At 44.5% G+C, this 144,179-nt stretch overlaps 4 protein-coding genes across 15 annotated transcripts in view; 2 read left to right on the forward strand and 2 right to left on the reverse strand.

The window, feature by feature from the left end:
• Nucleotides 1-4,914: 4,914 nt before the first annotated feature.
• On the reverse strand, nt 4,915-53,358 carry SAMD8 (sterile alpha motif domain containing 8). 4 transcript variants are annotated; one of them, XM_081225812.1, is made up of 6 exons: nt 53,181-53,358; nt 34,609-35,201; nt 19,070-19,165; nt 14,870-14,987; nt 9,694-9,844; nt 4,915-9,521 (listed from the first exon to the last, which is right to left on the reverse strand). In XM_081225812.1, exons 1-6 carry the CDS (start codon nt 53,319-53,321, stop codon nt 9,217-9,219), a joined length of 1,404 nt encoding a protein of 467 aa, XP_081081938.1. In that variant the 5' UTR covers nt 53,322-53,358; the 3' UTR covers nt 4,915-9,216. The 4 variants fall into 4 exon arrangements, with proteins under 4 accessions (XP_081081938.1, XP_081081937.1, XP_081081939.1 ...); XM_081225811.1 differs by having other exon boundaries at nt 53,148-53,358; XM_081225813.1 differs by lacking the exon at nt 19,070-19,165 and having other exon boundaries at nt 53,148-53,358.
• Nucleotides 53,359-55,052: 1,694 nt separating this feature from the next.
• Nucleotides 55,053-68,504, forward strand: LOC308612984 (dual specificity protein phosphatase 13B; the record flags this gene model as incomplete). 3 transcript variants are annotated; one of them, XM_081225842.1, is made up of 4 exons in its annotated part: nt 55,053-55,201; nt 65,502-65,675; nt 67,085-67,305; nt 67,989-68,504. In XM_081225842.1, 4 exons carry the CDS (start codon nt 55,053-55,055, stop codon nt 68,189-68,191), a joined length of 747 nt encoding a protein of 248 aa, XP_081081968.1. The 3 variants fall into 3 exon arrangements, with proteins under 3 accessions (XP_081081968.1, XP_081081969.1, XP_081081970.1); XM_081225844.1 differs by lacking the exon at nt 55,053-55,201 and adding an exon at nt 64,282-64,646; XM_081225843.1 differs by lacking the exons at nt 65,502-65,675; nt 67,085-67,305; nt 67,989-68,504 and adding exons at nt 56,212-56,429; nt 57,694-57,893.
• Nucleotides 68,505-98,869: 30,365 nt separating this feature from the next.
• On the forward strand, nt 98,870-131,283 carry DUSP29 (dual specificity phosphatase 29; the record flags this gene model as incomplete). Its single annotated transcript, XM_081256204.1, has 3 exons — nt 98,870-99,111; nt 121,795-122,015; nt 131,054-131,283. The coding sequence occupies 3 exons, from the start codon at nt 98,870-98,872 to the stop codon at nt 131,281-131,283; spliced, it is 693 nt and encodes a 230-aa protein (XP_081112330.1).
• A 5,299-nt stretch (nt 131,284-136,582) lies between these two features.
• Nucleotides 136,583-144,179, reverse strand: part of KAT6B (lysine acetyltransferase 6B) — a 182,773-nt gene continuing 175,176 nt past the window's right edge. For all 7 annotated transcript variants that reach the window (XM_081244731.1, XM_081244729.1, XM_081244732.1 and 4 more), the window contains exons 17-18: nt 143,404-143,695; nt 136,583-140,734 (exon numbers count right to left, since the gene is read on the reverse strand). In XM_081244731.1, coding sequence (XP_081100857.1) covers nt 138,207-140,734; nt 143,404-143,695 — 2,820 coding nt within the window. In that variant the 3' untranslated portion in view covers nt 136,583-138,206. The remainder of the gene's footprint in view (nt 140,735-143,403; nt 143,696-144,179) is intronic.

Here is a 144,179-nt window from a genome sequence, read left to right on the forward strand (position 1 = left end):
ATTGAGTAGTGGGGGAAGGGCAGAGAGGAGCTGAGCTATGGGAACTGATTTGAAGGGGGTGGAAGTAGGAATGGATATTCGGTTCTAAAAAGGGTCTCTATGAGCCTACTCCTCCTAACCTCTTCCCCAACCCAAACTGTCTGTCCAGTGCTGTCCCTCCCTGCCCCCAGCTCTGCCCCAGCCTCCTCTCAGGACCCTGTCTCCCAGGCTTAGGGCAGGGGAAGAGAGAGAGCAGGGTTGGGGAGAGGCTGAGGAGGGTGAGTTTTGGGAGTGAGAGGACCAGGTGGGTGCTTGGGCATTTACAGAATGATGGTTGTTTTGTATCATTTGATTAATAAAGAAGATGGAAAAAATAAAAAAAAAAAAAAGGTTGTCTCTTGGAAGGAGAGCTAAAGGCTGGGGCACAGAGGTGGGAGAAGACTCTTCAGTATGTACAGTTTGTTACCATGTTCATGATTCATTTACTTGAAATTAGTAACTTTTAAAAAAGAGAGTAAGAATCACAGGCACCACTGTGGAATCAATAGTGAAGAAAGTTCAGAATCTTGCCTAGACAGTTAGGCTTATCACATTTCTACATGTCTACATGTGAGATTTCAACCATGTTGAAGTCCTCAAATTACATCCTTACTGCCAAAATGCTCTCCAGCTAAGTCTCCAAATCAGTCTTTGTGGAAAAATAGGATCAAATTTCATGTACTCTGACGTCTTATTAAAGGCAGCTGGGGCTTCCCTGGTGGCACAGTGGTTGAGAGTCCGCCTGCCGATGCAGGGGACATGGGTTTGTGCCCCGGTCTGGGAAGATCCCACATACCGCGGAGCGGCTGGGCCCATGAGCCATGGCCGTTGAGCCTGCGCGTCTGGAGCCTGTGCTCCACAATGGGAGAGGCCACAACAGTGAGAGGCCCACATACCGCAAAAAAAAAAAAAAAAAAAAGGCAGCTGATTAGTCTGTATCAAAGAACCATTAGGTAGGCTCCCTGACTTCAGACTATACTACAAAGCTACAGTAACCAAAACAGTATGGTACTGGTGTAAGAACAGATATATAGATCAATGAAACAAGACAGAAAGCCCAGAAATAAACTCATGCACTTATGGTCAATTAATCTATGACAACGGAGGCAAGACTATACAATGGAGAAAAGACAGTCTCTTCAATAAGTGGTGCTGGGAAAACTGGACAGCTACATGTAAAAGAGTGAAATTAGAACATTCTCTAACAACATACACAAAAATAAACTCAAAATGGATCAAAGACCTAAATGCAAGGCCAGACACCATAAAACTCTCTTAGACAAAAACATAGGCAGAACACTCTTTGACATAAATGAGAGCAATATCTTTTTGGATCCATCTCCTAGAGTAATGAAAATAAAAACAAAAATAAACAAATGGGACCTAATAAAACTTAAAAGCTTTTGCACAGCAAAGGAAACCATAAACAAAATGAAAAGACAACCCACAGAATGGGAGAAAATATTTGCAAATGACGTGACCAACAAGGGTTTAATCTCCAAAATATATATACAAACAGCTCAAGCAGCTCTATGCCACAATAACAAACAACCCAATCAAAAAATGGGCAGAAGGGGCTTCCCTGGTGGCGCAGTGGTTGAGAGTCCGCCTGCCGATGCAGGGGACACGGGTTCGTGCCCCGGTCTGGGAAGATCCCACGTGCCGCGGAGCGGTTGGGCCCGTGAGCCATGGCCGTTGAGCCTGCGCGTCCGGAGCCTGTGCTCCGCAACGGGAGAGGCCACAACAGTGAGAGGCCCACGTACAGCAAAAAAAAAAAAAAAAAAAAAATGGGCAGAAGATCTAAATAGACATTTCTCCAAAGAAAACACACAGGTGGCCAAAAAACACATGGAAAGATGCTCAACGTCACGAATTATTAGAGAAATGCAAATCAAAACTACAATGAGGTACAACCTCACACCGGTCAAAATGGCCATCATCAAAAAGCCTACAAACAATAAATGCTGGAGAGGGTGGAGAAAAGGGAACCCTCTTGCACTGTTGGTGGGAATGTAAATTGATACAGCCACTATGGAGAACAGTATAGAGGTTCCTTAAAAAACTAAAAATAGGACTACCATATGACCCAGCAATCCCACTCCTGGGAATATACCCAGAGAAAACCATACTTAGAAAAGATACATGTACCCCAATGTTCACTGCAGCACTATTTACAGTAGCCAAGACATTGACACAACCTAAATGTCCACTGACAGAGGAATGGATAAAGAAGATGTGGTACATATATACAATGGAATATTAGCCATAAAAAAGAATGAAATAATGCCATTTGCAGCAACATGGATGGACCTACAGATTGTCATACTAAGTAAGACAGAGAAAGATAAATACCATATGATATCACTCATATGTGGAATCGCATTTAAAAAACGATACAAATTAACTTATTTAGAAAAGAGAAACAGACTCACAGATTTCGAAAACAAACTTATGGTTACCAAAGGGGAAACATCAGGGGGAGGGATGAACTGGGAGCTTGGGATTAACATACACACACTATTATATGTGGAATAGATAACCAACCAATACTCTGTAATAACATATATGGGTAAAGAATCTGAAAAAGAATGAATGTATGTATACATATAACTGACTCACTTTGCTGTACACCTGAAACTAACACAATAGTATAAATCAACTATACTCCAATTAAAAAAAAAAACTGGGCTTCCCTGGTGGCGCAGTGGTTGAGAATCTGCCTGCCGATGCAGGGGACACGGGTTCGTGCCCCGGTCCGGGAAGATCCCACATGCCAAGGAGCGGCTGGGCCTGTGAGCCATGGCCGCTGAGCCTGCGCGTCCAGGGCCTGTGCTCCACAACCGGAGAGGCCACAGCAGTGAGAGGCCCGCGTACCGCAAAAAAAAAAAAAAAAAAAAAAAAAAAAAAATTACGTACAGGTATTCTCTTCATAGTGTGATCCAGGGCTCTTAAGGCTGGAATATGAACATGGTGGTTTTGTATTTCTGGCTCTCATGGGGAGCTCTGTGAGGTGAGAACATACAGCATTTAAATATCATGCTACTCCAGCAGAGGTCTTAGAGCTGTCATCTGCCCTTTTTCTAAGTTACAGCTGAGGGTGATCACTGAGATCCTCTGAGGCATTCTCTTACCACAGCATGTCCTCACGTCTTCACCAGAGTCAGCTGCCATTCCACTTAATGCCTGGCAGGTCAGCATTTCAACAGGTTAGGTGCATGAGCACAACAGAGACAATTTTGGATACAAGGTGTATCATAACCTAGATTAATATGGCACCAGCCAGTAGCAGTTGGCAGCTCATTTGTTTGGTGTCTTGATCTTCCTCGGCTGGGGACAAAGGCCTCCTACAAACTGTGCCCAGTCCTGGTGCCCTGACCTACTATCTTGGGGTCGCTAGCCTTCCTTTCATCTCCAGTGATCTTTTGTGTACTTTCCATCATCTTTCCTCTCTCTTTTAGACTTAAACTTCTGCCCTTTACCAATTCCTGTTATACAGAATTACTTATACCTGTCCCCACAATTTAGACCCTGGCAACAGGCATTCCCAATGCTTCCATTTAAAATAAAATCAAACACATACCCTGTCAACAGTTCCCTAACACATACACAAATAAACCCAATTTTTTCACATCACAGAGCTCTCTAAGCCTTTCATCACAGCCTAGTGAATTTATCCGTCAGGGAGGGCTAGGTTCAAGTTTCACATGCTTAGTGAATTCTTCTTGGACCCTCAGTCCCCAGTGAGCCCTTCCTCTCCCAAGCTACTATTAAATGAAGAGAGTGAATTTGTCTGTTGCCTCAGTGGTTTCCAAACATTTACTTCCCCTAACCTCAACCCAGTTTTCAAAGGGAAAGCCTACTAGGAAAGCCAAATATGTAAAACACCAACTCTGGATGAAAATGGTACAAGCTCCAACTCTCTTCCCCAACCCCACAAGATGTTCACCCAGGCGGCTTTAAAACTACTGCTCTATTCTGCCAATGAATGTTATTTCCATTTTTAGGTCATCTTCCCTGCTAGATTATTAACTCCCTGGGAGTACAGGCCCTGTGTTACTGACCTAAATTCAACTAATATTTCAGCATTATATACCAGGTACTGAGCCATTAAGTCCACAGTACTTTCATAATCTGGCCCTTAACACAGCTTATGAGGTAGGCATTTACCCCTACATTTTACACATAAGGTTAAGTGGAGCTGGAAGAAAAGACCCAAATTAATCAGCAACAGAGCTGCAACCCATACCTAGGTCCTCAGAGTCTAAATCCACCACATTTTCTATTCCAACCAAGCAGCCTCAGTCTGTTTTGGACTATTCTTTCCGGAGTTGCCGAGACAGACCAGCTGGTGCCAGCACCAGAGAGGCTACAATTAGTAGTGATCATGAAGACAAATTCAGTTATGAATTAATAAACTCATAGGGCCCTGTGGCAATACTTAGTGTTCTCACTATTTCATGGCTCTGGGCTGCTGGGCTACCCCTAACAACTGTTTTCTTTTCCTGTTCATCATTATCTCCAACGCTAACCTGACAGGATGATGACATCTTTCTACAAAATTTACAATTAAAATAAACCCAAAACCAATTAAAACTTTAATGTGCCCAGGAATAAGTAGCTATTTGCTTTGCTTCCCTTTCCTCCTTCTCGACTTCATCTATAATTATTCTTATACCATCATGAAGATTACTTTTCTCTCCTAGTTAACAGAAAAGAAAGGAGAAAAGACAAATGGCTTATCAATAAACAACCAAGAATTAGTAAATGCCAGGGACCAGGTATACATTAGGATTTAAAGTTGCAGGGCCCAATCATTTGCAAATGATAAAAATTCACTGCATAAAAAATAAACCAGCTGTATTAATAATGGAAAGGCATTGAAATAAGAGACTGCAATCCAACTTTCAAATGTTTTATTTTTAGTGTTTTTAAACATTTTAATACAACAAAGATATAAAATAATATATATTAGTTAAATCTGGATTTAATTTAGAATCAAGATATTTACTTATATACAACACTGTGCTTCAAGGTATGGCTAACACAGGAACTTCACATCTTCAAGTAATACTAGTATCTCTGCAGATTGGGTGACATTTAGGTAGCATTCTTAAAACAAAACATGCCCACTTTAGCCCAAGCTAATTTTGCTTCCCCCATTAAGTACCAGTTTCCACTCCCTTTGTTTCATATCAGAAATACTTCAACTGTCTTAACAATCTATAGATTCTTTGAATAAAAAATTATTAAAATTAAGCATTTTAAAGATGATATTACTAACTGGTAACATTGCTTGGCTAGTTCAGACAACCCAGTAGTTCAGATTGAAACAGACCTGAAATAACAACAAAATTAACATAGTATTCCTTCTCCTTCCATATTAGGCACAAAGCTTCCTTATGCTTAAACATGGAGTACACTGAATAAAAGTCCTTTGGTCAATTTAGGGTAGAACATACTCTAAAAAAACAACTTTTGGGGAGTTGGATTATAGATTTCACAGATGTTTTCATTGAACTTGATGCAAAATAATTGGCCATATTTTAGTTACTTGAAATTGGTGGCATTTGCTGGTGGTGAGGGATAGGTGAAAGGCGAAACAAAACCTACTTCCATACTAATTTCAGTCATTCAAAGCTACTCAAAGACAGAGAAAGAAAAACCCTCAACCTCTTTCCTTTCTCATTGCTCACCTGTAGCAGTCTGACTTTTGGTGTTATTAACAATTTTTCTCTATAGCAGTGTGGGGTAATTCAGATTAAAACATTTTACAAATGCAAACTGTCTTAACTGCCAAAGTAAAGATGGCATTAAAGCTGACATACTTTGTTGGCTCTGAAACTATCTGAATGAAACCAACACTGTTTAAGAAAGCCATGGGACTACTGTAAAAAAAGAGTTTTCCTGTCTCAAATGCCTGAATACCGTAAAGAACTGACAAATGACTATTACCATAATTACTTTTAGTAAGGGGTAACTTAAGTCTACAAGAAGACTATCACAGAATTAAATTTATTAGATTAGAGAGTTTAAAAAAAGAATATGGTTAATGTTCTCAAACATTATGAACAAGAATCCTTAAAAAAAGTTTACTATGAAACTGATGATGAAATTGCTTTTTACTAATACCATCAAAGCAGGTTAGTGTTATGATTATGACTTTGAGTATATAAATAACATTTTCCAAACAGGTTTCCTTAAAACACATGGTTTCATATCAGCTACAAAAGGATGTGATGCCTCTGTCCTTATGATTTACAAAATTATAAGATTTTTAGAATTCTAAGTAACAACACTCAGGCAGGTACAGGGCAGGGAAGAATGCCACGTGCAGTGTCAGAGTTACACTATCAGCAGGTCTCTAGCATGGGGTTCTTCCTGTGAACAGTCCACACTTATTTAACTGACTGGTTCTATGGCTAAGCTCATTGCTTTCTGATTTAAAGGGATACTAATAAATAGATCTAGCATATGGAAGTTGTATTTTTACTCTAGCAATTCTAGCCACAGAGAACTATGGAGAAAATAGGCATGTTGAGAATTCTGTAGCCAAAAAAGGTTTCTCCCAAATTATCTGGTGATAATAGCAAACTTGCCTTCTTCTAAACCTGATTAGAAACTTCAATTACCCTTCAGTAATGCTGCTCTTCATGGGATTAAAAAAAAAAAGAAAGGAAAAAAAAAAAAAACCAGGTAACGCTGCCCCTAGGAAGACAGAAATTGCATGGAGGACTTTCAATATAACCTCCAGTTTGCATCCCCAAACAAAAAACCTTGGTTCCTTCTATACTGAAATCTCAGTGTTTAATGATGTAAGCCTCTCACACGTTTCCAACTGTAGACAAGGTAAAAAATATGTAGATCTAAGGCATGTAGTTTCTCTACCTAGCCATATTCACACCCAAAATGTGTATCCTACCTTCACTATGGTTTTAACAAGAAAAAAAAGACAAAATCTGGAAATTTCTGGACAAAACAAAAAGCAACAAAACTATAGGTTTTGTATTAAAAAAAGAAATGGAAAAGAATTTTGTCTCAAAGTTTTCCAAGGAAGAGACCTGGAGATGATTAATATATGTAAACAATGCCCTGTAATAGTTATAACAATAAATTATAAATCTAGCTTACCTTTTCCTCAAAACAGATATGATAAATGTGAGTGTGCGAAGTTATTTTACAATCCTCATTGCAGTCTGCTATTAGGCACTCTCAGTATCAATAGATCTGCAAAGTTAGTTGCAATTTTTTTTCCTATTTTGTTCTAGAATAAAATCCATACAAAGGAAAGAAGATTGATGTTAGGAAATTTACCATTAAGTAGCTATTCAACATTCTTGACTTAATGTTGCCATGGATTTTTTTTCAAACATTTTCCCAAAAGCCAATGCCAGTCCCTCCCTAGCTAAATTCAGTCCTCTTCTGTCATCTGGAAAAAAATGGGAGTTACATATCTTTTGACCTCAAGGGTCAAAGTACTCTAACTGCAAAGGAAACATCCTTCACCCTTCATGATTATGCAATTTCCTTAGATGAAATGTTGGCATTTTCATTCCCAACATGTAACAGAATCAACAATTTAAGATGTTACCAGATTCTAAAGTATGAGATTTAAAAGCATAATAAAACTTAAATTGCCTCGTGCCATTTTCTCAAGTGAAAAATAATGTTCAGAGTACACCCAAATTGGGATCACTCAGCACTAGCTGCAACTTGTTTGCATTATATTTGTTTCCTGCCCAATCCATTCAGGCTCCTCTGTAGCTTATATGGGGTAGGAATATGACTCAAAGTGCAAAAATAAAATATTTCACCATTTAAGGAGCAGGTTTCTGCTAAGTGGCCTAATTTTAGACCTCAATATGCCAGCACCTTTTTAACTCCTTGTTTTAAAACAGAATGTAAAAGCTATACAGTTAATATTCCAAGTGGCTAAGCTCATCAGCTGGGGTTCAAAGTCTAATTCTAGAACCAAACTACTCTCAAAACTACTGTACAAAATCATTAAAAGTAAAGTGACAAATGTAATCACAGAGGTCAAATTACTTAAGGTACTAAATTTCTAGTGTTGTAAACAGCAACTAAGTTATATCACTCCTGACTGCCAAATTAAAACTAAATAGAAAGAATGTATGTACACAATTGTTTTAAAAATAAAAAACAACAAAACCTTTTCATATCCAAATATGTCTGAAATGGCTTAGTTCTGGTGGCCAAGAATGAGAAATTTCAAAAACCAAAAAGTAATGCCTGCAACCTGTTATAAACTTCAGAAAGAGAAAAATTTGCATGCATACCTCCCTACTTAAGGACACAGAACTTTAACATCTGATAAAACACTCCATTATTTTGCTCATTAAATAACACCATTAAAAAGCATAAAATTGGGCTGTCATCTGTCTAGCTAATAGTCACAGTACAAAGTTATTCCAGGTACTTTCATCACTAAAATTAAGCAAATTTTATTTTTATGGATGCAGCCATTTTCCCCTCATGCATACTTACTGATGATCATACTGAACCCTCAGCACAAAATAGGAACTGCACCTTTTGTTGATTTTGGTGAAAAATACCAGCACTATATTTGCACTGTCACCTTATGTATGGCCCCTTTCATTCTCTTCTTGTTTCAGGGATCCTGGTATATTCAGTATACTTTTCTTAAGGATGGTTCAGAAGGCAAAAATTAATTTGCTAGTAAAAAGGATCACTTTCCAGAGTTGCGTTTTTTAGAAAGACACAGAGATTAGTTCAAAGAACAAGTACTGCTCACTTGGTAGGGGTTTTTCGTTTGAAGAAAATAACGAACTTAAAAAATTATTATTATTATTATTTCTTGACTAGAGTCCTACTGGAAATTAAAAAATAAAATCTTTCAACCAGCAAATTGCTTAAGCTGATTTGCTTAAGCTCAATAGGTAAAGGTAAGAGACTGACTTCAATCATAACATTAAGTCTGCCTAAAGAGAAGGGGCGGAAGACATCTACTTAAGCTTTCTGTTCAAACAGATACCTAAGGACTCTTAATTATTCTTTCTTGCTTGCTATAATCACAGCCTTGATCAGGACAGGGAAATTTACTCTGTCAACATACAGGCCAAAAAGCAAGACATCCAGGAACAACCTAGGGGGAGAAAGCATAGTTACTCACTTTCAACAACGACTGTATATTTAATCACGAACACATTACAAAGACAGTCTTCATCCAATTAGTCTTTTCATTATTGCTGGTTTTGAAAATGGCCAACAATATTCATTTGGGACTGTACCATTAACATTGCATTCAAAAAAAGAAAACATGGGAAACCAAATTCTTGCTCTCCTACTCTGCTGATACGCTCTGGTATTGGCTAGAGTATGGTAGTACAAAAAGAGTCTCGTTGTGATATAAAAGGCAATAAACACATCAATGGAATAATGTTCATGGGCAGCCAAAATGAAGAAGATTCCAAAGAGGTTGAGAACCCAGGATAAAGTGTGCAAGAAATTCCAGCTTCTTGGTGTATCTGGGAAAAGGACAGAAAGATCATTTTAAAACCACACTTCTTCCAGTGTTTCTCAATCATATGTTTCTTACATCAGTCTGTTTCTCCCATTCTTCACAGAATTTGATGCCCTTCCCACAGCCTCCTCTGCAGCTAGTCAGTTGATATGCATAGAAGCACTAAAGATACTTACATTCAGTGACAAAGAAATTCAGCATAGTTAGGACGACTGTGTGGCCACTGAACATGTAATCTCCACAAGTGTGAACACCAGTTAGGGTCATACCAAAGCCACTCCAAATGGCAAAGGCCCGGTGTAATTTCTCCCATACGCTGCCATATACCTATAAAGAAAGCTAAGAATTAGTGCTTCAAATGCTTAGGGAAGTAGAGGCTCCTACCACTCCCATTCAAATTCAAAGGCTGAATGACTTAGAAATAAGATCTAAGCAAAAGCAACCAGACTCCCAGTCTAATTAATTCCAGACACCAAGAATGGGTGGTCAAAGCTTGGCTGTACTCAGAACTATTTTGGTAATTTAATGAAATCAATGCAATTCAAACTTCTCTACTTGGAGTTCCTTTATAATGAAAAGGTTACTACAACACAAAACTATTTCCATGTTTTTTACTCTATAATACAGTATTATTTGCTTGGCTGTTCTTGTCAATAAGAAACAGGCTATGACAGCGACAATGGCTACCATTCAATATCCACTCTCCCTTCTTCACTGGTAATAGGATCTAAAATTTATTTGAAGAGGCAATGAACTCAACTAAAACACTGCATTTCCGTGGGCTTCCCTGGTGGTGCAGCGGTTGAGAGTTTGCCTGCCGATGCAGGCAGGGGACACGGGTTCGTGCCCCGGTCCGGCAGGATCCCACATGCCGCGGAGAGGCTGGGCCCGTGAGCCATGGCCACTGAGCCTGCGCGTCCGGAGCCTGTGCTCCGCGACGGGAGAGGCCACAACAGTGAGAGGCCCGCGTACCACAAACAAAACAAAACAAAACAAAACAAACAAACAAAAAAACATTGCATTTTCCACCCTCCCTTGTAGCTAGGTGTCGCTACGTGACTAAGTTCTGTACAGTAAGATGTAAGTGGAAGTGTAAAAGATTTCTGGGAATGCTACTTATAAACCAAAGAGACAACAGCTTGGAGGAAGTCTTTTCTACCTTTCCTTCTTCTAGCCTACAACTCAGACATGATAGCTAAAGTTCTAGCAGTCATCTGGGACCACAAAGTGGCTTTGAGGATGCAAGCCAAGTGTTAGGACAGGAGAGCAGAAAGACAGAAGAATCATGGATTTTTGATGACTCCATAAATTTATCACACTTGACCTGGATGGAGTACCTACTTTCAGACTTATGAGAGAGAATAAATCATTGCTTGTTTATTAAACTATAGCCATCGCGAAGTTCCTGTTATTAGTAGCCAAACCTAATCCCAACTCCCACGCATAAACTTAAAAAAGCAATCCATTTTGAGGAAGAGTTTGAGCAATGGTCACTTTTTTAAAAAAGGCATTTAACACATAATAATATAAAAAACTGCTGCAATTTTATGTGCATTTACTATGTGCAGCATGTTGCTATATGCTTTTATGTCATTGCATTTAATTTCCACAAAAATCCTATGAACTGATTCAACTGTACAGATGAGGGAACTGGCTTCAGAGAGGTCACACAGCTAGTAAGTAACGTAATAAGGATGTGAACACAGGGTGTCCAATTCCAAAGCCCTATGTCTTAAAGAACAAAAGAAACAATCTTATTAGAATCACCATTTCATTAGAAATCTCACCTGATTATACACTACCCAGGCTTTCCCTTTCTGCCTCAATTGATGGTAGGGAGAGAAATTCATTATTAGAGAAAAGGAAAGGGAAGGTACTAAAATATACATGGTTTGGTTCTTTCCATGACCTCTAATGAGAATAGGGTTAGAGATGTTATGCTCGTGAAAGTAAAAAATCAGGCAGTGAAGAACAGAGATTGCTAGGAAAATGTCTCAGCCAAGAACAGGAAACAAGTGATGCCATGCAAAAGAAAGCAATAATTACACAACACTGTAAATCAACTATACTCCAATAAAAAATTTAAAAAAAATACTGTATCACAAAAAAAGGAAAGCAATTATTGCCCAATTACTCAAGTCTCCCCATCCTTTCCAATCTTAAAATGTCCCAAATATCCTTCCAGAAAAATAAAAATAAAAATTGAAACACAGCACAACAGAATGAATTTAGACACTCTGATGAGAAATTTGCTTTAAATGTTTCTTTTCTTAAGGTGGTTCCATTGTCTAATTTCAAAAACAGGCATATCCTTGGTTCTGTCTCCAAACCTACTACTTCTGGGAGTGAGATTTCAAGCAATTACTTTATTACAATGAAAATGCCCTACGGAGTTCACTGTAAGGGATCTGATTGCTAGTTAATATCACCTTAACTATCTAATTTTAATGACTGCTGCAAATACAGGTCAGTAAGTAGGTTATAATTCAAAGCAATTAACAGTATTTAGGGCAGATTTGAATAAATATGTCCACATAAAACTAACTGATAATAAAAAACCATCATTAGAGACAGAAAAAGGGCTGTCCATACTGTAGCGGGATGGTATCTAATTTATTTATTTATTTATTTAATATAAATTTATTTATTTTATTTATTATTTTTGGCTGTGATGGGTCTTCGTTGCTGCACACAGGCTTTCTCTAGTTGCAGGGAGTGGGGGCTACTCTTCGTTGCGGTGCACGGGCTTCTCACTGCAGTGGCTTCTCTTGTTGCGGAGCACGGGCTCTAGGCACGCAGGCTCAGTAGTTGCAGCACGCGGGCTCAGTAGTTGTGGCGCATGGACTTAGTTGCTCTGCAGCATGTGGGATCTTCCCAGATCAGGGCTCGAACCCAAGTCCCCTGCATTTGGCAGGCGGGTTCTTAACCACTGCACCACCAGGAAAGTCCCTAATTTATTTTTGTAGCACATATGTTGCAGCCCTATGAACATATATTTTTCTCTTTAGTGGCTGATCCACAATCAAATCCCTCAGCTACAGGAAATTCTCTTTTCATTATAGTAAGCTTACGTATTTCTTCTTTTAAATCTCTTCTAATCAATTAGCATACTACAATAATTGGGGGTAATAACTGTTCTATCCCTCCTTCACACCATGCACAGAAATTCAATAGATTTGCTAACTAAAGAATGTCACTTGCCACCTGATTCTACAAGAATTAAGTCATTAGCCACTGCAGTCGCTGACCTTCAACATACCCTGAAAAGACTTCAGGACACAGTCAGGAATGAGGCACTCTATGCTCTGGGAAAACTGACAGAAAAGGCCTTCAGGATAGTTAGATTTTTTCAGGAGAAAATTTTATGAACCCAATTTCTTGCATCTTCCCATACTTAGAAAAGCACTAAAATCATTAACTAAGACATTTGTTCCTCATGACTAGCAGCAACCTTCTACCAAGATGTGTGGCTTGATTGCACGTACACCTTCCCCAAGATCACATATATGCTAACCTTCCCCCTTACATCTTCAGCGTACTTCCTCAGAGCTAACTGAGAAGCTGTCTCCTGGGCTATAGTCCTCAGTAAGTCTCGAAATAAACTCACAGCTCTCACATTGTGCATTTTTATTAAATTTAAAATATAAGACCATAAAAGTCTCAGATATCATCTTTCATTAATCAGAATGGCAATGATTCCAAAAATTGTGCTGGCATGGTGATGGGAAAACTGACATGCACATAGTGGTGATAGTAGTGAAAAACTAGTCTTTCCTAGTGAAAATGTGAGCAATATGTATCACAATTTTCAGTGTGTATGTTCTTTAATTTCCTAACTCCACTTCCAGGAATTTATCTTAAGACGATTAAATAAGTGAAAAACCATAAATGTACAAGGATGTTTATGACAGCATTGTTTATAAATAGTAAGATTTGAAAATAACTTAAATGTACATCATTTGGAGACTGGTAAATTGTACAATGGAATACTCCGCAGCTATTAAAAAGGATGAGGTATAGCTATATGTATCTCTTCAGAAGAAAGTAAACAACACACTATTAAATGAAATATAAGCTAAAGTACAATGTCTGCAATATAATCCTATCTTCTGTTTAAAAAGTATCTATCTATATAAACTTGTATGAATATGTAAGCATGGTTAAAAATAGTCCATGTGGTATATACACAACTATTAACAGTATTATTTATGGGGTGGGGTGAAAGAAGTGGGAATTTTGTGAGATTTTACTTTTTAATTTATATATTTCTATAAAATTTGAATTTTTACAATAAGTTTATATAACTTTGTAACTAGAAAGAAGTACTTTCCCTTTTTGGAAAAAAAAAGAAGAAGAAACAAAAACAGCTTTTATCTTAAAAATAAAACATTTCCTTTACACTAAATCCTAAATGTCATTAACCCTTCCTCCTTTCTTACTGGTCAGTCTCCTTATACCTGGAGAAAGTTTGGTCACTCTGTAGCTCAGGACTATATTTTTAGTTCCTGATCTCCTTTGGCTGCTTAATCTTCCCTTGCAGGTATTTCAGCTATTTATATTGCAGTAGAAGAACAGACACCTTAATTTTGTTTTACACTTTACAAACAACATTAAAATAACAAAGGTGTTAATACATCATTTGAATATTTGGGAACACATAACTAAAGCATGGAGGCTTAGAAAAGTAGGCTAATAAATTCTCTTGTCCAAATTTAATGGGTCACAACAGCCAATTTTATATATAAAGCACAGGTGATCTTCAGGGTTTTTAAACATTTTCTTATTTTTTACAGTAATTCATTACCCTGTTTTTTTGTTCCCATCTGCATAATCTATCCTCTCTCAATTTAACCAGAAGAGAAGGTATGTCTACAATATATCAAAACAAGCAACAAAGTATAAAACAAAAACAAAAAAGGTTAGCCATTATTTAAATATATCTCAGAAAGAGTAAAGTTTAGAGTAGTGGGTACTACATTTTAAATGGAATATGGTCCAACTGCAACATTTTTTAAAAAGGAGTGATGAGGACAGTGAAGAGGCCAGAGTCACATCATATGAGGAACTAAAGATGTTGAGGATGGTGAGAAAGGGAAAATGATAATCGAAAGTTACTTTTTTTCTATAGCTCTACAGCATTGAACTAGTTAGTATCAATGGATAGAAGTAACAGGAAGGTAGATTCTGACTTAAGATTTTTACCAAATTATTTCTAGAGGTTTATTACAGATATTGAAAATGCTGAAAAGCACATTTTAATGTTAAAAGCAAAGCCTTAGCCTTAGTTCGTATATGGTGCCATCAACACACCAAGAATAAGAGGAAAGAATGATAAAGAAGACAGTAGGCTACCTTTCCAGTACACTGTAGGTGCTGTCCTGGCACGGAGAGGGAGGTCACAAACATGGTAAAGCAGCGAAGCAAGAATACAGTGCCCATCAGACTACAAAGCCTTCGGAGAAGTACTGACCTGTGAACAGTGACCAAAAAGGGAGAAAGATCAGAAGAAAACAAACCAAAATACCTCAGGCATCTAGTGTTTACTTAAAGGGAGAACAAGCAGGAAAACCATTAGATTCTTTGAAGAGGACAGAAATCTTAGAGACCATCTAAAGCACTGTCCAATAGGATGATGGAAATGGACTATAACTGCACTGTCCAATAAGCTATATACATGTGGCTCTTGAGCATTTGAAGTGTACAAGTAAGGAACTGAATTTTAATTTTATTTCATTTTCACTAAATTAAATTTAAATAGCCACATGTGGCTAGCACCTGCCATGCTGGACAGTGCAGACCTAAGAGCATCATTTCACTGTTAAGAAAATATGGCTAAGAGAAAGTAAGAATTACGCAAGAGAGAAGTAAGATAGTACCTAGACTGACTCTAGCTTAGTGTTAGTTTTATTACTCATATATTGTCATAACTTATTTAATGAGAAGTAAAGTTAAATACGTGATCCTAGGGAATTTTTTTGCTCATTAATGACATTGTAAATTGGTTGACAGTAATTATATAATAAACATTCTTTAATTTCTCTTAAATTTAAGCTATAAAATACTAAGGGTTTTTTTAATACTATGTTTTACATTAAGTATATCTCTAACAATTTTTTTTAACGTCTTCAACCAAAACAGACTATATGATTCTTAAGTACAGAGACTTTACTTAAACATTTTTGAAATGCTCCTCCCACCTTCAAAAAAAAGTACTCAATATAAGGTTAGGTAAGTTTCAAACTTCAGTGTGTACACCTGGGATGGAGCTCAGGAATCTGCATTTTATTTTTTTATTTTTTTCACTTCAAATATACTTCTGTTTTATTTTCTTTCTCCTCTCCTCAAGGAACTCTAATTACCTATATGGTAAACCTTCTTCAGGCTATCCCCTCAGTGTCCCCAAATATTTCATCTATTTTCTATCTTTAAAAAATTTTTTTCTTCCAATTATCTTCTGATTCATTAATTCTCTCTTCTGCTGGATTCAACCTGATGTCATACTCATTACTGAATTCTCAATTTCAGGGATTTTTAAAAATGTGTTTACTTCTAGAGTTTCCATTTCATTCTCTGTTAAAATTATCTTGAACACAGTCAGCAGAGTTACTTTAAAATCTGTATCTGGTACCTCCATTTTCTGGATCCACAGTGGGTCTATTCCATTATTTATTGTTTCTCTTAAATTTTGATCATATTCTCGTACATACTTATGTACCCCTTTATAAGTTATTTACTTGAGTGCCAGATATTGTATATAAAAAATTTTAGAATTAAATTTAGGCCTATATTATCTTCCCAAAGAGAGATTTGATATCTCTTTTGGCAAGTGGTTATGGGCTTTAACAATCTGGGGTCACCTTAATGCAATTTTTGAAACTGAAATTATTTCAAGCTAGGTTTCAGTCCCTGCAGGGTTTGCTTCACTTCTGGTTCACTACTACTTCTAAAATGTAGCAGTGGTAATGTAAAAAAAGAAGAAAAGAAGGTAAGAAAAAGTAACACTGAATGGAGAGGGTACCAACTCAAAGCAGGAGGATTCTACCACTTCTCACCTTTCTTAATAGCCCTGCTCTCCAATATTTTGGGAAAACACAGGAGCCTAAATTGAATATACTGTCATCCAGAGAAGAATTAAATTCATTTCTTCTGAGACCCAGTTAGCACTACTGACTTGAGAACACTCTAGCCCGTTCTAAAATCCACAGCTTAATCTGGGAGTCTTGGTATCAGCCACTCAACTTTGTTACATACCTAAGGCTTAGTCTCCTTATCTTAGCTCTGGCATTACAACCAGTGGAATGCTTTTTCAGAGATGCTTACTCATTCCTCTGATTGTACACCACAGATTATTTTTTCTGTGTTTCCTTTTTCATGTGTTTGTGTGTTTGGGGCTCTTGGAGATTTTCCTTTCTTCCTGCAAGTTCAGTGATGCAATCCTTTCTTAACACAGGATTTATGGTGCATCTTCTTACCATATAGTGGAAAGTCCAGAGCAAAAGTCTCTGCCTTCTTTTTTCCATGCCACCATTTTGTGAGCTTTTTGAGGAAGACAACATGGAATCTGAATTTTAACAAGAGCCCAGGTGATTCTAGAAAGTGCTACAAAGACCACACTTTGAGAAACACTTTCTTTGACTAATTAAACATCAAAACTTGCATTTAGGGCTTCCCTGGTGGCACAGTGGTTGAGAGTCCGCCTGCCGATGCAGGGGACACGGGTTCATGCCTCGGTCCGGGAAGATCCCACATGCTGTGGAGCAGCTGGGCCCGTGAGCCATGGCCGCTGAGCCTGCACATCCGGAGCCTGTGCTCCGCAATGGGAGAGGCCACAACATTGAGAGGCCTGCGTATTGCAAAAACAAACAAACAAAAAACTTGCATTTAGCTGGTCACTGCTACGCTTTGCTAAACCTACCAAGGTTTCCTATATAAGGTAAACCCTTTCTTGTTTTGAAGAGTGGATAAATTCAAATCTACAGGGTCTTGTGAGGCAAAGTTAAACCAGAAAGCAGCAGTGATACATGTGGTTTTTTTGTTTGTTTTTTGTTTTTATTTATTTATTTATTTATTTTTTGCGGTACGCGGGCCTCTCAATGCTGTGGCCTCTCCCGTTGCGGAGCACAGGCTCCGGACGCGCAGGCTCAGCAGCCATGGCTCACGGGCCCAGCCGCTCCGCGGCATGAGGGATCTTCCCGGACCGGGGCACGAACCCATGTCCTCTGCATCGGCAGGCGGACTCTCAACCACTGCGCCACCAGGGAAGCCCCGAAACGTGTTTTTAAACCACCTCTGGTTTTAAGCAATCCAGTTACAAATATTGTTGCAAAGTGAGAGAGAATGAAGTGCAATATGGCCTAAAAGTGTGACAAGAATAGCAATCATCAACCCTTCTTTTCACCTTCAAAGCACTGAAATAACTGCTGCTTAGGACCTAAAGCTCATCACTGTAGTTTACCTCAAGCATTCCCTGGTGAGGAGAAAGAATAAAAAATTCACGAAAGTGTCCCTATTCCTCTTCAGTATCCAAAGACAATGGATAGCAGACCCACAACTTTATCAGATCTATTTTTTCTTCACTATGCCTTTTTTTTTTTAGTTGAAGAATGGTTGATTTACAATATTGTGTTAGATTCAGGTGTACAGCAAAGTGATACAGTTATATACATATTTATATATATACACACATATATATTTCAGATTCTTTTCCAATATAGGTTATTATAAGATACCGAATATAGTTCCTTGTGCTATACAGTAAATCCTTGTTGTTTGTCTATTTTATATACATTAGTATGTCTCTGTTAATCCCATACTCCTAATTTATCCCTCCCCCCTCCACTTCCCCTTTGGTAACCATAAGTTTGTTTTCTATGTCTGTGAGTCTGCTTTTCTTTTGTAAATAAATTAATTTGTATTACTCTTTAGATTCCACACTATGCTTATTTTTTTACTTAAATAAGTTCCCCTCATTAAAGTAGGAAAGTAGCCTCCTCTTATGCTTCTTTTTTAATGCAAAAAACTTCTTCCCTTTCTATCTCTTGTGAAAGTACAAAAGGAGAACCTTCCCTATTCAGCAATTTTCTATACCATCTGAAGTAAACTACACTTGCTAGATGTGCACGGTGTGCAAAATGACCTCTTTTTTAATGCACCTCCTCCAAGCAGAGAATAATTTCTCCCACCCAAACATCTGACCAAAGACTGTCCCTTGGAGGAGTTTCTAGCCTTCTATAGAAAGTGACATTTCCGATCTGTTTCCAAAGAAAGGCAAGGCTAGACTTAGATTGTCGTGGTTGGCCCATGGCTGAATACCGCCATCTCTAATCCTTCCCTGCAAAATACCTTCAGAATATTACTAAATATGTAGGTACTACCTCAGGCTGACTCTTTTGTTGATCAAACCCAAACATTTTCCTATGTCAGTAATTATAATGTCACAATGACTAGAGAAGGAAAGTAACAAGGAAACAGCAAAGGAAGAAACAAGGTTTGATGACCTTTGCAAAAGACAGTCAAAACACTTTCAGTCTTTTAATGGAATAAGAGAGGTACCTGTGCTTGTGAAGAAGAAGAACCAGGAGCCAAATATAGCACAGAATCATGCCACATACTTCTGTCATGGCAAAGGCCCATGGAATTCTAGGAACGCTGGAACAGAAAAAAATTTAAATTTTGGACAAGAAGTATATGTATGTAAATGGCGCCACCCTGTCAGTAAGATACTCTGCTAATAATGACCTTAAAATTGTTTCCTTTAACTTTTTAAAAAAATTAATTATTTATTTTTGGCTGTGTTGGGTCTTCGTTGCTGCATGCAGGCTTTCTCTAGGCAGCGAGTGGGGTCTACTCTTTGTTACAGTGTGTGGGCTTCTCATTGCGGTGGCTTCTCTTATTGCGGAGCACCGGCTCTAGGCACGCAGGCTTCAGTCGTTGTGGCACGCGGGCTCAGTAGTTGTGGCTCACGGGCTCTAGAGCGCAGGCTCAGTAGTTGTGGAGCACAGGCTTAGCTGCTCCACGGCATGTGGGATCTTCCTGGACCAGGGATCGAACCCATGTCCCCTGCACTACCAGGCAGATTCTTAACCACTGCACCACCAGGGAAGTCCCTGTTTTCTTTAACTTCTACCTCTTTTAGAAGATGATATCTGGAGAACCTGGGGAAAAAAACTGTTTCATAAAGTACCTCATTTACCAGGACCTCTTTGTTGTTTGTGATTCCCAGTCATGGTTCTCTGTAAAGAAATAACTTTTTTCTCCTTTCCCATAGCATGGCAGACCTGTATACAGGACTGTCCCCAAAAGACAGGGGGAAAAAGGCTCACTTCTTAAATGGTGTGCTCATTTCAGAATCCAGACAGTCAGGGCTTGAACTCAACTACTCTTTTTTTTAGTATATTTTGTTTTCAAGCAAGTAAATAGAGTTTTTGTTTTGTTTTACTCCTCTCCTTCTCTCTCTGCCCTCCTTTGTTTTATATTTGTTTTCTTCTATCTTTTCCATTGTTGTCTTTCCTCACCAAATCCACAGCTCCTGTGATTACCCACTAGTAAAAGACAAGTCACATTCTCAATTAAAAAGAAAGAAAGATGGGGGCAGGGAGAAGAAGAAGATGAAGAAAAAGAAGAAGAAAGAAGAAGAAAGAGGAAGAAAGAAGAAGGAAGAAGGAAGGAAAAGGAGAAAATGAGGAGGAGGAAGAAAAAAAGGAGGAGAGTGGTGGAAGGGAGGAGATGGAAATGAATTAGTCCAAATAGGTCATCTCTGGGTGGTAAGATTATTGATAGTTTTATTTTTATTCTTTGTAAATTTACACTAAAAATTTTTACACAATGGCATGTTAATTTTATAACTAAGGAAATAAAGGTATTTTTTAAAAAGAAGACATGAGGGCTTCCCTGGTGGCGCAGTGGTTAAGAGTCTGCCTGCCGATGCAGGGGGACATGGGTTCGTGCCCCAGTCCGGGAAGATCCCACATGTCGCAGACCGGCTGGACCCGTGAGCCATGGCCGCTGAGCCTGCGCGCCGGGAGCCTGTGCTCCGCAACGGGAGAGGCCACAACAGTGAGAGGCCCGCGTACCACAAAAAAAAAAAAGAAAAAAGACATTAAGTCTGAAAGATATTAACAGTCTACTCCAAACCTTATTCAGAGTAACTGAAGAGAGTCAATTGTCTCCATTCAGGGACTCATCTTTTACCTATTACCTCAGAAAATAAAGACTCCTCTTGTGAATTTTTAATCTATTGCTGCCTTATTTATCTGGCATTATGGGGGAAAGGGTTATTTCACATAATAGAAATTTTCAGATAAAAGATCCCTTTAAATGACTTCTAAAAATTTAAACTTTTTTAATGAACATTAAAAAAATCTATATATGTATGTATGTGTACATGTGCATATGTATACATGTGTATATACATATGTATATATTTTATTTTATTTTATTTTATTATTATTATTTTTTTTGCAGTACACGGGCCTCTCACTGCTGTGGCCTCTCCCGTTGCAGAGCACAGGCTCCGGACGTGCAGGCTCAGCGGCCATGGCTCACGGGCCCAGCCACTCCGCAGCATGTGCGATCCTTCCGGACCGGGGCACGAACCCGTGTCCCCTGCATCGGCAGGTGGACTCTCAACCACTGCACCACCAGGGAAGCCCTGTATATATTTTAAATAGTTTTAGAGTGTTTATGGTAAAAGTAAGTTTTTTGCCCCACCCCCAGCCTAAACCTAATTCTTGCTCTCCAGAGATAGTCACTTTCATTCTTCTGGTTTATTTGAAGTTATATCTTCTAGTCACACACACAAAAACACATACACACACATACACACACTCTCTCTTTCTTTCCCATGCTCTCAATATTATTTCATCATTTTATTTAAAATAATTTTTGGCTTTTACTTGATGGAAATGTTTAAGTATAGCTCATAGCTAAGACAATGGAACGCAAAGATTAAGTCCCTTTCTCGTACAACTCCTTACAATTCTCCAGAGCTAATAACTTAAAAAAAAAAAAGTTTCTTCTGTTTCTTGTGTGCCTATCACCAATTCATCTTCAGACTATTCTATCAATTTCAATGTTTCCTTTGGAGAAATCTCTCCTAGAGCTCCTTCTTTAGAAAGGCTGCATTATCTAGTCCCTCCTGCATGGCTATTTCTTGGAATAAAACTTAACCCTCATCTTGGGAATTTCTCTTTTCTATATTGGATCCTCTGTTTCCTGAATCCCATGTCCTCCTCTTTCTCAGTTTACTCCTTAGTTTTTTTTGTTTTTGTTTTTGTTTTTTTGTGGTACATGGGCCTCTCACTGCTGTGGCCTCTCCCGTTGCGGAGCACAGGCTCCGGACGCACAGGTTCAGCGGCCATGGCTCACGGGCCCAGCCACTCCGCGGCATGTGGGATCCTCCCGGGCCGGGGCACGAATCCGTGTCCCCTGCATTGGCAGGCGGACTCTCAACCACTTGCGCCACCAGGGAAGCCCACTCCTTAGTTTTGATGTAGTGTATCCTTGAATTATTTTCTCAGAGGAGGGATGGAGGATAAACTTGTTTTTTTTTGTCAGATTTACTGAGGTTTAATTTACAAACAGAAAAATTCACCATTTTTAGCTATACAGTTCAAAGAGTTTTGACAAACACATTCAATCATGTAATCACCACCGCAATAAAGACAACATTTTCATCACTCCAAAAAGTTCCCTTGTGTCCCTTTGTAGTCAATTCCCTTTCTCACTTCCAGCTGTGGGGCTACCACTGATCTGATTTCTGATTCCTATAGGTTTGCCTTTTCTAGAATGGCATATAAATGCAATCACACAGTATTTGTCCAAATACCTTTTGTATCTGGCTATTTTCACTCAGCATAATATGTTTCAGATTCATCCATGTTATTGCATGTACAATTAATTCTTTATCTATTCTTTGTCTACAATTTCTGTATCCATTCACAGGTTGATGGGTATTCTGGGCTATTTCCAGGTTTGGGTGATTATGAATAAAGACCACATACAGGTCTTTGCATGGACGTATGTTTTCATTTTTCTTGGGTAAATACCTAGGAATGAAACTGTTGAGTCCTATGTTAAGTTTATGTTTAACTTCTTAAGAAACTATCAAACTGTTTTCAAAGCAGTTGTACCATTTTGCAATTCTACCAGCAAAGTATGAGAGCACCAGTTGCTCTGAATCCTCGTCAGGCCTTGTCATTAGCAATTTTTTTCATTTTAGCAATTCTAGTAGCTGTGGGGTTGGAGAGTAAATTTTTTTGAGACTTGCAAATTTTAAAATACCCTTGGGTCTAGCCTTATGTCTATTTGGTAGTTTGCCTAGGCAGAACATTTTAGGTTAGACATTATTTTGTCTCAGAATGTTAGAGGCATTTGTTCCATTGTCATCTCACTTCCACGGTTGCTAAGAAGTGTGACGCTATTTGGATTTCTAATCTTTGTGTGTTACTTGTTTTGTCTCTTAAGAAGCTTTTAGGATCTTCTGTCTATACCTAGTGTTCTGAAATTTTTCATTTCTTGTACTGGGTGCTCTTTCAATCTAGGAAGTCACATTCTTTGATTCTGAGAAATTTCCTTTTATTATAGCTTAGATAATATCTTCCTCTTCATTTTCTCTACGTTCTTCCTAAAACCCCTATTTTTTCCACTGCTGGGCCAATGGGATTGATCTTACTTTTTCTCCTCTACTTCTTATCTCTGCTCTACATGCTGGGCAATTTCATCAAATCCATGTTCCAATTATCCTGCTGGATTTTTTTAAAATTTATTTTTGGCCGAGTTGGGTCTTTGTTTCTGTGCGAGGGCTTTCTCTAGTTGCGGCGAGCGGGGGCCACTCCTCATCGCGCTGCGTGGGCCTCTCACTATCGCGGCCTCTCTTGTTGCGGAGCACAAGCTCCAGACGCGCAGGCTCAGTAGTTGTGGCTCACGGGCCCAGTTGCTCCGCGGCATGTGGGATCCTCCCAGACCAGGGCTTGAACCCGTGTCCCCTGCATTGGCAGGCAGATTCTCAACCAAGGAGCCACCAGGGAAGCCCATCCTGCTGCATTTTAAATTTCTACTTTCATTTTTTATTTTTCAAAAGCTTTTTTCCTCTGAATTTTCCTTTTTCATAGTCTACTGTTACTCTCATAGAATGCAGTATCTCTTACCTGTGAGTATATGAATGGTTATTTTTTTTGAAGTGTTCTGCTCCCTATTTTGTGTTTCCCAGTTTGTTTTTTTTCTATTTGCACTGATCTGTTTTCCTCAAATGTCTGGTGATTCTTGACTGACAGTTCATATTTGACAGGGAAGTACTAAAAAAAAAAATAATGTGATGCTCTGTATGCATGGACTGAGGTTGTGAAGTATGGGTTTCACTGTGATAGAACAGAGGTCTAGCTGATGAGATATGGATATCTCTCCTACCACAGTATCTATAGTCCTTTTCTCTTGTGCAGGTTTTCCAAGGAGAGGAATCTGTTCTCCTGCTTGGAAGACTGGGGCTGGGAAGTTAAGTCTGGTTACTTAAGGAAGGGAGCTGGAAGTCTCTGTGATCTAGATTTACAGTTAATCAATTTAATTACATTAAATCAGTTAATTTACAGTTAATCACAGAAAATACAATGAAAACAGGCACCTTTGTTCTCATCTGGGCATGGTGTCCCCGAGTCCAGAGTCCCTCACATTCAACTACTCTGGAGAACAAACCACCTGTCTTCTGTTGCAGTAGAACAGGTCTTAAATTGATTTTCAACCAGTTCTCCCATATTTAGCTCCTATCTATACCCAGTCTTGAGAGATGTTTGATGCCTCCTGTTTTGAGGGTTTTTCTGGAGTACTGCAGTACAAATAAACTCACCTCTTGGGCACCGCTAGTCCCCACTCCCAACCTCACAACAGACACTTAGCTTTCTACTTTCCAAATTTTCATTATTATCACTGCTTCTGCCTTCATGGGATTACTGGGGGCCCCCACCCCCACTTCTTCTTGTTTCTTTTTTAGTGAAGTGTTGTAAGGAAATTGTCAAATGTGTTTTCAATATCTCATATTTATTCTGATGCAATGCTTTCTAAAATGCATTATACATGTTATGCTTTTTTTTTCTGGATAGAATTTAATTTTGTTTCATAATTCAGAGTCATCACTGTGAACACTGATTATTACACTGGACATGGTAATGATCTCAGAGACTACTGAGAAATGAAAGGCAGTGAAGCCCCAGATTAATGTGGCTTTTCCATTATTTATGTGTGCTTTTTATAGTGCTTCTGTTTTCTCTATTATGGCTATTAGCTATCCCTCCTCACATATAAGTGGGCCTGCCTCTAGAAGCATCTCTATCTCCTAATTTTTTGTTTATGATGTGCTGAAGCTCTTGGAACTGTGTCAAGTAAGCTTCAGAAGCAGACTCTGAAACAAAGATCACTGTGAAAGTTATTAGGAATGTTCCCAAGGGAAAATATAGGGTAGTGGGAAAATGAGATCAGGAAGGCAAGGAAGCAAGGCAAGAGTGAGACGTCAAGCAAAGCCCTGTGGTAAACTCAGGCAAGGGTAACTTTGGCTCAATCCTGCAAGGAATCTGGGAGACAGTGTAGGTCCAACCTAAAAGTTGTCCTAATTAGGGCAAAGAGAAATGAAATATTTATACCCCACCTCATCAGTTATTGGTTAAGGGCTGCTGCTGAAGGGATGTAAATTTCCAAGTATGTTTGGCTCTCTTTTTAAGCAGGCAAAGTGTATTCCAGCAGCCCAAGAGCAGTTCTCCAACAAAGACATACAATTGCCGGATGTTGGGAGTATAAGTGTGCAAGAAAATGGAAAAGAGATCTGAGGGGATACAGGAGGAATGCTGACAGCACCTGCTACCATTCTCCTGTGAATAAAATTTAGATACTTAAGAGCATGGGGCTTTGTAGCTGGTGGAACTGTAGACTGTTAGGCAAAATTAGGTTTCAAACCTCCATTGCAAATTGAAAACATATGTCTATACAAAACTTTGTATGAATGTTCATAGCAGCATTATTAATAGTAGCCAAAAAGTGGATACAACTCAAACCTTCATCAACTAATGAATGGATAAGCTAAATGTAGTATATCCAAACAATGAAATAATATTCTGTAATAAAAAGGAATGAAGTACTAATACATACTACTTATATGGATGAATCTTAAAAACATTATGCTAAATGAAAGAAGCCAGACACAAAATAAAGCCTCATGTTGTAATGGCCATTGATATGAAATGTCCAGAATAGACAAATCCATAGAAACAGAAAGAGAAAGTAGATTGTGGTTGCCAGGGTCTGGAGGGAGGAGGGAAATGGGGTGTGACTGATAATGGATGAGTCTATTTGGGGTGTTGAAAACGTTCTGGAATTAGTGGTGATGGTTGCACAACTTTGTAAATATACTAAAAACCACTGAATTGTACACTTTAAAATAAAATCCTCATGATCAATCATTTCCCTCTTCTTTCCCATTATGCCTTTCATAGTCATCTATAGAACCTCAGCATCCATTCTCTGATTTCTTGAGATTTTAGTTTTTGGTTCACTGTCACTCTCCAAAACTTCTCCTGTTGTGGTATATATCCTTCTCACTCCTCTTTTTACTTCTCCTCCTATGACCTTGTCTTTTACTCTACTTCAGCGACCCACCATCCACGGTTATAAACTGGATCTTGTCATTATCAAGATTATTCTTCATAATCTCAATGTCAAGAATTCTATACTAACCAACACCTCTTGTCTTTCCATCTTATCTAGTACTCCAACTTCAATAATTCTGAGACCCCAAATCCATAGATCTTATAACACTTTCACAGTCCTTCTCCTACCTCATATCCTCCTGTCCCTCCTTATCTACCTATGCCCATGGTTAGTCATTATAATCACTCCCTTTCCTCTTTTTCCTTCATTGCATTGCCTAGCAAAACTTAAAGCCCGGGCTTCCCTGGTGGCGCAGTGGTTGAGAGTCTGCCTGCTGATGCAGGGGACACGGGTTCGTGCCCCGGTCCGGGAAGATCCCACATGCTACGGAGCGGCTGGGCCCGTGAGCCATGGCTGCTGAGCCTGCGCGTCCGGAGCCTGTGCTCCGCAACGGGAGAGGCCACGACAGTGAGAGGCCCGCGTACCTCAAAAAAAAAAAAAAAAAAACCTTAAAGCCCACTTAAATCCAATTATCTACCTATTCTATACCTGTACCTGTGCAGTTGAGTGAGGCTGATAAAAACACACAATATCAACATGACTATTAACCTCAAGGAGGTCTTTAGTGCTGCTACTACATCACACAAGTCTATTCACTCATAGATGACTATTTTACACTTCATCCTTTCTCCTCAAACCTCCGACCTTCTCTCTCTTCTAAATCTCTGTTTCCAGAGGAAATAAAAACAATCAGCAGAGGACTTCCTCATGCTTTACCATCACATCTAGCAACCTTATATCTGTTTCCATATTTTCTGTCTTCCCCTCTGTTATGAATTAATAGACCCTGTGCCTAAGACCAGCCTCTCCCACCCACTAGATCCTACTGCTTTTCATCTACTCAAGGATATTATTCCATCAATTATACCCTCTCTTTCCTCTAACAGTATCTCCTTCCCTCTAAATTGGGTCATTCCTATCATCAGTACAACAATCATGCTATATAATACAGCCCATCCAAAACAAAACCCTGGTGACTCCATATCTTTTCCTCCTTTCTCCAATACAACTCCATTTCTCTGTTGCCCTTATAGAAAAACTTTTAAGGGCTTGTAAGACTTGATTGTTTCCAATTTCTCTCTTCCCATTCTCTTCCTCTCTCTCATTTCTTTACCCAATTTTTTTACTTTGAAAAATTCTGATCATAACAAAAGCTGAAAGATAAACTTTATATTCATCACTTAAGTCTATCAATTGTTTACAATAATTAACATTATCCCATATTTGCTTTACTTCCGTCTTTCTGTACAAACCTAAATACACATACACACTCTTGGAGGAGACTAAACCCTTCCCAAAATAAGTTGCAGACATTATGACACTTCTCCCCTAAATACTTCAACATGTATCTCCTAAGAACAAGGATACCCTCTTCATAACCCAATACACTATTACACCCAGGAAACTGTAACACCAATTTAGTGTTAAACTGTATCATTTAATATGCCATCCATATTCAAATTTTCCTAACTGTTCTAAAATGTCCTTTATAGAAGTATTTTTTTTTCTTGATAGAGGATTCAATTGAAGTTCATGTACTGTGCTTGGTTATGGCTCTTCAACTTCCCTTATAATTCCCTTGAAGAACTTCCCCTCTCAGTCAACCATTTTTTGTTTGTTTTGTTTATCACTATGGGTTCATAGATTCTTTTTCTTACTCAGTATATTATAATCCATTACCATCATTATGCTTTTTTAAAAATTTATTTATTTATTTTTGGCTGTGTCGGGTCTTCGTTTCTGTGCCAGGGCTTTCTCTACTTGTGGTAAGAGGGGGCCACTCTTCATCGCGGTGCACAGGCCTCTCACTATCGCAGCCTCTCTTGTTGCGGAGCACAGGCTCCAGACACGCAGGCTCAGTAGTTGTGGCTCACGGGCCTAGTTGCTCCGTGGCATGTGGGATCTTCCCAGACCAGGGCTCGAACCCGTGTCCCCTGCATTAGCAGGCAGATTCTCAACCACTGAGCCACCAGGGAAGCCCTCATTATGCTTTTTGATGTTCCAATTGTCCTAATTTGATCAATGGGAGCCCCTTAAAACCAGTTCATATGTTCTTCTGATAGGTTTCTACTTCCTTGCTTTATGGCACAAAATCTATTTCAGGCTAATTTTATGCTTACCATTCCCCAGACTTAAAATTAGCCATTTCTCTAAGGAGCCCTGGTCTGTTCCTTTAGTACAGATTGGTATTTAGAAACCATGATCTGGATGCTCATGGTGCTTCACAGCTACTGAGTTTTTCCTACAAACCATTTCACATCAGTTCATAGAAATCTTCCTCATTCTTTTCTATGATTAAATAGTACTCTATTGTGTAGGTGTACCACAGTATATTCAACCAGTTTCCCATGGATAAGCATTTAGATTATTTCCAATATTTATAATTATTACAATTCATGTCACAATGAATAACTCTGTCCATATGCTGTTTCATATTTGTGGAGATATACCTTTAGGTAAATTCCAGTCTCACATTCTCTCTTGAACTCATTATAATCAGGCTTTTGCCCTTATTAACTCTTGTCAAAGTCAACAGTCAATTATCCTCATCTTACTTGACCCCTCAGCAGCATTTGACACAGCTAATTATAATTTATTCCTGTCTTCTTAAAATACTTTTTTTTTTTTAACTTGGCTTCCATAATACTCTCTCACTCTCTCTGTCCTGACCTCCTCAGTCTTCTTCTTTACTAGTTTTGCCTTACTTTTCTGACCTCTAAACATTATACCTGTTCTTGGGCTCAATCTTCAATCTTCTTTTCCCTTCTAAACTCACTTCCTAGTAGATATTATCTAATATCATGGCTTTACCTACACTTGTAACTCCCAAATTTCAGCCTAGATCTCTCTGAACACTAACTCATCTTTCCATCTCTTACTTGACTTCTGATTTGGTGTAAAAGATACTTCAAACTTGACATGTCTAAAACCAAACCCTTACTTTTCTCTTCAAGTCAGGTCTTTCCACAGTCTTCCCACCTCTATAAAGGACAACTCTATCCTTCCAGATGATCAAGTCAAAAATCTTGGAATAGGGCTTCCCTGGTGGCGCAGTGGTTGAGAATCTGCCTGCTAATGCAGGGGACACGGGTTCGAGCCCTGGTCTGGGAAGATCCCACATGCCGCGGAGCAACTAGGCCCGAGAGCCACAGCTACTGAGCCTGCGCGTCTGGAGCCTGTGCTCCGCAACAAGAGAGGCTGCGATAGTGAGAGGCCTGTGCACCGCGATGAAGAGTGGCCCCGGCTTGCCACAACTAGAGAAAGCCCTCGCACAGAAACAAACACCCAACACAGCCCAGGATAAATAAATAAATTAATTAATTAATTTTAAAAAGATCTTGGAACAATCCTTGAATTCCTTCTCTTACACCTTACATGCAAATCCATAAGCAAATCTTGTTGCCTGTATGTACATACATACCCACACACATCTATATATACATACATATATGTATATCTACACACACACCCATATATATGTATGTACCACTACTCTTCTCATCCAATCCACCCCATCTTTGTCTAGACGACTTCAATAATTTAACCTCTGCTTTCCCATCCCCACCACCAAGCTATTCTATTAACAACAATTAGAGTGACCTTTTACAATGGAAGTTAGATTGCTCTACTCTTCTCCTAAATGCTTTCCAATGGCTTCCCTTTTCACTTAGAATGAAAGCTAAAGTCCTTAAAATTGTCTACAAGTACCTACAAAATCTGGACTCCTGTCTCCTCTCAGATCTCATCTCCAACTGTTCTCTCCATCTCTCACTTGCTGTTCCTTAAACATGCTAAGCCTACTACCAATTCAGGATTCCTGCACCTTGCTGTTTCCTCTGCCTAGAGTACTGTTTCATCAGATATCCACATGCTGTCTTCCTTACTTCCTTAGGGTCTTCTGTTGGAAAAACTGTGCATGATAGAACAGGGTAGGAGATATAGGGATCTAACAGCTTCTTAAACAGCTTTCTTATTTTAGCACCACCCTTTCACCCACAGTATCCAGAGCTTTGAGAAATCTGCAAGATAGTTTGGGTTGGTTCTCAGTTTTCCCAACTGCTGCTTTAGAATTAGGTTACTTTAGCTCTGCTAGTTGCCACTCACCCATCTGCTTTTCTTTTCTTTTTTAATATTCATTTATTTATTTGGCTGCGCCGGGTCTTAGTTGCAGCATGCGGGATCTTTTATTTGTAGCATATGGGATCTAGTTCCCTGACCAGGGATCGAACCCAGGCCCCCTGCATTGCAGTGGGGAGTCTTAACCACTGGACCACCAGGGAAGACCCTCACCCATCTGCTTTCAAACTCCCAAAAGTGTATGGCTGTTTTCTCCTCTCTTATCTACCCTTTCCTTGTAAGTTTACAACTTAAGACCAACAAACAAACACAACTTCTTTACTATACTTTTAGTCAGGGCTTGAGAGAGAATAAAATGTTATATATATGTCATTCTGCCATCTTAAAATGGACATTTTAATTCATTTCATTTTTAAAAAACCCATATACTATAAGGCACTTTCAGAAGGGCACAACGTTTTGCTTTGTTTTTTTAAACATCTTTATTGGAGTATAATTGCTTTACAATGGTGTGTTAGTTTCTGCTTTATAACAAAGTGAATCAGTTATACATATACATATGTTCCCATATCTCTTCCCTCTTGCGTCTCCCTCCCTCCCACCCTCCCTATCCCACCCCCCCATCCCACCCCTCTAGGTGGTCACAAACCACCGAGCTGATCTCCCTGTGCTATGCGGCTACTTCCCACTAGCTATCTATTTTACGTTTGGTAGTGTATATATATCCATGCCACTCTCTCACTTTGTCACAGCTTACCTTTCCCCCTCCCCATATCCTCAAGTCCATGCTCTAGGAGGTCTGTGTCTTTATTCCCGTCTTACCCCTAGGTTCTTCATGACTTTTTTTTCTCTTAGATTCCATGTATGTGTTAGCATACGGTATTTGTTTTTCTCTTTCTGACTTACTTCACTCTGTATGACAGACTCTAGGTCCATCCACCTCACTACAAATGACTCAATTTCGTTTCTTTTTATGGCTGAGTAATATTCCATTGTATATATGTGCCACATCTTCTTTATCCACTCATCTGCTGATGGACACTTAGGTTGCTTCCATGTCCTGGCTATTGTAAATAGAGCTGCAATGAACATTTTGGTACATGACTCTTTTTGAATTATGGTTTTCTCAGGGTATATGCCCAGTAGTGGGAGTGCTGGGTTGTATGGTAGTTCTATTTGTAGTTTTTTAAGGAACCTCCATGCTGTTCTCCATAGTAGCTGTATCAATTTACATTCCCACCAACAGTGCAAGAGGGTTCCCTTTTCTCCACACCCTCTACAGCATTCATTGTTTCTAGATTTTTTGATGATGGCCATTCTGACGGGTGAGATGATATCTCACTGTAGTTTTGATTTGCATTTCTCTAATGATTAGTGATGTTGAGCATTCTTTCATGTGTTTGTTGGCAATCTGTATATCTTCTTTGGAGAAATGTCTATTTAGGTCTTCTGCCCATTTTTGGATTGGGTTGTTTTTTTGTTATTGAGCTGCATGAGCTGCTTGTAAATCTTGGAGATTAATCCTTTGTCAGTTGCTACATTTCAAAATATTTTCTCCCATTCTGAGGGTTCTCTTTTGGCCTTGTTTATGGTTTCCCTTGCTGTGCAAAAGCTTTTAAGTTTCATTAGGTCCCATTTGTTTATTTTTGTTTTTATTTCCATTTCTCTAGGAGGTGGGTCAAAAGGATCTTGCTGTGATTTATGTCATAAAGCGTTCTGCCTATGTTTTCCTCTAAGAGTTTGATAGTGTCTGGCCTTACATTTAGGTCTTTAATCCATTTTGAGCTTATTTTTGTGTATGGTATTAGGAGTGTTCTAATTTCATACTTTTACATGTAGCTGTCCAGTTTTCCCAGCACCACTTATTGAAGAGGCTGTCTTTTCTCCACTGTATATTCTTGCCTCCTTTATCAAAGATAAGGTGCCCATATGTGCGTGCATTTGTCTCTGGGCTTTCTATCCTGTTCCATTGATCTATATTTCTGTTTTTGTGCCAGTATCATACTGTCTTGATTACTGTAGCTTTGTAGTATAGTCTGAAGTCAGGGAGCCTGATTCCTCCAGCTTCATTTTTCGTTCTCAAGATTGCTTTGGCTATTCGGGGTCTTTTGTGTTTCCATACAAATTGTGAAATTTTTTTGTTCTAGTTCTGTGAAAAATGCCAGTGGTAGTTTGATAGGGGTTGCACTGAATCTGTAGATTGCTTTGGGTAGTAGAGTCATTTTCACAATGTTGATTCTTCCAATCTAAGAACATGGTATATCTCTCCATCTATCTGTATCGTCTTTAATTTCTTACATCAGTGTCTTATAATTTTCTGCATACAGGTCTTTTGTCTCCTTAGGTAGGTTTATTCCTAGATATTTTATTCTTTCTGTTGCAATGGTAAATGGGAGTGTTTTCTTAATTTCACTTTCAGATTTTTCATCACTAGTGTATAAAAATGCCAGAGATTTCTGTGCACTAATTTTGTATCCTGCTACTTTACCAAATTCATTGATTAGCTCTAGTAGTTTTCTGGTAGCATCTTTAGGATTCTCTATGTATAGTATCATGTCATCTGCAAACAGTGACAGCTTTACTTCTTCTTTTCCAATTTGGATTCCTTTTCTTCTCTGATTGCTGTGGCTAGAACTTCCAAAACTATGTTGAATAAGAGTGGTGAGAGTGGGCAACCTTGTCTTTTTTTTTTTTTTTTTTTGTGGTACACGGGCCTCTCACTGTTGTGGCCTCTCCCGTTGCGGAGCACAGGCTCCAGATGCACAGGCTCAGCGGCCGTGGCTCACGGGCCCAGTTGCTCCGTGGCATGTGGGATCTTCCTGGACCGGGGCACAAACCCATGTCCCCTGCATCAGCAGGCGGACTCTCAACCACTGCGCCACCAGGGAAGCCCCAACCTTGTCTTGTTCCTGATCTTAGTGGGAATGGTTTCAGTTTTTCACCATTGAGGACGATGTTGGCTGTGGATTTGTCATATATGGCCTTTATTATGTTGAGGAAAGTTCCCTCTATGCCTACTTTCTGCAGGGTTTTTATCATAAATGGGTGTTGAATTTTGTCGAAAGCTTTCTCTGCATCTATTGAGATGATCATATGGTTTTTCTCCTTCAATTTGTTAGTATGGTGTATCACATTGATTTGCATATATTGAAGAATCCTTGCATTCCTAGAATAAACCTCACTTAATCATGGTGTAGGATCCTTTTGTTTGTTTGTTTGTTTGTTTTTTGCATTACGTGGGCCTCTCACTGTTGTGGCCTCTCCCGTTGCGGAGCACAGGCTCCAGACGCACAGGCTCAGCAGCCACGGCTCACGGGCCCAGCCGCTCCGCGGCATGTGGGATCTTCCCGGACCGGGGCACGAACCCGTGTCCTCTGCATCGGCAGGCGGACTCTCAACCACTGCACCACCAGGGAAGCCCTAGGATCCTTTTAATGTGCTGTTGGATTCTGTTTGCTAGTATTTTGTTGAGGATTTTTGCATCTATGTTCATCAGGGATATTGGCCTGTAGTTTTCTTTCTTTGTGACATCTTTGTCTGGTTTTGGTATCAGGGTGATGGTGGCCTCATAGAATGAGTTTGGGAGTGTTCCTCCCTCTGCTATATTTTGGAAGAGTCTGAGAAGGATAGGTGTTAGCTCTTCTCTAAGTGTTTGATAGAATTCGCCTGTGAAGCCATCTGGTCCTGGGCTTTTGTTTGTTGGAAGATTTTTAATCACAGTTTCAATTTCAGGGGCACAACGTTTTATAAAAACCAGACAGCACTACAAATTTTCAAAAGATTTTTTAAAACCACAAATATAAAAACTAATAGTTTTGAGTTTTGTTCTATTCTTATTTTTCATATAATATACTATATTCTTTTTTATGCATTCAGTATTTATAAAAACAGAATACTATCCATGAATCAGTTTGTATTTGTGATAGTTCTAATTTATTTGATGATACATGAGACCTCCCCATATTTTTAAAAGAAGCAAAACCCTGTTCATCTTTTTTTTTGAAAAAAGTAAACAAATTCCATTTATTACATATAACATTCCAGGAAACCCTTTTAAAATCTGAAGTGCCCAAGGAGGTATAACATAGCTGTAGAAAAATAAATTAAGCAGTGGTTCTTCCTACTCAACTAGGCTTAAGGTCTAGTTTACTCTAAGGGAAAAAGGTAATTCTAAAGCATATCTTTATATAGTACCAGATAAAGCAAATGGGAAGTATATATCAACCAAAACAACAATAATAAACAACGTAATTATCATGAATATATCATTACCATTGTTAGTACAGCTATCTTCTACAAACTTGGCAAGTAGAAACAAAACTTACCTGTCTAAGAATATATCCGGGAGTGGTGGATAGGTCTGCATGTCAGGCACTCGCTCGTGGACTATAACCATTATGAAAGATGTAAATCCGAACACTATAAAAACATATATACAACTCAGTATGGTCTTCCAATACTCTGGGTCCAATCTTCGAATAGAATGTTTGTTTTTACCGTTCACATACTGGTATTGATCAGAATTCAAATCAGTGATGGGTCCGTCACAGTCGTGTGAAGGTTCCCCATTACAGAGCCACTCTGCACTCTGAAGAGCACTGATGAAAGGGCTCATGGAACTCATGGGACTGTCACTGTTGTATCCCATCTCTTCTAAAACATCAATATGTATTTTCTGCAATTTTCGGACTGACAGCATTAACCTTTTAATGTCCCCTAAGACTTTGATTTCCAGAGGAGGAGACCGGAGATCATATTCAGTCAGCGTTAGCAATGTGATTCCATCAAGTCGGTGCTTATTGCATAAAATGTCCACATACTCAAAAAAGCCTTCATCCTTCAGCCAAACAGCTACATGCTTGGTAGTCCAGCGGCGAATGCAGAGCTGATTAGGAAAAGCCATTTCCTCTTCCACTGCCTGTCAAGGGAAAACAGGAAAATAAAACAAAAATTTCAGGGTGTCCTAACAACTCCTTTGAAGACAAAATACACATAAACACATCAGAAATAGTAATTCATCTACACTGCCCTATTGGCTTCCAGACGAGAGTAAAAGAGACAAAAATTATTCATTAATGAGTAGTTTTCAACAGATTAACATTCTAATTATTATATGCATATAACCCCAATAGCAGAAGGAAAGCTAATGACCGAACATTTTTACAAAATGTTTTTTTGGTAATATTTTACAAATGGCTTTTCCACACGACAGCAAGCCATAACTTAATTAGAAAAAGCCTACTGGTGAGAACAAGTGAGAAAAATAACTCAACACTTTTCATAAAATGAGATATATAGAAAGATTTGTTATATGTAAAAATAAATCAAATTTCAGAAATCTTCATGTTCATGGAATAAGTATTCCCCCCACCCCGCCTCCAAAAAAAACCACAACCCCACAAAGGCAGATAGATAACTAATTGCAGGAAACCCCTTAGATTAAGCATATTTCTATCTACTATACAAATAATTTCTACAACAGATATAAAGCCTTTACTAGATATAAGTATCTATAAATATCTTAACAGCTCATTTCTTTCTATACCTTGAATATTCCATTACAGAACTGAAAAAGGAATTTTCTTCTTAAACTATCATTGAGATTTAGTGATAAAACATTTCAATGTACCATAAATTTGAGGGGCCATATTTTATACTGCAATTATAGTATTTCCTTTTTTTTTTAATTTTAATTTTTGCCCTCACCACGTGGTTTGCGGGATCTTAGTTCCCTGACCAGGGATTGAACCCGGGACCTCAGCAGTGAAAGCACGGAGTCCTAACCACTGGACCCCTGGGAAATTCCCTATACTGCAATTATAAAAGGCCAATAATGTACTGTTTCAAAAAGTACTAATAATTTTTACTACTTTGATCCCACACAGTTCTGTTTATATTATTTTTCCATTTTAAAATGTTCAGTAACTTGGGCCTATATCAGGTTTATAAACTTTATCAGATATACAGGAGACAAAGGCCTACATGGAGAAAAAACCTAGTTCCCTAAAGTACTTTCTCAACTACTAAAGCCTGTGGGCTTTCTGACATTTTCCAGATCTCTGAAGACCATATTTCCTTCTGAGATGATTTTTAAAAAACACAGTAAGGGGACTTCCCTGGTAGCACAGTGGATAGGACTCTGCGCCCCCAATGCAGGGGGTCCGGATTTGATCCCTAGTCAGAGAACTAGATCCCACATACATGCCACAACTAAGGAGCCCACGTGCCGCAACTAAGACCTGGTGCAACCAAAATAAATAAATAAATATTATATTTTTAAAAAAAACCCACAGTAGGTAAACTTTAAAGCATTAAAAAAGAAGAAGGAGAAAGAATGATACAACAAACACCTATGTGCCCACTACCCAGCTTGAAAGAAGAAAAAAAAAAACCAAACAGTTCCAATACATATGTTCTGTTTCTTAATCTGGGTATTAGTTATACAGGTGAAAATTCATCAATCTGTATACGTATGATCTACACTTTACATATGTTGAACTTGATTTTAAAAGTTTGCTTTAAAAGCAAAACAAAACATCAATACAAGTGAATGTCCTTCCCTGATAGCAACCCCTTCCTCTCCTCTCAGATGTAGTAATTCCTAATTTTAGTGCTTATCATTCCCTTACAACATGCATTTTTTGGCTATGAAAAACTTTCTATGCTTCCTTATGCTAAGGAAAGTAAAAAGCTGCTACTTCTGCATTCTTCTATCCACACAAACTCTTGCCATGAATACTTATAATCATCTGAAAAAGGCAGATACTCAACTACCTAAGTACCTCTTATACCATCAAAAGTATTCAGCCAACAAGAAACATGCCCATTAAATATGTTTCTTAATTACTAAAAAGCAATCCTAGTTTTTGGAAACCTTAAATCACAGTGTTTCAAAACAGAGCTTTTAATAGTATTAATCCACAATAGCTTTTCAGTCTTAAAAAATTAACAGTACATGCAGTTTTATATACTGCAGAGCTACAAAAAATCATACTCAACTTTTAAATTTTTACCTACAGTATATCAGTGTCATCCCAAAGGCCAAGGAATTATGATTTATTCACTTTCAACTCATGGAATTTATACACATTGATATATATAATTTTATATCATGTATTACATATATATAGTTCCATTTTAAATGATTTTGCTATGTTTTAGTCTATACAGATAGCCAGATGGCTTCATCCTACACACTACATACGTATCTCTTCCCCAAGGTATTCTCTGAATAAATTATTTCATCCCTGAATATCCAACAAACACATGCTACAAACTCTGCAACAATTACGATGTAATAAGTATGAGAAGCTCTTCTCAAAATAAGGCCAGATTCCTTCTGTCATTTTACTTCTGTTCTGCTACCTTTCTCCTTTTTCTAACAGCTTACCACCAACGGGCTCCAAGTCACCCCCATCCTTTTAGCCTTATTCTTCAGTAGTTTCATCTCACACACTGCTCAAAATGATCTCTTTCATGGTTATTTTTTTTTCTCTCTTATAGCACCTTCAATCTGGCTAACAATCTGTTCTTTATACCCTCAATCTGTCTAACAAACAGGCTTTGATGCTGGCGTTTTAGCTGCTAGAAAATATGAGTTATCATATAAGAAAGCCTCCTGGAAGTCTTTGAGCCTGCTGTGGCAATGCCGTAAAAGCATGACACACTGCACTGTTGTGCTTCATCAGGTCAGGGCACACCCGTTAATTGTATGCTACTACATACAGTCAGAGGCCCATATTTAGATAACACTATGAAAACCTGCATTAAAGAGGTATATTAACAGATGATAAAAGGCTTCAAGGCAATTTAATATTTACATTGTACCACAGGAACTACAGGGGACAGGAGACTTTTAACGAAGAATATGACAGCTATAAGTTTCATACAAATATTCATAATGAAGAAATTTAGGTAAGTAAATGTTTCAGAATACTTTCAGCTTTAACCAATAATTAATATGAATCAACTATCAGTTAAAGGGACTTCTGCTTCTGACCAAGATGCAATAAGAGAAACCGAATTTACTTTTCCACCTGAAACAGCCAAAAAATAGATAAAATATATGGGGAGAAAACCAGTTTCAAGACAGTGGGCACCAGAAAACAAAGGAGACCCTTGAGAGTAGGAAACAAGGTGAGCCCTACTGCCCCAGCCATGAGTGGTACAGGATATAAACTGGGTGAGGCCCAGCAGACTTGGTGAGTTGAAATGGGACGGAGAATCTAGGGAAATCAAGGTGGCTAGTGTACCTGGGATAGAATACTAGAGAGGAGAAAGATACACAAAGAACTTGTTATGGACTGAATGTTTATATTCCCCCCAAATTCATATGTTGAAATGCTATCCCCCAATAGGATAGTATTAGGAGGTGATTAGGTCATGAAGGCAGAACCCTCATGAATGGAATTAATGCCTTTATAAGAGACACCCCAGAGAGTTCTCTCTTCCCTCTGTCATGTAAAGACACAACTAGAAGATGACCAGCTATGAACTAGAAGCAGGCCCTCACAGACACCAAAGCTGCTGGCACTCTGATCTTGGACTCCTCAGCCTCCAGAACTGTGAGAAATAGATTTGTTGTTTAAGCCGCCCAGCCTATGGTATTTTTGTTATAACAGCCCAAGCAGACTAAGACGGAACTCCAGAGATTTGCAAAGGATCTCCCTTGAATAGGCAGCTGAATGCTGATCAGCACATATATGTGAGGAAGCCAAACAAGACTGAAAAAAGAACCACCCAGAAAGATTAGAGGCAGTAACACCCAGTATTCACACAAGACCACTAAAAGTGCCTACTATAAACAACCAGACTGGAAAAAAATGAAAAATCTCATGATTCATGGGGCACTGGGTAGAGTACACAATAAGATCTTTCCATAGTAGTAAGGCAAAATTAACCCTAAAAACAGTAGTTCTCAACTGAGGGCAATTTGCCCCCCCCAAAATATTTGGCAATTTCTGGAGACATTTTTGGTTGTCGCAACTAGGGGATCATCTAAAGACTAGAGGCTACGGATGCTGTTAAACACTCTACAATGCACAGGACAGCCCCTCACAACAAAGAATTATCTGACCCAAAGTGTTATAGTGCTGATATTGAGAAATCCTGCCCTAAACCTAAACATGTCTCTGGTCCAGCCAAACAAATCTTAAAAGCAGAACCAAAAGGATCAAACTGTTTTTAAGTAATTTAACTACATCCCACAACAAAGCGGAAGAATATTAATAGGAATAAGAAAGTATTCAGCACCCAACAGGTAAAGTCACAATGTCTGGCAACCAACCAAAGATTACCAGGCATGCAAAGAAGTAGAAAAATTCATCTATAATGAGTAGAAAATCTATTGAAATTGACCCAGAACTAACATAGATAATAAAATTATCAGACAAGGAAATTAACATAGTTATGATAACTGTATTACATATGTTCAAAGAGTTAAATAGAGATATAGACACATAAAAAAGATCCAACTCAAACTTCTAGAGGTGAAATTACAAGATATGTAATAAAAAAAAACACACTGGGGGCTTCCCTGGTGGCGCAGTGGTTGAGAATCCGCCTGCCAATGCACGGGATATGGGTTCGAGCCCTGGTCCAGGAAGATCCCACATGCCACGGAGCAACTGAGCCCGTGCGCCACAACTACTGAGCCTGCACTCTAGAGCCCACGAGCCTCAAATACTGAGCCTGCGTGCCACAACTACTGAAGCCCATGAGCCTAGAGCCTGTGCTCCACAAGGAGAGAAGCCACCGCAATGAGAAGCCCACACACTGCAACGAAGAGTAGTCCCCACTCGCCGCAACTAGAGAAAGCCTGCGTGCAGCAACGAAGACCCAACGCAGCCAAAAATAAATAAGTAATAAATAAATTTATAAAAAAAAAATTAAAAAAAAAAAAAACACACTGGATGGGATTAACAGCTGATCAGATATTGCATAAGTTTAGTAAACTTGGAGACATAATAGGAATTATTCAAAATGAAACACAGGAAAAACAGAATTTTTTAAAATGAAGAGAATATTATTCAGCCTTTAAAAGGAATCTTGAAGACATTGTGCTAAGTGAAATAAGCCAGACACAAAAGGACAAATATTGTATGATTCACTTGGATGAGGCAGTCAAATTCATAGAGACAGAAAGTAGATGTTGGTTTCCAGGGGCTGTGCCGTAGGAGACAAATACCCATTATTGTTTAATGGGTACAAAGTTTCCATCTGGGATAATGAAACAGTTCTGGAAATGGATGGTGGTGATGGTTGCACAACAATGTAAATGTACTTAATGCCACTAAACTGTGCACTTAAAAATGGTTAAAATATAAGTTTGTTATGTATATTTTACCATGATTAAAAAAAAATGAAAATGAAAAGAATATCAGTGAGAGGTGGGACAACTTCAAACATCTTAATAGATGCATAATTGTAGTCCCCAAACAACAAGAGAGAGAGGAGAGGACAGAAAAAAATATCTGAAGTAACAATGGCTAACATTTTTCAAAATTTGATAAAAACTATAAACACAAATCAAAAAGCTCAATAAACTCCAAACATTAGAACCACACAAAAAACTATACCACACCAGGCCTTCCCTGGCGGCGCAGTGGTTAAGAATCCTCTTGCCAATGCAGGGGATACGGGTTCGAGCCCTGGTCCGGGAAGATCCCACATGCCGCGGAGCAACTGGGCCCGTGCACCACAACTATTGAGACTGCGCTCTACAGCCCATGAGCTATAACTACTGAGTCCACGAGCCGCGACTGCTGAAACCCACACGCTTAGAGCCCGTGCTCCGCAACAAGAGAAGCCACCACAGTGAAAAGCACGTGGACCACAACAAAGAGTGGCCCCCGCTCCCACAGCTAGAGAGGGCCCGCGCACAGCAACAAAGACCCAACGCAGCCGAAAATAAATAAAAAACAAACAAACAAAAACAACTATACCACACCATATCATAATCAAATTACTCAAAAATCAATGACAATGAGAAAATCTTAAAAGTAAAAAGAGAGGATACACACATTATACACATAGGAACAAAGATAAGGATGATAGCAGATTCCTCACTGGAAATGTTGCAAGCTAGAAGACAGTGAAACAATGTCTTTAAAACACTGAAAGAAAAAAAATGATCAACCTATAATTCTATGACTGGTAAAATGTCGATCAAAAACAAAGGTAAAACAAATACTTTTTCAGACACACAAAAGCTGAATAATTTCATCTCGAGCAGACCTGAGCTACCAGAAATGTGAAAAGGAAGTCCTTCAGGCAGAACAAAAATGCCATCATTTGAAAATATGAATACCAGAAATGGTAGATATATGGGTAAATATGTAAGTAAAATATGTCAACAATAGCACAAAAGTTGGGAGAAATGGACTACTAAAATAAAACTCTTCCAGAAGAGGAGGGAATATTTCTGAATTCATTCCACGAGGCCAGTAGTACCCTGATACCAAAACCAGACAAAGACATTACAAGAAAATAAAACTACAGCCTGATAGCCCTTACGAACATGAAAGCAAAAAATTTAAACATATCTTAGCAAATCAAATCCAACAATATTTTAAAAGGATAATACAACATAACCAAGTGATGTTTATCTCAGGAGTGCAAAGTTAGTTTAACACTTGAAAATAAAAATAATTCACCATAGGCTAAAACAGGGAAACCACACAATAACTCAAAAGACACAAAAAAGCATTTGGCAAAATCCAATATTCATTCCCAATGAAAAACTCTCAGCAAATGAGAAATAAAGAGAAACTTCATTAAGTTGATAAAGGACATCTTTGAAAAACCTATGGTTAACATCATACTTAATGATGAAAGGCTAAAGGCTTTCCCCTTAATATCAGGAACAAGGCAAGACTGTCTACTCTCACCATTTCGGTAAAACACTGAGCAATCTAGCCAGTAGAATAAGGCAAGAAGAAGAAATAAAGGGCATACGATTGGAAAGGAAGGAACAAAACTGTATTTGCAGACAATATGATAATCTATGTAGAAAATTCAATGGAATCTACACATACACACAAACACAAGTTACTAGAACTAATAATTTAGTTTAGCAAGATTGCTTAATATCAACATACAAAAATCAATTGTATTTCTATATACTAGAAATGAACAATAAAAAAATTGAAATTTACAAAACAATACCATTTACAATAGCACCAAAAAATATAAAATGCCCAAGGATAAATCTGACCAAACATGGGAAAGATCTGTACACTAAAAACTATAAAACATTGCTAAGAGAAATTAAAGATCTAAATAAATAGTGACATGGGTGGGTCAAAAGATTCAAATTTTTAAGAAAATAAAAATGCTGTGAAATAAAATTCATATTTTATGTCCAGACAAGAAGAATTCAAACATAAAATTTTTTTCTCTGCCCTTTGGCCCCCTCTCTCCCCACTACTGAGAACTGTGTATCTGTATTACGTATCAACCAAACCTCCCCCGTTGGCAATAAATACCTGCTCAGCTTAAAGAGCAACATTCTCCTAGCACCAGCAAGACAACTCCTTAAAAGATAACATTCCTTCTTGGGACTTCCCTGGTGGCGCAGTTATTTAAGAATCCACCTTTGAACTTGGTAAATTGAATCATCCTTGTCCCCTCTCTTTCTCTTATCCAACAATCAGCCTATCAAAAATATATCCAGGGGCTTCCCTGTTGGCGCAGTGGTTGAGAATCTGCCTGCTAATGCAGGGGACATGGGTTCGAGCCCTGGTCTGGGAGGATCCCACATGCTGCGGAGCAGCTGGGCCCGTGAGCCACAACTACTGAGCCTGCACGTCTGGAGCCTGCGCTCCGCAACAAGAGAGGCCGCAACAGTAAGAGGCCCGCGCACCGCGATGAAGAGTGGCCCCCACTTGCCACAACTAGAGAAAGCCCTCGCACAGAAACGAAGACCCGGCACAGTCAAAAATAAATTAATTAATTAATAAACTCCTACCCCCAACATCTAAATAAATATATATATATACACATATACATATATATACACATATACATATATATACACATATACATATACATATACATATACATATACATATATATATATATATATATATATATATATATATATATATATGTATGTATCCAGGACTTCCCTGGTGGTGCAGTAGTTAAGAATCTGCCTGCTAATGCAGGGGACACGGGTTTGAGCCCTGGTCCGGGAAGATCTCACATGCCGCGGAGCAACTAAGCCCGTGCGCCACAACTACTGAGCCTGCGCTCTAGAGCCTGCGAGCCACAACTACTGAGCCCATGTGCCACAACTACTGAAGCCCATGCGCCTAGAGCCCGTGCTCTGCAACAAAAGAAGCCACTGCAATGAGAAGCCCACGCATTGCAACGAAGACGAGCCCCGCCACAACTAAAGAAAGCCCGCATGCAGCAATGAAGACCCAACGCAGCCAAAAATAAATAAATAAATAAATAAATGTATTAAAAAAAGAAAGATAACATTCCTTCTTGATCTTGTAAGGGGCCACACGACTTTTAGATCCAGAGTGTGTAACTGCCAATAAAACATCATTTAATGTACAGCCCTCTGTCTCAAAAAAACTTATCTAACTATGCCTACACTTCTTATTGGTGGAACAACTCTGAGAGCTTTCTGATGTGCTGTTCTTGGGTTACAGTGCTCAATTTGGCTCAGATAAAATTTTCCGTTTCTTTCTTAGATCGACTGGTTAATTTTTCATTGCCATCCGTCAATTCTTCCAAAATTTGATCTATATATTTATGGAATCCCAATCAAAATCCCAACAGACTTTTTTATAGATACTGATAAACTTATTTCAGTAGTTGATATGGAAATGCAAAGGACACAGAACAACCAAAACAACCTTGAAAAAGAATAAGATTAGATAGCTAATTACAAGACTTACTATATACAGTGTTTGTTTTCTACTGCTGTGTAACAAATTACTGTAAATTTAGTGGCCACTGGCATTCAGGGCCTCCTCCTATTCAGAAAACCAGCAGCTTTTTCTTTGTTGAATGCCTCTTGTACTTAGAATCTCTTTCTCCAGGAAAAGCCCAGTCCTTTGCTCACTGATTAGGTCAGGTCCACTAAGATAATTTCCCTTTCTTAGTCAACTGTGCCATATAACATAATCAGAGTGATAATCAGACTCACAGGTCCTTCCCACTATACAAAGGTCACTGGAGGTCATTTTAGAATTCTATCATACTACCCTAATTAAGACAAAGTAGTACTGGCATAAAGATAAACAAATCAATGGAACAGAATACAGAATCCAGAAATAGACCTACGTACATATGGATATCTGATTTTCTACAGACGTGCAAAGGCAATTCAGTGGAGAAAGGATAGTCTTTCCATCAAATCGTATTAGAACAAGTGAATATCCATATGCAAAAAAAACATTAATCCATACCTCTCACCACATATAAAAAATTAACTTGAAATGGATCACAGACCTAATGTAAAATCTAAAACTAGAAAACTTCTAAAAGAAAACACAGGAGAAAAAAAAAAAAAAGGAAAACACAGGAGAAAATCTTTCTGACCTTAGGTTAGGTAAAGATTTCTTAGATATGACAACAAAAGCAAAATCCATAAAAGAACAAGTTGATAAACTGGACTTCATTTGCCTAGGTAGGTGACTGAAGGACTTTTATAGTTTGTAGTCTACAAATTTCTGCATTGTTTGGATCCTTTAAAGTAATGCACTTCTACAATAAAAAGACAGAAAAATATATAGAAGCGACACATATTTGTTGAAGAACATTTAAAATATAATTTCAAATTACCCCCCAGAGAACTAATGCTTGTAATTTTTTATTTATCCTTCATCCACAGAATTTTCTATAGAGAAAATTTCTATAGAGAAATCATACCATTGGTAATTCTGTATCATTTTTACTTAACATTATTGCATGAGTCCTGTCTAATGTTATCAAACTATCCTTTGAAAAGGATATTCCATTGTATGGCTATACAATAATTTGTCCATTTCCCCACTGTCAGCAACTGTTCACAATTTTATTACTATTACAAATAGTACTGCAGTGCCTTGGGTTAGATTTATAGAAGTAGAATAATAGAATAAAAAAATCTGACATATTATTTAGACACTCACTCCTAGCTACGTCATTAAAGTTTGATCCACAACAAAAAGCACTGCATGCAAAGCATGGTACTTGTCCAAAATGTTAACTGGTACGTAAAGGAAACATTTCAATTTGAGATAAAATTTAAAAGAAGTTTATTCTGAAATCATGAGCAATTAAGAAATTAGTTATCAAAGGTCAATATGTTATTATCAAGGCACTGAGAGAATAGTCCACTCATGCAGAATCTTACCATCAAGAGGCATTGCTCAAACTTAGTTCCAACTCATAGATAACAGATAAGCTAAAGTAGCTGACTGTTCTGTACAGAGTGGAACAAAACATTTCTTATCTTTTGGATGGACTCCGGTGAGAAATTTTTGAAAACTATTTTTTTAATATTTATTTATTTTTATTTATTTATTTATTTGCTTGCACCAGGCCTTAGTTGCAGCAGGAGGGCTCCTTAGTTATAGCATGCACGTGGGATCTAGCTCCCTGACCAGGGATCAAACCCAGGCCCCCTGCATTGGGAGCGCAGAGTCCTAAGCACTACGCCACCAGGGAAGTCCCTTGAAAACTATTAAAAAATGCAATTTTCAGCACATCAACTTGTTCATTTACTAGAAAATTTCTTTTCTCTGCAAATTTAATTCATACTAATTAAAGATGTCAGCAGCTTGACAGCAAAAGAGCTCAGCATATTTCCCATGATCTTATCTCCATACTTAATACAATGAAAACAGCTTATCTGGTATTTCTTAACAGTAGCATGGCTGTTCTTTAATCAATGAGCCTTTAATGCATACCAATGGAGTGATATGCATTAAATTATCTTCATGATAATATAAATAACTCATTTACTTATTAAAACTCAGTTACCATAATAAAACTGCAAATACTGTATATTAGGTTTAACAAACTAAGCACAATCAGCCCAGAACTGCAAAAGGAGACAATAACTATCAACAAACTTTTTCCCTATTCTGCCTCACTGAAGCTATTTGTTTTGTCCTATCCTATCTTTGTGACTGACCAGCTGCAGGACAATCTGGCCAACTACTGGAAATGATGACTTGACTACAAGGAGTATCACCATCTATGAATCACCATTGACTCAGTGCCTGTGACAAATATGATGAATTGGCACTCAGGATCCTTTCCAATCTCCCTCTAGTTGTCTTTTGTACTACAGAGGCTAAAAAGGTAAAAATTATTCCCCAGGATCCCTTGCAACTAGGGTTCTAAACGTGAATTAGGTTCAGCCAACTAGATGCTCTGACATGAGAGGAAAGCAGAAAGTGAAGTAGGGGCCATTTTCCTGAAGTTTTGGGTATCCACAAGAAAGACTATTGAAATGTTGGTTGTATGTGAGTGTACAAGTAATTCTTCAGTTTCTAGTCACTGACTTTGTGTCAGGAAGCAGCTGCAGTTGTAGAGTGGCAGTACTGGCTTTCTAATGCCTGCATCACAGATATGATTATGTGTTCTTTGTGTGTGTGTGTGTGTGCATGTGTGTGTGTTAAACTATACATAACTGAATATTTACTATTTTAACCATTGTTAAGTGTACAGTTCAGTGGAGTTAAGTACATTTACATTGTGCAATCATCACCACCATCCATTTTTAGAACTTTTTCATCATTCCAAATGGAAACTCCATATTCATTGAACAATAACTCCCCATTGTCTCCTCCCCTGTGCTCCTGTCAACCACCATTCTACCTTCTGTCTCTATGAATTTGACTATTCTAGATACAATAGTGGAATCCTACAATATTTGTCCTTTTGTGTCTGCCTTATTTTCCTTTGCATAATATCTTCAAGCTTCATCCATGTTGTAGCATATATCAGAACCTCCCTCCTTTTTAAGGCTAAATAATATTCCATTCTATGTATATATCACATTTTGTTTATTCATTCATCCATCAGTAGGCACTTGGGTTGCTTCTAACTAACTTTTTTTTTTTTTTTTTTTTTTTGCGGTAGGCGGGCCTCTCACTGTTGTGGCCTCTCCCGTTGCAGAGCACAGGCTCCGGACGCGCAGGCTCAGCGGCCATGGCTCACGGGCCCAGCTGCTCGACGGCATGTGGGATCTTCCCGGACCGGGACACGAACCTGTGTCCCCTGCATCGGCAGGCAGACCCTCAACCACTGCGCCACCAAGGAAGCCCTAACTAACTCTTAGTTATTGTGAATAATGCTGCTATAAACATAGGTGTATACAAATATCTTTTCAAGTCCTGCTTTCATTTTTTAAAATTATCTATCTATCTATCTATCTGGCTGCGCCTGGTCTTAGTTGTGGCATTCGGGCTCTTAGTTGCAGCATGTGGGATCTAGTTCCCTGTCCAGAGATCAAACCCGGGCCCACTGCATTGGGAGTGCAGAGTCTTAACCGCTGGACCACCAGGGAAGTCCCTGCTTTCACTTCTTTTGCGTATATATCCAGAGGTGGAATTGCTGGGTCATTTGGTAGGTTCTGTTTAATTTTCTCAGGAATCACCATACCATTTTCAAAGCAGCTGCATCATTTTACATTCCCACGAGCAACACACAAGTGTTCTAATTTTCCACATCCTTACCAACACTTGTTATTTATTTTTTTTAACTAATTAATTATTTCTTTTTGGCTGCAATGCGTCTTCATTGCTGTGCTCACAGGCTTTCTCCAGTTGTGGCGAGTGGGGGCTACTCTTCATTGTGGAGCGTGGGCGTCTCATTGTGGTGGCTTCTCTTGTTGCGGAGCATGGGCTCTAGGTGCGTGGGATTCAGTAGTTGTGGCGCTCGGGCTCAGTAGTTGTTGCTCATGGGCTCTAGAGTGCAGGCTCAGTAGTTGTGGCACACAGGCTTAGTTGCTCCGTGGCATGTAGGATCTTCCCAGACCAGGGCTCGAATCCATGTTCCCTGCATTGGCAGGTGGATTCTTAACCACTGTGCCACCAGGGAAGTCCCTATTCAGCTTTAAAAAAATCCCATCAAAAATTTTTAATCCTAAATTAAAATCTTTTCATTGAGCAAACAAAAACTATTATATTCCCTTTATAGTTATCAAAAGGTAGTTTACTTTTTCTTAGTAAGCAATGTTTCCAAGTATCTGTGAATCTGCTATAATTACAAAACAGTTTCAAAGACCCAGAACCAGTTCCTACCAGTTTTGAAACTCTAGCAGTGATCTTCTACCATTTTACTATGTCCCACTGAGCAGCAGAATTTGGGGTAGCACATTTGAAATAAATTAAATTGTTTCTTCAGTTACATTATCATTCTATTGGCTGCACTTTAGCCTTGGGACATTTTTTTTTGCTGCACAAACCATGCACTCTTATATACCATTATTAAAAAAGGTTGTCATGTATACCAAAGAACACAAACCTTTTCTGACTCCAACTTGCCTTTAAACTAAGATTTCCACTATCTGGTTGTACCTAATTCTCTACCACATTCAGAACTGTCTCAGTTCAGTGAATAAGAATCTAACAGACAACACTGTGCAGGTTATATCCTCAGTTGCAGTAAAAGTTTTTACACAATGGTCAAAATTTAGTGGTAAATTTGATGAAAAATCCTTAACCTGGCAAAATGCCAGAGCACACCAGTAAAGAAGCCAAGTATATCAAATTCAAATTTTTATTCTAATCATTAAAATAATATTTGGGCAGGCTAGTAGTGGTCTGACAGATTGACTGGTAAAAACCTTCATTTTTAAATATGCTACACCCCCAAATCAAATCAACATAATAGAAAATGAGAAACTTGCTCAAGACTTCAAACTCCATTACAATATTGTGCAAATATACTGGATTTGGCCCCAAAATTTAATGTATGGTCTGGCAATCTCTGACTTTCATACCAATGTTGTATTGATGAAACTGACATAGATTTAATTTAGTCTCAAAGTTCCACACTAAAGCCAATTTGTAGGCATTTCCAATAACTCAGTGACACAGTTTAACTTACAGGAAGACCCTAAATTAGCAGAATTCATGGTTCTCACCTCCTACTAGAACTTACCTGTCAAGAACTTTAAGAGAACAGAAAAAAGGGTCAAGATAATAGATATAGGGCTTCCCTGGTGGTACAGTGGTTAAGAATCTGCCTGCCAATGCAGGGGACACGGGTTAGAGCCCTAGTCCGGGAAGATCCCATATGCCGCGGAGCAACTAAGCCCATGTGCCAGCCACAACTACTGAAGCCTGTGCACCTAGAGCCCGTGCTCCACAACAAGTGCAGCCACTGCAATGAAAAGCCCTCACACCGCAACAAAGAGTAGCCCCCGCTCACCACAACTAGAGGAAGCCTGCGCGCAGCAACGAAGACCCAATGCAGCCAAAAATAAAATAAATAAATAAAAATTCCTTGCCCCAGTGCCAAATCTAAGAGTATTAAATAAATAAATAAATAAATAAATAAATAAATCTCTTGTCCTCAGCCACAATTCAAAAGCTACACTAAGCCCACAATAAATATTCAAGACAAATACAAACATAGGTCTCTGCCTCCACAACATTCTTCTAAGGTACATATCATAAAACACTGTTTAACGGTGAAACACCGTGCTGAAACTATTATGACGAAGATTTCCTAGTTTCTACCATCCTAAACAAAAGCCAAGATAGACTCATATGTTACATTCTGCAGTGAGGTGATTTTATTACTAGTAGGGCCCAGCATTTAGTAAAGTAACAAAATATTTCAAATATGGAAGCCTGAAGTCTAGACTCAGCTAGGTTAAGATCCACTTATGATGGTGCTATGTGTATGGGAGGAGGGGGTACAGGTCTGTCACAAATCCATATCCACATATTCAAATGACAAATTACCAGTGACAAAGGCAGCATGTAAACACTGAATTGCTCTCAAAGGGTGCCTGGCCCATGCTCCTCTAATTTTTAGTTAACCTCCTGATTTCTCAAAGCCAAGAGAATCATAAGACCTAAAGTAAGAATCACTATTATGATTAATGGCTGTGCTAGGTACATCCTATTATTAACACCAGAGTATTACATCAGGCCTGGAGGTAAGCATTTTGAAAGAATAATTAGTTAATATGGCCATTCTTATAAGACAAAATAATAATGATGATATTCATTAGAACATCTGTGATTCAACATTTTCCCAAAAACAATGTTCAAATTTCATTTCTCAGAAAAGTCATGAAAATGTCTCTAAGTCAGCTGCGGCAAAGTTCTGAAAAAGCACTGAAGATCTTAGTGATTAACAAAATAAAAATGTTTACAAGTAGTTGTGCAAAGTAAAGAGTCTTTGCAGAATGGCGATGATGCTACTGAAATCAAAAGTGATTATCTAAATATATCTGCATGTTCTGCCACAGCAGTCATAATGGCTTCTTCTGGAGTAATATACATTTTCTTGCCTTAGAGAAACTGCTCTACCATAAAACTGATTTTATTTACAACTAAGTGGCTGTGAAAACTGTCAAGGCAAAACAAAGACTAACTATTAGGGACGCTAATGTATTAACTGTACAAATTCATGTAACAGTTTCTTTAATCTTGCAGTAACATTAAGATGTAACCTTAATAGAGAGTTCTTATATTTTGGTTCAGTTCAGCAAATTTTTACATGCCAAGACTTTTATTTAGAGCTAAGTATGAAGACAAGGTCTCTAGAGAATCGCAGTCTAGTGAGGGTAAATAAACATAAATAAACAATAGTAATACTATATATACTTCTTCAACTAAAGACTGTATTAATTTAAAGAAAAAGGAGTTAATCTTTTTTTTTTTTTTTTTTTTTTGCGGTATGTGGGCCTCTCATTGTTGTGGCCTCTCCCGTTGCGAAGCACAGGCTCCGGACGCACAGGCTCAGCAGCCATGGCTCACGGGCCCAGCCGCTCCGCGGCATGTGGGATCCTCCCAGACCGGGGCACGAACCCGTGTCCCCTGCATCGGCAGGCGGACTCTCAACCACTGCGCCACCAGGGAAGCCCCTTGGAGTTAATCTTTTAACAATAGCTAAAAGCAAAGTTAAGAATTCACCTCTCCTTTGAAGAAATAATTATTAGTCTACTGAGCATTTGAAGATATGACATATAGTCAATATACATAAATTAATTTAACAGCTTGCTGCAATCAGTAAATTATCATCTCATGAAGATTAAACCGTTGGATACCCATTTAGACTAGAAATACTTGATTAAAAGTTTGTTTTGAAATGTCAACAACTTTGCAAACCTATAATAGGATAAAAGGTTGTAAAAGTAAAACAACATATGAGACATGGCTAAAGTCAACACTTCACAAAGACATGTTATAATTTAACAATTACAAAAGAAAATTAACCTATTTCAACTAAAGAGAGTATAAATACTGCAATCATTATTTTTCTGGCATAATTATGGTTTTGGTTCGATGTCTTCTATAAAAGGCATCTGTGTACCCACCTATCCCAGTTCTGTTAACTGACAACTACAAGCATCGTCTATTCTTATTCTTCTAGATAACTCTACTAAAAGTATTATTCATACAACAACTGCAAAGCATTGGTCCTGCAAATCTGTCAAGGTACCCTCCTTCCAATTTTCAAGACACAACTCCAATTCTGGAGTTACAGGTGAGAGGAACATCTGGTAGCCTCCTGGACTGTGGTGATTTCACATACCGTTTTATGTACCTTTTTAACCCAGACACTTGTATTGACCACATCTTTACCCTGTGGCCAATATGTGTCAACTCAAGCTACCAAAGTGAAATCAGTTGATACTGAGTATCTGTAAAAACTAAGTGTCCAAATTCTTGTTTCCAGTTTAGTTTTTTTAATTTAAAGGTAATGTATTAAATCTTTTTTTTGAAAAAAGATAGTCTAAACTTGTCTGGTACTTAAGATAAACTTAAATTTAAGAAAAATACAAAGGAAAAAAAAAAGAAACGCACTATTACTGTTAGAAGAAAGCCAAATGATTATCTTTATTTACAGAATCACTCCTTTCACTATCTTTTCCAAACATCACTTCCTTTTCACTACTTCCCCTAGTCCTCTGGGCAAATCAGTGTTTAACATCAACCCTCCCACCCCAGATTCTTAAAAGTATTCACTGTCCACGAATGAGAAAGCCCCATAACCCAAATACATTACCCTAGTGATCTTCCATGCTTTGAAAGACACCTGTGAAAATGCCAAAGCCCTAAATTTGAGCCTCCAAGGGCTCCTTTTCTTTCTTGACCCTATTTCTCTTTTTCTGGCCTTTAAAGCCAGACGACTTGCCACCCAATAGCCCTTTCCTCTTCAAGCCTAAATCCTTCCCCTAATTACCACCACCCACTCTGGTCAGAGATCTCGTCAGTCCCACCCCGGTTCCCTCTCTCTGGCCAGGTGGTAACATCGACCCTGGTCCGGCTCCTCTGATTCCGCGCCCCCAGTGCCAAATCTCAGAGCATCTCTTCCCCCGGTCCCATATTCCCGCGGTACCCCTTCGGTCTTTTTGCCTCACTACCCAGCTTTCCAAAACCTTCAAGCCCCTGCCTCTTCAAGGCCACATTTCCCTCAGCCTCCCACTCCCTCTCGCTCTCCCCTCGACCTCTCCTTACCCCTCTGTCTCGGGCCATCGTCACGCCCCTCAGGCCCTCGGCTCAACAATCTCCATTTCCATGCTAAAGGGGACTCTCCACGTTCCCTCAGCGGTCTCCCGGGGCCCCTCCGGATCCCTGTCCGTGGCAGCCCCCGGCTCCATCCCCGACTCTCCACTCACCCTTGGCTGCAGGCGCCTCCCAAACCCCTCTTCCCCGCCTCAGCTCCGGCTCACCTCCGCGGTCCGAGTCGGGCTCCCCAGACCCACCTCCGAGTCGGCGTCTGAGCAGCTGTCGGAACCCAGCGCCCTCCGAGCCTCGCCGGAGTGAGACGCCTCAAGAAGCGGCGGTGGAGCCCGGATAGGAGAGCCGAAGTGGACCCTAGGGCGGTGGCGGCTGCGTGCAGGCATTGCTCCGGCCGGCCCTGGTCTCAACCGCGCCGACAGCCGCTCGAATCCGAACCGGAACTGCTTCGGGAGGCGGGGCCCTACCGGCGGGAGGTGGAGCCCTAGAGCGGGGGCGGGGCCGAAACCGGAAGGGACGCGGGGCTCAAGATGGGCGCGAGGGGAGAACGGAGACTAGAAACCGCAGCAAGGAAACCCGAGAGCGCATGCGTCAGGCCCAAAGCCGAAGTGTGAGAAGATAAGGGGCTAGCAGAGATGGGGCGGGGCTTATGGGAGTAGCAAATAGTGTTTGGGGGCCAGAGGAGGTTATCCTAATTCCTTTGGAGGGAGCCAGCTCCTCTCCAACTGCCAACCTCCAATCATTGTTACCACTTATTACCCCTTTATTCTCTGATAGTCCCTATGCCAAATGCCATATAAATATCTCACTTAATCCTTGTGCCACCTCTACAGAGTATTACAACACAGAAGGGCCAAGAAACTTGCCTGAGGTTGGGCAGTTAATATGTGCCAAAGCCAGTATTCCTACTCAAATCTGCCTGACTTCAGAACCTTTGCTCTTCTCACCTTACTATACTGCCCCACCCTGAGGGAAGCCCCCAGCCCAGGCCTAGCATTGGCATAAACCAAGTCCAAAACCACCTGCGACCTGGGCTCCAGCCCCTTCTTGGCCTTGGTTTCCCAGGCGGTGCAAGGCAGACTTCAGTGGCTCTGATGGGGGTGGGGACAGGTTCTGGGGTGGACATGAGTGCAAACTGCTACCATGGAATGCCCTGGTGTGGCCTTTACCCTCGAGCCAGACTCAAAGCCAGGGGCAGCTGGGAGCCTCCCCACTGCAGCTCATGCCCTGGATCAAGCCTTCATGAAGTAATCTGAGAGCTGGCAAGACATCTCACTTCTTCATCCCATAACTAGCTCTGGCAGAAGGACAGATACAGACCTTTCTCTGTTTCTGTTGTGAAGACAAAAGTCCTTATAGGCAGAGGACTCTCCCTTCCCCCCCCCAAATATTTCTGATGACAGCCCTTTGGTTCTTCAGAAAAACTAGGGGAACTTTCATCTCCCTTCTCCCCCCTTTGAAATATGTGGCCCATTTTAGCCTTCTCTTTCGAGAAATCAGCCATTTTCATAACAGAACCACTGTTCAAACCTTCCCCCATAAACCCTGTGGGCACCCTTTAGATGAGGTCCTCCATGCCTCCTCGCCACTTTTCTCCGACTCTATAATGCAGGAACCCTCCCCTGAGCCCCGTAATCCAGAAGCTCATCCAATAGCCATACAATTCCCACTTAGTTTGTGACCCAGGCCTGAAGAACTTTTCCTATCACGAATCCTTGGAGGCAACCACCTCCTCTGCACCCCAGATCTCTACTTTAACTCAGCCCTCAGAACCAAATAGCCTTACACAGGAGTCTAAATCTATTAAACATTTATTACGTGTCAGATGCAGAATATCCTTGGTTTCATTTAATCCTCACAATTCTCCTTACGTTAGAGGTGAAGAAACTGAGGCTGAGAGGTGACTTGCAGAGGAATGTCTGATTCCATGTTGCCATGGAATTTGGGGTTAGGGGGTGGCTTGGGGAGGAAAATGTCCTGTTCTCTCTCGAGGCCCCTGTGACTTGCTGAGTCACTTGCTGCCGTCTCACCTGTCCCTGCCAATCTCTAGGAAAGGAATGACACTGGAGAGGCAGAGAGGAGTGACCGCAGAGACAGAGGGGCAGGTGGGCCGGCCCATGGCGGAGGCCTCTCTCCCACAGCTGAGGGGAGATGCCGAAGCCACGCCTTGCCCCAGTGTCCTGGAACTAGAGGAGCTCCTGAGGGCAGGGAAGTGTTCTTCCAGCCGCGTGGATGAAGTTTGGCCCAACCTTTACATAGGAGATGCGTGAGTGGTAGCTGACTGAAGGGATAAGGGGGTGGAGACAAGGAGAGACAGTTCCTGGGGTCTTCACCAGAGATGGGGGTGGTGTGGGTACAAGGGCAATAGTTCTCTGAGCTTCCCAGGCCAGGGACTTTCTCCAGGACCCCTCTGTACTGGGGACAGTGCAGTGAGCAGGTTCAGCCACCAGGGGGAGCAGAGACTTTGCCTGCCTGAAAGAAGGGAGCTCCCAGAGGTTCCCGGAGTCTTCTGGCACATCCAGAACAACTGGAGGGTCCGGGGTGGGGGGGTGGGGGGACAAAGAACTGGGGAATGGTGATTTGGGGTATGAGATGAGGTGGACAGAGAGCTCGCCTTTCCGATTCCAGCCTCCCTCCTCTGGACACAGAGTGGGTGAGGAAGGCTGACTGAAGGTGAATCAGGGGAGGTGTCACCTTTAAATATTTGCAGATTAGAAGCAGGTATGGGGCTTCCCTGGTGGCGCAGTGGTTGAGGGTCCGCCTGCCGATGCAGGGGACACGGGTTCATGCCCCAGTCCGGGAAGATCCCACATGCCACAGAGCGGCTGGGCCCATGAGCCATGGCCGCTGGACCTATGTGTCCACAGCCTGTGCTCCGAGACGGGAGAGGCCACAGCGGTGAGGGGCCCCCGTACTGAAAAAAAAAAAAAAAAAAAAAGAAGCAGGTATGAGGTAGTGGCCAGGAGAGGCCAGATGTGCATGGTAGGGCATGGGGCAAGAAGGGAGGTGCAGCTGAGTCCCAGGGCCGAAGCAATCCTTTTCCTTCCTGTCCTGGCCAGGGCAGGGGTGGATTGCCTCAGGAAGCAAAGAGAGGCTAAAGCTAAATCCCTTTACCACCAGCTCCCCTACCAGAAAGCTCCTAGGGTGGGGCTGTGAGCCTCAGACCCCATGGGTTCCTTCTGGCTCCTTTTGGACCCTAATGGATTCATCGCTCAGAAGCGGGGGTCCAGACAAAGCCTTCCCGGACCTCATTGCTCCCCTTCCTCCCCTCCCCAGGGCCACGGCAAATAACCGCTTTGAGCTATGGAAGCTGGGCATCACCCACGTGCTGAATGCTGCCCATGGGGGCCTCTACTGTCAGGGCAGCCCTGACTTCTATGGCAGCACTGTGAGCTACCTGGGGGTGCCAGCCCACGACCTCCCTGAGTTCGACATCAGTGCCTACTTCTCCTCTGCAGCTGACTTCATCCACCGTGCCCTCAGCACACCTGGGGGTAAGACTTGGGGTCTGAACCCATATCCCATCCTGCTCAGTCATGGGTGGATGTCCAGTTTCCCCTTAAACAACAGTGTCCTCACACCCCTAGTTTTTAAAGGGCCATCAGGTTTTTAAAACTCTCTGCTCAGTGTTCCAGCACTTTATCCAACAGCATTGCTTCACAGATAGGGAAACTGAGGCCTAGAATACAAGGTCATGCCACGAGTTACGAGCTGCCCTGGGGCTAGAAGCCAGGTCTCCCAAACAACAAAACAGTTCTTTCTGTATCACTCAGCCTTGGGACATTGCCATCTGGTACCTAGATGTCTGGCTTCTGCCCCAAAGTACTTTCGAATGGAAAAAATCTTCTAATACCAGGGGTACAACAAAGGAGCCTGGGGAAGCTGCTTTATGTTCATCCTGGGTGAGAGCCATGCCCCTTGCCACCTGACCCCGGGTGAGCCAGTGTCTTCTCTGGACTTCAGTTTCTCCTCTGTGTCGTGGGAAAGACAAGGCTATGGCTCATAGCACTGTTCAATCCAAGGCACTCTGACATTCATTTTCTGTCACCATTCATTCACCAACTCTTATCTTCTCTGTGCCAGCCACAGAGCTAGATACTGGGAATCCACACTTAGGCAAGGCAGGGCCCCTGGTGGAAAGACAGTCAAACTGTGAATTATTATGAGCGCTACTCAGATGAGTGGGCAAATGTGAAGAGCAAAGGGAGGTGAGGGGGGGACTTCCCTCTACAACAGTATTCACCGGGCCACATGCAAAAAGGATGAGCTGCTCTGATTCAAGTGATACCATGAGTGGTCAGGAAGCCATGTCTCAGCCAAAACCTGACAAATGAGTAGTAGATGTTAGTCAGACCAAGAGAAGGGGAAAACTTTTACAGGTAGTTGAAATAGCATGTGGTAAGGCTGGAGGCCAGGGACCATGACAGCTTCAAGGAACTGAAAGTTACCCAGTGTTCCTAGAGCTGAGGGTTGGTGGGGGACAGCCTGAGGTGCGGCTGCAGGGTCCGCAGGGGCCAGCTCCCAGAGGGTCCTGTGAGCCACGTTGGGGAGTGTGGACCCCATCCCGAGGGAAGGCATAATAGGTGCTGGTGTGCCCGTTTGACAGAGCAGGAAATGGAGGCCCATACATGCCGAATGATTTACTCAGGGTCACAGAACATACCCAGGGCAGAGGAGGGAAAGGAACTTGGGTCCCCACCTCAGCCCCTGGGTGGGCCGGTGGGTGGAAAGGGTCTTTCAGCAGGATGTCTTCCTCAGCCAGGGTCCTGGTGCACTGCGTGGTAGGGGTGAGCCGCTCTGCCACGCTGGTCCTGGCCTACCTCATGCTGCGCCAGCAGCTGTCCCTGCGCCAGGCAGTGATCACCGTGAGGAAGAACCGATGGGTCTTCCCCAACCGAGGCTTCCTCCACCAGCTCTGCCGGCTGGACCAGCAGCTGCGGGGTGCAGGCCGGAGCTGAGGGGCCAGGTGAGGGTCGGGCAAGGCGTGAGGGGCCGGGGCTGGGTGCGGTTAGCAGTGAGAGGTCAGGTGAGGGCTGGGCAGAGGGCAAGGGTACAATTGGAAGTAAGGGGCTGGGTGAGGGCTGGCAGGGGACATGGATGGGACCAGTTCAGAGGTTGGAGATCAAGGCTGTGTGTGGCTGGAAGAGAGGGTTGAAGGGGACCTGGCCCGTTCCCCAAGCTGCTGGGCTCCCCTCACCAATCCAAGGTCTCACCTGGGACTGGCTGAGGCACCCCTCTCGTAGGACCCTCTTCTCCAGCCCACCCAGATTCTTCAGACCCAGAGAAGATGGAAAGGCTAGGAAGGAAAGGGGTGGAAAGCATAAAATGGAAGAGGTGAGGCCTTCCAACCTGGTCCTAATGCTGATCTGTCCTGCCTCCTTGGCTGAAAGCCTGTGGGGCTCACCTGAACCCCACCAAGGCAGCAGCACAGCCAGTCCTGCACCTGAGGGCTGTCTGGCCCTTCCCCCGCCTCTGCACACCCTCCCCTCAGGTCTGGAACCCAGCTCTAGGGGAAAGGTGTCCTGCAGCTATTGCTCCAAGCTTAGTTAATTCTGTCAGCCCTGCGCATCCATTCCCACCATGGGGAAGGAGAACAGGTGCTCCGGCCACCAGCCATGACCTCCTCGTACAAGCCCTGCTTGATATAAAGTTCTTCTGTTGCCATGCCGTTCAGTTCTCTGCCTTGGACCCAGCACCCCACTCTCTACCTTCACCCCACCCAATGTGATCTCAGAGACCTACAGAAGGACCCTCCCTAACCTCCCTCCCTCTCTGGTCCTGGGGACCCCTTTAGGACATAAAGGTTTTCCTGAAGTCTGTCCATTTACCTTCTGCGTTCCTCCTGTTCCATGTTCAATGCATTTGGAGCAATAGCGCCCGGTCTTTTTTTTTTTTTTTGGCTGTATGCGGGCCTCTCACCATTGTGGCCTCTCTTGTTGTGGAGCACAGGCTCCAGACGTAGTGCCTGGTCTTTAAGCTGCCTAAGGGGAACAGATCCCCAATACCTCCTCTTCCCAAGCCACCTCCCTCCCGCCGGAGGCCCCAGCGTCCCCAGCTGCCCAGTAGAAGGAGTTGGGCTCCCCTAGCAGCAACAATGCTTCTCAGGCTCCCAGCCCGCAAATGGTTACCAAGGTGCTGCTGCAATTTCTTTGGCGTCAGCTCTGTGTTTTCCTCCAGCTCCACGGAGAGGCAGGGGTGCCTCTTTCTGGGGTCAGTGGCTGTGAGGGTACCAGATTGTGAAGGAGCTGCAGAATTCCTACTGCCCGTCTTCTCCCATCATGTCCAGGCTGGGACTGTCCCCAACAGCCATCTTCCTCACACTCATATCCCCACTGAGGGCCATCAGTGGAAGGTTAAGCCTCCAGAGCTGCTCTCCACTCCCCCTAACCAGCCTCCAGCTCCTGCTACCCATACTGCTCCTCCCTTCATCTCTCCTCAACCCTGACTTTGGCTGTGCCCCACCGCCCGCTGGCTCAGAAGGGCTGCCAGGTGGGAGTGGGGCACTGGCCTAGGCTCTCCTGGGAGTTAGAAGAGCAGCAGCTTCCTCCTCCTGCCAAGAGCTTCCCTGGGGCATGGACTGAATCTCCCCCTGCCCCCACCCATAAGAGATGCTTTCGTCTCTGAATGCACAGCCAGCCCAACCAAGGGGAGCGTTTGAGCAATATCGACCCCTTCCCACATGCTGTCAGGACGATGAGCATCTTGGGGTCGGAGATTAGGGCAGGACGGAGGGCGAGGTTTAGAGCTTGGGGCTGAGTATAAAGGAAGAAGATGAGAGTTGTAGCTGGCATTGGGATTAGACCTGGGGTGAAGCTGGGCAGGAAACTGTTGTGGGGAGCTCTGCAGGTGTGGGAGCCAAGAGGCGGCCAGGAATGGCATGTTCCCATCCTGCTCTCTTTCCTCTAAACACGGTTTGGGAACCTGGGAGAACAGCAACTCTCTGATCATGTGCAATCATCCTACTTCCTCGGCCTGGGGCCCTTAAATACTCTAACCTCAGCCCTCAGCATCTCTCCCTTTGGGCAGCTAGCTTTGGGAGAATCATCTGCACTACAGCATTGCACAATTACTGGGAGTGCATCCAACAGCTGGAGCCCCAGGAGTTGTGCAGTGAGCAACCTGTGTGAGTGTACACAGCAGCCCTGGGGCTGGGGACTCTGAGGGATGAGGGGGCTTTGGGATGGTCATCTCTCTCCATGAGCCCTGGGCCCCGAACTTGCCTCATCTCTCCCAGCACCTGTACCCACTTGACCTTACACAGAGGCTCAAGGCAGAAGCAGGCTTAGCTGGCAGCTCTTGTCCCTGCCCTGATGAGTCCCGGCCAATCTGAACCGTGGTTTACCTGCCTGTAACATGGAGCTCATCTCTCCCCCAGAACTGGTCCTTACTCCCTGCCACAGGGCTCTGCCACTTTGCCACCCTGGCGCTGGCCCTGCTGGTGCTGCTGGAGGCTCTGGCCCAGGTGGGTACCCAGAAGATGGTAAGAGACCAGTGTGCGGTCCGCCCTAGAGCCTGCAACTCCATGCGCTTCCTCCTGCTGCCTGCACCCCCTCTCAGCCACTGTCTCCAGTTCTCACAGGTGGGAAGGGGCTGCCCTCTCAGCCAGGCCCCGAGGCGCCTCAACCAGGAGCCCCAAGTTCCCTCAGGAGTGGGGGAACACGGGAGGGGGGATTCTAAGCGTTTATGATGGCCCCTGGCTACGGCCGTCTCCACCAGCTCTCCCCAGGGCTCAGGGAGCCCCAGCAGGGGCCAAGCCCTAGCTCCCTGGAGCTCGGGCTTCAGAGACCTCGTGGAGGCATGGCTATGGGTATGCATACGTCTGTGTGTGTGTCAGTCATCTGGGAGTATGAGTGGGGAAGGGTATTAAAGTATGAAGAGGGTCTCTGGAGAGCAGGGAGTGTTCTTAATAGGCCCAAATCCAAGGTCCCTCACTGAGCCGTTAGCCTTGGAAGGAACTTTAAAGACCATCTCACTGGCCTCAAGGAGCAGTGAGGCCTGTGCAGGAATGTCTTCTGGGGGAGGGAGGAGCTTGGCAGAGGGCAGAGTGGTTTGCGGACACACAGCTTCTGACTGAAGGCCGCGCCTGCTCCAAAGACCTGCTCTGAACTCCACTTATATCTCTGTCTGCCCCCACTTCCCTCAGCCTGAGTCTTCTGGATCTTTATCCTGGGCCAGTCCTGTAATCCTTGGCTCCCAACTGAGGGCCCCTGGACCTGGGTTCTGATGTTGGCAATGCTGCCAGTGTGCGTGTGATCTGGCTGTTCTCTTCCCTGTCCTCCTCCATGGAAGATCCTTGTAGCTTTAACTTTCTGCCCACGCTCCACATCACCCTTGAAGGCCAACTGACCTTTCAAAATGGCTTATTCAGTCTTCCTTCTTCCTGCCTCACAAGCAACATCCACATCCACACATACCACAGGCAGACCCCTGCCAGACTGCCTCTGCTCCCAGCAGGGCCAGATGCCTGGCTGGGCTTGGCACTGACCATGCCAGGGGACCAGTGGGTGAGTTAGGAGTGGCAGGGGGAGGCCAGAGGAGGGGAGCAGCACATCATGCTTTATAATTAAACTCCAATCAAAAAATAGAAACAGCATCAAGCGTGCAGAGACAGGCGGCTGGAAGCCGGGAGCAAAAAGTGCCCGTCAGAGAAGACCTCAGCCTGGGCCAGATACCCCCACAGGTGGGTGAGTGCCCCTATTTCAGGGGGGCTGCAGAGCATGCTGGGTAATGAGGGCCAGGACACCTGTGCCTGTGTGTGTGTGTGGGGGGGGTTAGATTTGGGGAGGGACTGGGTCAGAGATACAGGCACAGACAAAGCAGAGTAGTCAGAATGACCTGGGCTTGAATCCTGGCTCCCACGCCTATTGGCTGTGTGACCTACGGCATATTGTTTAATCTTTCTGAGCCTCGGTTTCCTCATCTGTAAAATGGGGATGATAATATCATCTGCCTCATAAGGGTACTGTGCGGATTCAGTGAAAAAAAATGTAAGCATTTAGCTCTGATACATAGTACGTTCTTAGTTAGTGGTGAATATAATAATTATTGTTGGACAGAGAAAGAAAAATTAAGAAATACAATGAGTTAGAGACCAAGCCTCATTGGCCCATGGGATATGGCTGAGGCTTGAAAGGGAAAGAGTAATAATGGCGATGATAGTAATAGTAAGATGCACCATTTATGGGGCACCTACCAGGAGGAAGACCCCGTGGGAGGTGCCTTGAACATTTCTTTTTTTTTTTTTTGCGGTACGCGGGCCTCTCACTGTTGTGGCCTCTCGCGTTGCGGAGCACAGACTCCGGACGCGCAGGCTCAGCGGCCATGGCTAACGGGCCCAGCTGCTCCGCGGCATGTGGGATCTTCCCAGACCGGGGTACGAACCCGTGTCCCCTGCATCGGCAGGCGGACTCTCAACCACTGTGCCACCAGGGAAGCCCTTGAACATTTCTTATCTCATGGAATTCTCACAGCAGCCCCACTGAGAAAAGTAGCTCAGAGAAGACTACACAGAAACAAGTTCCAGACTTGAGAACTCGGCTCAGGTCTGCCCTCTTCCAAGGCCTGCACACAGAGTGCAGAGTCCCAGGCAGCTCACCACAGGCCACCCCTGCCAGCCACCTTCCCCAAGGCTTCCTTCACCAGACTCCTCACTTGTCCTGCCCTGAGATGTCCAGCCCCAGCTGTCCTGTGGCCACAGTCCCTGTGGTCTGCCTTGGGGGGAGGAGGAGGAAGCAGGGAGAGTGAACAGGAGGGACGACCAGGGGGAGCACATCTGGACCTTCAGGGAGAAGGTGGATGGCAGACAGAGGCCCCCTGCCCTGCGGAGGCCTGGGCCTTGGCCTGAGGCTACCGGCGTGCTGGGTGGTGTGTTGGGAGGCTGTTGGAGGAGCACAAGCTCCTGTGAGAGGCGGGGAGACAGAGGCAACCGGGGAGAGCGACACAGAGGGGAGGAGAGGCACCGACAAAGGCAGAACACAGGTGTCTGAACTTGTAAACAGCAGCGACTCAGGAAAACAGTTGCCCACGGAGGCAGCTGCTCAGCTTAGGGAGGAGACACAGGAAGGTAGCAGGAGGAGTACCAGAGGGAGCGGGGAGAAGAGCCAGGCCGGCCCTGTCCCTGCTGGATGCTGGGCCCCGGCTTCACCCTACAGTGGCTGAGGAGATGCGGAAGGAGGTGTCAGGCCGGGCACTCGGCATCTAGGTCTGGGGATGGCAGAAACCAGGGGGCTGCTGCAGCCACCAACTCCCCTTCTTTGGGTGTGCCCGGAGCTTGAAGGATGAGTCGCTGGGTGGGGGCTAGGTCTGACCTTGACTGAAAAGGCGGGCTGGACCCTTGTGGGATAGAGCAGACAGGTAGGGGGTACATCCATGAGCGTCAGGTGTGAGGTCCAACGTGAGGCCTAGCAAGGGCTACCCCTAAGTCCGAGGAAAAAGCCCCCTTCTCCAGACCTGGGCCTAGGCCCCGAAGAGGCTGAGGCGTGAGCCAGTAGAAGAGGCTGGGCCAGTAGAGGGGTCAGCCCTCATCCCTGACCCCTCTACTGGCTCCTTCTCCTCCCAGGAGCCTCCAGGAGGAGCAGGGACAAGTTCTGTCTCAGCTGGAGCCTGGCTATCCGCGCCCAGGCACCGCTGGGCTGCAAGGCACCCATTGGCCACTGGGTGGCAGCCTTACCCCACACCAAGCTCAGAGGCCTGCAGCGGCACCTGCCAGACTTCCCAAAGCCCCATCGCACCCGACCTGGGGCTCCTGCAGGCCCAGCTGGTAGCTCCAGACCCGTGTGGCTGTTGGACTCTCCCCACCCCAACACGATACACTGTGCTGTACCCTGCAGTTTTTGCAAACCCAGCCACTCCTCTCTCATTCTCAGGTCAGACCCTCCAGAGATTCCTTAAAGTCAGGCAAGGCCAGCATCTTTAAGTTGAGAAAGAGAAACTGCGGCCCAGACAGGAGCAAAGACTTGCTCTTGACCTCGAAATTAGCTGTGGCCAGGCTCTCCACCCTCCCTCTAAAGTTCTCTTCCCACCAGTTCACATAGCCTCCCATCTCCATGGGGAGTTCCAGGGCCAAGAGCCTTTAATCGCAAAGAGACACCAAGCAGAGAGGGGTCTGGGCGTTTGGTAGGTCTGCACTTCAGTCAGCAGTGGCCTAGGTCTGCTCTCAGGCCCCACCCCCACGGGCTCCAAGGGGAGGACCTGGAATTCTAGCTGCTTCATAGTGTTTGTGTTCCGGGCGGAACCTGCCGCAGCCCTGTTCCGCTCATGTGCTGAGTCCTGTCCACCCACACCTCAACTCCCAGCCCCAGACCATGCCCTAGGTAGGAGGCAGGCAGCTCAGCCTGCCCTGAGAGGTCACAGTGGGGGATGAAAGGGAAAGCCGGGTCTTCGCTTCCGCCCTGCCCTCCCACTGCTCGCTGGGTGAGCTTGGCCAAACCGGTGGCCTTCTGGGTTCCCATTTCTCTTCCTGCTCCTGGCACCGCCTACCAAAGAGCAAAGAAGTTCTTCCCAGTTTGTACCTTCCCTAGTTACTGGTTGAGGGGACCAGGGACAGTTAGCCAAGAGAGGCACTCCTTCCAAGCCCAGCACAATACCCAGGTTCTGGTGCCACTGACATCCCAGCTCTGCAGGGTCTCGGACCCCCTCAGCCAGCTGACTCCTGACACAAGCCACCCCACCTGGGTGAGGCCTGACCTGCAGCACTGGCCTGAGTCATGGGGGTAAGGAGGGAAATCCTAGGGCCTATGGGAGATATGGAACAGCTACACTAGGCTTCCCTGTAGACACAGATGAGTTAGCGACCACCCTCTGGAGTCCCTGAAGGTGGTAACTCGAAGGCTTGGGGATGGAACTGAAGGAGCACAGAACTGGACTGAAACCCAGGCCTTGCTCCTTAACAGCCGTAAGACTTTGAGCATTACTTAAAAATTATTCTCTGTGACCTTCATGTTCCTGCTTCAGCTTCCTCCTATGTATGACAGGGACCTACCATGCGTGAGGCACCAGGCCCCTAAGAGGCATTAGCTCATTCAGTATGGAAGTGCTAACAAATGTCAGTTCATAGCCCAGGCCCCTCCCTCCAGAGATGGGCTCTGACCTTCAAGCACCTGAAGATGGGAAGGGATGGGAGTCTGAGGACCAGCCCTGGAAGTAGCGGAGAAGGGGGCTTGAGATGAGCTGCCCAGTTGGCGGGGGTCTCCCTAGGTGCCCTCTGAGGGCCACAGCCATCTGGAGTCCCCACCCCTACGACGTCCCAAGTAACCAGAGACTTAAGGGGTGGGGTCTGCACTGGCTAGTTGTTACAACAGGGAACTCCAAGAGCCCCTTGAAAAAAGCTTCCAACATCAGGGGCCTCTGAGCCCCTGACGAGGGGTGACGAGGGGTTGATTCCTTGTTCCCTGGGGAAAGGCCTCAGCCCCAGCTGAGCGGGTTAATAACCTCATGTGAAATAACTGAGGCCCTTCTGAAGCATCCTAGTGGCACCTGGGCACTGCACCATGCCTGGGCCTCCCTGTCAGCTGGACCCACCTGTGGGGAGCCTGCCCCTCGCCACCACAGTTTCCACTCTGTTCCAGGATGGACTCACTGCAGAAACAGGACCTCCGGAGGCCCAAGATCCACGGGGCAGTCCGGGTGCCCCCCTACCAGCCACCCACGCTGGCCTCACTGCAGCGCTTGCTGTGGGTCCGTCGGGCTGCTGTGCTGAGCCACATCAACGAAGTCTGGCCCAACCTCTTCCTGGGAGATGCGTAAGTACGATCCACAGTGGGTGTTGGGGAAAACAGAAGGGGAGCCCCTTCCAGAGCCAAGGGGCAGAGTTGGCACCCTCTTTGCCTCCAACCATCTCTTTCCACCCGTTTACTTCCTTTTACATTATTATTACTTTGTGGAAATAGAACACACCTAAGAAAAGTGCACAGAGCATAAACGAACAGTTTCACCCCCAGGTCAAGAAATAGGACGTTAGCTGTGCCCCAGAAGCCCCCGCGGAACCCTTCTCATCATAACCCTTTTCCCTGTAGATAATCACTGAGTACTGAAACAATAATTTCCTTGCTTTTTGCTTTTTAGTTTTGCCACTTGTGTTAGTTTTGCCTATGTTTTAAAGTGATAGGAATAGAATCATATTGTGTATTTTGTGCCTGGCATCATTTGCTCAAAATTGGGAGATCCGCCGACATTACGTGTAGCTATAGTTCATTCATTTTTGGTTGCTATATATTATTCGTTTGTATGAATACACCATAGTTTATTTATTCTATTTGAGTTGTTTCCACTTTGGGGCTATTATAAACAGTGATTCTAGAAGCTAGTACATGTGCCCTGGGAACACACACACGTTTCTCTAGGATGTATATATAGAGTGGAATGTGAGTCATTTTCCCCAAAAGTTTTCTTAAAATTTAGAACATATGGATGAATATATGTGGATTTTATGTTTTCCTTAATATTTAGAAAATATAGATCAATATCCTATTAACAATATGGCAAATATTATCCCCCCTACACACACAGATAACCAGTAATAAAATCCTTGTTGACTTTTTAAAAATGCATACAAAAATGGTATCGCTTTATAATCCCATCTTGTAATCTGCTTTATATAGAAAACTTTTTAAATGGAATTGCACAACATACTTTAAAAACACTTTCAAACAATGTTCTGTTTTGTTATCCTCCATTTTTCTCAACATAGCACCAACACCTTTCTTGGTTCACCAGCATCTATCTACCACATTTTAGTGGTTGTGTAGTATTTCTTTATCTATACCATAGTCAATCTTCTCTTATAGGCTATTTAGTGATTTTTTTCCCCACTTTTTCTCTATCTTAAACATTAGATCCAGTTTACATTTGTCTGTGAGCACATTTGGGATTCTTTAAGTTCCTAGGAGACCTGCTGGGGCAAAGTAAGTGTACATTTTTGAGGCTTCTGATGCCATGTGGCCGACCTGCCTTCCAGAAAAGTTGGGCTGAGTGAAAGGGAGTCTTGAACTCTTACTAGAGGAGCCCCTTCACCCGAGCCAGTTCACTGGTTCCAGTCTACCCTTGGAGGAGGATGGCAGAGGAGGCAAGGGGGCAAGTTCCAGGCCAGCCAGAGCTGACCCAGTGAGCTCTATCCCACCTCCCAACTCCCCCCGTGCCCCCCCGCCTCCAGGTACGCAGCCCGGGACAAGAACAACCTGACCCAGCTGGGCATCACCCACATCGTGAATGTCGCCGCAGGCAAGTTTCAGGTGGACACAGGTGCCAAGTTCTACCGTGGAATGCCCTTGGAGTACTATGGCATTGAGGCTGATGACAACCCCTTCTTCGACCTCAGTGTCTACTTTCTGCCCGTTGCTCGATACATCCAAAGTGCCCTCAGCATTCCCCAAGGTCAGCTTCTGGGGAAGGCACTGGGGTGGAGGTGGGGTGCAGGCAGGATCTGGGGCTATCTACTTTTCCAGTAGCATGGATGGTGGGGTCCTTCAGCAACCCTCCCACCTCATGGGGCTCACTACTACCATTTAGTGAGCATCCCCTTCAGGGACACCCTGGAAACCAACAATCATAGATATAACTAAGGTCCAGTGTGGTCGTCAGGGTAACCATATCGCTTGGTAAGAGGCCAGGTGTTGGGCAGAAGGTACAGCACCTAGAGAAAACTGCTCAAGAGCCTTTGCTAAGGTGAGGCCTCAGTGTAGAGCTGCAGGGGCTGGGGAGAAGGCAGAACTGAGGGGAAAGGGAGGGAGGTGGACACCCCCTGTAATCTGATGCAAACCCAGGGGACTCCAGGAGTACTGACCCCCCACCGTGCTAGAGTGGCAAGGGATGCCAGAGGAGGCACCTTGCACCAGGAGAAGGGAGTCCCAGCTGCTAACCTTCGCCCTGCCACTAACTTGTTTTGTGACCTTGAGCGAGTCCCTTTCCTCTCTGGGCCTCAGTTGCCCCATATGACAGTGAGGACAGTGTCAGTATTCCAGGATGCTGTGATAGGTGGGCAGAAGCATCCCTGATTCCCTAAGGGGCAGGTGGTGTGTGAGAACAGGTAGCTGATGCTAGGTTGGGTCTCCCCGCAGGCCGCGTGCTGGTACACTGTGCTATGGGGGTGAGCCGCTCTGCCACGGTTGTCCTGGCCTTCCTCATGATCTGCGAGAACATGACGCTGGTGGAGGCCATCCAGACAGTGCAGGCGCACCGGGATATCTGCCCCAACTCAGGCTTCCTCCGGCAGCTCCAGGTTCTGGACAACCGACTGGGGCAGGAGACGGGGCGGCTGTGACCTGGTGGGCAACCAGGAACCCTGACCCTCCAGCCAGCATGGCCCATCCAACCAGCCTGGCCCTGGGAACCTTGCTTCCAGTGACCTTGAGATGTAAATAGTAAGTGGGGGCTTAGCCGAGGCAGAGGCAGGGAGAGCTGGGTGGTGACCTTTAGCAGGTGGATCCCCCTGACCCAATCCAAAGATTCTTTATGCAGAAAAGAGTTCAGTCTGTCTCTATAATAAAAGGTTCATCATAATAAAGACAGGAGACCTTCTGGTGGTTTGTGGGGCAGTGGTCACGAGGTTCCAGAAGGCTTGCCAGCCCATGATGGCAGCCTAGAGGTGCAGTCTGAGTCAATTGTCTGAGTAAAGACCAAAGTTCAATGCATCACCATCCTTTCCATGCCCACCCTGTATCAAACACCAACTATCAAAACTCACTGTGCACAAACAGCGTCTCCTGAATCCGGTCAGTCTTTTCATTTTCGTTCTTCTTTCAAAAAGGACTGACTAAAGTCACAGAAACCTAATAGAAGCATTAAACGAGAGCACAGGGGTTGGGGAGGAGACATGCCAGAATTCCTGGTGAAGGACAGTTATATGATGGGGCAATATTTGGCTCTGAGTTTCTTACTGATTGTACCCTAATAAAACAAAACAATGTCAAAAGCCCATAAGTTCCTCACCTGTACGTGAGGTATTTATGAGGATCAGATGGGCTTGCATTCCTTCTCCCTCTCTGGTTGTTTCCATGTAGCCCTGGCCTCCTCCGCTGACCCTTAAACATCAAGGTGTCCGAGGACGCTGGCCTCTGCCTCTTCTCTCCTTCAGTGTTCTCGCTCTCCTGGGGGTCCTCTTGTTCCCACAGCCTCAGTTCACATCTCTAGGCTGATGGCTCTCAGACCCCTACAGCGGCCCAATTCTCTCTTCTGAGTTAAGAACCTCTGTATCCTACTGGCCACCTTCACTCGAATATTGAACCTGAGCTTGAAACTGAACTTTTCATCACCTCCCACCCAGACCCACTCCTTTTCCTAGTTCCCATTTTAGTGAAGGGTTCTGATAGGCCTTGTCATCCAAGTCAGTGGTGGACTTCTGCCACTCTTCCAATTGGCCTACCAACTCTACCTCCTAAACAGGGCTCAGACCTGCTCACTTAGCTTCATCTTTGCTGACTACCCAAGTTCAAGCCACCTTACCTCTCACCTGGATTCTTGCTCAGGCCCCTGATGGTCTCTCTGCTTCTAGCCTTGCCCCCTCCAATCTCCATGCGGGCCCCAGACAGCTTACTAAAAGGAAAATCTCATCACATCACCCCAACAGTTACAACCCCTGAAGGACAAACACCTTGACAAAGCATAAAGATTCTTCATTTTCTGAGACCATTTCATGTCTCCAGACATATCTCTTCTAATTCTGTTCCCATACATGCCATGTAATTAAGAAATGCTAAATACACTTGCAGTTTCCAGAATGTACCACCCGCTTACCTCTTGGTGCTTTGCACATGCTTCAGGTTGCAGCACCTGAATGCACATCCTCACCCATTTTTGTTGGGGTCTCTTTGAGGTCTCAGTTTAGATGTCACTTCTGGGGATGCCCCTGGACCCAGCAAACCTGAGTGAAGTGTTTTCCCTCATGCTACCAAAATGTCCATCCACCCCTTGTGGTATCACCTGTCACTCTGAATTATAATTGCTTGGTGCCTTGTCATTCTCTTCCAGCTGGCTGTCTCTCACCAGGCTTTCCCTGGGCTCAAGGTCCCCATGACTCCCACACTCTCTGGCTATGACCTTGCCATCAGGTAGAGTTCCGTGTTACTGGGCCCTCTCTACAGGGGCCACCAGGGGGAGTGGACTTGCCCCTGGGACTGGGCCAGCCTCCAGAAGGCACCTCGTCTCCCCCCCAGCTCCACCTGCACACAGCATCTCACCATTTGGTCACCCTGACACCCTCTTCCCAGCTCATCTTGTCCCCTTGGGCCACCTTAGACTTCCCTCTTTGCTCCCCTGCCAAGGCTCTCTGGGAACAGCCCTGCCTTCTCCTGGGAACTTAAGGGCCCTTTGCCCTTCTCCACCATCTGCTCTATTTCCAGAGAGCAAGTGCTTTTCCTTTGTGCAAATCCAAAAAGGGGCACCCTCTGACCAAACCAGCCTTTTAGGCAGGAGCACTCCTGGGCAAACAGTTTGGTCAAGAAAAAGGTGTCCCTTCCTCCCAAGTAGACGTAGTTCCAAGTTATGGTGCCCAACTCAGTGAGCTGAGCACAGGCTGGGTTTTAGGCCCCATTTACTCCTTCTGCGATTTATAAACTGCAGAAACGTAGACAGCCCTCTCTGGGCCATAGGGATTAATATCCCCATTTTACAGATGAACAAAGAGAAGCTAAAATGAGGCTGGATGTTGCCTCCTGGATCCAGGGTCTCTGGGCTCTGGCCTCAAAGGGCAGGTACTGCCCAGCAGATCCTCTGCTCTGCTGCCTACAGTGCTTGGTCCTAATCCCAGCTGGCTGTTGGCTACCTAAGGTGCTCTCTGGGCCTTTTCCAAAGGGTAAACACATGTCCTATCTGGAGTTTGGCAGGAGGGCTGGTGCTGCTGTGCCCAACCAGGCAGGATGGAAAACTTCTCAGTTCATCCTCAGGTTGGTGGGGCCTATAGTTTTCCCGAGCAGACAAAGCTAGTCCCGTCAGTAGTCTGCCCACCCCCAATTCCCTTGGATCCCCCCACTCAGCCTGACAACTCAGCCCTTGTTGCTATCTCTTGCTTATGCATGGTCAGCAGGATCCGAAATAGTGGCTCCAGAAGCCAGTCTCTAAATCAACATCCGGGTCTATGACTGTGGGCAGCCTGCCCTTGCTGGCTGGGGTAGAGTGCCCTGAATCTGGGACAGAGACACACCCTGGGCCTGGGGCTTGAGTTTCAGCAGGTTACCTTCTTGGGGCTCCGAGGGTTGGGCTCAGATTCTGGGGCTATGGGGAGAAGAAGGCAGGGAAAGCCAAACATTCCCCAGAGCACACAAGGAAACAGAGGTTGAGCTCCAGACTGACACCTCCACCGGGAACCCTTCCTGCCTGCCACACTTGGCCCAGGAAGTCTGCGATGATGCATCTACTCTTCCTGTTCTATAGAGCAGCCTCGTGAAAGGAGTGAGGTATTGTTAAGACTGTGAATTTGGAGCCAGACTGCCTAGGTTCAAATTCTACCTCTGCCCCTTACCAGGTGTGTAAACTCAGTTAACCTCTCCATACCTCAGTTTCCCCCATCTGTAACATGGGAGTAATAATAGCCAACATATAGGACTGTTGTAAGGATAAAGTGGGGCATATAGGAAGTGCATTGTACAACATGTGGCAAGCTCTCAAAAAATGAGAGCTCTGACTATTGTCATAGTACATAGTACAGGGGCCCCTGGCATCACCTGCTGCACAGGAAGTCTCAGTCTTGGACTAAAGGCTGGCAGCACTCTCAGTGAATTGAATGAATGAATGATTAAAAATTAGCTGACCTAAATGCAACATGGTACCCCGGACTGGATTTGGGCACAGCAAAAGACGTAAGCAGAAAAACTGATGAAATCTGAAAAAATTCTGTGGTTTAGTTAATAGTGTTACACCAATTTTAATGTCTTTGATAAATGGACCATGGTTATATAAGAAGTTAACATTAAAGGAAGCTGGGTGAAGAGTATCTAAGAAATGTCTCTGCTATCTTTATAACTCTTCTATAAATCTAAAATTATTTCAAAATAAAAAGTTTTAAAAATTTGTTGACAATTACTGACTGCTTTGCATATGCCAGGTACTATGCTAAATGCTTTAGATATATCATACATCTTTTTTTTTTCCAGTTTCATTCATGATGTTTTATTTCTTTATAAAAAACACAAATCAAATACGGCAAAATGTTAAGATTTGACCATCTTGAGCTTTGGGAATATAGGTGTCTGTTATTTTTTTTTTGTATTCTTAAAATATATCCTAATTTTAAAAATCAAAAATAAATTGACTGACTTTTAAAATTAGAAACATTCTATTCTCTATATTTAGGTTTTGAAAGCCATCAGCAAATGGGTTTTAGGAACTATTCTGAATTAAAATGGTGCCATTATTATTGGCTTTAGGCCTAAACTACTGCAAATTCATGTTATCCTTTTAAAACCTTCAAGAGGCTTGATTATGGATAATCTTGCTTCAAGAAAAAGGTAATAATGACCACTTTATAGAGTTTAGATGAAATAACTGTGATCAAAGGGAAGCTAGGCCAGTAAGTCAAACTATACAGTTGACCCTTGAACAACGAAGGTTCAAAGTTCAGTTAAACCTGTGCGGGTCTGTTTACACACAGATTGTTTTCAATAGTAAATATTGTAGTACTACACGATATATAGTTGGTTGAATCCACCAATGTGAATCACTGATACAATCCAGAGGCACCGTGGATATGGAGGAACCATGTGTAAGGAGAGCCAACTATAAGTTATACACATGAATTTTCAACTCTGTAGAAGGGTCTGTGCCCCTAACCCCCCCATTGTTCAAAGGTCAACTGTACATTTCATTTAATCCTCACAACCCTATGGGATAGGTCCCATTATCACCCCATTTTACAGACAAGAAGACAGGTGGGGAGAGGTTAAGCCAGATAGCAGCTAACTTTGAGAGCTTATTATGTACCTGAGGGTTAGTCAGGCTTGTGGCTCTGACAAACAAAGCTTTATTTCTCTCTCACAACACAAGTTGATGGGTGCAAGGGGGAGCAAGCATGGAGGACGTAGAGGCCAGATATATTACTTCCCCTCTAGTTTCCAGGGCCAGAACTCAGTCACATGATCACACCTAACTGCAGAGGCAGCTGGGAAATGTGGTCTAGCAGGGCGCCCAGGAAGAAGAGGAAACTGCAGATATTGGTGATCTTGAGCAGGTGTTTCCAGAGCAGGCATTGACAAGAGATATATATATATAATCGTTTAATTCTCATAAGCCATAGCAGTAGATACTATTATTAATATTCCCATCTTATAGATGTGAAAAAGGAGGTTCAAAGAGAGCTTAAGTAAACTTTCTTAAGGTCACTTAGCTAGCACTTGTAGAACCATATTACAAACTCAGTCAGCAAGCCTATTTTCTTAAACACTTCCTGAGCCTTCATTCTGCGTTGGCCTTTAGTGACTTGCTTGCCAATAGAATTTGGGGAAGGAGTAACATTCTGCGACTTCTGAGGCTGGGTAATAAAATGCCTTGCAAACGTCTGCCTGGGGCAGAACACGCTCTCTGGGAGCCCTGAGCCACCATGCAAGAAGTCTGACTCCCCAAAGGCCACCAGGTTGGAGAAGCCATGTGTAGGTGAACTGATGTAGGCCCTGCTGAGTCCAGCCTTCTAGCCTCCCTGCCAAGACCCTATAGACATTACAGTGACCTCAGCACACCTGCCAGCTGAATACCACTTGCAATAGGTGTCAATGCCATGTGGAACAGAAGAACAGTCCACTTGAACCTGCCTGAATTAAGGGCCCACAAAATCACGAGCTAAAACAAAATGCTCTTGTTCTAAGTCACTAACATTTGGGGTAGTTTGTTTTGTATCAGTAGATAACAATGGTGGAGCCAGGTCTGAACTAAAGTCCCAGTTTTTAATCACTGAATCAGCCTCTGGAGGAATATGTGAATGAGAAAAGGACAGAGCAGCCACATCAATCCACTCCCATGCCAAGTGCATGAAGATGATGTCACAGCTACAGAGGAGTACAGATGACAATAGAGCCCTGGCTTCTATCTGTCCAGAGCCCCATTGGAGACCAAAGATGGTTAGGGGCCCAAGGGGAATGGTGGTGGCACAGGCTTTTGGGTGGGCAAGGTGGGGAGGCTGCCAGGATTAGAACATCACCCTGTTCTCCCAAGCTCTGTCATAAGCTCCGGCCACCCTACCTTCCAGGCCAAAAGACTCCTGCTGAGTGGTCCAAGACTCCTGGTCCCTAGGAGGCCCCTGTGGGTCTGCTGGCCTCTAGCTCACAGCCTGGCCTTGACACCTGCCTCCTCCATTTCCTCCCCCACTGGGGTTGGGGAAGGCAGCTGCGGTATGAACTCTGCAGCCACTGGGGCCTTGGGGAAACCTCGCTGGAGGAAAACTCAAATACCCCACCCCACCCCTACCTACCCAGGTCCCGCCTTCCTGAGTAAGCAGGAGGAACAGGCTACCGGTGTTCTCCCTTTCCCCCATCACTCAGCTCTTCTTAGGTTATGCTCCCAGGTTTCTGCACTAATCTCTTCATCTGTGCTTTCTGAGCCATTTGATGTCTGGTCAGCCTGGCCTTCTCTCCTTGGGACCTGCTAGAATTTTCCCTCCTCTGAGATTTCCTGCACCCCAGCTCCTACTTCAGAGCCTTCCATCAGCCCATCCCTCGAAACACTTCCCCTTTCACAGTCCTGCACAGGTATTCAGACTTTGTCTCCTGTACCCTCCGGGCCCACAGTGGGACTCCTGGGACCCCATCAGACTAGTTTTCAAGCTTCTCAGGGCTTAGTGCTGTTGACTGCTCAGGCCCTCCTGGTCCTGGTAGCAACTAGGGCGGAGGTTTGCTCATTAAGCAGACACGAGAAAATATACATGCAAGTATAAAGAATTGAGGACAGGTTAATTTCCCCAGGATCACATGCACACTTTAAAAGGGGTGCCGGAAAGAAGACATATAGATGGCCAGTAGGCACATGAAAAGATGCACAACATCACTAATTATTAGAGAAATGCAAATCAAAACTACAGTGAGGTACCACCTCATACCGGTCAGAATGGCCATCATTAAAAAGTCTACAAATAGCAAATGCTGGAGAGGATGTGGAGAAAAGGGAACCCTCTTACACTGTTGATGGGAATGTAAGTTGGGACAGCCACTATGGAAAACAGTATGGAGGTTCCTCAGAAAACTAAAAATAGAATTACCATATGATCCAGCAATTACATTCCTGGGCATATACCCAGATAAAACTATAATTCAAAAGGATACATGCACCCTTATGTTCACAGCAGCACTGTTCACAATAGCCAAAACATGGAAACAATCTAAATGTCCATCAACAGATGAATGGATAAAGATGTGGTACATATACACAATGGAATACTACTCAGCCATAAAAAAAAACAAAATAATGCCATTTGCAGCAACATGGATGCAACTAGAGATTATCATACTAAGTGAAGTAAGTCAGGAAGAGAAAGACAAATACCATATGATATCACTTATATGTGGAATCTAAAATATGGCACAAATGAACCTATCTACAAAACAGAAACAGACTCATAGACATAGAGAACAGACTTGTGGTTTCCAAGGGTCGGGGAGGGAGAGGGATGGACCGGAAATTTGGGGTTGGTAGATGCAAACTATTACGTTTAGAATGGATAAAAAATAAGGTCCTAATATATGGCACAGAGAACTATATTCAATATCCTGTGACAAACCATAATGGAAAAGAATACAAAAAAAGAACGCCTCTATGTGTATAACTGAGTCACCTTGCTGTACAGAGGAGATGGGCACAACACTGTAAATCCACTGTACTTCGGTAAAAAACAAATAAAAAATAAAAAAATAAAAGGGGTGCAGGGAAGGCACTGTTTCACTTGAATGTTGAACTTGCAGGCAGGGCTACAACGGGGAAACTTGCGAGTGGGTGAAGGGGCTCTCACGGTCCCTTAGAGACCATATCACACAGATAGCACTCTGTACAGCCCATGCAAGGCCCCCATCATGCCAGCACCCCTTTCTGAGGGATTCCTGGTGTCTCCCACTCTCTGTCCTATGACTCTGCTGCTCTACTGTCCTAGCCATAGATGGTTGCATCAGGATGGGTCCCAGGGCATGGACTTCTATTTGCTCCCCGTATCCAAGTGACTATGTTCCGGCCCATTGGATGTAGTGGAATTATTGTGTGGAACTTCTGATAAGTCTCCTTAAAGGGCAAAGTGTGTGCCCTTTGACCCCCCCACGCCCCTCCATGGTGCCACTTAGAGTGTGAATGGCACTGGCTGGGCTCCCTGCGAGCCCTGGACTGCTCTGCCTCCACACTTCTTTCACATGAGAGAGAAAGAAATGTCTGTCTTGTTTAAGCCATCGTTTTCCAAGTCTCTGTTACTTGCAGCCAAACTGGTCTGATCTAAGAGGCTGTCACTGATGGGTGTTCTGTCCTGGGCAAGGCTACCGACCCAACGAGGTCCTCTCTCCTGGGCAGTCTAAGTGGGAGGCAATTACCTCCTGGGCGGTGGGTACCTGAAATCAGGGAGCAGGAGCCATGGGCAGCAGAAATGACAAAGTGGAGAAGCAGAAGGAGTCAGCTGGTGGTGACGGCAATATTAGAAGCCAAACAGAGAGGGGCCAGGTCCCCGTAAAGCCAGAGCCCTGGAGTGAGGAGCAGCCCACACCTGATGAGACCCCCCGTGAACCTGGTCACTGGAGTCGTGCTGTATCCTGGGAGATATTCCCATTCTCCGGGAGATTCATTACTTTCCAGTGTGTTCTTACAATGAATCCGAGGTCACTGGAGAGAGAGTTTATCTTTGGGGACCCGAAAGAACCTCATCTATTCACTTCCTGAACTTCTGTAAGACCACAAGCATCCCCTGATGAAAATGAGTCCCTTGGGCAGGACAATGGGTCAGTGGAGGCAGTCCTGTCTCAGAAACGGCCACCATAAAGAAGGGGCTGGCCTGAGACCCCTCTCACTCTCAGTCTGGCTTTGTGGCTCCTGAGAAGCAGCACTACATCTCTAGGCAAGGAGATCACAACAGACACCGCCACCGCTGAGCTGAGTGGCCTGGGGTGGGAAAGGGGTGGCAGGAAGGACAGGAGCCCTGGACACACGTGGACTCCGGTTTTCTTTCAGACTCCATCCTTTAACCAGCTATGTGAGCCTGGGCAGGTTAGCTCCTCCGAACCTCACATCCCTCAAGTGTAAAAATGAGATGGAGGGGCTTCCCTGGTGGCGCAGTGGTTGAGAGTCCGCCTGCCGATGCAGGGGACACGGGTTCGTGCTCCGGTCCGGGAAGATCCCACATGCCGCGGAGCGGCTGGGCCCACGAGCCATGGCCGCTGAGCCTGCGCGTCTGGAGCCTGTGCTCCGCAACGGGAGAGGCCACAACAGTGAGAGGCCCGCGTACCACAAAACAAAAAAAAAAGAAAAAAAAAAAATGAGATGGATCCCAGCATTGCACAGGGCTGTTGTAAGCATGGAAACAAGAGAAGCAGCCCAGTGCCTGGCTCATAGTAGGACCTCGATGAAAGCTTGCGCTTCTTTCCTTCCTGCTGAGAAAGCCAGGGACTTGGGAAGGAAGGTCTGGATCTCCATCCTTCCTGGGTGAGGGAGGGGAGGGCTGGTCACACAGACCCCAAGAAAGATGCAATTTTTTCCTGCAGCTTCTCAGAACAGCAATGGGGTGACCACAATCAGCCTGTTTCTCAAAGGCCGTCATCTGGATTTACTTTCACATTCTTTTAAATAGATGTATATGATTTATAAACTTTTGCCAAGCAGTTTTACACATATAAGAGGCTCTGCATTCTATCACAGGTTTCTTAGATATGGTTGTAAACTTACATTAGGATATTAGACTGTAATGACAAATGTAGCCCTCTTACATAAAGCCCTGGTTCTCCAAACACTAGAATATTTGCTTAATGAAAAGAGTTTTACAGGCTCTCCAGACTGCCAGTTCATCTTTATTCTGGTCCTTAACTTAGGGAAGAAGAGAGAAAAGTTAAATGTCACACTCACACACACACACACACTCACACACACACACACGCGCGCGCGCCTGAAGCAGGCTTATGAGAAAAATCTGGAATGTCTTGGAGTTTTTTTTTTTTCTTTCTTTTCAATTACAGCTCAATAAAAATGCCCTCATAAAAGTTCTAGGTAAGCAATAGCTTTGCTAGCAGGATGGGTCTACCCACATCGCAGGGAGGCCTGCCTGGTGTGATGGGTGGGGTGCGGGGGCGAGGGCAGGAAGCCCAAGCTGGTTCCTTTACCATCCCCCTCTCCATACAACACACACACGATGGACTCCTCGGAGGAACTGGGAACAGCCCATGCTAGGGAGGAGGTGGCGGCGGGCAGCCTCCTTCTTTCGGAAGGCCCTCTAAATCTGTCCAGCCAAGAGGCCAGCAGGAGCGAAGCCTTATATTAGGCATAATATTTTGAAAATACTAAATGGCTGTGTTTTTCATCCCTATCCCCCATAATCAAGTTCCCTAGAAGCAGGATTGCCAGATAAAGTACAGGATACCAGTTAAATTTGAATTTCAGATAAGCAACAAATAATTTTTTAGTATACATATGTCCCCAAATATCGCAGAGGACATACTTATACTAAAAATGTATTTGTAAATCAGTCAACCCTACCTGGAAGTCACTTCACTATTATAGCCCCTGACAAATGGGAAAAAGAGGCCAAATCCAGAGGATGTTCAGGTAAGAAAGTAAAAGTGAATGACTGAAGAGAACAAGGCATAAAGGAGGGGGCAGGTGGCAGTGAGGCCTAGAGGTGGTGACCTCTGTTCCCTAAGACAACGCCCCAGGGACAGAGTGAAATGTGCAGGGAGTGCCTTGCTCTTTACCTATTTAGGCTTCTGGAAGGAGACCATTTTGCCCAATGTGAGCAGCAGCCAGGCTCAAGGGGTCCTCCAGCATCAAGGCTCCCTCCCCACCTTGGTTCTTGCAATAAACCCCGATGTACATCCACAATCCATCTTGTGCAACAGAAGAGGATTCTGAGAGTTTGAGCTTTTAACTGGGAAGAGGCTGGGATATTATTACTTAGCAAATTTAAGTGTCTGCCATTCCCAGCAGATAGGGAGGGGCTTGTGGGAAAGATTAGAAGAGCTAAAGAAAAATAAAGACACCTCACTTTCTTTGTACATCCCAGTGAAAAGAATAACAGCAACATGAGGGCAGTGACGTAGTATACCTTGTTGTTGTCTTTCCCTCCATTTCTAGAACACTGCCCAGCACATGACAGGTGCTCTACTGGGATGAGCAGAGTGAGTGAATTTTCCACCCATTCCAAGCCAGACTGACTGAAGCAGTGAGGGTCTCCCCGGGTCCTGGGCACACCTGACCTCCCTCCCTGAGAAGTGGCCTCAGGGACAGTCTGAGACCATGTGCACAGACACCAAAGTGGTGAGTCGCTTAATAAAACATGAGTCTCTTTCCTAAGATCCATCAGCATCTTGTGCAGGAAAAAGTTACCTCATCAGAGTCATAGAACCTTTATTAAAACAATAATAATACTGTGTGCTAAGGTCTGTGTTAAGCACTTTATTTCATTTATACCTGAACATACAACAAATACCTCAAAGTCACCAGCTAATTCTTTATAATCTGCCATCAAAACATATCTGGAACGTGACTCCCCTTCTCACAAATTCTGTCTCTGCCATCCTTGACCAAGGCACCAGCATCTCTTCCCTGGACAACCAGAGCAGCCCCCTCCTTAGTTCACTTTTTGTTCACCACATTCCATTCCCCACATACCAGTCAAGATGTTCTTCTTAAAATGCAAATCAAATCATGTAAGCATCCTCCCTAGAAGAAAATCCAAACTCCTTACCATGGCCACAAGGCCCCACAATTATAGGCCCTCACCTGCCAACATTTTCTCCCTCCTTCACCCTGTTGCAAACACACTAGCCTTTGACTGCATTAGGGTCCAGGCTAGGTTACTGTAACCGAGACACCAAAACACAGTGGCTTAAACAGACAGCTGCTTATTTCTCTCTCATGTCACTGTACAGAGGTAGGAGGGCAGTCCAGACGGGTGAGGGGACTCAGCTCCAGGAGGTCATGCAGGGACCCAGGTGCCTTTCTACCTCACTGCTCTACCAACCCCCAGAGTGTTGTCCTCGTCTGCCTGGTCGAAGCTGGGTCACAGCCACATCTGTAGCCCTTGGCTTTCCACTGTTGCTACTTCCTGGGTGCTTCGGTATCCCTGGTTTGTTCCCTTAACCCTGCTCACACTCTGTATGTAGGCCATCAATATCTTTTCATTTAAACCATCCCTGGTGAATTCTGTCCCTTTTTGACCCCTGACTGATAAGGGTTCACTGCACACAATGTGTCAAAGTCAACCCCTTCCTAAAATTGAGCCTAGTTCAGCCCATATATATATGTGTGTGTACATATATTTCTATATATATGGGTGTATGTATACATATGGGTATGTGTATATATATTTGTATATATGTGGGTGTGTGTATATACATGGGTGTGTGGGGTGTGTGTATGGGTGTGTGTATATATGCATGTGAGTGTATGTGTATATGTGTGTGTTTTTCCCCGTCCCAGATGATGCCCCCAGATCTAACTAGAATTGGTTCAAGGTACCTGTCATGACTAAACTATCATGGGTTGGCTAATGCCAATGATTGAACTAAAAATGTCCATGACAGTTTGTTGAGTGCCTACTGGGTTCATGGATGACCAGCACATTACCACGGGATACTCCCATCAAGCCTTCTTCCCCCATTGCCAAAATTGGCCTTCTCGGACATTTTTGAGTTTCCGGGCTCTTCTGGGCAACCCTGGCCCCTTATGCACCCCCAACATAGCCCTTGCTCACCGAGCTGCCGGTGGGTGCTTAGAGGTCTGTTTCCCCACTGCACAGTGAGTTCACCCAAGGCAGGCCCTGATTTCCTGCCTCCGGTCCCACCACCTGCTTCTACAACAGGGCCTGGACACAGAGTAGGGCATCACTTCAATAAACATCTGCTGAAACCAGAGGGGGACTTCAGCTCCTAACCTAATGGTTTATTAATTTAATCCTCTTTAGGGATTTCTTAATCCATCCAATGGGAGATAAAACAGTTAACCAGAGTTGAGGGAGAATGAGAAGAACATCGATGCTTCTTCCAAGCCAAGAGCTTCATGTGCATTATATTATTTAATCTGCATGGTAACCCCATAGGTAGATCCTGTTATTAGTCCCAACGTACAGGCTCAGGGAAGTTAAGGGACTTGTACCAGCCCAGAGCTAAGTGGCAGGGGCAGGATTTGAACCCAAGTCTTGATGCTTTGAAAGCACATGCCCGTCCCTCCCCTGCTCTCCTGCCTCCCACACACGAATAATCACACTGTCAAGCCTCATCAATGTCACTTTGATGCACTTACAGGCCATGAAGAGGAAACAGCCATCTATCTGTAAAATAAATAAGTCCTGGCGTGCAGAGAGAGGTGCTAATAGAGATGCAATTTACCCATTTGCTGAGATCACTGACAGACTTGAGCAGGGCTCAAATGGCAATCTCCTGGGAAAGGGGGGAGTTTGGGAGGACCACGACCCACAGCCCATGCCCTGGGTCCTAAGGGCTCCAGAGCCCTCCAGCAGGAGGTTGGCAGCAGGCACTCCAGTGTTTTGACAGCCAGGGAGATAAACAGAGGTATTGATTTCAGAGAAACATCCTTGGCCCTAGGCTTTCTTTCCAAACATGAAGTCCTGACATCGCTAGGCCATCAAAGTCAAGAGTGACAGCTCCACAACAGACGTGGCCCTGCCAGCTGCCAGCAAACTCCCTGGAGAGCCACAGAAACTTCCAAGGCACCCACACAATGGGCTTCAGGAACGGGGGGCAAGCCAGGCTGGAAGGAGGTAGGTCAGGTCTGGGCAAGAGGACAAACAGAAATCCCCATCCTGATTCCCATTAGCACAATGACTTGTCTCACTCTCAGTGATCTAGACCTCGGCTGTCCAATATGGGAACCCCCAGCCCCGTGGGGCTATTGAGCACTTCAGATGTGGCTGGTCCAAGTTGAGATGTGCTGTAAGTGTAAGATACTCAGATTTCACATGGAAAAAAGAACATCAAATATCTCAATAATTTTCATATTGAGTATTGAGTATATGTTGACATGATAATATTTGGGGCATAGTTAAATAAAATATATTATTAAAATTAATTTCACCTGGGGGACTTCCCTGGTGGTCCAGTGGTTATGCGCTTCTACTGCAGGGAAAGGGGTTCAATCCCTGGTTGGGGAACTAAGGTCCCACATGCAGTTAGGCACGGCCAAAAATAAATAAATAAATAGACAGATAAATAAATAAATAAAATCCTGCCTGGAAAATTAATTTCACCTGTTTTCACTATGTGGCTACTAGAAAATTTTAAATTGCATACATGGCTTGCATATCTGTTGGACAGTGCTGATCTGAAGGATCAAAAATTACATGTAATTGAGGTCTTTCCTGGTGGCACAGTGGTTAAGAATCTGGCTGCCAATGCAGGAGACACGGGTTCGATCTCTGGTCCGGGAAGATCCCACATGCTGTGAAGCAACTAAGCCCGTGCGCCACAACTACTGAGCCTGCACTCTAGAGCCCATGAGCCACAACTACTGAGCCCGCGTGCCTAGAGCCCATGCTCCGCAACAAGAGAAGCCACCGCAATGAGAAGCCCATGCACCGCAACAAAGAGTAGCCCCCGCTCGCCGCAACTAAAGAAAGCCTGCGCGCAGCAACGAAGACCCAATGCAGCCAAAAATAAAATTAAATTTAAAAATGTAATTGAATTCAAAGTGAACAAAGGTAAATTTTTTATCAAAATGCAAGTCAAATGAAAACAATAAAACATGAAAAACATTCCCATGTACATTTTCAAAAGAGTTCTTTTTCTAAAATATTCAAAGTTTCTATTAAAAGTAAAAAGGAATATGTAATTATTGAATATCAAAGTTTTAAATCAAAATGATCTAAGTAAACCTCAAAATCTTAACTCACGTCTTTGAAACCTTTGTTAAATCTTATAAACAACTGTTACAAAATGCACCAAAATATCCCTCAGCTGTTGTGTGACTGTTGGGAATACCACAATAACGCCAGGTCACCTCCAGGGCCCTGGAGCAGAACACAGACGCACAATGGATGCTCGGCGCTCGCTACCAGGTTCAGCCGGATAAGTTGTCTGTTCTATCGGCCACGGGCTTCCACAGTTCCAGTCCTCCCTGGACCCCAGATTAGCAGCAACACCACCCACTGACCTTCACCTTCAAGGAATTCAGACCAGTCACCTTTTGTTTTGAGGACACAGAGTAAGGGAAGGGGAAACACACTCTCTGTGGCCTAAGTGGTGTCCGTCACAAAAGTGGATAGAGTTACAGGTCACTCTTTGTCTGTGCCGAGAGCCAAATCCCAGGTGAATGAGGCATCCATATCCTTTTTATTTTTAAATTTAACATAGCAAAGTTCACTCTTCTTAGTTTTACTGACAAATGCGTATAGTTGTGTGACCACCGCTATGACCAAGATATAGAACATTTCCCCACCCCAAAAAAATCTTACCCGGGTTTGGTATTGCTGGGTTCTTGTTTGGTTTTAGCTATTCTAATGAGTGCTTAGCAGCATCTCAATATGTGTGTGTGAGAGAGAGACAGAGAGAGACAGACAGATGCATGGACCTCTAAAAAACAAGCTCAAGGCAGGGGCTCCTGCTTCCAGGGTCTGTGGATGGTATTGTCTAAGGGAGTCAAAAAATTCCCCTCTTGGATTGGTGATGGTAACTCATCTAGGAAAATGCCATGGTGGGCTTTTTTTTTTTTTTTGCTGTACGCGGGCCCCCCACCACTGCAGCCCCTCCTGCCGTGGAGCGCAGGCTCAGCGGCCATGGCTCACGGGCCCAGCCACCCCGCGGCACGTGGGATCCTCCCAGACCGGGGCACAAACCCATGCCCCCTTGCATCGGCAGGCGGACTCCCAACCACTGCGCCACCAGGGAAGCCCCATGGTGGGCTTTTTGATGAGAAAGGGAGGCCCCTAGCTTAGCCTGCTTGGGAGGCTGAGACTAAGAGGGAGCTGACCCGTTCGGCATAGTCATCAGAGAGGAGGAATCTGGAGCCTTCTGAAGGAGCTCTAGAGAAGAGGGGGAGAGGCCCAGAATGGAGGAAAAGGAAAGTGGCGACGATTGTATACACAGAGGGGAGCCTCATGAACATGGCAGGTACAGGGACGATCATCTCTAGAGGGAGAAATTCCCTGGAGAGGGGGCCCAGACAACAATTTTATAAGAATAAGGAGCTCAGACATTGAATTTGGAGTTGTCTCCTGTTCTCTGCTGTGGTCCCCTCTGCCGCATACAATGCCGCTGGGTGGGTGGTGCTTTGGAGGAAGAATAGAAGAGGGTGGTGTCGCACTTGGGGTGAGGTTGAAGGAGGGCAAGGCTGGCGGGTGCCAGTGAGGTGGAGAGGCAAGAAGGCTACAGGGAAACTGACTCAGGAGAAATGAGAGCCATCCTACCTGTACTCCTCCCAGAGGAAACCAGTCGTTCAAGATGCCGTGGACAGTTCTGGGTGGCCTGCAGAACATGGGCCTCAGTCTGTTTGCTTTTCTTCTTAGTATGAAAGAAGAAAGACACCTCTTGGAGGGCAGAGGACTTATAGCCATCAGACTACACACATCTGCAGCCTAGGTGGGAGTGCACCCTCTCCCCTGGGCTCTAGCTAGATTCAGCATCCACATAAAGTCAGGTGTCCACAGAGCACTAGAAGCCTCTGGAATTTTTCAACCCAGAAAAGTCATGCATTATTAAATCTCACGTGTTAGTTTCCTGCTGCTGCTGTAACAAACCACCTCAAACTTTGTGGCTTAAAGCAGCACTTATCTTCTTACAGTTATGTAGGTTAGAAGCCTGACGTGGGTCTCACTGGGCTAAGTCAAGGCGTTGGCAGGACTGCAGTCCTTCTGCAGGTTCTGGGGGAGAATCCGTTTCCTTGCCTTTTCCAGCTTCTAGAGGCTGTTCTTTGGCTTAGGGCCCCTTCCTCCATCTTCAAAGCCAGCAACAGGGAGTTCAGTCCTTCTCATGTGGCATCACCCCACTCTCTTCTTCAGTCTCTCTCTTTCACTTTTAAGAGCCTTTCTAATTACATTGGGCCCACCTGGGTGATCCAGGCTACTCTGCCTATTTTAAGGTCAGATGATTAGCAATCATTGCTAATGATTGCAGGTTCCACCTGCAACCTTCATTCCCCTTTGCCTTGTAACATAACCTATTCACAGGTCCCAGGCATTAGGATGTGGACATCTTTGGGGGTGGGGTGGGGGTGGGTGTATTCTGCCTATCACACCTTGCCACTGGGCCTAAGTGGGATTCTGATCCAGAGAAGTTGGGACAAAGAGCAATGTCTACCTACACGTGAAAATGGAGAAGGTAGAGGGAGATTCTGGGGGAAGGGCGTTTGCTAGTGAAAATCACATGGGTCAGAGAAGGCGATGGTGTCGGGGAGAAACCTATGTCAAATGTTGCCGTATGTAAGTTCCTAAGAAACTACAATGAAAATAACAGCTGTTTCTACAGATCACAGTTTATCTGCACTAGGGCAGCTTGCTGTTGAACAGAATCCTGGTGGACTATGTCTGGAGTCTTGAACAGTTGGAGACATCTCTGAGTCCAGCTGATGGTTACCTGGCTTGCTCCCATCCTTGCATAATGGTGTGTTTGCTGCGTCCACACAAGGCAGCTCTTGGGGCATCTACCCACGGCCTGAGCTCTGCCCTGAGAGTTGCGCAGAGAAGGCTGTTGTTTCTCACAGGTCAGCCCTTCAGCTGTTAGAAGACGGACCAGGTGTCTGTGGCTGCCAGCACCACTCTTTTCTAAAAACCTCTTCCCAGGGCTTCCTATAGTTCCTCATAATTAATGATGTTTCCACCTTTCCCCACCCTGGTCCCTCTCTTTTGGGCATCCTTTAATGTGTGAAGGATTGGGGGCATGCGGGGTATGGGGAGAGGGTCACCAGTCTTCTGGTCACAGCATTTAGGGGCTACTCTAATGGAGGTGATAATCCAGCAACCCCACCTCATTCTTTTCTTGGCTTTATTTACTTGGCCACCCTTCTAGACAGTGTGAAATATTATCCCCCTCTCTTATCGGTTATCTATCAACCTATCTATCTATCTGTCTATCTCAGATGTCTTTAGCTATTTGGTTTTTTGCCCCTCTCAACTTATATCTTCAGCAGCTCCTCCTGCCTCCTTAGCCCTTACCTTGGGCTGGGGTTGGGGCTAGGGCTGGGACCGGCCCCCCAGGCTCCCAGCTAGATGGAAATCTTTGTTCAGTCTTTGTCAGATCCAGCATCTCTGGCTCTAGTTCTTGGGGTAATTGCACAAGGGCCTTTGACCCTGCTGCTCTCACTCCAGCACTTGACAGCAAGGACATGTGGACCCTGACATTTTGACCTCCTTGTACACTTAGATCCTGAGAACTCACCTTGTGAATATTCTCTGCACCAAGAAATCAATAGAAGCAGAGTCTTTTCAGAAGTTTCACAATGAAAAATACCAGAAGAAATAATCACCCTAAATAAAACTGCCAGTAGCTAAACATGCAACTTGTGAGGAAGATCTTTGGTTTGCTGAATACAAAGTTGCAGAGGCCAATATAATGACCCCAACATAAAAAGACTCTACTGAGTGAAGGATGTGGAGAGACTAGGGACCCCCTTCCCACTCCCCCTAATCCTTCACACATTGAAGGATGCCCAAAGAGGGTGAAAGGATGGGGAAGGATGGAAAACCACGTCATTCATTAACAGGAACTGTAGGAAGCACTGGAAAGATTTTACTAGAAAAATAGAGGAGCCTGGACAGGACCACCCCCTTCAGCCCTAAAAAGGAGGACCACAGTGGTAGGGGTGGTGGTGGGGATCCTGGAGCAAAGAAGGCTGGAGCCAAAGAGGCAGGAGGTTGAGAAAAGGAACCGCCAAGAAGAGAGACCTGGGAATGACTGTTGAATTGGGAATATTTTTGGCACCCTAATACCATCCAGCATTTTTTAAATGTTTAGCATGTGCCAGGAATTGTGCTAAGTACTTTCCAAACTTTATCTCATTTAACCCTCATAACAACATAAGAGGGCAACATTAGGATTATTTTCCCCACTGAAGTCCAGATGGATTGGACACTTGCTGGAGGTCCCACAGGAAGTGACACACTGCAAATGAACCCAAGCTTCCAGAGTTTCTGTGGAAGGCGGAGGTGTTTCATTGATCGCCCTGCATGATGTGGCATTCATTCCAACCACTCTCCAGAGATGGCTCCACAAACTCCCAGAAAAGACTGGAGTGGAGAGTTCTCCAGGCTGGGTGCCCCCCGACCCTCCCACAGGCTCTGTGCCAGTGGGCAAACCTCCCCCGTTCCAGCTGTTCCAGGACAGAGCCCTGGGCAGGGCTGAGCAGCCACCTGGCCTCGTCCATCCCAAGAAAACAAAGCTGGGAAATTCCCCCTGCCTGTCCCCGCCCTGGCGCCTGCGTGTCCTGCCTCTGTGGCCGGGCCAGGGACAAGCGTGTGGGCTCCAGGTACAGAACTCCCGAAGTCAAGAGTTTCAGGTCACACTGGCAAATCATTTTGCGAGCAGATGCCACGGGTCTCTTCTCACACTGGGCGGCACACAAGGTCAGCGTCAGCAGATCTGACCCTAAAAATAGGCTCTTGGATGCCAGTCGGGGTGGCTGGGTGTGCTGCTGCTACACGCCCCACGGACCCGCACCTCCTGACCTGGCCAGAACCTGGCGCGCAAAGGTAAGCCCCTTTGGTGGGAGGCTGGCACCTCTTGGGTCCAATCAAATGTTCTTTGGGGGCCTGGGTGTGGGGATTAGAAGACCCCTTTCCACCCTGTTTCTGGAGTGGCAGAGAACAGCTGACATCTTTTCCGTTTGACAGGCTTCTTCTTGCCCCGTCTTTCCCTAGAGACTCCAAGAAATTTTCTCCACTTTCCTTCTTCTAAATCTAGACTTCCAGTTCAATGACCATTTCTAAAGGATAATAGGGCAGGTTAAAGCTCATCGGGCCCTTCTGAGGCCCTGGATGCATTGTATCGCATATCATATTCCAGCAAGGTTCTCCATTTATCCATTTAGCCAAGAGAGGGGAAAAAAATCTCAGTGGGAGGTGGGGGCGGAATGGAGACACCCGTAGTGACTCACATCAAGCGTAGGGCAGCACAAATTACAACTAAGTACTCCAAACCCCAGGGATGAGAACTCTTCCTGTGTCCTGGGTAACGCTGAGCATCCTTTGGACAGAGTGACTATTTTTGAAGCTTTTCCCAGTCCTGGTGGGAGGATGGGGTTGGGAATGACTGCTCTGGTAGAGACGGGGAGACGGGGTCACCGAGGGACTTGGCCTCTGGACCAAGACAGCAGCGCGTGTAAGCAGGATGGTGGGAAGATGTCTTGTGTCCCAGACCAGGGCTCTCCCATTAGATCCTGGGCCCTTGTCCTGAGGCCCCAGTGGCCCCTCACGGGCCGGGAACCCAAGGAGTGGGGGGCTCTGACTGTTCAGAAAAGCTGAAAACATTCCAAGGGGAAAAACTGCTGAGTAAGATGGGAGAGGGCATGGGGTGTATGTGGGGCGGGGTCTCCTCGCTTCCGATCCCAGCATCTGAGGGGCTCTGGTACTCAGTATTTGTTCTGTTGCCCTTCCATTGTGACACCCTCCTTGTTCTCTTCATGGCACAAGCAGTTTGTTTCCACCAAATGACATTTGCAAACAACACCTGAAGGGCTTCTGGCTGAGTCCCGTACAAAGGAAGAGCCTTGGGTACTGGGGCGGGGGGCGGTGGGACGTGGGAGAGGGTCTGAGGAGTGACGGGGAGGTCGGAGGTTGTTCGGGGGCAAAAGCAGATCTGGGCTGAGGGTGAGGTGGGGACATTGGTCCTCTACCATCTGATAAGCTGGAAGCCCTCACGGGGGACCTTTCGGTCCTGGGGTGGCACTGGGTTGGAGGGCACTGAGTCCTGACGGAGGGTGGAGTTCCTGTGGCTGTTGACAAACTCGAGGGGGGACGAGGACCAGAGAGGGGCCCTGAGGCTGGGGGCTTGGCTGTTAGTGTTCCCTGCAACCCTGGTGACGCCCAGCTGGGTCCACTTGGGGAGGGGGCAGCCTGCCCTCCACGGAGCCAAGGTTGGCCTTCCCCCGACGCCGTGCAACCCCGTGAATCGGTAAGGGGCCCTGGCTGACCGTGTGCCAGGCACGGGGTTCTGAGAGCTTCCCTTCTGAGTAGTAGCTCACGTACTTACTCCTCAGAACTGCGGCAGCCCTCGGCGGGGTGTACCTTGTCGACGTCACTTCAGATGAGGAAACTGAGACACAAGGCCGTGGAGTGCTTTGCCCGACATCACACAGCCCAGACCTTAGTGAGGCCAGTGAGCCTCAGGGCGTGACGGCAGAGCCACTGTGCTTGGATGTCCCGCCCGCCCGTGGGGTGAGCTGGGGGCGGGGGCACGCCTCTCTCTCTGGCTTCCCCCCGCTGCCTGAACTCCCACCTGGGCCTGGGGGCGGCCTCTCCAGGTCCCGGTGCCGGGGAAGCCGGGCTGGGAGCGCGCGCGGGGGTAGCTGCGTTCGTCCTCTTCAGCCTGACTCCAGGGCACGCACGTGGTGCTTGACTTTTCACTTCAGGTGAGCCTTGATGGTTCTGGGCCTACCACTTGCGCAGTAAACAGGGGATCAAGTCTCATCACGGCCTGGCATGGCCACCAGGTATCAACAGGCTGGAGAGAGACCTTACTCCTCCTCCCAAAAGCCTTGCCTGTACTTCACCCATGAGCAAAGGAGCCCCATCACTCAGAGGAGGATGTTCAGACTCATTAGCGCCCCAACCCATTTGCCACAAGTACAAAACCCCTTGGTCCCTGCCAAGCTGCTTTACCCCACTCCCTTACTCTCGGCTCAGCACTTAGCTCCCAACACAGTTGGGAATTCCCCACCCGCCCCCGCCGCTCCTGTCCCTCTACATGACACACTCTCCGAGTCCACGTCCATGTGTTAAGAACTCACGTTATCTTCTTTAACCAACAAGCAGGGAGGCGCCGATGTTATCCCCATTCTGCAGATGAGGAAGCTGAAGCCTGGGTATGTGAGCCCCCAAGGCCTATGAGGGCTCTTCCACAACTTCCCACTGCTCTGGGGTTCACGTGGGGAGGGAGGCCTAGGCCCAGGCCCGCCCTCAGGAACATATACCTTGTGACTAAGATATAGTGACCTATCTAGTGGCCTGGGTGGGGATGCTTGGCTGCCTGGGTTGAGGCCCAGTCATACCACTTACTAGCTTGGTGTCATGTGACTAAACTCTCTGACCCTCATTTTTCTCATCTGTAAAGTGGGGGCAGCTATTCCCTGTCGAGGAGGTTTTGAGAGTAGATAATCACCAGGCACATGTTAAGAGTCACCGAGTGTATTGGTCATTTTGCTGGGTCCTGCCAGGGCCTGGGTTTCTCAGTGAGCTTTTGTGGCATCTTTAAGAGGTGGGAGCGTGGCCTCCAGCCTTCCCAAGGTCCAGAGCCTGCCCCGTGCAGCACTGAGACACCGGCCTAGTGAGTAACAGTGGTGGGGACAGGAAGTGAGAGGTGGTGAGACCATGGTAAGGGCTGCACCCCGCCAGTCTACCCCCCCCATCTTTCTCCCACACAAGGAACCCTCATGTTCTGAGGTGACACAGAGTGGGCAGTGATTCTCGAAAGAGCGGGGCTAAAAGGCCATCTGTTCCTGAATTCATGAGCTGTGTAATTGCCTGCAGTGTTTCCACCACAGCTGGCCTGGTCAGACATCATGGCCTCTTGTCTCCTGACCCAGAGCTTCCTCAGCCCCACTGGGCCGACCACAGAGATCAAGTCCATCCCGGCCGGCCGCCTTGTCTAAGAAGGAAGCCACATGTGAGCATTCAGCTTCCTCAGTTTCCAGGAGGCCCAACTCTGCCAGACTGAGATTGGAAAAATCAATTAGGAGTTCATAAATTACCACCCCGAAGCATTTTGAAACCATCTGAAGAGTTAATCAAACAAGTTAATGACATCAACACCATCTTAGAAGAAATATTAAATTACCTCTTTAAATGAAGTCATTTCTGTTTTTTAAATAAAAGGATTTTCTATTAATTCACATAATTGCCTCCTATTAACATACTTGCCAGAATCCAAAAGAAAAAAGTATCTGTTAAACTTGGATTGTGTCTGATACATTAGGAATTAAATTATAGCAACAAAAAATTCCTAGGGTTTTTACAGCCAGGCTTTAATTTTTTTAAAATCCCACAACTTTTATTTCCTAGTTGGTATCGTTTTTGTAGATTTAAGGTGAGTAAGGACAAGCATGACTTGCAGTAAATTAAAAATATGTATATGTATATATGTATACTGCTGCTAAATTCTGCCCCTCCACGTACCCTGGCAGTAGGTATTACTCTCCTAATAGAGTAATTTTCCCAACCACGATAACATTTGTACCCTCCCTCTTCTTTCAAGGCACATTCCAAACCCAACTTGGGTGGTGTCATGGAAAAAATGTGGTATGCACGCAACACACACTAACTTTCCCCCATGAGCCCAACGCATCAAGGAACGTAAATATGTGATATCCACAGATACAGAATATCTTCAAAGAAAGAGGACACCTTTTTAAAAGATTAGATTATAAATGCTCTACTAGACCAAAAACTTGAAGAAGGCAGAGATCTCTCTGGCCCAGCCCAGCCCTGGTGCTGAACAGAGGGATGTGGAGGCATGCAGGGACAGGCAGGGCCAGGCCGAACATCTGAGGTGAAGTAAAAAAAAAACAAGGGAATTTCCTGGGTCCAGTGGTTAGGACTCTGTGCTTTCACTGCGGACGACTCGGGTTCAATCCCTGGTTGGGGAACTAAGATCCCACAGGCTGCACACGTGGCACGGTCAAACAAACAAACAAAACAAGGCCACTTCCCATGCCCACTCATGACCCACCAGAGCACCCCTGATGTTGGCTGACTTAGCCTAAACCAAGACCAGGGTAAGGCAAGTCAAAGAGCCCCAAGGGATGGGGAGGGATGCTGCCCTCTTCATCTGAGGTCTGCCTCCAGTCAAAGGGGAAAGAATCTTCTTTCAGAGGTGGATTTACCCCAAAGCTTCAGAACCCCTTGCACCAGCCTCTTCTAAGGCCCTGCACCTATTTGTTTTTATTTTTCTTTTTCTTAAAGAAATGGTAAAAATTTCAGGAGCCATAAACCTTGACTCCCTTCTGGTTTCCCGGGAAGCGCTGAGGGACTAGAATGACTTTGTGACATGACCTAGGCCAGGTTCTGCCACCAGAGGGCTCAAGGATGACACAGGCCTGCCTTTGGGGAGCTCACACTGACTGGGAGGGCACTCAGTGCCACATGTGATGTAAAGAACACCTGGTTAGGCCTTGTCCTGAAGGCCACCTTCCTGTGCCTCAGCCCGTAGGTTTAGGGTGCGCATCTACTACATCCAGAACAGTTCTCAAATACAACTTTCACAGGCTTTTTTTCCCCCTCCATATACTCAAGTAATATATGTTCAGCACAGAGATTTTTAGAAAAGATGGTTCCTTAAAAAAAAAAAAGAATCACATATAATTTCATCATTCTAAAATAAACATAGAGCCAGTGTTAATATTTTGGTGACATGTATTTTTGTATAAGAACAGAATCAGACTGTCCATGCTGCTGCATAAACTTCTGGTCTCTTCTCTCTACCAGCACAAGCCTCTTCCCCTTTGATTTCTCAAACCCACCACGAACACAGCTGTCTGTCCTAACAATTTCACTGAAGGTTTGGGGTGACAAAGAGAGGGCTGACACTGCCAGGGGGCACTGCAAAGTTAGGCATTAGGATCACTTTTCTCAGGAGTTCCGTGGCTGTGTGCCCTGGATGCTCCTCACCTGGCTGTCTCTGGCCCCAAGCCCTCCCTTCGCCACTCCGCAGCAGGGTCCCTCACACCCCTTCTGGGGATGTTCTAGAGGCTTGGAACGCCCCTTGGTTTCTTGCACAGAACAATTTAGCTCTCTTTGTTCACTCCATCACTTTCTGAGTCACGCTTTAGGACTTACCTTTTCCCCAAGGAAAGGATCCTTAAATTGTGTTTTTTTGTTAAGCAGGAGGCCTGTTCTGTGGCTCACACTCCTGGGCATGGCTGCCTGGCCAGTCTCTGCAGGCTCAAGGGGTCCACTGAGGGGTTTAAGTTTCCCACTCAAATGAATGATGCATCTCTCCACTGGGCTTCCATCTTCCACCTTAGAAAGCAAAATAATTCAGGTTGGGTTTTTGTTTGTTTGTTTTTAAAATCGCCTTTACCCCTCTTGTTACAGCTCCATTTTATTAAAGAAGAAAGCGAAGCTTGGGGAGGATAAGACGTGTAGATCTGAGTCCTCAGTTATTGCTGGGGCTCTGAGAGCAGAGAAGAGCCACAAGCCAGTGAATGTGGGGAGAGAGGGACAGAGAGGTAGAGGAGCCCCAGGAAAGAGCCAGGTCCTGGGAACACGTAAGATGGAGTGAGAAGTCACAAGCAGCTTCCAGCCCAGACTGTTCTATTTGGCCAGCATAGTTAAAAAAATATAGACATGGTTATTTATTATAAAATAGGATTATTTATTAAAAGAATCCCAAAACAGAAGACAGGAAAAAAATCTCCCTGAGTCCTGCCACTTGCCCACAGTATTGACATTTTGCTGGGTTTTTTTTCTTTTTTCTAGTTAAAAACAAGAACAAAAATATACAAGTTTGTTTTTTTCTTAATTGAAGTATAGTTGATTTACAATGTTGTGTTAGTTTCAGGGGTACAGCACAGTGATTCAGTTATATACAAGAATATATATATATATTTTTTCTTTTCTTTTTCAGATTCTTTTCCCTTATAGATTATTACAAAATATTGAGTACAGTTCCCTGTGCTATACAGTAGGTCCTTGTTGGTTATCTATTTTATATATAGTAGTGTGTATGTGTTAATCCTAAATTCTATAAGGGTTTTTTTATATAAAGTCAAATCATGGTGTCAAAACTATATTTTTGAATTCAGATTAAAGCCTTTCCTCACTGGGCAAGGGAAACCTTTAACCAAAACCTTTAACCAAACCAAACCCTTAACCAAACGAGCTATACCATTGAAAAGTCTGAAATGGAGTCAGGATAGGGATCCCTATTTTGATTATTCCTGGAAATAGCTCCTCAAAGGCAAGGGCACTGTTTCACAGAGGAAAATGGCACTCCATATCTTATGGGTCAAGTAACACTTGGCCCTGCATTCTCTGTTATCACAGTGTCTTTAAATGCTTTAAAATTAACAGTATCTTAGTTTGGGTTCCCTCAAAGGTGGACGCTGAGACCAGAGTTTGGGAACAAATTGTTTGTGAGGTGTTCCAGGAAGCAGGTAACTCCCTGACCAGCACAAAGACTAGAAAACAGCCTCAATCAGGGGAATACAGGGGCTTGAGTGAGGAAGCCTTTTGTGTAAGGGAGCTGTCCACTTATACCGCAGTGATCTCAGCTGAGGAATGTGACAGGACAAGGAGAGCCTCTGTTACAGCTGCCTACTGACTTAAAATTTTAAGATCAGCAGATTTCCCACAAAACTCTGGCTTTCTGACTTTTCATAAAACTATCCGACCATCTGGGCTTGCATTCCCACATGGAATGGCAAGCTGCCACCCCCTTCAGTGGGGGCATTTGCTCTCTACTCTGCCACAGTCCCCACCACTCCCTGATGCCTCCTACCTGAGGCCAATAGTTAGGTTCTTGCTTGTTTGTTTTATTCTTTAACACCCAATGCACTTAACTCCTCTATGTTACCTGCCTGGCCCGTCCAGGAAGGAGCCTGAGTCTGCTATCCTTTGAGGAAGAGGTAGGCTGCTGCTGCACATATAGGCCACATAGCCTTCAAGTTGGCATTTGGTTTCCTGGGACCAAACCTTTAAATATGAAGCTGTAACAGGAACCTGGAGGCCTCTCTTGACAACCTGCCCAGCTCTCATTATGACATTTAGCCTGTGATTGATATTGTATGTGTCATCAAGACCTTGGCAGTTAATCTCTAGGTCGAATCTATGGAAACCAAACAGAACAGATTTGTCTTCCCCTTCCATTTTGGCTGTGATCTGGGAAACAGACACTCCCGGCCCTTCTGAGATTCAAAGATCTGGGAGTCATGCAGAGAGGGATGCACACAAGCCGCCTTCAGGATTTGGAAAGATTACAGGTCTGTGGTTTCTGGACGGCTCTGTGCTTTGTTCTCGTACCCCATCCAATCTGCATGCTGGAGGATAATAGATCCCAGAGCTCCCTCTGCGTGCCAAGCCGCTCTGGGTAGACCACACCACTTCCTCTTCTGTCTGGAAATCCAGCCGAGGCTTTCAGCACGGAGATGGGGATGGGGATGGCTCCTTCCACAGTATAATGAAGGAGGACCAGCCTCGGCAAGGGTGAGGTCAGCTTCAGTAATGCAAGGAGGCGGGCAGAAGGTTCAGCATGCAGTTACTCCAGTGTCTCCCTAAAATCCCTTCTTCTGAAGCCTCCTTTGGTGGCAGGCAGGGTTCAAAATGGCCCAAACCTCTAAATTTAGGTAAATGGTGCCCAGCTTTGACTCCCTTGGAAAGAAGAAGAGCTGGTGCCATAGACGGGCAGAACTCCAGACTTCTCAAAGTCAAGGCGCCTCAGGCCTGCAGCGGGGAGGGCGTGGCCACTCTCAGGAGACTGAGGTGTCTGGACTGGCTCTGCTGCAGAAGTTTCAGGCCATCCCTTAAAATAACACCTCCTTCGGCGACTGCAAATGCCAGCCGCCAGGCCCCAGAGTGAAGTTCGGGTCTGAGCAAGTCCCTGCTGCAGGGGACTGTCCATCCTGTATTCTGCTCCTCACTCACCTTCCCCCGCCTCCAAATTAGCCCAAGGCTCCATCCTGCCTCATCAGCTCCGACTGAGCCCCTAGCACAGGCCCCCCAGTCTTGCTCGTTCACCCCGAGTCCCTCCTTCTGTTCATTCACTAGGCCATCCCCTCATTCACCTTCTGAGCACCTCTTATGTGTCAGACACCGAGGCTGAAAACAACATGAAAGAGCATCTTCAAGGAGCCTTGGAATAAGGCTGTCCAGCCCTTCCCTCGTCCCAGTCCCACACCCTTACTCTGGGCTAAAGACCTGGGTCTGCACGTCAATGAGAAGAGGGAAAGCATATTGAGCACCCCTCCTACCCTTCTCTTGACTCAACAGCTCCTTGACTCTTTTTTTTCTTTTTCTTTTTTGGCTGCATCAGGTCTTAGTTGTGGCACGCAGGATCTTCATTGAGGTATGCGGGCTCTTGGTTAAGGTGCGTGGGCTTCTCTCTAGGTGTGGCTCGTAGGCTCCAGGGCGCGTGGGCTCTGTAGTTTGCGGCACGCGGGCTCTCTAGTTGAGGCGCGCGAGCTCGGTAGTCGTGGCGTGCGGGCTTAGTTGCCCCGCTGTATGTGGGATCTTAGTTCCCCAACCAGGGATCGAACCCGCGTCCCCTGCATTGAGAGGCAGATTCTTTACCACTGGACCACCAGGGAAGTCCCAGCTCCTTGACTCTTGAACCACATTCTTGGGCAATTATTATCAAACTTTAGTGAGCAACAGACTCACCTGGGAATTTGTTAAAATACAGACTCCTAGGCCCCACTCTGGCCTAGGGTGCAACCCAGGAATCTGTATTTTTAGCAAGTGCCAGATGATTCTGAGGGAGGTGGTCTTTAGATCACGCTTTGACAGACGCCAAAGAAGGGTGGGCCTCTGCAGCCCATGGCCCCCCCCACACCTCAACTCAGGATTCTGCAGGAGGAAGTCACATTTGGCTTCCCCCAAAACACTGCTAGCCAGTGATCCTTTAATTCACCTACTGTGAACTTGGGAGAATCAAATTTCCCAGAGCGGTGGTTTCAGCCTTTTCCTGTTCTTTAAAAAAAAAATGTAATGGACAATTTCAAACATAAAGAGGAACAGAATGACCTTGCAGCCATCATCCTTGGCAAATCCTGCCTCATCACACCTCCACCTATACCCCTCTCCCCGACACAATATATTATTGTATTTTCCAATAGTATTATTTTTGAAGCAAATCCCAGACATTATATCATTTCATCTGTGAACATTTTACTACGTATTTCCAAAAGATAAGGCCCTGAGGTATAATTTAACTGTCTTCTGAATCTCCTGCAAATTGGTTGCTAGATCTAGACTCTGAGGACTCTGATCAAAGATCCAGGTCTTCCTTTGGCGAGGCTCCTTTCGTGGTAGCGGTAGTGTGTTCCTCCATCAGAAGGCCTGTGACGTCTGACGTCTCATGCTGCCAGCAGTCAGTGCTCAGTGCCTACATCCATTAGCTCATCGGGTGTTGTAAAATGGTGCTTCCTTCCTTCTTTATTGAAGGTCTTCTATAAAAGAAAATTTCCCTCATCTACCCAGTAGTATAGTTTGCATCCAAAAGGAATGACAAATGCTAGATTCCTTCCCTTTACTGGCCTGCCTTCATAATGAGCTGGCTCTCTAGCATCTTCCAAAAGTGAATAATTGTTTTGAGTATCATTATGATTTAAATGTTTGATGTGTTTCTACTAACTGCAGTTATTTTTATTATTCATGATCAAATTGTCCCATTTTTGATAAGTGGGAGCCTCTTCAAGATGTGTTCTGGGTCTTTTCGATAGGATCCTAATGGTCTTTGAAGCTACTGGGGCTTTTTTACATTCTTCAAGTCCCCGGCCTGCCCCTCCTCACGCTGCATCCTCCACCCCAACCCCTGCCCTCTGGGCAATTATTTTTTTTCTCAGAAGACTTAAGACCGTGTGTTATAAGTACCCTGAATTTACAGTTTTCCTCATCTCCAAAATGGAGATAATCATGGTGCCTGCTTCTTAGGGTTGTTAAGAAGATTAAATGAGTTAATAATTGCAAAGCACTTGGAACAGTGCCTAGCACACAGTAAGTGCTACATAAGTATTTGTTACATAAATGAGTCATGTTCCCTCCCCATCACTCACCTGCGCTCACGTTTCTCAGTCACTCCACCCTTTCCCCCTTCCCTCCAGTCTCCCGGCACGATGAGTATAACCTCCCTTCCCAGGCTGCCTGAGTGTATCGGTCACTCAGCTCACGGAACACGTGGTGCCCAATTCCTCAATGAATTCATTTCTTTGGGGACAATGGAAACTCTTCACCCATATTCTACCCGCAGAGCCTGACAAGCTCTGCAAATACACGTTCCAATCTGCAGACACAGCTTTCTAGCTTGGAACGTCTCTTCCAAACCCCTGGTGAGCTAGCACAACTGCCAGCCTCCTAGTGTGAGAGCAGCCAGCGTTGACTTCAACTTCCTAACAAGTTGACAAACCCTCACGCAGCCAAGTTTCCTTCCACCCCAAGACTTCCGAAGCCCCGGAATGTGTGTGGCTGCCCAGACCACACAGGCTCTGGATTTCCAGGTGTGCCCTTTCCACAGGATGACAGCTCTCTGCAGACTCTGAATACCACAGGCCTGGAATGGCAGGGACCTCCTGGGCCGCCTTATTCAGGTTCAAAATGGCCTGAGCCAGCAGACTCCAGTCACATAAAGGAAAGAACAGGCACCAAAAAAGGGGTTAAATCTAAAAGAAAGGTGGCAAAGGACAGGCAGCCTGCAGGGATTTCTTAGACATGAAGCCTGTTTGTGTCTGCAGCAAATGACCACGTCAGAGGGTGCCCAGCATGCTTGCTTTGCAGGAGACTGGAATCTTGGGGAAGTGTTGTTTAACTGCTATCATGGCCTTCCCTATTGACCTCTGTGGCCTGGGAAGAGGAAGCAGGAGCATAACAGGCTGGGGAAGTGCCTGCCAAATCTTCAGATCAGCTTATACCCTCCTCTTTTTTGTAAAGCCCATTCCCTACCTCTGTCCCTGCTAACCGCAATCCTGACCCTCTTTCATGACCAGCTGCAGAAAGGAAAGAAAATCCCCTGGCTCCAAAATGACATCAAGAGAACCGAAGACAAGCCTCAAGAATGCTTACCCGTCTGCCAAGAAGCTGCTGCCGAAGGTGGAGGAGGAGGGGGAAGCTGAGGATTACTGTACCCCCGGAGCCTTCGAGCTGGAGCGTCTCTTCTGGAAGGGCAGTCCCCAGTACACGCACGTCAACGAGGTCTGGCCCAAGCTCTACATCGGCGATGAGTAAGTGGCGAGGCCCAGCCTCACCTTTGGTAGCCAGCCCTCCCCAGGGAACAGCCCTCACCACATCCCTGCCATGAGCTCTTGCTTTTTAGGTTGGTTCTGAGAGAACTCTATTAGCTAGGGCTGGGTTTATTTTCCTATCACAGAAAACTCAGAAAAGGGGCTTAAGCAAGATAGAGATTGGTTTCTCTCTCACATAAAAGAAGTGCAGAGGAAGGCGAGCTGGGGATGGCATAGTGACTCCAGGGTCACCAAGGGCTCAGGCTCCCAGGCTCCCAGGCTTGGGCTCCACCATCCCCAGGGTGCAGTTTCTTCCTTCAGGGTTGCTTCAAGGTCTGACACTGCTAGCAGGGCTCCTGCCATCAACTGTAGGACCACTGGAAGGCTGAAGGCAAGGAAGAGGAAAAGGACATCTTCCCGAAGGGAAGTCCCACCCAAGACTTCCCCTGCCCTTAGCTGCAAGGGAAGCTGGGAAATGTAGTCTTTTATTTTAGATGGGGATAAGACCAGCAAGAATAAAGTCAGTTCTCAGGTGGGTGGCATAAGAGCACATCACCATATGTGTCAGGAAGCACAGTGGACCTAGCAAAGTTGAGGTCACTGTCCCCTCCTCTAGATTTTTAGAGTCACCATTCCCCACTCTTCAAACAATTAGGAAGTGCCTACTGTAAATAATAATAATTATTATACTTATCCTTTACTGAATACTATGTGCCAGGCACTGTGCTAAGCATCTTGCATGCATGACCTCACTTTATTTTCACTACAGCCCAATGAGAGGTCATCTAATTACTCCCATTTTAAAGACAAGGAAACTGAGGCACAGAGCAGTTAAGTAACTAGCCCAAGGTCCACAGCTCAGTAAGTGGCTGAGAGCTGGGATTCAAATGCAGTTTTGCCTAACCCAGAAGCTTTCATCCTGACTAGCACTCCTGCTCCTTCCTCCATCCCCCAGATTCCAGCTCATGGTTCATCTCTCTGAGATGGTGCAGGACCACTGCATGTGTGATTTTTAATAAACACCTTGCTGCTTAAAAACCTAGAGACAGGGCTTCCCTGGTGGCGCAGCGGTTGAGAGTCCACCTGCCGATGCAGGGGACACGGGTTCGTGCCCCGGTCCAGGAAGATCCCACATGCCGCGGAGCAGCTAGGCCCGTGAGCCATGGCCGCTGAGCCTGCGCGTCCGGAGCCTGTGCTCCGCAACGGGAGAGGCCACAACGGGGAGAGGCCCACTACCACAAAAAAAAAAAAAAAAAACAACCTAGAGATAACTGTCTACTCATGGGAAATCCAGGGGCAGAACCCCTTTTCTTTTTTTTTTCCTTAATATTTTTAAATGGAAAAAGTTACAAAAATTTTTGCCCTTTTACACTAAATTAAACTAAATAGAGGGTTATAAAAACCAACTGCATAATCTCCCTTTGTCCTCTCTTAACTCTGCCCTGAGTAACCAGCATTAAGCTCACTTTATGTATGTTATTGCAAACATAAGGAAATATATGCATACATTTAAAGGATTTTTATTACTTTTAAATAATTTTTAGCAGAAAAAAAGAGTTATACTCTTCTGTACTTCCAATATTCCTTAGTATAGCTGTACCATAATTTATCCAATCATTTCTCAGTTGTGAACATTGGGGAACGTGGGTTTTCCTAATTAGGGACTCTATTGTTTACTTTTTAAAAAATAGCTTTATTGAGATATAACTTGCATTCCACAAAATTCACCCTTTTAGAGTGTACAATTCAGTGGTTTTATTATATTCACAGAGTTGTACAACCACCAGCTAATTTCAAAGCACTTTCGTCACCTCAAAAGGAAACCCTGAACCCATTAAGTAATAACTCTCAATTCCCCATATTCCCCTAGCCTTAGGCAGCCAACAATCTGCTCTGTTTCTATGTATTTACCTATCCTGGACATTTCATATAAATGGAATAATAATAAATGGCCTATTGTGACTGGCTTCTTACATTTAGCATACTGTTTTCAAGGTTCATCCAAGCTGTAGTGTGTATCAGTGTTTTATTCTTTTTTATTGCCAGATAATCTCTGTACTATTTTTGCAACTTTTCTGTAAGTCTAAAATTAGTTCAAAATAAAAAAGGCATGCATACACTTTGACCTCAAATATCACTTTCAGAAATGTGACTTACAGAAATAAGAGTACCAATACACAAGGAAACATGTACAACAATGTTTATCATTGTTTGAAGTAGCAAAAAAGGGGGGGGAAATCTGAATCTCTTATGTTTTAATAATAAAATATTACATAAATGTAGTAACTATATTGTTTTCCTATTTTAAAAGTAATGTAAACTCATTGTATAAATATAGACCTCTTAGCTTCCCTATTTGTAACAGGTTAACAAGAGAACATTCCTCATAGGTTTGTATGGATTGAGATAATATATGTCAAATATTAGTGCAGTGCCTAGTACAGAGTAAGCACTCAAAAAGTTTAGCTATAATAATAAAATAGTGATTAATGTAAGGAAGAAAACTTTTTTAAAATTTATTTTTATTTTTTATTTTGCTTTATAACAAATTTAATCAGTTATACATATACATATGTTCCCATATCCCCTCCCTTTTGCGTCTCCCTCCCTCCCTCCCTATCCCACCCCTCCAGGCAGTCACAAAGCACCGAGCTGATCTCCCTGTGCTATGCGGCCGCTTCGCACTAGCTATCTACCTTACATTTGGTAGTGTATATATGTCCATGCCGCTCTTTCACTTTGTCACAGCTTACCCTTCCCCCTCCCCATATCCTCAAGTCCATTCTCTAGTAGGTCTGTGTCTTTATTCCTGTCTTACCCCTATGTTCTTCATGACATTTTTTTTCTTAAATTCCATATATATGTGTCAACATACAGTATTTGTCTAAGAAAACTTTTAAATATCTCAGAACAATCACCCAAGTCCATCACGCCAAGCCACGCCTACTAAGACTGCAGTACATTTCCTCCTACACTTTCTACGTGATACATTTGGTTTTAAATTCTTTTTATATAGTTGTGACAATATTGATTATTCGTTTTATCTTGTCTCTTTTCCACATAGCATCATTCATAAACTTTTCCCTTATTATATACTTCTCATATATTTCATTATAATATAATAGTAGGTATAATTATATATGTATTATATCAGATGGATAGAAGATCATTTATTTAACCACTTTCCCTACTATTGGACATATCAGTCACTTTCACCTTCTCACTTTTATAAATAATGCTGCAGTGGACATCTTTATGCATAAACTTATTTTTAATATTTAGGATTATTTCCTGAGATCTGACCCTACAAATGGTATAAATAGGGGAAGGAGGATTAAGATTTAAAGATTTACACTGTCTCTGTGTCTTTCTCTGTGCTGTTCCCTTTGCCTAAAATGCCCTTCCCTTCACCTCATCTCCGTGTCCAGATTCTATGCATTCTTCAAGGTCCACTCAAGTCACTTTTGCCATGAAGTTAGCTTTCCCAATCCCCATGGTGAGAAGTAAGTTTTTTCTCTCTGTATATTACATACTACATTTACCTTTCCTACAGCTTATAATAGTAACAATAGCCAAATTATATTGGATTCTTACCAGGTGCCGTGCCCTGTGCTAGGCATCATTGAAACCCCCCAACAACTCTATGAAGGAGGTACCATTATCTCTCCCATTTAAAAAATGAGCAAACCAAGGCTCATGGAGTTCATCCATTTAGTCAGTCAGTATTTACTGGGCACCTTGCTAGGAGCTTTGGGGGATACAAAGAGGAAACTGAGGTTCAGAGAAATTAAGTGACCAGCCCAAGGGTACACCACAAGGCAGTGGCAGTATATATTCTCAAACCAGGATCAAGAAAATGTGGTCAGTCAGATAAAGAAGCTGTTTTCCAGTTGAGGAGAAGAGATGTGTAGACATGTAACAGGGAATGGAAAGAGAAATAGGTAGTGGGTTGGAAGGAGCATGGGATTGAGTCTTGGCTCTGCCATTTACCAGTGTGTGATTTTGGACAAGTTATTTTACCTCTCTTCCTCTTCTATGGCAACAGTAACAAGGCTTATCTCACAGGTGAAGATTAAATGAATTAAAACAAGTGAAGTGCTAGAGTAGTAGCTGCCACGTCGTAAATGCTCAGTAAGTGCTTGGTATTATGGATCTGAGAAAGCATCACAGGAGTGGTGAGTTCTAAGCTTGGCTTTGGAAGATGGATAGGATTTCAACAGAATTCTAGGCAGAGGGGACAGGGTGAGAAAAGGCATGGAGGTGCGAACAAACAGGGCGATTCATCTGGAACATTGGGGATGAATGCAGTAGAGAATGTGCTTCCAGAGGGTCTGAGATTAAGCTAAGTTTGACTACTGTATGATCAGCTTAGACTTAGCTGTGCTGTGATGACAGGTATCCCCAACATCTTGTTGGCCTACCAGAACAGTGGTTTACTTCTCCCTCATGTGACATGTCCATGGTCTCTCCACTCGACTCCAGGACTCAGGACTCGGCCCCTCTCTGGGATATTGTCAGGCTCCCGGCAGAGAGAAAAGAGAGACATGGCAAACCACAGACTGACTCGGAAGTGACACAAGACACTGATGCCCACATTTCACTGGCCAAAGCAAGTCCATGCCAAAGCCTCATGACAATGGGGCAGGAAAGTGTAACACAGCCCTCCGGATGGGCAGCAAACATTCCAAACGGTAACACACAAGGTACCACAGCCACAGTCGTCTCCAGGTGCAGAGGCTTTGGGTAGGTCCTTTCACCTTTCTGGGCCTCTAAAGATGGCTACTGAGAGGATTCAAAGAAATAACGGAATGTGAAAGCATTTTGTAAATTATGAAGTAACAGATAAATGCAAATGTTGTTATTATTGCTACTTAGTGAGAAAGAAACCTGGGAAGGTAAGTCAGGGCAAAGGGACTTTATTCAGGAAGCCACTGAGTGTCTGAGCAGGATACAAATGGCCTAGTGTAATAGAGTGACAGACAATAGAGTTTGACACAATAAGATATGCTTACTTCCTTGACATCTGACCATAAGTTTGCTTCCTTCAAGCAAGGGAATGTCACTGCCCTTTTGATTCAATCCAGCTCTGCCTAATTGAGCCCCCAAACAAACACAAACGCACAGTCTAGGCAGGCTCCACAGTCAGTGTGTGTGACCTGTGTGCACAGCCCAGAAGAGGACCAAGGTCAGCACCCACCTGACCTTGTCCCCATCTCTGCTCAGGGTCCCTCCTTGACACCCACTTAACAAGGTTAATGAGACTCACAGATGCTTACTGAGAAAGAAGTTAATTCCACCATCAATGCAACCACACCAAGGGTACAGCCTGGCTGAAAGCAGGCACAGCTGCCCGTGTCTCTCCGTCTCTTTGTAGGTATTGCCCAGAGCAGTGAAATGCTCATAGCTGGCCCCTCATGCACGAAGCCTCAGGTTTAATTTGATATTTGCATTTAGGTTCAGTTTTTCCGTTCCCTAAAAGCGCCTAAGATTCTTAAAAGCCAAGGATCTGAAAGTTAAGGTGGTTAGGATCCAGGAGTGAGAATGGGTGCCTTGAGGCAGCCAGAGCCACCGGCTGCTCCTGAAGTCTAGACCAACGATGCCTGGGACCTGCTGGGCACCAGACTGACCCCCAAGAAGCAGCTCACTCTTTCCCCACTCCTCTCTCCTCAAGCACAGAATGGCTGGGCATCTTCTCTGGAGCCACAACACCTGGGTCAAATTACTGGTTCCCATGTGGCCTTGGGCAAGTCACTCAAGCTTTCTGAGCTTCAATTTCTTCACCTAGAAGATGTGGATTCAATGGGTTAATACATCTGATTCTCAGCACAGTTCCTGGCACACCCACTGTGTGTGAACTATTAGAGATCAGGCAGCTTCTGGAAATCCAACTCACAGTGTGAGACAGAGGTAAAGAACAGTCACTACACTTTGCCACTCAGCGTCCCTCTGCTAAGGGCGGCCTTGGGACAGAAAACACCCCTGGTCAAATTTCTCCCAGGAGATGCTATCATGAACCCAAGTCCAGGTTGGAAGGAAGGAATTCCCTCTTAATGGGCCTTCTCCAGCCCACTCCCTGCATAGATGCTGTCCCGGCCTTCCAGGGACCCGGGTGGCCTAAGGCCTGAGGGGCAGTACCACATCAAAGCCCTACACGCCTGTGGGTTTCAGAAGGTCTAAAGCATTTTCTCAATCTCAGCTTATCCCAAGGAGACCACCAAATGGGATGCCTGGTGACTCCAAGTGTCTGTTGCTTACCAGCCTGAGGAGAGCAGAGATGTCCCCCCCATCCTCCCACCCAGTCCACCATCACCACAGCCTGGAGAGAAGAGGCCACCGACGGGAGAGGGATGTGGCTGGTGTGAAATGTGCTGGGTCAGCGGCGGGGGTCAGTGCAGGCCAGGCAGCTACCTTTTGGTGGCCTCGTGGGGAAGTCTTCCTCGCTCAAGGGCTCAAGGCACGGCCACCCTCTCCCACCCATTTCCCACAACTTGGTAGGGGGTCTGAATCTGCAAGTGGGAACCTTGGGGACAGTGTGGTGTAGAGCGAAAGCCCTCCAGCAGGAGTCGGGGCAGAGAGTTCAAGCCTCCGGTGTGGGTGGCCATTCCGTGTGGCCTTTGGCAAAACATCTTATTGTTCTGGGACTCAGTTTCTTTATTTGTAAAATAAAGGGATGATTTCCAACGTCCCTTCCAGCTCTAAAGTAAAATTCTTTAAGAAATGTCTTATTAAGCGCGGAGATCACCTTCCTCCCCACGGATACACCAGAAATACAGCTACACGTGGAACAACTCCTACAGAACACCTACTGAACGCTGGCAGAAGACCCCAGACCTCCCAAAAGGCAAGAAACTCCCCACATACCTGGGTAGGGCAAAGCGGAGAGATTCCCGCACAGAGGATCGGTGCCGAGCGGCACTCACCAGCCCGAGAGGCTCGTCTGCTCGCCCACCAGGGCGGGCGGCGCTGGAAGCTGAGGCTCGGGCTTCGGTCAGAGCGCAGGGAGAGGACTGGGGCTGGCGGCGAGAACTCAGCCTGAAGGGGGCTAATGTGCCACAGCTAGCCGGCAGGGAGTCCAGGAAAACTCTGGAGCTGCCGAAGAGGCAAGAGACTTTTTCTTCCCTCTTGGTTTCCTGGTGCGCGAGGAGAGGGGATTAAGAGCGCTGCTTAAAGGAGCTCCACAGACGGGCGCGAGTCACGACTGAAAGCGCGGAGCCCAGTGACGGGCGTGGGACGCTGGGGCTGCTGCTGCCACCGCCAAGAAGCCAGTGTGCGAGCGCAGGTCACTGTCCACACCGCCCTTCGGGGAGCCTGTGCAGCCCGCCACTGCCGGGGTCCCGGGATCCAGGGGCGGCTTCCCTGGGAGAACGCACGGCGCGCCTCGGGCTGGTGCAACGTCACGCCGAACTCTACCGCTGCAGGCTCGCCCCGCACTCCGTGCCCCTCCCTCCCGCCCGGCCTGAGTGAGCCAGAGTCCCCAAAGAGGCTGCTCCTTTAACCCTGTCCTGTCTGAGCGAAGAACAGACGCCCTCCGGCGACCTACACGCAGAGGCGGGGCCAAATCCAAAGCTGAGACCCAGGAGCTGTGAGAACAAAGAAGAGAAAGGGAAACCTCTCCCAGCAGCCTCAGAAGCAGCGGATTAAAGCTCCACAATCAACTTGATGTACCCTGCATCTGTGGAATACAGGAATAGACAACAAATCATCCCAAATTGAGGAGCCAGGAGTCAGTGCTGTGCCTCTGAGGTGGGAGAGCCAACTTCAGGACACTGGTCCACAAGAGACCTCCCAGCTCCACATAATATCAAACGGCGAAAATCTTCCAGAGATCTCCATCTCAACACCAGCACCCAGCTTCACTCAACGACCAGCAAGCTACAGTGCTGGACACCCTATGCCAAACAACTAGCAAGACAGGAACACAACACCACCCATTAGCAGAGAGGTGGCCTAAAATCATAAAAAGTCCGCAGACACCCCAAAACACACCACCAGACGTGGACCTGCCCACCAGAAAGACAAGATCCAGCCTCATCCACCAGAACACAGGCACGAGTCCCCTCCACCAGGAAGCCTACACAACACACTAAACCAACATTAGCCACTGGGGACGGACACCAAAAACAACAGGAACTACGAACCTGCAGCCTGCAAAAAGGAGACCCCAAACACAGTAAGATAAGCAAAATGAGAAGACAGAAAAACACACAGCAGGAGAAGGAGCAAGATAAAAACCCACCAGACCTAACAAATGAAGAGGTAATAGGCAGTCTACCTGAAAAAGAATCCAGAATAATGATGGTAAAGATGATCCAAGATTCTATTTCCCAGATCCAAAATCTTGGAAATAGAATAGACAAAATGCAAGAAACAGTTAACAAGGACCTAGAAGAACTAAAGATGAATCAAGCATCGATTAAAAACACAATAAATGAAATAAAAAATACTCTAGATGGGATCAATAGCAGAATAACTGAGGCAGAAGAACGGATAAGTGAGGTGGAAGATAAAATAGTGGAAATAACTGCTGCAGAGCAAAATAAAGAAAAAAGAATGAAAAGAGGACAGTTTCAGAGACCTCTGGGACAACATTAAACGCACCAACATTCGAATTATAGGGGTTCCAGAAGAAGAAGAGAAAAAGAAAGAGACTGAGAAAATATTTGAAGAGATTATAGTTGAAAACTTCCCTAATATGGGAAAGGAAATAGTTAATCAAGTCCAGGAGGCACAGAGAGTCCCATACAGAATAAATCCAAGGAGAAATACGCCAAGACACATATTAATCAAACTGTCAAAAATTAAACACAAAGAAATCATATTAAAAGCAGCAAGGCAAAAACAACAAATAACACACAAGGGAATCCCCATCAGGATAACAGCTGATCTCTCAGCAGAAACTCTACAAGCCAGAAGGGAGTGGCAGGACATAATTAAAGTGATGAAAGAGAAAAACTTGCAACCAAGATTACTCTACCCAGCAAGGATCTCATTCAGATTTGATGGAGAAATTAAAACGTTTACAGACAAGCAAAAGCTGAGAGAGTTCAGCACCACCAAACCAGCTTTACAACAAATGCTAAAGGAACTTCTCTAGGCAAGAAACACAACAGAAGGAAAAGACCTACAATAACGAACCCAAAACAATTAAGAAAATGGGAATAGGAACATACATATCGATAATTACCTTAAATGTAAATGGACTAAATGCTCCCACCAAAAGACACAGATTGGCTGAATGGATACAAAAACAAGACCCATATATATGCTGTCTACAAGAGACCCACTTCAGACCTAGAGACACATACAGACTGAAAGTAAGGGGATGGAAAAAGATATTCCATGCAAATGGAAACCAAAAGAAAGCTGGAGTAGCAATTCTCATATCAGACAAAATAGACTTTAAAATAAAGACTACTAGAAGAGACAAAGAAGGACACTACATAATGATCAAGGGATCGATCCAAGAAGAAGATATAACAATTGTAAATATTTATGCACCCAACATAGGAGCACCTCAATACATAAGGCAAATACTAACAGCCATAAAAGGAGAAATCGACAGTAACGCACTCATAGTAGGGGACTTTAACACCCCACTTTCACCAATGGACAGATCATCCAAAATGAAAATAAATAAGGAAACACAAGCTTTAAATGATACATTAAACAAGAGGGACTTAATTGATATTTATAGGACATTCCATCCAAAAACAACAGAATACACATTTTTCTCAAGTGCTCATGGAACATTCTCCAGGATAGATCATATCTTGGGTCACAAATCAAGCCTTGGTAAATTTAAGAAAATTGAAACTGTATCAAGTATCTTTTCTGACCACAATGCTATGAGACTAGATATCAATTACAGGAAAAGAGCTGTAAAAAATACAAACACATGGAGGCTAAACAGTACACTACTTAATAACGAAGTGATCACTGAAGAAATCAAAGAGGAAATTAAAAAATACCTAGAAACAAATGACAATGGAGACACGACGACCCGAAACCTATGGGATGCAGCAAAAGCAGTTCTAAGAGGGAAGTTTATAGCAATACAATCCCACCTTAAGAAACAGGAAACATCTCGAATAAACAACCTAACCTTGCACCTAAAGCAATTAGAGAAAGAAGAACAAAAACATCCCAAAGTTAGCAGAAGGAAAGAAATCATAAAAGTCAGATCAGAAATAAATGAAAAAGAAATGAAGGAAACGATAGCAAAGATCAATAAAACTAAAAGTTGGTTCTTTGAGAAGATAAACAAAATTGATAAACCATTAGCCAGACTCATCAAGAAAAGAAGGGAGAAGACTCAAATCAATAGAATTAGAAATGAAAAAGGAGAAGTAACAACTGACACTGCAGAAATACAAAAGATCATGAGAGATTACTATAAGCAACTCTATGCCCATAAAATGGACAATCTGGAAGAAATGGACAAATTCTTAGAAATGCACAACCTGCCAAGACTGAATCAGGAAGAAATAGAAAATATGAATAGACCAATCACAAGCACTGAAATTGAAACTGTGATTAAAAATCTTCCATCAAACAAAAGCCCAGGACCAGATGGCTTCACAGGCGAATTCTATCAAACATTTAGAGAAGAGCTAACACCCATCCTTCTCAAACTCTTCCAAACAATATCAGAGGAAGGAACACTCCCAAACTCATTCTACGAGGCCACCATCACCTTGATACCAAAACCAGGCAAGGATGTCACAAAGAAAGAAAACTACAGGCCAATATCACTGATGAACATAGATGCAAAAATCCTCAACAAAATACTAGCAAACAGAATCCAACAGCACATTAAAAGGATCATACACCATGATCAAGTGGGGTTTATTCCAGGAATGCAAGGATTCTTCAATATACGCAAATCAATCAACGTGATACACCATATTAACAAGTTGAAGGAGAAAAACCATATGATCATCTCAATAGATGCAGAGAAAGCTTTCGACAAAATTCAACACCCATTTATGATAAAAACCCTGCAGAAAGTAGGCATAGAGGGAACTTTCCTCAACATAATAAAGGCCATATATGACAAACCCACAGCCAACATTGTCCTCAATGGTGAAAAACTGAAACCATTTCCACTAAGATCAGGAACAAGACAAGGCTGCCCACTCTCACCACTCTCATTCAACATAGTTTTGGAAGTTTTAGCCACAGCAATCAGAGAAGAAAAGGAAATAAAAGGAATCCAAATTGGAAAAGAAGAAGTAAAACTGTCACTGTTTGCAGATGACATGATACTATACATAGAGAATCCTAAAGATGCTACCGAAAAACTACTAGAGCTAATCAATGAATTTGGTAAAGTAGCAGGATACAAAATTAATGTACAGAAATCTCTGGCATTCCTGTACACTAATGATGAAAAATCTGAAAATGAAATCAAGAAAACACTCCCATTTACCATTGCAACAAAAAGAATAAAATATCTAGGAATAAACCTACCTAAGGAGACAAAAGACCTGTATGCAGAAAATTATAAGACACTGATGAAAGAAATTAAAGATGATACAAATAGATGGAGAGATATACCATGCTCCTGGATTGGAAGAATCAATATTGTGAAAATGACTCTACTACCCAAAGCAATCTACAGATTCAATGCAATCCCTATCAAACTACCACTGGCATTTTTCACAGAACTAGAACAAAAAATTTCAAAATTTGTTTGGAAAAACAAAAGACCCCGAATAGCCAAAGCAATCTTGAGAACGAAAAATGGAGCTGGAGGAATCAGGCTCCCTGACTTCAGACTATACTACAAAGCTACAGTAATCAAGACAGTGTGGTACTGGCATAAAAACAGAAAGATAGATCAGTGGATCAGGATAGAAAGCCCAGAGATAAACCCACGCACATATGGTCAACTTATCTTTGATAAAGGAGGCAGGAATGTACAGTGGAGAAAGGACAGCCTCTTCAATAAGTGGTGCTGGGAAAACTGGACAGGGACATGTAAAAGTTTGAGATTGATCATTCCCTAACACCATACACAAAAATAAGCTCAAAATGGATTAAAGACTTAAATGTAAGGCCAGAAACTATCAAACTCTTAGAGGAAAACATAGGTAGAACACTCTATGACATAAATCACAGCAAGGTCCTTTTGGACCCACCTCCTAGAGAAATGGAAATAAAAACAAAGATAAACAAATGGGACCTAATGAAACTTCAAAGCTTTTGCACAGCAAAGGAAACCATAAACAAGACCAAAAGACAACCCTCAGAATGGGAGAAAATATTTGCAAATGAAGCAACTGACAAAGGATTAATCTCCAAAATTTATAAACAGCTCATGCAGCTCAATAGCAAAAAAAACAAACAACCCAATCCAAAAATGGGCAGAAGACTTAAATGGGCATTTCTCCAAAGAAGATATACACACTGCCAACAAACACATGAAAGAATGCTCAACATCATTAATCATTAGAGAAATGCAAATCAAAACTACAATGAGATATCATCTCACACCAGTCAGAATGGCCATCATCAAGAAATCTAGAAACAATAAATGCTGGAGAGGGTGTGGAAAAAAGGGAACACTCTTGCACTGCTGGTGGGAATGTGAATTGGTACAGCCACTATGGAGAACAGTATGGAGGTTCCTTAAAAAACTAAAAATAGAACTACCATATGACCCAGCAATCCCACTACTAGGCATATACCCTGAGAAAACCATAATTCCAAAAGAGACATGTACCAAAATGTCCATTGCAGCTCTATTCACAATAGCCCGAAGCTGGAAACAACCTAAGTGTCCATCATCGGATGAATGGATAAAGAAGATGTGGCACATATATACAATGGAATATTACTCAGCCATAAAAAGAAACGAAACTGAGCTATTTGTAATGAGGTGGATGGACCTAGAGTCTGTCATACAGAGTGAAGTAAGTCAGAAAGAGAAAGACAAATACCGTATGCTAACACATATATACGGAATTAAAAAAAAATGTCATGAAGAACCTAGGGGCAAAACGAGAATAAAGACACAGACCTACTTGAGAATGGACTTGAGGATATGGGGAGGGGGAAGGGTAAGCTGTGACAAAGCGAAAGAGAGGCATGGACATATATACACTACCAAACGTAAGGTAGATAGATAGTGGGAAGCAGCCGCAGAGCACAGGGAGATCAGCTCGGTGCTTTGTGACCGCCTGGAGGGGTGGGATGGGGAGGGTGGGAGGGAGGGAGATGCATGAGGGAAGGGATGTGGGAACAGATGTATATGTATGACTGATTCACTTTGTTATAAAGCAGAAACTAATTAAAAAAAAAAAAAAGAAATCTAGAAACAATAAATGCTGGAGAGGGTGTGGAGAAAAGGGAACACTCTTGCACTGCTGGTGGGAATGTGAATTGGTACAGCCACTATGGAGAACGGTATGGAGGTTCCTTAAAAAACTACAAATAGAACTACCATATGACCCAGCAATCCCACTACTGGGCATATACCCTGAGAAAACCATAATTCAAAAAGAGACATGTACCAAAATGTTCATTGCAGCTCTATTCACAATAGCCCGGAGCTGGAAACAACCTAAGTGTCCATCATCGGATGAATGGATAAAGAAGATGTGGCACATATATACAATGGAATATTACTCAGCCATAAAAAGAAACGAAACAGCTATTTGTAATGAGGTGGATAGACCTAGAGTCTGTCATACAGAGTGAAGTTAGTCAGAAAGAGAAAGACAAATACCGTATGCTAACACATATATACGGAATTTAAAAAAAAAATGTCATGAAGAACCTAGGGGCAAAACGAGAATGAAGACGCAGACCTACTTGAGAATGGACTTGAGGATATGGGGAGGGGGAAGGGTGGGCTGTGACAAGGCGAAAGAGAGGCATGGACGTGTATACACTACCAAACGTAAGGTAGATAGATAGTGGGAAGCAGCCGCAGAGCACAGGGAGATCAGCTCGGTGCTTTGTGACCGCCTGGAGGGGTGGGATGGGGAGGGTGGGAGGGAGGGAGATGCATGAGGGAAGGGATGTGGGAACAGATGTATATGTATGACTGATTCACTTTGTTATAAAGCAGAAACTAATTAAAAAAATAAATAAATAAACTTTAAAAAAAAAAAAAAAAAAAAAAAAGAAATCTAGAAACAATAAATGCTGGAGAGGGTGTGGAAAAAAGGGAACACTCTTGCACTGCTGGTGGGAATGTGAATTGGTACAGCCACTATGGAGAACAGTATGGAGGTTCCTTAAAAAACTAAAAATAGAACTACCATATGACCCAGCAATCCCACTACTAGGCATATACCCTGAGAAAACCATAATTCCAAAAGAGACATGTACCAAAATGTCCATTGCAGCTCTATTCACAATAGCCCGAAGCTGGAAACAACCTAAGTGTCCATCATCGGATGAATGGATAAAGAAGATGTGGCACATATATACAATGGAATATTACTCAGCCATAAAAAGAAACGAAACTGAGCTATTTGTAATGAGGTGGATGGACCTAGAGTCTGTCATACAGAGTGAAGTAAGTCAGAAAGAGAAAGACAAATACCGTATGCTAACACATATATACGGAATTAAAAAAAAAAATGTCATGAAGAACCTAGGGGTAAAACGGGAATAAAGACACAGACCTACTTGAGAATGGACTTGTGGATATGGGGAGGGGGAAGGGTAAGCTGTGACAAAGCGAAAGAGAGGCATGGACATATATACACTACCAAACGTAAGGTAGATAGATAGTGGGAAGCAGCCGCAGAGCACAGGGAGATCAGCTCGGTGCTTTGTGACCGCCTGGAGGGGTGGGATGGGGAGGGTGGGAGGGAGGGAGATGCATGAGGGAAGGGATGTGGGAACAGATGTATATGTATGACTGATTCACTTTGTTATAAAGCAGAAACCAATAAAAAAAATAAAATTAAAAAAAAAGAAATGTCTTATTAAATAAATTAGGCTTTATTAGGCTCAAGCACGCACTTGTTTTATTACTTTTAAATCATACAAATTAGATTCAAATTAGATTAAACAAGGGTTGCCCTCCAGAGAGCCAGGAACCGGCATTGATGATGAGATAAGAATAATTCATCACCTCTTATCAATCAGCAGTCCCTAAATGGGTGCTTCAGAAGTGCTTGAGGATGCTTGAAAGCACTAAATTTCTGTAATTTAAATAGTCTCACTTTAATCTCATTCACATCTTCCATTTTCTGAGCAAATTCTTTTTTCTTTCTGTCCCCAGTAGTCAGCAGGAGGGGAAATATCCTGGCTACCATCAAAGAGATTGTAAAGTCCCAGGCAGGACAGGCTCCCCATAGTAAGACTTGGTTGCAACAGCATAACTGAGAAATCTCTCTTCCCTCTCACGTTAGAGGCAGCCCTATAAGCCAACACCAAGGCTCTGCGAAGCTGCTCTCCTTCTGCTTGAATGGTGGGAGCCCTATTTTTTTTTTTTTTTTTTGGGAGCCCTATTTTTATTATAACTACAGTCGCCTCCAAGGTCTGGCTTTTGGGGTCATCGACAGCCAGCAGCCCCTCCCTATAAAGCCTGACTCTTCAAATGCCTGGGCCAGCTCTACCCAGCCTGAGCTCACTTGCCAGGGGCCTCTCCAGCTCACCCTTTCTGCTTTTCTGCTCCCAACCAGACCGACAGCCTCTGAAGCCAGTGGCAGCTCTGGGGCTGGCCTGTAGCCGTAGAGGCTGGAGAGTGAGGTGAAGGCAAATCAATGGCTGAGATGGTCCTCAGCTCAAGAGAGGACCTCTCACTGGTGCACCTGGACAGCTGCAATCTCTCCCCCCAAAAAAGAAAGAACTAATTCAGCCTTGAGGCACCAAGTACAGCTAAAACTTGACCTGCTTCTCCAGGGTGGGCAGCAAAAACACAGCCAAGGTTGACAATTTAACATGCTGAATGTCACCTGAAAGAACTAGAAAACCTGGACTCTGAGCCTCCAGGTACCGAAGGCGACTAAGGTACAACTGGGCACCAGTCATGGGCAAGGTGCCCAGGGTGAGACGCGGTGGCCCTGGTCCGGCTGGGCCTTCTCATGCTGGATGACAGCTTTTCACCCAGTGATGTCAACCATTTCCTTTCATGGTTAGCCAAATGCCTAGTCTAGTGATGAATACAACACCATTTCTTGACACCAGGCTTCCCATGCATTGTCTTTCCCCTCTTAGCCTCCATCCTTGGAGGTCTAGAGCCTAGGGGGGTGGGGAAGATGATGGAGAGATTTCTAAGGAGTTAAAAACACCGAGACCACCTTATGTCTTTGCAACAGTCTCTGCTGAGAACTAAGGATAGAACATCAATAAAAATCTTGGTATATATTTACCCACTAAGTGCATATATGTTATGTTCATTACTGAAAATTTACAAAGCACAGACAAAAAGAATATTAAAATTCCCTATAATTCCGTTACCCAGAGATAACCACTGATAACATTTTGTCACGCATCTTCCTATTGTTTGCCCCTCACCCCAGAATTTATCTTTTAACCTTTTAAAGAAACTTGAATATCGCATCACTCAACTTTACAAGAATCTTGTAAGGAAAGTACTGCCAATGTAATTGGTTCTATTTAACAAATAAAACTGAGGGTCCCAGAGGGTCATTGTTTTGGTTCATGCAGCAGTTTAAGCTTACAAACTACACCTGTGAGCCCTGTGTTTTCTGCAGAGCCTCACAGCCAAACAGCTTCATCATCAGCAAGTAACAAGAACAGGCAAAAAACCAGACAGCTAGTGAATTTTGCATTCATATCACGTGAATTGAGGGAGATCAAAAGCTAGAAATGTGCCTGTTGTTTTAAAATTCACTTGCAAGGAGTAGGTGTGGTCAAGACTCCAGAGAAGGAGAAGGTCACCATCAGGGTCATGCCCACGAACTGATGTGCCACCACAAGTGTCACACGCATCAGAATAAATAAGGTGCCAGATTACAGGATGTGGGCCGTGGGCGAACAGGAGTCCATGATTAGGTGCGGGAACTCAGTGGGTCCCCACAGACGTGAGGGTACGGAGAACTGCCCAAGCTTTAGTGGACTTTTGTCAATGCCCAGTGCAGAATCTTGGCAACACGGAAGCAGCTGGTTCCCCACTGCAAGGCAGCGGGTGGATGGCTTGTACAGATGCGTACTTGCATGTCCCTCCTCCTCTCTGTGAGAGCACACATCTGTGGGAAACGGACTTCCGGGCAGGGGCTGAGGTATGTAGGCTAGGAATCAGGAGGGCCCCCAAGGGGTCCGAAAAACTGGAATGCCAAGAACTCTGCCCAGGGAGACTGCTCTTACTTGACACTCCTCAACGTGGAGGGTATGCTGGTTAAAGCAAGTTTCCTGGAGGAACTCCGAGGGGCTGAAAGGAGGCTGGGCCAGGCCGGAGAAGGAGGAAGGGAGGGAAGGTCTCTGAGGAAGAAAGTCCCTTCCTTGGCCCTCCAACCCAGATTCAGAATCCAGAGCGAGGCCAGAGGTTCACGGGCAGGGAGAAGAGCTAAAGAGATCTGGGTCAAAACCAGGGATGTGATAACGTTCTTCAAAAGTAAAACCGTACAGGGCTTCCCTGGTGGCGCAGCGGTTGAGAGTCTGCCTGCCGACTCAGGGGATACGGGTTCGTGCCCCAGTCCGGGAAGATCCCACATGCCGCGAAGCGGCTGGGCCCGTGAGCCATGGCCGCTGGGCCTGCGTGTCCGGAGCCTGTGCTCCGCAACAGGAGAGGCCACGACAGTGAGAGGCCCGCCTACCGCAAAAAAAAAAAAAAAAAAAAAAAAAAAGTAAAACCGTACAAGTCCAACAAACGTGGGAGAAAATGTTCCGCTTCATTGCTAAAATAAATTAATGAAAATGAGACATTTTTTTGGTCTATGAAATTAGCAATGAACAAAAATCAGAATGTTAATTTGAGCAAACTTTCTGGAAGATAATTTAGTAACGAGTATCAACTGTGTTTAAAATGCTTATGTCCGTTGACCCAGCAATTCCACTTCAAAAAATTCTCTCCTAAGGACACAGAGATGTGCCCAAAGAAACCCAGCAAGTTGTTTGTTTACAGTGTTTCTTATTGTAACACCCATCACTCTGTCTCCAGGAGAGAGACAGACGAGAGAGACAGACGAGAGAGAGAGAACACAAATGTCCAGAGCTCGGGGCTTGGTGAGGTAAAATTGAGATTTACCTATGGAATGGAATAGTATGCAGCTATTGAAGGCTGTACGTTGACCTAGTAAGATGTTTACAGGGACTTCCCTGGTGGCGCAGTGGTTAAGAATCCACCTGCCAATGCAGGGGTCATGGGTTCGAGCCCTGATCCGGGAAGATCTCACATGCTGTGGAGAAACTAAGCCTGTGCGCCACAGCTCCTGAGCCTGCGCTCTACAGCCCATGAGCCACAACTACTGAAGGCTGTGCGCCTAGAGCCCGTACTCCGCAACAAAAGAAGTCTCTGCCCGCCGCCAACTAGAGAAAGCCCGCGTGCAGCAACGAAGACCCAATGCAGCCAAAAATAAATAAATAAAATAAACTTAAAAAAATGCTTCCAATAAAAAAGTTTACAATATATCACCATGCAAAGTTTTGGAAAGTGTATATATAGTATTGTAACCCCCACCCCAACCTTTATATAAAATATACAAATCTATTCATGGAAAAACAACTGGAAGATCTTTTTTTAAAAATATCTTTATTGGAGTATAATTGCTTTACATTGGTGTGTTAGTTTCTGCTTACAACTGGAAGATCTTATATCAAAAGGCAAATAGTCTTTATCTCTAGGGAGTAGAAATACAGGTGTTTTTGTGTGTGTGTGGGAGGGAATATGTTTTCCACATTCTGCATAGAACATGTGTTATTTCTGTAATTAGATGACATATTATTTTTATTTTTTAAATATCTTTATTGGAGTGTAATTGCTTTACACTGTTGTGTTAGTTTCTGCTGTATCACAAAGTGAATCAGCTATATGTATACTTATATCCCCATATCCCCTCCCTCTTGCGTCTCCCTCCCACCCTCCCTATCCCACCCCTCTAGGTGGTCACAAAGCACCAAGCTGATCTACCTGTGCTATGTGGCTGCTTCCCACTAGCTAGCTATTTTACATTTGGTAGTGTATATATGTCCATGCCACTCTCTCACTTCGTCCCAGCTTACCCTCTCCCGCCCCCGTGTCCTCAATAGATTACTTACACCTAAGATTTTTCTTAAAGAACCAGAAACCGTTTAGGCTCCTTGAATCACCTAAATCCTAGAAGTAACTTCTTAACCCTGTTTTTCTTCTGAGCTTTTCTCCTTCAGCAGAGGCACATTTCTTAGTCTTTCCCACATATCTGAGCAGGTGGCCCTGAAAGTTAAGAAAATTAAACAACGCAGCACCAGGCAGCACCCTCCGACCCCACCCCACTCCCAGTGATAGATGAGCTAGGTGTCTGGGCCAACTGGGGATCTGCCTCCAAAACAGCCACTGTCTACTGAGAGTCACTCTGTGTATTTGCAAATCCCCATCCTGCCGTGGATACCACCCAGAGCCCTCAACTGGACTCTAAGTAAACCAAGCTGGGGGAAATCCAGAGGGGTGTGTGAGGACACTACCTCCCCTTCCGGGCCCAGGTAGCCACAGAGCCTGAAAACCTGCAGTGGGCTTCAGGACACCCACCAGGTCTAATCCTCCGCATGAGTCCCTTTCTCTCCCTCAGACACAGTCAAAACCAGCTCTGGTGGGGCGGCGCGGTGAATGTAGAGGTGTCATGCAATGAGTCTTGTTGCATATCTACCCTGATCCTTGACCCTCAAAGCAGTAAAGCGCAAACTGTTACTGCCATTTGATTATGTTGAAACCCAGCTGCGGAACCCAGCGAGACCAGTCTTTATGGTGGGTAGGAACTTCCTGTCAAGGACAGTTAATTTTAATTTTTCCACTGAGCTCAACCTCAAAGTAAGGTTGATTGCTACTCAGCAAGATGGACTGCATTAGTGGAGGCTTTAATTGAGCGCAGATCTATGTCCCCAAAGCATAATGTTTGTTGTATACATACTTTGGGATGAGGAGAAAAATGAAAAACAGACCTTTCTGAGGAAAAATTGAAAGCAGAATGGGTTTCGTAGTCAGGATGGCAGCCCTAAAAGCCAGCTGCGGGGCTTGGTGGAACTCCCCATCTCCCCACACCTCAGTTCCCATGGGCTGTTTGCACGTTTCTAAAAGCTCAAGGCCTGTGTTCAGGTCTCCCTCTCCCAAACACTGGACTCCACTGTGGTTCCTCTCATGACCAATAAAAAGCCCCAGGAAACCAGTGATACACGAGGGCCCCTTGGCCAAGGGACCATGGCTTGTGTTTCTACTGCATGGAGCCTCCCCGCCCAGCGTGTTGATCCACGTTGGCATCCAATATGCTCACTTCTGCCCACATCCTTTTACCAGTGGCCTTGAGATGAGTCCTCAGCTGAAGCGCATTGCCACTTTTAGCCTCTTACTGTTATAATTCCAGACCCTTGTCACTTCTTCCCTAAGCTGTAGAAGTGGGCTTTGTGCTGTTGAGGGAGATGTCATCTCGAAGCTCAGGTGGGATCACCCTCCTCAAGCACCATCAAAAGCTCTCCTTGACCCCCAAATGCAGATCCTGACATCCAAGCACTCCATGGTCAAATCCCACACTCCCTCTCCAGACCTTTCTCATCTCTCCTCTCATATGCTATGCTCTGGCCAAACCAGTCCCCTCCTCCCTGCCCCCATTCCCAATCCATCAGCAAGTCTGCTGTGACTTAGTCCAGCCACCTTCCTCTCTTGGCTGTATAACTGTGACAGCCTCCAACAGAGCTCCCTCTTCTATTTTTTGTTCCTCTCCAACCCATCTCCATGCATCAGCCAGACTGATCTTTAAAAAACTAAACAATGCTCAGCCCTTCCTTAAACTCCTCTGTGGCATGTGGCATACCACATTACTTAAAGTAAAATCCAAACTCTTCCCTATGGTCTACAGGGCCCACCGTGAACCAGCTCCCCTTTTCAGCTTCCCCTTGTACCACTACCACCCTTGCACACTAGTCTCCCTTCTGTTCTTAGCATTTGCTGTTGCCTCTGCCTGGATGAAACACTTTCTCTCCAACTCTTCCTCTGCCTAGGCCCTTATCACCCTTCAGTCTTAGCTTAAATGCCACCTCCCTGCAGGGGCCTTCCCTGACTACCTTACCAAAAATAGGACCACGGTCACTCTACACAGCTCTTACTGCTATCTGAAATTATTTATCCACTTATTTGCTTTCCCCATCAGAATCTAAGCTTCCCGAGGGATCTTGACTAACCTGCTTATTGCTGCATCATCAGTACCCAGGACAGTGCTCAGCACACAATAGATTCTAAATCATTAAATTGGGGATAAATGATTGGTTACAGGAAATAATAAACATTTCCTGGAAGGCCTTCATTATCTCCAGCCTCCATCCCTTAGGTTGTGCTATTTCTTTGGCTTGGGCGTGTCCTTGCCTCCCTCTTCCCCTCCATCACCAAGTGTTGACACCTGTAGTAAGGCAGGCTCAAAGCCCTCTCTCCAATAAAGTATCCCCTGGCCCTTCTAGGCCGAAATAACTCCTGCTTCCTTTGCCCCATGTTCCAAGGCCACCTACTTTAACATGACTTTTACTCTTTGTTCCTGGAAATTCTTGGCTTCAAGAACTTCCTAAAATCAATTCCAGTAACAGATTGCTCAAACAGTTCTCCTCTTCAGAACAGAGCTTTGCTCAAGTAGACAATGATTCACTTATCAAAGCAAAGGTTTTGCACTGTGTTCACCAATCTCTTGAACATCCAAGGTTAAGAATTTTGCCAGAGGGCTTCCCTGGTGGCGCAGTGGTTGAGAGTCTGCCTGCCAATGCACGGGACACAGGTTCGTGCCCCGGTCCGGGAAGATCCCACATGCCGTGGAGCAGCTGGGCCCGTGAGCCATGGCTGCTGAGCCTGCGCGTCCGGAGCCTGTGCTCCGCAACGGGAGAGGCCACAACAGTGAGAGGCCCACGTACCGCAAAAAAAAGAAAAGAATTTTGCCAGATCCCAATCAAACCGTCACACTGAATGACCCATCTTTTTTTTTTTTTTTTTCAAGTTTTTGTTTTTGTTTTTTTGCGGGGAGGGCACAACACACTGGCTTGCGGGATCTTAGTTCCTCCGCACAGGGATCGAACCCATGCCCCCTGCAGTGCAAGGGTGGAGTCCTAACTACTGGACCGTCAGGGAATTCCCTGAATGACCCATCTTAAACCATTCATTCGAGCCCCAACCTCCAAACACTGTAAACACCCAGAGGGTTCAGAGGAGGGGCCCACTTTAAAGGGTCTCCCCAAGGCTCTATGAAGGTGGCCCTCTCCCTTACATTCAGCTTTGCCTGATGAACAGGTTATTCTGATGGCCTTAGAGGGGAGCTGGCAGCTGACAGTCCACTCCCGCGGACCACTGGAGTCTCTAGCACCAAGCTCTTCTGCATTTGGTGAATGAAAGAATGAATGGACAAAAGAATAGGGCACAGTGGCCAAAGGATCAGTAAGAGCAGGGCTTGGACTAGGGAAGTCCTTCATTTCAACGGCTAGGCCTTATTTTGGAAGCCGGAATCGAGAGCAGAAACCCATGGGCTGCACCCGACTTTCCCCCAGATACAGGACAAGTCTCCGCGCGGCCGACCAGCCTCTTTCCCTCGCACCCAGGGCGACAGCGCTGGACCGCTACAGGCTGCAGAAAGCAGGCTTCACGCACGTGCTGAACGCGGCCCACGGCCGCTGGAACGTAGACACCGGGCCCGACTACTACCGCGACATGGCCATCGAGTACCATGGCGTCGAGGCCGATGACCTGCCCACCTTCGACCTCAGCGTCTTCTTCTACCCAGCTGCCGCTTTCATTGATGCTGCGCTCCGCTACGATCACAGTAAGAGACCTTCGGCCCGCTCACGGCCCCGCCCCCAGCCCTTGGCCACCTCAAGGCCCCACCCCAGCCCGAGGCCCCACCCCCAGCCCGAGGCCCCACCCCCAGCCTGAGGCCCCGCCCCCCAACCTGGTGGGAAGAGGCATCTGCACACTTTAAGTAAGCTCCCCTTGCAAATCCCGCCCTGCCAGGGTTGCTGGAAATGTCTGCTCCCCTGGAGGCTATGAGCACCACTGAGCTTGCTGCTGCTGAGGTTTGGCCCTTGGTTGCCGCTATGGGAAATCAGAATCAGGAGGGCTCAGAGGAGAGGCCTTTGGCCTGAATCTGTCTTCCCTAAGGCACAGCACAGCATCCATCTTTTGAACGCCAGGGGTGGTTGGGAGCCCTCAAAGGTGGGATGCTGCCAAGGTGCTAATTGTGCCTGGGTCCAGGCCAGACTAATAGCCAAGGGCCTCGATGCTCGAAAACCCTCAGGGAGCTGACTTGAGTGGGAATCTAGGGGAGACTTCAGATTCTCCTGCCAGCCAACCAAGTTCATACCTGCCTCCCTCATCCTCCCACCCTAGTCATAATCAGTCTAGTGAACCCTCCTGTAGAAAGCTAACAACCTATTCTTTCTAAGTGGCAAACTATATTTGAGAATCTGAGTTTTACACTCATGATGTCCAAGTTTCCCAAAGTTAATTAACCGCCTTTTAAATCACAGTGCTAGTCCTCGTACCCAAAATGCAGTTTTAGCAGCCCTAATCCAGGTAAAGTCTACGAGGCTATGCTGGAGAGAAGGGCACAGTGTAGGTATGCATCTGGCTGAGCCAATATGCCGTGACTGCTGCAGGATGTATCTCAGTGACATTCAACAGAGGCCAGAGGGACTTCAACTCCCTGATCTGTGCTCTGACTTCAGCCCCATGTGTCACACCCTTTTATGGGGCCATCACATAATTCAGGGTATACAGTTACTAAAGGCCTTTCTTACCACAAGTGGTTGGGATTACAAGGCTCGGTGGCTGACCAACTGGCCTGTTTCAGGAACTGCAACCTGCAGCTGGGCCTAGGCCACGTCTGCTGGACAGTCCCAGAGTTTGTCTTTATTTTGGCTCAGAAGGCTATGACAGAGGGAAGGAAAAAAAAAACCCACAGAGCTGAAGTTCTTGTCTTAGGGGATACCTCATTTCAAAGTCATCCTTTTTATGAGTCTATTTATGGACCATCTTTTGAGTTAGGCACATTCTGGGTTTCCAAGCAGGATCAAAAAAGCAACTGGACTCTGACTCATCACCATAAGGTGAAATTCGCCTCACAGTATTTGAAGTTAACTGAAAACATATTTGACATGAAAAAACAAAAAGCTACCACCACACGATCCTTCCGATTCTGTTTAATGTGCTCAACTTGCCGTTACTATATCTTCAACCACCCCCTTAATGCAAGGGGCCTGGAAGGCTTTGGAGAAGACAAGGCTGCATTCAAATTCACACTGCACAACAATGTGATTTCTAAGCCTTGATTTCTCCATCCGGTGATGAAAATATTTACCTTGAAAGGTTATAATGAGGATCAGCAGTAAGCCACAAAAAGCACTTAGCCTAGAACCTGGTGCACAGCAGGCTGTCAGATGTGTTTGATAAAGAGAGGTCTCGCACCACGAAGCACATAACCACACCAGCACGTGCACATCATCATAATAAAGTTTCCAACCCCCAGAGGGGGTAAAAAAAAAAAAGGAAAAAAAGACATTCCAACTTTGAACTGCAGTGGTATGATACACGCACAGGACAGCCTGCCGGGGTCCTGGCATGCCATTTTAGAGTCTGCCCCCACTGCCGGATTAGGAAAGAATGGGCTTTGTGGTCATATGTTTAGGCCTGGGCAGATCTCAGAGCATCGATGTGGAGATGTCAGGCTGGTGTGGATCGTGACAGGTAGACCGGGTGTTCGAAAGCACCTAGCCAAGAAAGGGTCAAGAGGGAAAAGCATATCCACAGGTCAGAGGACATGCAGGGAGTGTGGGCCTAGCCCAGCTGGCTAGGGATGGGGAGCAGGACAGGACCCTGTTGCCAGTGGGAGGCCAGACTCCCTTCTCTGTGCCCTTTGTACTTGCATATCTAAAGACTTCCTCAAGCTGAGGGCTCAAACCCCAACCCTTCAGGACCAGGCAGAGGCCATAAATGGATGACGCTGGCTGCATGTGGCCGTGGGGTGAGGGGAGAGGGTAATTGTGGCTGAGCTGAGAGCCCCATATCCCCTCCAAAGGGGACAGCTGCTACTCAGTCCCAACGAATGATTGTCTTGTGAGAATCAGTGCCAATGTGGTAGATCTGACTTTTCAGGAAAAGTCTCCAATCTGGATTTTAATGTAAAATTGTTCAAATTTTAAGTGTTGGCAACAAATTGAAAATCTCTTAAAACGCGGCATAGCCCAAACAAAAGAAACCCAGTGGCTTTCAGTTTGTAACCTGTGCCCTGAGTAGTCAGAGTAGTAACAAAATAAAAAGCTCATCAGCATTGTCAGAGACTCCATACGTGGAGATGGCGTGTGCTCAGCACGTATGGCACAGGCAGTAGGCATCCAGGACGGGTCTAGTCATGCCCTGGAAAACCACGGGACACCCCTGTAGCATTTTAGGAGCCAGACGCACTCGTATATTCCTTATTATACTCTTGATGGAAGAGGTGTTGATGGACGGTCTGGCCAAAAGGCAAAGACATGTCTTTTTCCTCGCTCTGTCTTTCCTGTTCTTCCTTGGTTAGCTTCAGCTTAGTGTATAGCGTTTCCCACCACGGCTCCTCACAGCCAGTCTCGTTCCCTCTTTTGGAAAAGCATCCCTTGTGGTGCTGCAGAGCTGTACGTGTGGTCTGTAATCAGCCACATGGGGCCCACCCCCGTGTCTGCCCTACCCTGATCTGACCCTTCCGAAAGAACTCACCAGGCAACCTCAGACACTCTTGAAAAATCTTAAGAGATAATCTAGTCCAGTGTTCTGCCCTGAGAGCTGGGGAAACAGAGACCCAGAGAAGCCAGCTGATGTGCTGAGGGTCACAGAGTTAATCAGAGGCCAACGGGCATCGCTTCTGTCCCTCAGGCCTCACGGAAGAGTCCTTTGTCCTTATTTTGAGCACCTGATGACTTTGCTGTATAAGAGGTCACCCAATATCATGGAAGGTGAGACATTCCAGCTGGTTATAGGATCTAAAACAACTGAACTTGTCCTTCTTCATCAGAAAAAGAAGTATGGACAACATACTGCCTTGGGAGCCCCATTTGGACTGCCTTCACCGCTCCTTGCACAGCATCCTCAGAGCTGAGTTACTGTGGTTTTAATTTAATGAAATCTTCTAAGAAATCCCAGGGCGGATACCATGCGGCTCTAAAGATCAGATTTTAGTATCACCACTCTCCTTTTATTCTTTCTTTTACTTGAACAAACAGTCCACAGGCTGCTTTGGAAGCCATCTTACAATCTATTATGGATACGGTAGGTTTGAAGAAATAAATGAAGTCTGTGTTTGAGCAAGAGGCTGTTTCTCCGGCGCTTCTGAGCTTTAATCAGACCAGATTTTCAGGGTATTTTAAGGGTATCCTGACCCACTGCAGCACATACAAGCCTGCCCCCTGGCAGTTCTAAAACATGCCATGCATCCTTTTTCTGAGGACTTCCATGTGTGCAGAACTATTTTGGGAGAAGTAGGAACTCTGCTTCTGCAGGTTCCAAGGTAGTGAGTGGGAGACAAAGGGCATCCCACACAAACCAAGGAAGTCGGGGGGTGGTTGGTGATAACAGGCTTAGCCTACACGTCTGATTTGAGTGACAGAGGCCCACCTTCTGGTTGCCAGTGAAAACGTGCCATTAGGTAAACAGTAGAGGTTCTGGATTTGGCTTTTCTTCATAAGATTGTGGGAATTCACCTTCTGGTGAAGGCCAAAGGAGAAATACTTAATTGAAACCATCATTTTTCAAACATATATTGTGGCCTATCAGTGGGTTGTAAAATCAATTTCGTGGCTTTGACTAGGATTTCTTTAAAAAAAAAATTGAAAAGATTAGGAAAGAATAGACGACATCAGCCTACACTGCATGTAAAAAAAGCACAAATATTTGTGAAACTCTTGTCTGACACACACATACCTGTGAAGCCCCCTTAACATCTAAGTCCTCTGGTTTCAGTGGCCTGGGCTTGAATCATAGTCCTGCCACTTCCCAGCTGTGTGACTCAGACACATTGCTTCTCTGCACTTTAGCTACCTTCTCGATAGAACAGGGATACTAATTTCATCTACCTCATCAGGTTGTTCTGAGGACTGACTACAACGAACATATAAAGTGTTTGGAAGATATGGGGTAGGCTGAACCCATGTACTTGTTAGCTGTGAATTTTTTGATTTGCGGGGGGCGGGAGGTGGTTGTCACACAAAAATGTGAAAGCCACTGACCTAGAAAATGCCAAGCCTGACAATGCTCCCTTCAGCTTCCTCTGGTGTGGACCATGCTGTGAACAGGCTGAATGCAGCCTTCCTTGCATGTCTCCCGAACTCTCCTGAGAGCAGTTTCTCACCATCCAACGCTGGGTCCCAAAGGGTGGTGATTAGCAGAGCCACAGAGCAAAGAGGGAGCAGTGCCCTGAGAGTCTGGGGACAGGTCCTCTACCCTAGGAGGCCCACCAAGCTCACACAGCTGACTGACGGCATTAGTGCTGCTGTCGTGAAAGCCAAGTTCAGCCGGGAGGAGCTTCTGCTGGAGCAGAGGAACCCCATCCCCTCCCCCCTCTCTCTCCCCTCCCCCTCCGCCCGCTTAACAGACTTCAGGCTCCCTAAAGACTTAATGAGCTACAGCTTTCGTCTGTTTCAAGTCTCTAGTCATGACAGAAAGAATTACCCTTTTTGCCAGGGGAGGAAGAAACGCTTTAGTTATCAGCAGAGCTGGCAAGGGGCCAGGCAGCCTCTGGAACAGTCTGTGGGGATTAGAACGCCAGAGGTAGACATTCCAGTCCATGAGGACAGTCATGTCCATGCGCTGGGCCAGCCGCCCCCAAACCCCACCCAGCACTGAAGAAGCTGCACTGCTTCTCGCCCTCTGGCCTTTCTGGCCCAGGTGCACGGGGGAAAGGCAGTCACACTCTTGCAGCTCAGCGATGGGGATTGGAGGCCTGCATGGTTAGCCTGTGGAGATTCGTGGAAACGAATCGTGATAAAATTAACAGTTCTTTATGGGCGCCTTCTGTGTCAGCACTGTGTGTGTGGAAAGGCCACCAGCTGGGTCCTTACCATAGGGCAGAGTGTGCAGGCCTCTCCAGCTGGGGTGGGTGGGGAAAGAGAATCCTGGTGCCTGGTATTGGGCCCACTTGCACGGCTAATGCTGCCACGGTTGCTGACCATCACCGCGGTCCTGGGCTTGGTCCCATGAGGCAGGTGGGGAGTGGAGGTGAGAGGGACACGGGGAGCCACGTCCATTCAGAAGTGTTCTTTGCCAAGCTCTTCTCATCTCCTCCATAAACCCAGTGATGTCCATGAGTGTCTCCTTGGTCATCCTTCCAGGCCTCAGGCATAAGAATCAGGAACAGGGACAGCACTGGGGTCACACAGCTCAAGGTGCCCCAGCCAGCTTGACCCAAGCAAAGGGATCCCAGAACCACAGGAGAGGGCCGCCACTGGGATGGCAGTGGTGGCAGTGCTGGGGACAGCCAGAGACGCTAATCTCATTACTTTTTCTGTCCCCAGAGCACAGCAGCAAGTAGCCACCACACAGTAGGGTCTCAATAACAAGTTGCTTTGAACTGTTTCTAGAGATGGCACCATCTTTCTGGGTGACCTCTAGCAGTCATTTCGCCTCGGCTCTTTCCCCATCTGTAAAGCAGGGATGAGGATAATGAAACCTTGATGGTTGTATTAAGGATGAAATGAGATAAAACATGTTGAGGTGCTTTGTGAGCTCTAGAGCGCCACCAAATGGAGGCCTGAAGGATGGAAAGCTGCTTCTCATTTGGCCCAGCTGTTGCCATGATAGTGGTAGATTTCTCATTCGGCCCAGCTGTTGCCATGATAGTGGCGGAAGGGAGCTTTTTTCTTGTGGAGCGCTTTCTCTAGTTGTGTAGTCGTGACGAGAGGGAGCTACTCTTCGTTGTGGTGCATGGGCTTCTCATTGCGATGGCTTCTCTTGTTGCGGAGCATGGGCTCTAGGTGCACGGGCTTCAGTAGTTGTGGCTCACGGGCTCTAGAGCATGGGCTCAGTAGTTGTGGTGCACTGGCTTAGTTGCCCTGTGGTATGTGGGATCTTCCCAGACCAGGGCTCGAACCCGTGTCTCCTGCATTGGCAGGGGGATTCTTAACCACTGGACCACCAGGGAAGTCCGGTGTGGAGATGCTTCTAGATCTTCCAGTTCTCAAACTTTATGGTCTCAGGTCCCTTTCACACTCCTAAAAATTACTGAAGGCCTCAAAGAGCATTTATGTAGGGTAGATCTATCAATATCTACTCTGTTAGAAATAAGAACTGAAAATTGTAAAAATATTTATTTAAAACTAATAAAGTGAACCCACTGCATATTAACATATTTTTATGAAAAAAATTATATTTTCCAATAAAGTAGGGAGAAGCATGGCATTATTTTATATTTTTGCAAATCTCTTTGATGTTAGGCTTATGAGAATCCAGGTGGGTTTTTATATCTGCTTCTGCATTCAGTCTGTTGTGATATGGTGTCTTGGTGGAAGTATATGGAGAAAATCCAGCCTTACTCAGATATATAGCTGGAGAAGGAAGGGATATGTTAAAAGCCTTTTCAGAAAACTGTGGATATTCTTCTTTGATACTACACCAAAACTTGACAAGTGATAGCGTCTTAAAGGCGAGTTGTGATGTGGAATCTGAAACCATATCTATAAACTTCGTACTCTGTTACATGAAAATCCATTGGTCTCTCTTGCATTGTGAATGGATTTTTTACCCACACGTGATTTTGTAATATCTCACATTGGTTATGTGGAAAATCTTGTTCACTAAGTTACGCAGATCTTCCAAATGTTGACACTTTCACCGTACATTGTCAGAAGACACATTTGTTAATATGACTGCCGATCTTAACAGAAAAATCTTAAGAGTATTGTGAAACTGTCAATCTCCCAGTAGACGCAAGTTTTCCAAAATTCTAATTTTTGCTTGAAAGCTTGCATTTTATCACTGGCAACGGATACTCTCAATTGTTTTCTTTGGTGTGACAGACTCACTTTGTTCACCTTCGAGAAAAAGTCTGCCAAGTACCCAAGTTTGAATTACCATGGTTTTTCTGTCATTTACTCTTTTAAGTAAAAATGGTGTTTCATGAAACAGTGGCTAATTCAGCTTGCAACTCAATCTCCCGTAAGCTTTTCCTTGAGATAACAATCATACTTGGGTATGCAGCCAGAGTGCTTTACGTACACATCCCATTTCATCACACAGAATATTAAGAAGTGTAACCAAGGGCTGAAATTCGATAAAATTAAGTTTTACTGCTTCATCAAAGATATTCTTAAGGGAAATTGGCTTGTTTTTTTCCCCAAGAGTGCTTGGTGGTGAATGCAACGATTACTACTACAGTTCAGTGTCCCTGCCATAATTCACGCTAAGGCACCAGCAGTTCTTCCCACCACTGCCTTTGTACCATCAGTGCAAATGTCAAAACAGTGAAAGAGACAAACACCGCCATAGTACTATTTTGAAAATAATGTTAACTCCACAGATCTCCTCAGAGTACCTTGGGAACCCCCAGGGTCTTGGCTCATGCTTAGAGAACCGCTGATCTAGACAACAATTTGGTCACCTAAGCTGTAAGAATATTCATCCCCTGGTTTTACCACATGACACAATAAAACTATTTTAATTTTTAAAAAATCTGACCATGTGATTTTTACTGAGTTGGCTTTGCTCACAGCTGATCTGAGGTTGCTGCCCCTTTTGATAATTGAGGAAGTCGAGGCGCCACAGGCTGAGTGGGTTACCCCACACCCAGGTGGTCAGTAGCAGAACCGAACTCGAACCCAGGACTGCAAGAGACAAGGCCAGGGCTCTGCAGGCTCCTGCGGCCACGTGAATGCTCACAGACTCCACGGCAAGCAGACTGCACCCTCTGTCTCGGCCCCTCAAAGGGCCCTTTGGGACTGTGGGTGCTCTCTCCTTATTCGAGGTCAAATGCAGCAGCACGGCAAATGATGCAGAAAGCCTGCATTCCTCCACAATCCACCTGCAGCCGTGGACGGGATGGAATGCGCCCCGTTTAAAGTGGATTATGGTTCATCCATATAGAGGAACTCTGTGCAGCCACAAGAAAAAAATAACAAAGAGAGAACTCTTCAGAGACTGATACACAAAGGTCTCCAAGATATATTGTTAAATGGAAGAAGCAAGGTATAGAAAAGTGTGTAAAGCTTGCTACCTTTTGGGCAAGAAAAGAAGAGAAAAAATATGTTTTGGCTATGTATGTGCACAGATAATTCTCCGGAAGAAGAAACTGGTAATACTTGTTGCTTTGGGGAACTGAGGAGGTGGGTGCGAGGGAGGCTTTTCAATGCCATCATTTTATACCTTTTGAAATCTGAACCCTAGTGGCTGCCCTATTCAAAATAAGTAAGCATTAAGTAAATAAATAATATGAATATATTATAAATGTAAATAAATTAAAAGTGAGCATTAAAAAAAACTCGTAAGGCTCTCCCTTGGAGGTGCTTTGGCAGGTAGGAAGCATCAGTTTCAATCCCTCCTCCTCCTCACCGAGGCAACAATAATATCTGTGACTTATTGAACCTTTAATACGCACCAAGCAGTGTACCAAGTTGCTTTGCACCAATTGCCTTCACACCGACCCTAATGAAGAGGATACTGACAGTATCCCCATCGTACAAATGGGGAAGCTGGGGCTCCCAGCCACTCCGTAACCTTCCCAGGGTCCCACAATAGTGGGAGAGTCAGGATCTGAGCTGGCTCTGCGTGAGCCTCACACCTATGCCCCACCCTCCAGGCCACCCTGCCCCTACAACGCGGGTGTTTCTTCTCCCCACTCCACTGCAGATAAGATCCTGGTTCACTGCGCCATGGGCCGCAGCCGGTCGGCGACTCTCGTCCTGGCCTACCTGATGATCCACAGGAACATGACCCTGGTAGACGCCATCCAACAAGTGGCCAAGAACCGCTGTGTCCTACCCAACCGGGGCTTTCTGAAGCAGCTCCGGGAACTGGACAAGCAACTGGTGCAGCAGAGGCGACAGGCCCGGCGCGGCGGGGACGGTGCGGAGCTGTAAGGCCCCCTCACGGGGTGAGCAGGATACTCGGGAATGAAGGGGCGAGGCTGAAAATAGCTCTGGCCTGTGACTTCCTTTGTCACAGAGAAGGGACGTGAAACCAAAGCTTGACTCCTTCCAAACAATCTTAAACTTCCCAGGGGCTGGTTAACAGAGCGGGTAATTCATAGCGGCCTCCGATAGGAGGCCAGCACTTGGCTTCACAGCAAAATGGGGCAGACGGGCTTCCCAGCGGAACTGGCTACAAGTGAGCACGCATGCGCCGCTTTTCTTTTTTTTTTTTTTTTTTTTGCTCCGGACGCGCAGGCTCAGCGGCCATGGCTCACGGGCCCAGCCGCTCCGCGGCATGTGGGATCTTCTCGGACCGGGGCACGAACCCTTGTTCCCTGCATCGGCAGGCGGACTCTCAACCGCTGCGCCACCAGGGAAGCCCCCGTTTTTCTGTTTTTTGTTGTTGTTGTTTTTTGGTAAGACGGATGCGGAAAAGGATTTAAAGATGTGTAGACATTGTGCTGTGATTAAATATTTGGCTTTGTCTGAAAGTCACATTCTTTAAAAAATAATTTAAAAATATAACTTTATTTTCTAACCACAGAAAAGTGCCTGCGAGAGCTGTTACAGGAGAGTTTGCACCGCTTGTTAGTCAGTCGGCTGTCTGGGGTGGGGGGTGGGCATGGGGAGGACGCGCATTTCCTTACCGGTGGCTCCTGCGTCTTCCTTTCGATGGAATCCCCAGGCTCAGGTCACCATCCATAGATGCTGCTCTCTGGAAGAGGCAGAGAGCAATTCATCTGGTAGGGGTAGGGAGTGGCGGTCCCCTGCACAGAGGCCCCCCGCTTTGGGCTCCCCTACCTTCCTCAGGAAACCAGGGCTGTGCAGAATCTTAGCCAGAAACGCCACTACCCAGAAAAATTCAACAAATTCTGGTAAATTTGAACAAGAGTTTGACTTTATAATTTTGGAAGGAGATAATCTTTGGGGGACCGGAACTTGGGGAAGCTTCTTTTCCGTTGATTCTAGTCAAAGCAACATGAGCTTGTTTTCAGTCCCGGAAGAAAGTATTTGCAAATGTGTTTGCCCTGGAATGAGAGAACCAGGCAGCCGGGTGAGCTCAGGTGTGGAGATGCCCCCGCCCCTGAGAGCTAAGCCAGTCACCATGACGGCGTGATTCTCATTCTTGAGGAGAAAACAGCAGCAGGCACCAAGCGGGGAGAGATGGCTTCTAGAACCAGGAACTGGAAACCAGATAGAACCCAGAGAGAGAGAGATGCTGATGTAGATGCCAGCAGTCCAGGACCAGAAATCCAAACTGCCTGATAAAGGCCTACGGGGAAAACAGGAAAAGGGGCCACTAGGGGCTCAGCAGCTTCATAAAGCCACCTGAGGGTCACCCTGTAACCTTAGGGTGGCTGCCCTGCTTTTGTGCCAGAGAGGAGGACCTGTGGCCGGGGCCCCTGTGGCTGGTAGGGCTTCCTGGGACTGCCTGGTATCTGCTCTGGGATGGTCACCTTGGCCCATAATGGGTCCTCATAATGACTCAGATTTGGATGTAAGGGGAGCCATATACACAGGCTTTTGGGAAAGAGATGTAGACCAAAAGGGATTCTAGTGGCCCCTACCTAGACCTTCCCATCATAGGATCCCAATAGACCCCTCTAAACTCAGTTATCTCCTAGGTCTGATCTATTACTTATCCAGAAAGAAAGAAATATTTCCATTTTAATAAAACGTTACTTTTATCCATCATAATGAAGTATTTACATTTAAATGAATCCGTATGTGGGAAGGACAGGTCCAGTGCTGGTGTTCCTTGGAGTGCTCTTTCGGTGTTCTCTCTCAAACCTTCCCACATGTTCCCACCTCTTTGTGGGGCTGTAAGTCCTGCTGAGGAAAGCAGAAGTTGAAGGTCTGGTCTCTTTAAGATGGGAGCCAGGGGTAGGAGAAAGGAGGAACAGAAGTTTTTTGGTTTTTTAATAAATGTATTTATTTTTGGCTGCGTTGGGTCTTCGTTGCTGCACATGGGCTTTCTCTAGTTGCGGCGAGTGGGGGCTACTCTTCGTTGCGGTGCATGGGCTTCTCCTTGCGGTGGCTTCTCTTGTTGTGGAGCACGGGCTCTAGGTGCACGGGCTTCAGTAGTTGTGGCTTGCAGGCTCTAGAGCGTAGGCTCAGTAGTTGTGGTGCACGGGCTTAGTTGCTCCGCGGCATGTAGGATCTTCCCGGACCAGGGCTCGAACCCATGTCCCCTGCATTGGCAGGCAGATTCTTAACCACTGAGCCACCAGGGAAATCCAAGGAACAGAAGTTTTTGCAAAAGCATTTAAATTCTTCAGAAATAAAATATTCATTTGGTCAACAAGTATTTGAGAACCTACCACATGCTAAAATTTGGGTTAGGAGGCCAGCGCAAAAATGTATGCTGTGATAAAGTGGAATGAGGGAAGCAGGTACTGAGGTGGAGAAGCATGGGGATGGGATGGGGGAAAACCCACTTTAGATGGGGTGGTTGAAGAAGACCTGAGCGGATGGGATGAGATGAGACTTGAAGGAGAGCACCTGCCAAATGGGGAGGGAACATTCTAGGCTGAGGAACAGCACAGGTGAAGTGGCACCAAAGTGGCAAAGAGATGTGTTTCTAACCTGAGGTGGTGTGTTTCAGGAGCTGTCCATCAGTGGAGCTGGAGCTTGTGGGTGAGAGGGCAAGTGGACACGGAAGGGTAGAGAGATTGGACTTTATTCCAAGTGCAAATAAAAACCACCGATGAATTTTAAGCAGCGGAATGGTCTGATCTATGTTTTTAGAAGATCACTCTGGAAAGAAAAAAATATCACCCAGACTGAAGTAGAGAGAATGGACTGCAGGGAGGAGGCAACCAGTAAGGAGGTTGTGGAACTGTTGACAGGAAGGAGGAAGATGGTCTGGACTAAGCTAGTGCCAGGGGACTAGTATTCAAGATTATTTTGGAATTATCTTGGGGAATACACAGAACCTGCTGGGAGGGGCGAGAGAATTGGAAAATAGTGATTCGGTTTCTTGGTGGTGCCTTAATACTGAGATGGGGTTGACAGGGCCAGAAATGGGGGTAGGGGTTGGACATCACCAGTTATATCATGTCTAAGACATACAAAAGGCATCCCATGTCATTTCATCTTAAATCTAGAGAGAGCTCAAAGGAAGGTCCACTACTAGAGACATAATCCTGGGCATTATCTGCATAGAGGTGGTGTTGGAAGTCAGTGTACTGGGTGAGATAATGAGAGAAAACAGAGAGGGAGCCCCAGGCCTGAGTGTTTGTTTGTTGGGAGGCAGATCCAGGAAAGAAGATGGAGGAGGGGGAAGGAAAACCAGGAGTGTGGGTACCGAGAAATTGAAGGTCCTGCTTCATAATATAACAGTACTTGTACTGTAAACCAGTACTGCTTGTAACAACAAAGTAACCTATATATGTAGAGCCCCTAACAGCTTTAAAAGCATCATGTATTTGTTACCTAAGCCTTTAAATCAGAGAAATGACAAGTTAGGGCTTTCTCCCAGAGTGAAGTGTTCTAGGACAAAGGGCTGTGATTTGGAGAGAACCAAGTTTGTTTCTGTTCACAGATTTCAGCTGAGTGTGTTTGGGCAATTAGGTTAGCTTGTTTGAGCCTCAATCCCCTCGCGTAAATTGGAGAAACTGCCCCATTTCCTACATAGGGTGGATGTTTGTGAGTCATTATTTTTGTGATACTACTTGTGAGCCATTGTTTCTAAAACGTAATGTTGGCGAGGAAAGCCGATGCCTTCACACCTGGGTAGGCACCACTTGTGCCGGTAAAAAATAAAGGCTGCAACTGACAACCACTTGTTAAGCCTCTTATAAGGAAAGAACACATTACTGGGTTTACAAGATGTGGCCTGCTGATGAATCTCACCTAATGGTGACTCTGTTTCAGTCCTGATGAATCCAAGCTCCTGTTCTCCCAGATCGTTGGTGTCGCATTTAAGGCCGAGCTGATTTCTCTAAGTGAGAGTAAGGAAGTGCAGAGCAGCGGGCAGGGTGACCTGAGGCCACCTCAGATCAGCAGTTTCCCTCCTACCCCAAGCCTTTCCCTTCTGTCAATGAACGTTAGGACTTCGGGCCAGCAGAGGGGCTCCCCTTTCTGGCTATGCCGCAATCCCTAGGGAGCCTGTGAAACACAAGGAGTCCCCAGTACTGTTCTTAAATTATGGTGTGGCAGGTCTGGGGCGGTGACTGGGACTTGTCCTCAAGTTCCCGGGAGGACTATGAGGCAGGCAGAGTGGGGGAAGCCCAGATGCCACACAAACCACTAGCGTGTGGTTACAAGCCATTGCAACACATGGAACAGAGGACCATCTCAGTTCCCAAAGAACCTTACTTAACCCAAGAGAAGAGACCAAACATGAGAAGGTTTCAAGGTGGGGCCTGTGGGAGGTTCTGCCTGGTTTCCCTTCAGCTGGTTACCAGGTTCCCCCCCCACCCCCGCCCCCGCCTCCACTTCCAGGCTGGGGCAGCCTCTTGCCTGAGGTGTGGATCCACTGGGCTGCTAAGATCCTCAGCAGCTCCCACACAGATGCCAGCAGTTGATTCCAACAGGCAGCACACCATCGCTACCTGCTCTGAAGGGGTATGAGAGGTCTCCTTTCCTACCAGCAAAGCACCTTAAAGCGTCTCTTCTCCTCGTGGTGATGACAGCCCTTGCAGACGCGTCTTCTTGGAAGCCCTCCTCAGCCACTACAGATATTCCCCCCACTAGCTATGCAGCTGTGGGGAGAAGGGACCAAAAGATAAAATCTTGACACCAAGCCCAGACTGCTTCGTAACTGTGGTTAAAGATAATAAGGGTGAGTGCAGAAGGCAAAACCCTGCCGGGCATCCTCCCTCCATTGGGACCTGTGATTCGGGGCTGTATGTACTGTCCTTTCCACATGGGTGCCAAGTCAAGCATTCATTTCAAGGCCTGTCACTTGAATAAGCAAATGTTTTAACAGTCAGACAGAACTTTCTCTGAATGCCGTTAAGATAACGTTTGTGAACAATGACTTTTTTTAAATCTAAACTTTAGATTCTAAAAAATAACATCCAATCACTCATGCACAACAGAGCAAAACTTTCACGCCTTTTTCAAGAAAATGATTTTTCAAACATACAAGTCCAAATTGGGTGTTTTTTGTATTAACCTTTAAAAAAATGAAGTTTGCTACCACTGGACTAGGCCCTGAGGGGAGTTTATACAGACTGTATAAATGAGGCAGCTGGATATTTGGGCAGGATCCCTTTGCAAATGAAGATCAAAGTCAAAAAGAAAAAAACAAATTCACTTTATTTTAAAGACAATGATTGGCATACAGAAGGTATGCACTAGCATAAAATAAACTTTCATGAAAAGCATTAAAATCCATTATAAATTAATTTATTAAATAGGTATTTGGTATATGTGATGGTTTTATTAGATATTACTCTTATTTATTGCCAACCCCCTCCCACAAAGTCAAAACAAATCAGAAAATCTCTTAACTCCGATTTACACTAAATAATTTATTTTCCCAAAATGTGTATGTGTTCTGAGATGTGACACATGATACAGTTCAATTGGTCATTCTCTTATCAATCATAATATGACAGGACACAAGAGGCTAAAAATGGCTCATCATAATTTATTTTATGTTAAAATGTACAGCTTTTTTTGTTTTTTTTTGTTTTTGTTTTTTTTTCTTGAAGTGACTGACTAAAAAGAGAACAGATAAATACAAGAGTGTCGCTGGCTCCTATTTTATACAAGGATTACGCCTCTCCTGCTTGGCCCTTACAGTCACCCTGTACAGGTACAAAGGCTACAAAAAAGGAAGCAATATAAACAGACACAAATAACTTTTTTGCTTTTTTACATGCGATTTGTAAGCTTAGTTTGAGCTATTCACAAGCTACTTCTCTATTTTTCCTTAAAAAATAACTCCAATATTTTATAAAGATAGAAAAATCTACAGATGGAATGAAAATGTAAAGTTAGAGGCATTTCCATAAAATAGCAACTTTACACCAAATTCACTATTTTTTTTTAAATCCTGCCAAGTATTTGGACATATATGAAATGTTTCAAAACCTGACAGATAAACACTGAGATATGCTTCATTCAATAAACAGAAGTCTGCATTTATAAAACAGAAAGCTGCCTTTTTTTCCCCAAAGAAATCTGTCACCAAAATGGAAAAGGGTCTCAACTTTACACCAAACATTTAGCAATAAAACCCTTTTGACTAACCAAATGGGAATAGCTTTTATAGCTCTTTACAGTTTTATAATTAACAAAAATATAGTTTTTTTTTAAACCCTCAAATTAGGGCACCCTAATCAAGGCAAAAAACTTAAGAAATGGCTTACCGTTAGCACAACACTTGTACAGTACTACAAAATGCACTGTCACTAACAAAGACATTAGCGGCATGCTGAAGTGTCACCTCAAACAAAATATACAATAACTGAAATGCTAAAGGCATTTACATGGAGTAGACGGGGAAGAAAAAAAAAAACTCTAGGTTCAGTATTAAAACAGATAATTGGGGGTGGGCTGGGGCATGGGGCTTGATATCCACATTGTTTAATGGAAGCAGGCACAGCAAGTGGCTGCCTCCAAACTGTAGTCCAAAGAGAGGCCTTCCTTTGCAGAGAATTTCATATAAAAGTAACAGAAACAAAGGTACCAAAAAAGAAAAAGAAAAAAAAAAAAAAAAAGAAAAAAGAAGAAAGAAAAACAACTTGTATAAGGCTTTCTGCTGCATACAGCTTTTTTTTTTTTTTTTTAAATAAATGGTGCCAACAAATGTTTTTGCATTCACACCAATTGCTGGTTTTGAAATCGTACTCTTCGAAGGTATTTGTGCAGATCAATCCAAGAGTGATGCCCAGGGGTTTTGTGACTGCCCATTTTGCCTACCTTCTCATGTAGGACCCATTGAGAGACTGTTTGGACATGCCCGGGTTCATGTAGCCGTGATGCCCGGGGGCCGTGTACATCATGTTACTGTGGGGCGGGGTCTGCATTGGCTGCTGGGCGTATGGCTGGGTTCCCATCATGCCCATCTGCATCTGCATAGGGTATTGGGGCGTTTGATTCATGTAGCCATGATTGCTGTGGTAGCCACTGTTCATCATCGGCTGGGACATGCTGTACCCATTCATGGCATTGAGAGTGTTCATGTTCATGTTCACAGAGTTGACATTGTAGGCTGGGGATGGCATCAAGTTCACACTCATGTTCATGCCTCTTTGCATCGTTAAAGTCCGTGCAGGACCCTGCATGGCTACAGTCTGGGAGCGCCCATAGATTTGCGACTGATGGGTGGCAGCGGCTGGTGACAGAGATGCCGATTTGGTTCTCATGGAGACGTGGCCCTTGCTGGCAATCTGGGTTTGCAGTCTTTGGCTGTGGGAGATGCCAATGTTTGATGCAGCCATGTTCCGTTGCAAAAGAGGCGGTGGCAGATTCATCGGAGGAGGAGTCAGGTTGGGGGGTGGGGTCATGGTAGCTTGTGCTTGGGGTCCCCCAGGGACCGAGTGTGGAGACTGAGAAAGCTGAACAAGCCCTGTGTTACTTAATGGTGTGGACAAAGAGGCACTGTTTGCATAGGAAGTTACAGCAGCGGAATGGCTGTAAGGCAATGAATGATCAATAAGTGTATTAGTTAACTGCTGTAGTTTGGCAAGGCTGAAGGTGGCTGATGGCTGTGGGTAATGCCCAGCCCCAAAATCACTCTGACCCATTCGTTCATATAAGCCAAGGTTGGTACTGCCGGTCTCGGGGATCTCAGCCAGCTGCATGGGCGGCGTGAAGTTAGCAGCCATGCTACACTGAGCCAGCTGCTGGCTGCTGCTCGGGGGCCTCTCCACCACGCAGCCTTGGGGAGACTTGACGCTGCAGGTTGGGGGAGAGCTGATGCTGGTCTGTTGCAGCATGCTGCAGCTCCCACCGATGTTGGACATCTGCTGGGTGACAGCACAGCTGCTCTGTGTCAGATTGCTGGAGGTGAGGTTGCTATAGGAGCAGCTGTTCTGTGAAGAGCCGTTTCCACAAATGCTGCCACCCATAGTAGAATCATAGCTGCTTGGGTTCTCGTAGTTCTCAGTCGTACTCTCGATACTGCCCAGGTCACTAAATCCGCTGTCTACGACTTGCTGTGAGTGATCTGAAACGGATGGGACATCCATCATTGGACTGGTTTCCATGTTCTGCAAAGATGGCACTGAGATGGCATTTTGATCTGGGCTGATTTGGGCATAGCTGTTTTCCAGGGCAGGGACACTTGGACTGTTGACAGAACGTACTGACTGGCTGGGGTGGGAATGGACGGATGAAACTGGGCTGCTGTGGTCTGACTGTTGGCAGTCGTCTAGAGTGGCGGCGATCTGTGGGCTTTGGTCTGTGTGAGTGTAGTTCTGTAGGCTTCTACAGGCCTCTTGAGTCTCAGCACAATCCTGAAAGGTATCGTCCTGTTCACTGTTCTCCTGGGTCAAGGACTGAACCGCTTGGACGGTCTCAGAGTCGATTTCCAAGGTTGCTGTGTTTCCCTCTTTGAACTCAGAATCTACTTCTTCACTGTTCTTTTGGTCCTGCTCCTGTGCCTGTTCTCCTGCGGGTTCCTCATCAGATTCAGGGGCAGTTTCAGTGGCTCCAGCAAGCTCCTTAGGTTCACTGTTACACGAAGCTGTAAGGTCAACGCCGCAGCCCATTAGGACCTCTGGGTTTGAATGACTAGGCTGCACACTAAGGTCTAAAAAAGCCTCCTGGGTTTCCAGTACTGCTTTGAAGGCTTCTCTTGGGCGTTCTTCCTTCTCCGATTCAGCAGACTCCATGTGACTGTCATCTTCATCGTCTGCATCATGCCCCTCATTGTGAGATGCCTCTTCATCCTCTTCCTCTTCCTCTTCATGATCATCCAAACGCATAGGGTCTTCTTTGTCCGTGCAGACTTCTGGCTCCTCTTTTTCCTGGCTTTTGGCACCACAGGGGTCTTTTTCTACATTTCCTTCTTCTTCTTCTTCCTCCTCCTCCTCCTCCTCCTCCTCCTCTTCCTCCTCGGGTTTGATTAGATCGTCTTCAGGTTTTTCACCTGGCGATTTATTTGGACTTACAGGTGCACACGTTTCCTCACTTCTGTTTTCGTCCCCAGGCAGCAGGGGTTCCACGGCTTCCTTGACCTCCTCCTCAGTCCTGGTGGGAGCGGGGCTGGTTTTGTCTGCTGGAGTCTCCTTCTGTTCTTCCACTGTTACCTGGTCATCGGGCTCCATGGGTGTTTCTGGCGGGGTGTACAAGTTCAGTTTAAATCCAGTCTTCCTCTCTTTATTTGGTCTCCACTTAGATAGGCCACGCTTTGTTCCTTTTGGCCATTGTTTGCACTTTAGAGGTTCAGGATTGTCTCTACTGGCTTCTTTCAAGTTATTTGCATCATCATCCATATTGTCTTAGTGAGGAGACAGAGAGAAAGAGAGAGGAAGGAAAATAAAATCTTAGAAAGCATCACCATGAACAACTTGAATTCATTCTTCTAAATAATTTAGCACATACTGCTTTCAACTTAGCATTTTAAGAGTTGATGCTAACGACACAGTCAAACCTAATACAGGATAATATTGTGGTATAAATGGAGTAAATAACCTAGGACCGGAAAACAATATATGGTGCACACACCACACACCTCCACACACAACCCACTCTTAACAGAAAGTTGTGTTTTTTATAGGAAGCACATGGATACAGGCCACTATAATAAACGTATTTGAGTTTGACAAACAAGACATTCTCTGATACAAAAGCCTGGAATTCCACAATGTAAAGAGAATCAATTTGAATATTTGCAAATTAGGAAATGCAGGGGAAAGGGTTAAAGTCAGCTCATATCCCAATCACCACTGTACTGGAGAAATGACTAGAACTAACTGGCATATTTATCCTGAGAAAGTGAACTTCAGCTTGTGGACATTTACTGGATTGAAATGATCTCAGATGACATTATTTACTTTGATGTGAATGTTCTCTCTGGCATAAAAATAAACTATGTACCTCTGAAACAAATGAATAAATAACTAAATAACCAGAACATAAATACATCTGTAATCTACTCCAGGATCATCATTTCTGGATAACACAAACTATAATGTAATTACCATGAAATTATTGAACATTTAAAATACAGGTATTCTTTTTATCACTAATTCTATCCACATTGCATTTTGAATCAATGTGCAAATGTATGGTATGGTTTGAATATTAAATAAGAAACAAACCATAACTGTCGAGTTCATTTTAGCTCAGCTAATCTTATTTTTACTGTACCTATATGCATATATGAACATGAATAAATATGTAAATATATTTATATATTATAAATATATTTATATAAATATAAGCAAGCAAACAAGTAAATATATGAATAAATACAAACATAAAACACCCAAGTCTTAAGATATTTATAAAATTAAAGATTATACTGATCTCCTAGAGGGGTCAATTTAAAGGGAAAGCTTCACAAAGAGAAATAGCCTTATTAGAAACACTATTTTGGAGAACAAAAACAAGATCTAATAATCAGTGTGGAACAGAGATCCCTTTTGCCAGATTGGATATCTAATCCTATCAGTGCAGAACAGGGTAAGCTCGTAGCTCATTTATGTAATAAAAGGATTACACGTAAACTTACCTGAATGTATTACATTCAAATTGGCTAGCTGAAAAGATACGGTGCTATAGACTGATTCCTTCAGAAGTGCAAAGTACAATCTCCAGTTAATAGACATCTCACTATGTTCATGTCTATACATATGGACAGGCAACAGGCATTCTAATGACTTTGGATTCCACATTCTTATTCCACGTGCTACTAGACCTATCAGCATTTGTAGGAAACCCCTCTAAGTCAGAAGATGAGTTTTCCAATAATTATTGTTTAAGAAAGAAGATCCTGAAAGGAATCAGGTATAATATGGCAACTTGGAGTTTTTAAACGCAAGTGGCACAAAGTGGAGCATGAAGGCAGTGATGATTCATGTGCAGGCTCCCAAGAAGACAGCTAAGAAGTGGAAATAAGGCTCAAATTCCACACCAAAAAATGACCTCTTTCTGCAGTTGTTATGTATGTTTATTTAGGGAAATTAACAAACAAGGCTTGGTTCCTCTATACCCAGGGTGAAATGTCACTGCCTCAGCGAAGTATGTATGTGGCAATAGTATTCTTGTTAATTAAGAAAGTCAAGGAGCTGCTTGCTCATATTCTTAAAACTGTGGCTTTTCAAAGGCAAGAGTGATAACCTGTGGTTTCCAGGGAAGTGGGATGGCCTGTTCTCTAGACTGAGATAAAGTAAGGTTTTGAATAGAGTCATTTCCATTGTAGAGTACAGACTGTCCCACAAATCCTCACGATTCAGCTGGGAGCTCAAGTTCCCAGCCTGACAGGCAAGGGATGGTTTCTTTTAAATAGGGCATCAAAGAGGAGTCAATGGTGTTTAATATTTTTTTTAGAAGATGGGGTGGGGTGTCCCTGCCAATAGCAACTGTAAAACAGTCATTTAAAAGGAAGGAAAATCTCCTGATTTCCACATTATCCTATATTATCAAAGCTAATAGTGATGGTGTGGGTAGGTTTTAGATGATTCTTGATAAGAACATATCCAAAGACACCACTGATTATAGGATACATCATCAATTTACTAATATTTGTTTTTCAGGAAAAAAGAAACTACTGCATTCAATGCTCACATCAATAATAATATATACCCTGATTTCAGAAATGTTAAATGTGAAAAAAAGTACATATTAGAATCAAGGAAGTGCAATGTGTTTCTTATCGACAGACTTCAAAATTTTTGAGGATAAGCCAATTTCTGGAAAGTAAGATGAACCCACCTAGAGGGATGTTCTGGCCTATGTTAAACTTCTAAAGTTGTTGAACATAAAAATCCAATTCCAGGAAGAAGGGATGGAACCTTTTATGAATGAGAAAGGACAGATGAGCACTTATTTCTGGTGGGTCGGTACAGCCTCAGAAATGCCTCTGGGTAGAATTCAGGTGCCTGCTTTTTGGCAATAATAGACAGATATTCACAAGGGTAAGGGTTTTATAATTCCTCCACTTACTTCTACAGGGGTCAGCATTCTTAAAGCAATGATTGTCTTTTCCTTCCTCTTCCTCTGTCTGTCTTTTCTTCCCAGGCTGATGTTGGAATGCTTTTCTCAGCACTGGCTTCCCGCCATCCTCCTCTACTTCAATCTCACAGGTAGGCTCCAGCTGTGGCATTGGCCTCTCTTCGTCTGAGTTGTCAAAGGGCTCGTTCAGTACTTCTGTCGTCTCTGAAATGGTCTCAGTTGTTACACTGCTGTTGATCCTTCTGCGTTTACGACCCCTTTTCTTCTTTAGCACAAAAGGCCTCTGAAATTAATGCCAAACATAATACATCAGAGCTCATGAGAAATTACAGTGTTGAGTCGACATGCAGCAAACATGTACTGAACGCGTGTCTGAGACTCTTACACATAAAAACTTCTGTAATGTCTTTGTACTTAACCTTCCATTTGATGTTTAACATCCCTCTCGGGCTCCTACTACAGAGGCAAGTGCTTTCCAAATAAAACAATTGTTTACTCAAGCAGATGCTTTGAGAGGGAACATCCTAGCAGCTGAACTACTGTAGATTTTAAAAGCTAAGGTTTGCTTTTCTAGCATATATTTTCCAGTAGTACCTGCTGGCTTCAAAATCCTGTATACCATAGTGATTAAGTCATCATGGACACCAATGTTTCTATAAACGTTTCAACAATCAACTAGCCACTGGGTCACTCATTTTAATACTTGATAACTGTTCAAGGAGCACCTACTCTGTGCAAAGCACTGTAAGATATATGATGGTGTACAA

This window comes from Mesoplodon bidens (assembly GCF_964165515.1).
Source record: "Mesoplodon bidens genome assembly, chromosome: 1".
NCBI classification, from domain to species: domain Eukaryota; kingdom Metazoa; phylum Chordata; class Mammalia; order Artiodactyla; family Ziphiidae; genus Mesoplodon; species Mesoplodon bidens.

Coding starts and splice junctions, on each gene's coding strand:
- SAMD8 (XM_081225811.1), bottom strand. CDS start 53,321: ATGCCTGCACGCAGCCGCCACCGCCCTAGGGTCCACTTCGGCTCTCCT. Junction 9,845..14,869: donor ACCTACAGTGTACTGGAAAG/GTAGCCTACTGT, acceptor CTTTCTTTATAG/GTATATGGCAGCGTATGGGA. Junction 9,522..9,693: donor GAATTTCTTTGTCACTGAAT/GTAAGTATCTTT, acceptor TCCTTTTCCCAG/ATACACCAAGAAGCTGGAAT.